At 44.3% G+C, this 121896-nt stretch overlaps 2 protein-coding genes across 4 annotated transcripts; both read right to left on the reverse strand.

Moving 5' to 3' along the window:
- Positions 1–58804: 58804 nt before the first annotated feature.
- Positions 58805–91679, reverse strand: LOC123993232 (receptor expression-enhancing protein 2-like). The gene is made up of 8 exons (XM_046295140.1): positions 91265–91679; positions 82127–82199; positions 76703–76779; positions 76285–76405; positions 75953–76066; positions 75555–75741; positions 63957–64129; positions 58805–62975 (listed from the first exon to the last, which is right to left on the reverse strand). Exons 1-8 carry the CDS (start codon positions 91294–91296, stop codon positions 62886–62888), a joined length of 867 nt encoding a protein of 288 aa, XP_046151096.1. The 5' UTR covers positions 91297–91679; the 3' UTR covers positions 58805–62885.
- Positions 91680–92444: 765 nt separating this feature from the next.
- LOC123993233 (lysine-specific demethylase 3B-like) lies at positions 92445–120832 on the reverse strand. 3 transcript variants are annotated; one of them, XM_046295143.1, is made up of 24 exons: positions 120257–120832; positions 107547–107723; positions 106268–106381; positions 106075–106180; positions 105728–105852; positions 105430–105498; positions 104574–105290; positions 103098–104454; positions 102599–102806; positions 102162–102376; positions 101917–102069; positions 101316–101423; positions 100863–100990; positions 100401–100722; positions 99995–100266; positions 99460–99726; positions 99061–99232; positions 98738–98959; positions 98402–98521; positions 95903–95926; positions 94403–94542; positions 93915–94091; positions 93552–93686; positions 92445–93326 (listed from the first exon to the last, which is right to left on the reverse strand). In XM_046295143.1, the coding sequence occupies exons 1-24, from the start codon at positions 120467–120469 to the stop codon at positions 93246–93248; spliced, it is 5622 nt and encodes a 1873-aa protein (XP_046151099.1). In that variant the 5' UTR covers positions 120470–120832; the 3' UTR covers positions 92445–93245. The 3 variants fall into 3 exon arrangements, with proteins under 3 accessions (XP_046151099.1, XP_046151097.1, XP_046151100.1); XM_046295141.1 differs by having other exon boundaries at positions 100401–100725; XM_046295144.1 differs by lacking the exon at positions 95903–95926 and having other exon boundaries at positions 100401–100725.
- Positions 120833–121896: the final 1064 nt, after the last annotated feature.

The raw sequence follows: 121896 nt of genomic DNA on the forward strand, positions 1-121896 counted from the left end.
CTGTAAGTCGCTTGGGGTATGTCTCTATCAGTATTGCACATCGAGAGACTGGAATTTTTTCACATTCCTCCTTGCAAAACAGCTCAAGCTCAGTGAGGTTGGAAGGGGAGCATTTGTGAACAGCAGTTTTCAGTTCTTTCCACAGATTCTCGATTGGATTCAGGTCTGGACATTGACTTGGCCATTCTAACACCTGGATATGTTTATTTTTGAACCATTCCATTGTAGATTTTGCTTTATGTTTTGGATCATTGTCTTGTTGGAAAACAAATCTCCGTCCCTGTCTCAGGTCTTTTGCAGACTCCATCAGGTTTTCTTCCAGAATGGTCCTGTATTTGGCTCCATCCATCTTCCCATCAATTTTAACCATCTTCCCTGTCCCTGCTGAAGAAAAGCAGGCCCAAACCATGATGCTGCCACCACCATGTTTGACAGTGGGGATAGGGTGTTCAGGGTGATGAGCAGTGTTGCTTTTACGCCAAACATAACATTTTGCATTGTTGCCAAAAAGTTCAATTTTGGTTTCATCTGACCAGAGCACCTTCTTCCAAATGTTTGGTGTGTCTCCCAGGTGGCTTGTGGCAAACTTTAAACAACACTTTTTATGGATATCTTTAAGAAATGGCTTTCTTCTTGCCACTTTTCCATAAAGACCAGAATTTGTGCAATATACGACTGATTGTTGTCCTATGGACAGAGTCTCCCACCTCAGCTGTAGATCTCTGCAGTTCATCCAGAGTGATCATGGGCCTCTTGGCTGCATCTCTGATCAGTCTTCTCCTTGTATGAGCTGAAAGTTTAGAGGGACGGCCAGGTCTTGGTAGATTTGCAGTGGTCTGATACTCCTTCCATTTCAATATTATCGCTTGCACAGTGCTCCTTGGGATGTTTAAAGCTTGGGAAATCTTTTTGTATCCAAATCCGGCTTTAAACTTCTTCTCAGCAGTATCTCGGACCTGCCTGGTGCGTTCCTTGTTCTTCATGATGCTCTCTGCGCTTTTAACGGACCTCTGAGACTATCGCAGTGCAGGTGCATTTATACGGAGACTTGATTACACACAGGTGGATTGTATTTATCATCATTAGTCATTTAGGTCAACATTGGATCATTCAGAGATCCTCACTGAACTTCTGGAGAGAGCTTGCTGCACTGAAAGTAAAGGGGCTGAATAATTTTGCACGCCCAATTTTTCAGTTTTTGATTTGTTAAAAAAGTTTGAAATATCCAATAAATGTCGTTCCACTTCATGATTGTGTCCCACTTGTTGTTGATTCTTCACAAAAAAAAATGTTATTGAGCGATAACTAGATAGTTCCTATTGTTGACAGGGGCCGAAGCATAACAAAAAAAAATGTTGACTACAAATTGACCACAAGAAGCCAAAACAAATATAATATTTGACTAAAATATAATCATGTAAAACCTTGCTTACATTTGTATATGACCACATACAGTATATTTCTCTATTGTGCGAGGGAATACATTGGAACAGATTTCCAAAATGAAAATCACTTGGAGCTGATTTGCTGGTGTTACAAAATGAAATAAAAAATTGCTCAGAAAACTTGGGGGGCCAGTTGGGGAACCTTGGTCGAAATGAATAGCATGTTTACACCAAACAGCTTGTCTTGTCTCTCTGTGTCTCTAAGGATAGAAAAGCTGTGGTCTGTTTCCTGCCACTGCTGCCTGCCAGAGGGGACAGCAGCTCTATACAGCTGCCCTACCCTGTGCCCTCTGGATTCCCACCCTGCCCACTACTCTGCCCACTCGTGTGGACATCTGCCATTCTGACCGGTGTCAACACGCCTCGCATCCCTCCATCTAACGCTAGCTGACACAGTCACCCCGAGCAGCGCTCCGATGAGCGGCAGCATCTCGTTTGTGGTGGAATTAGAAACCGTCAAGACGCGTTGACCTACTCTTTTAGCTTTGGCATCAATGTCAGGTCCTATGGAGCGTCCCTCCGCGCCACCACGCTCGCCGCCGAACACCTCCAGATAACCCAACTTGACCGTCCTCGCCGAACATCAAAGAGAGGAATATAAACAGCTCCGCTCACTAACACACCCCTGGCAGAAGGAGCGGGAGTCAACACTTACAATAGAGCACCAGTGGGACAACATCAAACGTGGCCAGGGGGTAGGCTTTAGTTTAGCATGTTGCTAGGAAAATGTTAGCTAGCCCAACACTAGGCTACTCTCGGTCACTGACTGCCTGCCTACAGTAGTTGCTATAGTGACAGATGAAAAGCTGAGGAATGTAGAGAAGAAAGAGAAGAGAGAGATGGTCACTGGTGATGGCTTGGTGGAAGTTTGGTTGACAAGGATAATTGTATAAAATAAATAATACAAACACTGAGCTATATACTAATACAATACAGTGAATGTATTCTAGCACCTCCCAAAGTTTCATTTTCTTTTGACTTCGGTTTGACTTCTAGCCCGTCATGATGCGTCATTAACTCAGGGAGGGAGGAGATGTCGCTAAATATTGATCAAATTTGTTGAGATTACTAAATTACATTCACATCATTTTTTAAGCTAGATATATTATCAAAGCATTGGTGAGAAAATTGGGAGAACATTTTGGTGTGGATATTTTGGATCAGATGGCATGGCTGTATTCTGTAAAAGGAGGCAGCCGCCGCTGGCTTATTGCTGTGCTCTACAACATGCTTGACTTGGCTGCTATCAACGCACATGTGTTCAAGCAGTGCATGAAAAACACCATGCCCAGGAGATTTGAGAGGCATATGAGGGCCAAGACAGCAGCAAAGATTCCAGGCAAGCCAAATTGCGCACAGCTCCCAGGGAAGAGACAGTGCCAGGTGGCCAGATGCACAAAGAACAGAATCCAAGACACCTGTGTCACACAAGTGACGTTTTTGTGGGAAGTGTGTCAAGCAAGTGAAAGATGTGAAGATTTGTGTCGACTGTTTGAAAAGGGATAACCACTAAATGAAATCCAACTGATGGCATTGCGTGAAAACGTACAACATGCCTGCTGTCATATCGACACTTATATTAATTATAATGCCATTATTGCTTTTGTGATGATTTTCACTATTTATCAAGCACACTTGGCGATTGTAAAGATGTTTAGGCTACTGTTTTTATAATATGAACACACGTTTTTCTGACTGTAAGTCTTTGTGGTTGGGGTGTTTTGTAAAGAAAAAAAAAGGTTATAAATATGTTACTGTCTTCCAACAAATATGGTTTCTGTTTCATAGCTGTAAAAAGGCACAAAAGGCACTCCCAGAATAAAATTGATTGAACAGTTGAATGTGTGTTTTTATTTTATTTTAACATATAGCCTACAGCAATGTAAACTAATGAAAATGCTATTTTTGTTAAAATCGTATTTGAACCTAATACCTTCATGAACACAACCAAATTATTATTTTAGTGAAAGCCTATATGAAATGTGTTAATTACACTGTTAGAATGTTGCCGTTAGCTTGAAAGGAAGTCTCTCAAGGCCCAGTGGTTCTAGTGTTGACGCGTGTTTCCACATCATTACCGCTACAAAGCTAATGCTAGCTAGCTAGCTAGCTTATTTTTTTATTTATACAACACGGCTGGTTAGCTAGCTAGCTTTTTATTTATTTATATAACATGGCTGGTTAGCTAGCTAGCTTATTTTTTATTTATATAACATGACTGGTTAGCTAGCTAGCTTATTATTTATTTATATAACATGGCTGGTTAGCTAGCTAGCTTATTATTTATTTTTATAACATGGCTGGTTAGCTAGCTAGCTTATTTTTTATTTATATAACACGGCTGGTTAGCTAGGTAGCTTATTTTTATTTATATAACACGGCTGGTTAGCTAGCTAGCTTATTTTTTATTTATATAATATGGCTGGTTAGCTAGCAAGCTTATTTTTTATTTATATAACACGGCTGGATCGCTAGCTAGCTTATTTTTTATCTTATGGTTGTTATTACGCTGTGTAACAGAGCAAAAGGTCTATGCACTTGGTTGAGGCTAACATTAGTTTAAGTTGGCTAGCTAGCAAATGTTTTGAGGAGAACAGGCTAGCTCCCTTTAGAATATAGACAAGACTGGATGGGGAAGAAGATCAGCTGTGCAGTGGCTTCTGGATGGCTGTTGCAGTGCATAGACGAGGTTGAGAGCAAACTGCTACAGAGATAAAAAGGGGAAGATCTCTCAGATTCTATATTGATTACCTAGGTTTCAGTGTTGAACCAATCAAAGATAGACATTTTATTGCCTTCCCAAATGAACTGCTTTTCCTGAAAAAGTCTATCTGATAAAGCTAGCTAGCTGTTTGTTGTTCTGATGCAATGTGAATGAAACGTTACAGACACAACATCATAAACAACTAGTCAAGCATTTGCAGACCTGCAAGGAGGAAAGACTATATAGAGAGCAATAACAACTATCTCGTTGTTATTTTTTTTACATTGGCGTTTCAGTCATTTAGGGTTAGATAGGGTTAAGTGCCTTGCTCAATGACACATCAACAGAATTTTCTCCTAGTCAGCTCTGGTATTCGAGCCAGCGACCTTTCGGTTACTGGTCCAACACTCTTAACCGCTAGGCTACCTTTGTGCCCCCGTTATATCAGATAGACATTTTCAAGAAAACCAGGGATAGAGCAAGCTATTAGTAGTAACATTATTAATTGAAACAATCACATGGTATATCTGTATTATATTCCATATTTTGTTTAAATCGACAGTTGAAGTCGGAGGTTTACATACACTTAGGTTGGAGTCATTCAAATTTGTTTTTCAACCACTCCACAAATTTCTTGTTGACAAACAATAGTTTGTGCATGACAAGTAATTTTTCCTACACTGTATTACAATTGCAGTGGGTCAACACTAAGTTGACTGTGCCTTTAAACAGCTTGGAAAATTCCAGAAAACGATGTCATGGCTTTAGAAGTTCTGATAGGCTAATTGACATCATTTGAGTCAATTGGAGGTGTACCAGTGGATCTATTTCAAGCCCTACATTCAAACTCAATGCCTCTTTGCTTGACATCATGGTAAAATCTGAAGAAATCAGCCAAGATCTTTTCCTCCACAAGTCTGGTTCATCCTTAGGAGCAATTTCCAAATGCCTGAAGGTACCATGTTCATCTGTACAAACAATAGTACGCAAGTATAAACACCATGGGACCACGCAGCCATCCTACTGAGACATTCTGTCTCCTAGAGATGAACGTACTCTGGTGCGAAAGTGCAAATCCATCCCAGAACAACAGCAAAGGACCTTGTGAAGATGCTGGAGGAAACAGGTACAAAAGTATCTATATCCACAGTAAAACGAGTCCTATATCGACATGACCTGAAAGGCCGCTCAGCAAGGAAGAATCCACTGCTCCAAAACCGCAATAATAAAAGCCAGACTACAGTTTGCAACTGCACATGGGGACAAAGATTGTAATTTTTGGAGAAATGTCTTCTGGTCTGATGAAACAAAAATAGAACTGTTTGGCCATAATGACCATCGTTATGTTTGGAGGGAAAAGGGGGAGGCTTGCAAGCTGAAGAACACCATCCCAAATGTGAAGCACAGGGGTGGCAGCATCATGTTGTGGGGGTGCTTTGCTGCAGGAGGGACTGGTGCACTTCACAAAATAGATGGCATCATGAGGACGGATAATTATGTGGATATATTGATGCAACATCTCAAGACATCAGTCGGGAAGTTAAAGCTTCCAAATGGACAATGACCCCAAGCATACTTCCAAATTTGTGGCAAAATGGCTTAAGGACAACAAAGTCAAGGTATTGGAGTGGCCATCACAAACCCTGACCTCAATCCTATAGAAAATCTGCTGGCAGAACTGAAAAGGCGAGTGAGAGCAAGGAGGCCTACAAACCTGACTCAGTTACACCAGCTCTGTCAGGAGTAATGGGCCAAAATTCACCCAACTTATTGTGGGAAGCTTGTGGAAGGCTTCCTGTAATGTTTGACCCAAGTCAAACAATTTAAAGGCAATGATACCAAATACTAATTGAGTGCATGTAAACTTCTGACCCACTGGGAAAGTAATTTACTAATGTTTATTGCACCATATACTGTCATGTACTTCTAGAAGTAGTGGGTGGAGGAGTCAGGCGCAGAGGGTAGTAATATGTGGAATATTTATTCCCAAAAACCAGTGTCGGTCAACGGCACACACATGGGCGCAATAAGACCCAGTCCAAAAAACAGGACGAAAACGGTACGAGAACAAAATACTTCCACAGAAATCACACACATCAAATAACAGAAAACAAGCCCGCACAAAAGCCGGCGGGCCTACCGGGTTTAAATAGCCCGAAACCAAAACCTAAACAAGAAACAGGTGCATCTAATCAGACAAAACTAAATGAAACAGAAAAGGGGATTGGTGGCAGCTAGTAGGCCTGCAACGACGACCGCCGAGCGCCACCCAAACAGGAAGAGGCACCATCTTTGGTCGGGATTCATGACATATACAGCAGTATTGTTCTTTTCCATACAAGATCTACGGTTTGGCTTTCCTGATTGGCCCTGTCTCCCAACCCCTGTGTCTCGATCCCCTGTAATTATGCTGCAATAGCTTATGTGCCGGGAGCTAGGGTCAGCATTTCTTATCTGGTGTACTGTGTGTTCTTAGGCATGCTCCCACTAATCCCCCTCTCTGTGTCAACCCTCCCGGGTGACCTGAGCCCCTGGTAGTGCTGCTGGTCCAACTGCAGCTGCTGACCCCTAGCCTGATTTCTCCAGACACACGACCTTGTCCCGGACCCCTGCTGATTGAGCTCTGCCAGGTAATAACTGTGATTCTGCCTCTGCATTCCTTGCTTTTTGGGTTGTTGTTTTTTTGACTGGGTATTTGTAATGCAATTTGTGACAACTGCTGATGTAAAACAAAGGCTTTACAAAAATACATTTGATTGATTAATAATGAAACTCCATCATTGGCTAAAAGGAGTTCACCAAACATTTACACCGTTTTCAGGCCTATGTACTACTTGCACCTGTCTTGATTAATGGGAGTTCCACTTCTCTCTTTTGTTGCAGCTTGGTGAGGAGCCCAGGAGCTTTTCTCTGTGCACAATGTACCTGTATAAGCTGCCCACATCTTTCCAGCCCATATCAGTGTACCTACCACCATGTGTTTATTACATTTACATTACATTTAAGTCATTTAGCAGACGCTCTTATCCAGAGCGACTTACAAATTGGTGCATTCACCTTATGACATCCAGTGGAACAGCCACTTTACAATAGTGCATCTAAATATTTTAAGGGGGGTGAGAAGGATTACTTTATCCTATCCTAGGTATTCCTTAAAGAGGTGGGGTTTCAGGTGTCTCCGGAAGGTGGTGATTGACTCCGCTGTCCTGGCGTCGTGAGGGAGTTTGTTCCACCATTGGGGAGCCAGAGCAGCGAACAGTTTTGACTGGGCTGAGCGGGAACTGTACTTCCTCAGTGTAAGGGAATTACCCCCCTGTATTGGACAAAAATGAATGGCAAGTCATTGGCATCGGACAAACCATATACACATTGACCAATACCACCCAATTCGGCGTTGATTCATGCAAAGTGTATTGCAAATGCCATATGGCAATTGCCAGTTGTAACACTTTAAAAATTCAACACCGGGGTTTTTCATATTGGAAATGTAACCCAAGTCAACGTCCAAAAGTAAAATTTTGAAAAAATGAATTTTTCGTCAAAAACTTATCACACCTTAAAAAAGTGCTTTCTGGGCCGTTTTTCGAAATTCTTTCGATTTTTTTGTCAATTACACGTGTAAGAACTGTATGAATATACTTTTGTCCAATTTTAATATCATATTTTTTTTTTTTACATGCGCATAAGGAATATGTTTTGTCCAATTTCAATATGATTTCATAGGAAGTCAAAAGTCAAAAATGTCAAAATTTTGTAAAAAACTTCACACACCCTTAAAAAAGTGCTTTCTGGACCGTTTTTCGAAATTCTTTCGATTTTTTTGTCAATTACACATGTGTAAGAACTGTATGAATATACTATTGTCCAATTTTATTATCATATTTTTTTTTTACATGCGCATAAGGAATATGTTTTGTTCAATTCCAATATGATTTCATAGGAAGTCAAAAGTCAAAAATGTCAAAATTTTGTAAAAAACTTCACACACCCTTAAAAAAGTGCTTTCTGGACCGTTTTTCGAAATTCTTTCGATTTTTTTGTCAATTACACATGTGTAAGGACTGTATGAATATACTTTTGTCCAATTTTATTATCATATTTTTTTTTTTTTTACATGCGCATAAGGAATATGTTTTGTCCAATTTCAATATGATTTCATAGGAAGTCAAAAGTCAAAAATGTCAAAATTTTGTAAAAAACTTCACACACCCTTAAAAAACTGCTTTCTGGACGGTTTTTCGAAATTCTTTCGATTTTTTTGTCAATTACACATGTGTAAGAACTGTATGAATATACTATTGTCCAATTTTATTATCATATTTTTTTTTTACATGCGCATAAGGAATATGTTTTGTTCAATTTCAATATGATTTCATAGGAAGTCAAAAGTCAAAAATGTCAAAATTTTGTAAAAAACTTCACACACCCTTAAAAAAGTGCTTTCTGGACCGTTTTTCGAAATTCTTTCGATTTTTTTGTCATATTTTTTAAATATTTTTTTAAAATTGTGCATAAGGATTTTTTTTGTGGGCCAAATGCCATAAGAAATTTGACATGCTCAAAAATCCTGCAGAAATGCAAAATTGACTGGCCTGATGAACTCGGGATCAAATCAAATCAAATTTATTTATATAGCCCTTCATACATCAGCTGATATCTCAAAGTGCTGTACAGAAACCCAGCCTAAAACCCCAAACAGCAAACAATGCAGGTGTAAAAGCACGGTGGCTAGGAAAAACTCCCTAGAAAGGCCAAAACCTAGGAAGAAACCTAGAGAGGAACCGGGCTATGTGGGGTGGCCAGTCCTCTTCTGGCTGTGCCGGGTAGAGATTATAACAGAACATGACCAAGATGTTCAAATGTTCATAAATGACCAGCATGGTCAAATAATAATAAGGCAGAACAGTTGAAACTGGAGCAGCAGCACAGTCAGATGGACTGGGGACAGCAAGGAGCCATCATGTCAGGTAGTCCTGGGGCACGGTCCTAGGGCTCAGGTCCTCCGAGAGAGAGAAAGAAAGAGAGAATTAGAGAGAGCATATGTGGGGTGGCCAGTCCTCTTCTGGCTGTGCCAGGTGGAGATTATAACAGAACGTGGCCAAGATGTTCAAATGTTCATAAATGACCAGCATGGTTGAATAATAGTAAGGCAGAACAGTTGAAACTGGAGCAGGAGCATGGCCAGGTGGACTGGGGACAGCAAGGAGTCCTCATGTCAGGTAGTCCTGGGACATGGTCCTAGGGCCCAGGCCAGTTGAAACTGGAAACTGGCCGGGCAGTGATAGTTGTTCCTTTCCATCACTCGTTGTGTTGATTTCATCATGTCCATTAGGTGATGTTTTTTTCACTATAGAATCATATTGTAAGTGCAAGTGTATTTGCAATATGTTTCAATGTGCATTTACCATATGAAATTTGACATGCTCAAAAATGCAAAATTGACTGGTCTGATGAACACAGGATGGCCGAGCAGTGATAGTTGTACATTTCCATCACTCGTTGTGTTGATTTCATCATCTCCGTTAGGTGATGTTTTTTCACTATAGAATCATATTGTAAGTGCACGTGCATTTGCAATATGTTTCAATGTGCATTTACCATATGAAATTTGACATGCTCAAAAATGCAAAATTGACTGGTCTGATGAACACAGGATGGCCGAGCAGTGATAGTTGTACATTTCCATCACTCGTTGTGTTGATTTCATCATGTCCATTAGGTGATGTTTTTTCATTATAGAATCATATTGTAAGTGCACGTGCATTTGCAATATGTTTCAATGTGCATTTACCATATGAAATTTGACATGCTCAAAAATGCAAAATTGACTGGTCTGATGAACACAGGATGGCCGAGCAGTGATAGTTGTACATTTCCATCACTCGTTGTGTTGATTTCATCATGAACATTAGGTGATGTTTTTTCACTATAGAATCATATTGTAAGTGCACGTGCATTTGCAATATGTTTCAATGTGCATTTACCATATGAAATTTGACATGCTCAAAAATGCTAAATTGACTGGTCTGATGAACACAGGATGGCCGAGCAGTGATAGTTGTACCTTTCCATCACTCATTGTGTTGATTTCATCATGTCCATTTGTTTATGTTTTCTCACTTTTGCAAAGTCACTGTGCATTTGCAATATGGTTCAATGGGCAGGTACCATCACGAATTTGTCATGCTATAAAAATCCTGCAGGAATGTGAAATTGACTTGCCCGATGAACTCGGGATGGCCGGGCAGTGATTCTGGTTCATCTCAATGGCTCGTTAGGGTTGATTTCAGAATGTCACTTTTGGTGATGGTACCTCACTGTTTAAACATATTGGAAATGGACAAGAGTCACCAGCAAGTCACCGTCCATCAGTCAATTAGATATCATTCTAACACCAAACTGATACAAACTGACACTAAACCCACTTTTTCCAACCTGTTTAGTAGCCAACTATCACACACTTCAGAGCTGGCCCAAAATTCACAACGCCTTTGGTTCAAACCATAAAAAAACCATAAAACACGTAGTTACGTTCTAGCTGCGGGTCCATTTCTTATGTTACGTGTAGGCCTAGCTGAGGCGACCCCGAATCCCAAGTTTCGGCTCGATCGGTCATTTGGTGTCCGAGCAAAACCCTAATTGGTGCTGAAAATCAACTTTTTTCCATGACTTGCTACGGGGTCCTTGAATGAGCTATCAGACAGAAACGTTGGGGTCTGTCTATATGGGCCGAGACGGTCGCAATGCACCTAGTCTTGTGTCTCTGAGACATTTCTAAATGTCGCCATTTTCGTTATGGTCAAAATGAATTGAAGTCATTGCAAATGTACGAAGCTGTTTCTCGGTCCGAGAACCGTCTAGAGCCACGTAACTCACCACGCACTATCGACCTGAGGTCTAGAACAGGATTCTAAAGTTTCGGAACTCTAGGTCTGACGGTTCTTTTTTAGCTCGAACAAAGCTAACTATTGGAGGCACTGTCTGTCTCTACAAACCCCAATACGTCCCTCCTTCCAAGTTGTGTGTCTGTGTGATTTAGTTTTCCTTTGAAATTTTATGGGAAAAATGACTGATTTACAGTTCATGGGGGTTGCCTAATCACACATATGAAGTTTTGGACAGATCTGACTTTTTTAACCCCTCGAAACAGCCCCTGAGACACCAATTAAGGCACTTCCGGTTGGCACAGGAAGCTATAAGTCAAGACATATCCTCACTGGGGTATACTTTTACAGAATCCTGAGTTTTAAGTCCTTACGTTAAGAATTGACTGATTTACACAGGGTTGAATGCACTATGTCTATCAAACTGCAGGCAGGTAATGGAAAAACACTTTTAGGGTGATTTTAACCACTTCCGGTTGGTCCAGGAAGCCTAGAATCAACACAGGTAGACCTCATACTGGCCTGATGGACTGTTATCAAAGACAGGTTCATACGGCATTCATAACCCACATAGGCTTCAGGTTGAATTTAGAGGTGCAGGCAATGTATTCCTATGGGGAGAGAAGTCAATGCAAACTGTTTGAAGTAAACACCTTCTTTTAACTGTTAAGGGTTAATGCCACACGGTCAAGGTTAGGCTTGCACGGATCGGGAGGACCTCAGGAACGTACCTGAGGTCGAATTGTGCTTCTCACCCTAACGGTTCTCTCACTGTCACCCAAAAGCAAATGACATTGAGGGCCAGGCTTCATTTTGGTTCTGCTTTTTTTCAAGGTCACTGCACTCAGAGCGAGCTACGGTCAAGCGGGGCGTCTCGTTGAACTCGGCACAGTCTGGAGACTATGGTGATGCCATTTTTTGTGTTGATTTCAGAATGCCATTTTGGTGATGGTCCCTCTCCGTTTAAACATATTGCAAATGTACAAAAGTCAACTAGCAAGTCAGTGTCCATCTGTCAATTAGATGTCATTTTGACACCAAACTGATACCAATTGACACCAAACCCACTTTTTCCAACTCATTTAGAAGCCAACTATCATATATGTCAGAGCAGGCCCATAATTCACAGCGCATTTAGTTTAAAACATAATAAAAACGTAAAACACATAGTTACGTTCTAGCTGCGGGTCCAGGTCGGACATTATGTGAAGGCCTATGTGAGGCGACCCCGAATCCCGAGTTTCGGCTCGATAGGTCCTTCGGTGCCCGAATAAAACCCTAATTGGTGCTGAAAATCCACTTTTTTCCATGCCTTGCTATGGGGTCCTTGAATGAGCTATCGGACCGAAACGTTGGGGTCCGTCTCTATGGGCCGAGCCGGTTTCAATGCATCTAGTCTTGTGTCTCTGAGACTTTTCTAAATGTCGCCATTTTCGTAATGGTCAAAATGAATTGAAGTCATTGCAAATGTACGAGGCTATTTCTCGGTCCGAGAACCTTCTAGAGCCACCTAACTCACCACGCACTACCGACCCGAGGTCTAGAACAGGATTCTAAAGTTTCGGAACTCTAGGTCTGACAGTTCTTTTTTAGCTCGAACAAAGCTAACTATTGGAGGCACTGTCTGTCTCTACAAACCCCAATACGTCCCTCCTACCAAGTTGTGTGTCTGTGTGATTTAGTTTTCCTTTGAAATTTTATGGGAAAAATGACTGATTTACAGTTCATGGGGGTTGCCTAATCACACATATGAAGTTTTGGACAGATCTGACTTTTTTAACCCCTCGAAACAGCCCCTGAGACACCAATTAAGGCACTTCCGGTTGGTACAGGAAGCTATAAGTCAACACATATCCTCACTGGGCTATGCTTTTACAGAATCCTGAGTTTTAAGTCCTTACGTTAAGAATTGACTGATTTACACAGGGTTGAATGAACTATGTCTATCAAACTGCAGGCAGGTAATGGAAAAACACTTTTAGGGTGATTTTAACCACTTCCGGTTGGTCCAGGAAGCTTAGAATCAACACAGGTAGACCTCATACTGGCCTGATGGACTGTTACCAAAGACAGGTTCATACGGCATTCATAACCCATATAGACTTCAGGTTGAATTTAGGGGTAAAGGCAATGTATTCCTATGGGGAGAGAAGTCAATGCAAACTGTTTGAAGTAAACACCTTCTTTTAACTATTAAGGGTTAATGCCACACGGTCAACGTTAGGCTTGCACGGATCGGAAGGACCTTAGGAACATACCTGAGGTCGAATTGTGCTTCTCACCCTAACGGTTCTCTCACTGTCACCCAAAAGCAAATGACGTTGTGGGGCAGGCTTCATTTTGGGCCTAATTTTCTAATGGTCGCTGCGCTTAGACCGAGCGAGCTACGGTCAAGCGGGATATCTCATTGAACTCGGCACGGCCTAGAGATTATGTTTATGCCATTGCCTGCTCTCTGTGTCTTTGAGAACCGCACTTTTCACTCCATCCTTGCTGTGTGTGCGTGTGAGAGCTTTTCTTTGACATCTATTGGGAGAAATGACTGATTTACAGTTCATGAGGGTTACCTAGTCACACATATGAAGTTTTGAAAAGATCTGACCTTTTTAACCCATGGAAACTACCACTGTGACACCATTAAAGGCACTTCCGGTTGGCACAGGAAGCTATAAATAAACTCATATCATGATTGGGGTATGCCTTTACAGAATCCTGAGTTTTAAGTCTTTACGTTAAGAACTGAGTTATTTACGGAGGGTTTAGTGAGTGTGTGTTATTTCAGAAAATCATAGAAAATCACAGAAATCTCGCAGAGCTCCGCATCACACTTTAAAAAGATTCGTAAGAACACCCTGCAACTGGATCTGTAACCGTTGAAAAAAAAACACCTGTCCGTGAACATCACCAAGGTGTCGTTGTACGATTTCTCTTAAATGACGATAGATAAATGGCTGATTCTTTTTTTATTGACACCGGAGGCTCCTTGACTTTGACGTGAAGTGGAAAAATAATTTCTCTATTTTCATTTTGGACCTTTAATCCCAGATAAATGGCCATAACTCAAAAACCGTTGAGGCCTAGACGCAATCTTGTTCGGGGCCAACTGCCCATTATGCCGCCCCTACGCTCACCGAGTTTCGGCTTCTAAATATTTTCAGTTTTCGAGATAAGGCCCCGTCGTGAATCGTGATGTTTTGTCCAATAGCAATATGATTGCTTATGCCCTCTTGTGGGAATTTCCGGGACATCGGAAAAATGACCTAAATCTTATTATTTTTGTAAAACGGAAACCGAATGTCCGACAAAGTTCATTTGATGACTTCCTGGTAGGTCCGGCCCTGCCGCTCGGCCCGACACCGTCCGTGAATTTTACAAACGATTTCGGACGTCTAGTAAGGGACCGTACATTTGCAATATGGACTTTCTCACTAACCATACAGGTACTGCCGAAATCTTCCCTTAATGTATGGTAGGGAGGCGAGCAGGCCAGAGGTGGATGAACGCAGTGCCCTTATTTGGGTGTAGGGCCTGATCAGAGCCTGGAGGTACTGAGGTGCCGTTCCCCTCACAGCTCCATAGGCAAGCACCATGGTCTTGTAGCGGATGCGAGCTTCAACTGGAAGCCAGTGGAGAGAGCGGAGGAGCGGAGGAGCGGGGTGACGTGAGAGAACTTGGGAAGGTTGAACACTAGATGGGCTGCGGCGTTCTGGATGAGTTGTAGGGGTTTAATGGCACAGGCAGGGAGCCCAGCCAACAGCGAGTTGCAGTAATCCAGACGGGAGATGACAAGTGCCTGGATTAGGACCTGTGCCGCTTCCTGTGTGAGGCAGGGTCGTACTCTGCGGATGTTGTAGAGCATGAACCTACAGGAACGGGCCACCGCCTTGATGTTAGTTGAGAACGACAGGGTGTTGTCCAGGATCACGCCAAGGTTCTTAGCGCTCTGGGAGGAGGACACAATGGAGTTGTCAACCGTGATGGCGAGATCATGGAACGGGCAGTCCTTCCCCGGGAGGAAGAGCAGCTCCGTCTTGCCGAAGTTCAGCTTGAGGTGGTGATCCGTCATCCACACTGATATGTCTGCCAGACATGCAGAGATGCGATTCGCCACCTGGTCATCAGAAGGGGGAAAGGAGAAGATTAATTGTGTGTCGTCTGCATAGCAATGATAGGAGAGACCATGTGAGGTTATGACAGAGCCAAGTGACTTGGTGTATAGCGAGAATAGGAGAGGGCCTAGAACAGAGCCCTGGGGGACACCAGTGGTGAGAGCGCGTGGTGAGGAGACAGATTCTCGCCACGCCACCTGGTAGGAGCGACCTGTCAGGTAGGACGCAATCCAAGCGTGGGCCGCGCCGGAGATGCCCAACTCGGAGAGGGTGGAGAGTAGGATCTGATGGTTCACAGTATCGAAGGCAGCCGATAGGTCTAGAAGGATGAGAGCAGAGGAGAGAGAGTTAGCTTTAGCGGTGCGGAGCGCCTCCGTGATACAGAGAAGAGCAGTCTCAGTTGAATGACTAGTCTTGAAACCTGACTGATTTGGATCAAGAAGGTCATTCTGAGAGAGATAGAGGGAGAGCTGACCAAGGATGGCACGTTCAAGAGTTTTGGAGAGAAAAGAAAGAAGGGATACTGGTCTATAGTTGTTGACATCGGAGGGATCGAGTGTAGGTTTTTTCAGAAGGGGTGAAGCTCTCGCTCTCTTGAAGACGGAAGGGACGTAGCCAGCGGTCAGGGATAAGTTGATGAGCGAGGTGAGGTAAGGGAGAAGGTCTCCGGAAATGGTCTGGAGAAGAGAGGAGGGGATAGGGTCGAGCGGGCAGGTTGTTGGGCGGCCGGCCGTCACAAGACGCGAGATTTCATCTGGAGAGAGAGGGAGAAAGAGGTCAGAGCACAGGGTAGGGCAGTGTGAGCAGAACCAGCGGTGTCGTTTGACTTAGCAAACGAGGATCGGATGTCGTCGACCTTCTTTTCAAAATGGTTGACGAAGTCATCTGCAGAGAGGGAGGAGGGGGGAGGGGAGGAGGATTCAGGAGAGAGAGAAGGTGGCAAAGAGCTTCCTAGGGTTAGAGGCAGATGCTTGGAATTTAGAGTGGTAGAAAGTGGCTTTAGCAGCAGAGACAGAGGAGGAAAATGTAGAGAGGAGGGAGTGAAAGGATGCCAGGTCCGCAGGGAGGCGAGTTTTCCTCCATTTCCGCTCGGCTGCCCGGAGCCCTGTTCTATGAGCTCGCAATGAGTCGTCAAGCCACGGAGCGGGAGGGGAGGACCGAGCCGGCCTGGAAGATAGGGGACATAGAGAGTCAAAGGATGCAGAAAGGGAGGAGAGGAGGGTTCAATTCATCATGAAATTATCACAATAGTCATGCATTTGTAACAAGAACAGTGAGTGTTACGTTGGGGTTGTATATCCTTGTTTTGCAAATTTTTAAAATATATTTTTTTATTTCACCTTTATTTAACCAGGTAGGCTAGTTGAGAACAGGTTCTCATTTGCAACTGCGACCTGGCCAAGATAAAGCATAGCAGTGTGAACAGACAACACAGAGTTACACATGGAGTAAACAATTAACAAGTCAATAACACAGAGAAAAAAAGGGGAGTCTATATACAATGTGTGCAAAAGGCATGAGGAGGTAGGCGAATAATTACAATATTGCAGATTAACAATGGAGTGATAAATGATCATGTACAGGTAGAGATATTGGTGTGCAAAAGAGCAGAAAAGTAAATAAATAAAAACTGTGGGGATGAGGTAGGTGAAAATGGGTGTGCTATTTACCAATAGATTATGTACAGCTGCAGCGATCGGTTAGCTGCTCAGATAGCTGATGTTTGAAGTTGGTGAGGGAGATAAAAGTCTCCAACTTCAGCGATTTTCGCAATTCGTTCCAGTCACAGGCAGCAGAGTACTGGAACGAAAGGTGGCCGAATGAGGTGTTGGCTTTAGGGATGATCAATGAGATACACCTGCTGGAGCGCGTGCTACGGATGGGTGTTGCCATCGTGACCAGTGAGCTGAGATAAGGCGGAGCTTTGCCTAGCATGGCCTTGTAGAGGACCTGAAGCCAGTGGGTCTGGCGACGAATATGTAGCGAGGGCCAGCCGACTAGAGCATACAAGTCGCAGTGGTGGGTAGTATAAGGTGCTTTAGTGACAAAACGGATGGCACTGTGATAAACTGCATCCAGTTTGCTGAGTAGAGTGTTGGAAGCAATTTTGTAGATGACGTCGCCGAAGTCGAGGATCGGTAGGATCGTCAGTTTTACTAGGGTAAGCTTGGCAGCGTGAGTGAAGGAGGCTTTGTTGCGGAATAGAAAGCCGATTCTTGATTTGATTTTCGATTGGAGATGTTTGATATGGGTCTGGAAGGAGAGTTTGCAGTCTAGCCAGACACCTAGGTACTTATAGGTGTTCACATATTCAAGGTCGGAGCCATCCAGTGTGGTGATGCTAGTCGGGCATGCAGGTGCAGGCAGCGATCGGTTGAAAAGCATGCATTTGGTTTTACTAGCGTTTAAGAGCAGTTGGAGGCCACGGAAGGAGTGTTGTATGGCATTGAAGCTCGATTGGAGGTTAGATAGCACAGTGTCCAATGACGGGCCGAAAGTGTATACAATGGTGTCGTCTGCGTAGAGGTGGATCAGGGAATCGCCCGCAGCAAGAGCAACATCATTGATATATACAGAGAAAAGAGTCGGCCCGAGAATTGAACCCTGTGGCACCCCCATAGAGACTGCCAGAGGACCGGACAACATGCCCTCCGATTTGACACACTGAACTCTGTCTGCAAAGTAATTGGTGAACCAGGCAAGGCAGTCATCCGAAAAACCGAGGCTACTGAGTCTGCCGATAAGAATATGGTGATTGACAGAGTCGAAAGCCTTGGCAAGGTCGATGAAGACGGCTGCACAGTACTGTCTTTTATCGATGGCGGTTATGATGTCGTTTAGTACCTTGAGTGTGGCTGAGGTGCACCCGTGACCGGCTCGGAAACCGGATTGCATAGCGGAGAAGGTACGGTGGGATTCGAGATGGTCAGTCACCTGTTTGTTGACTTGGCTTTCGAAGACCTTAGATAGGCAGGGCAGGATGGATATAGGTCTGTAACAGTTTGGGTCCAGGGTGTCACCCCTTTGAAGAGGGGGATGACTGCGGCAGCTTTCCAGTCCTTGGGGATCTCAGACGATATGAAAGAGAGGTTGAACAGGCTGGTAATAGGGGTTGCGACAATGGCGGCGGATAGTTTCAGAAATAGAGGGTCCAGATTGTCAAGCCCAGCTGATTTATACGGGTCCAGGTTTTGCAGCTCTTTCAGAACATCTGCTATCTGGATTTGGGTAAAGGAGAATCTGGAGAGGCTTGGGCGAGGAGCTGCGGGGGGGCTGGGGCTGTTGGCCGAGGTAGGAGTAGCCAGGCGGAAGGCATGGCCAGCCGTTGAGAAATGCTTGTTGAAGTTTTCGATAATCATGGATTTGTCGGTGGTGACCGTGTTCCCTAGCCTCAGTGCAGTGGGCAGCTGGGAGGAGGTGCTCTTGTTCTCCATGGACTTCACAGTGTCCCAGAACTTTTTGGAGTTGGAGCTACAGGATGCAAACTTCTGCCTGAAGAAGCTGGCCTTAGCTTTCCTGACTGACTGCGTGTATTGGTACTGTTCGATGCTATTGCAGTCCGCCACAGGATGTTTTTGTGCTGGTCGAGGGCAGTCAGGTCTGGAGTGAACCAAGGGCTGTATCTGTTCTTAGTTCTGCATTTTTTGAACGGAGCATGCTTATCTAAAATGGTGAGGAAGTTACTCTTAAAGAATGACCAGGCATCCTCAACTGACGGGATGAGGTCAATGTCCTTCCAGGATACCCGGGCCAGGTCGATTAGAAAGGCCTGCTCACAGAAGTGTTTTAGGGAGCGTTTGACAGTGATGAGGGGTGGTCGTTTGACTGCGGCACCGTAGCGGATACAGGCAATGAGGCAGTGGTCGCTGAGATCCTGGTTGAAGACAGCGGAGGTGTATTTGGAGGGCCAGTTGGTCAGGATGACGTCTATGAGGGTGCCCTTGCTTACAGAGTTAGGGTTGTACCTGGTGGGTTCTTTGATGATTTGTGTGAGATTGAGGGCATCTAGCTTAGATTGTAGGACTGCCGGGGTGTTAAGCATATCCCAGTTTAGGTCACCTAGCAGAACAAACTCTGAAGCTAGATGGGGGGCAATCAATTCACAAATGGTGTCCAGGGCACAGCTGGGAGCTGAGTGGGGTCGGTAGCAGGCGGCAATAGTGAGAGACTTATTTCTGGAGAGAGTGATTTTCAGAATTAGTAGTTCGAACTGTTTGGGTATGGACCTGGAAAGTATGACATTACTTTGCAGGCTATCTCTGCAGTAGACTGCAACTCCTCCCCCTTTAGCAGTTCTATCTTGACGGAAGATGTTATAGTTGGGTATGGAAATCTCTGAATTTTTGGTGGCCTTCCTGAGCCAGGATTCAGACACGGCAAGGACATCAGGATTAGCAGAGTGTGCTAAAGCAGTGAGTAAAACAAACTTAGGGAGGAGGCTTCTGATGTTGACATGCATGAAACCAAGGCTTTTTCATAAATGGTTAGCTGATCTGGACTTCATTCTAATGTAAATGATTCTCTTGGATGACTTAACATCCATCATTATCAATAACTACCATCCACATGCAATCCACCACCTCTTTTCTAATGAACATTACTCCTCAATCAGCATTTGTACATGGATCAACAAAGTTGATGTATTTCCGATTAATATTTCCTTTTGTCAATAAACGCTTCTATACATCATGGCAACATGCTTGATTGAAAATCTTTAAATATGTCTATAGACTTTATGGAGGTTATGGGGGTGATGCTGTTGTCTACCAGATTGCATATATTATGAACTAGCACCACAGATGGAGGGGAAGGAAAACAGATGTCTTCTCTCTACCACACCTTCAGCAAGTCATCCAATGTTTGCTTCATAAACAATTGTTGCATCTAAAATAAATACGTCATTCATTTTGTTTCTAATGTTTTTATACTAGATGTGAGTAATTTAGCAGTTATATAATCAAATCAAACTTTATTTGTCACATGCGCCCGAATAGAACAGGCCTTAACCAACAGTGCAGTTCAAGAAAGAGTTAAGAAAATATTTACCAAATAAAGTAAAAAATAGACAGTAAAATAACAATAACGAAGCTATATACAAGGGGTACCGGTACCGTGTCAATTTGCAGGGATACAGGTTAGTTTAGGTATTTTGTAGGTAGGGGTGAAGTGACTATGCATAGATAATAAACAGTGAGTAGCAGCAGTGTAAAAAAAAATGGGGGGGGGGTCAATGTAAATAGTCCGGGTGGCCATTTGATTAATTGTTCAGCAGTCTTATTGCTTAAAAGTTGTTAAGGAGTCTTTTTGTCCTAGACTTTGCGTTCCGGTACCGCTTGCCGTGCAGTAGCAGAGAGAACAGTCTATAACTTGGGTGACTAGAGTCTTTTGGGCTTTCCTCTGACACCGCCTATAGGTCCTGGAAGGCAGGAAGCTCGCCCCAGTGATGTACTGGGGCCAAGTGATGTACGTTCGCAATACACTCTGTAACGCCTTATGGTCAGATGTCGAGCAGTTGCCATACCAAGCGGTGATGTAACCGGTCAGGATGCTCTTGATGATGCAGCTGTAGAACTTTTTAAAGATCTGAGGACCCATGCCAAATCTTTTCAGTCTCCTTCACGGCTGTCTTGGTGTGTTTGGACCATGATAGTTCGTTGGTGATGTGGATACCAAAGAACTTGAAACTCTCGACCCGCTCCACTACAGCCCCATCAATGTTAATGGGGGTCTGGTCGGCCCACCTTTTCCTGTACTCCACAATCAGCTCCTTTGTCTTGCTCACATTGAGGGAGAGGTTGTTGTCCTGCCACCGCACTGCCAGGTCTCTGACCTCCTCCTTATAGGCTGTCTCATCAGGCCTACCACTGTTGTGTCGTCAGCAAACAATGATGGTGTTGTAGTCGTGTTTGGCCACGCAGTCGTGGGTGAACAGGGAGTACAGGAGGGGACTAAGTACACACCCCTGAGGTGCCCCAGTGTTGAGGATCAGTGTGGCAGACGTGTTGTTGCCTACCCTTACCACCTGGGGGTGGCCCGTCAGGAAGGCCAGGATCCAGTTGCAGAGGGAGGTGTTTAGTCCCAGGGTCCTTAGCTTAGTGATGAGCTTTATGGATACTAGGGTGTTGAACGCTGAGCTGTAGTCAATGAACAGCATTCTCTCACAGGTTTTCCTTTGGTCCAGGTGGGAAAGAGCAATGTGGAGTGCGATTGAGATTGCATCATCTGTGGATCTGTTGGGGCGGTATGTGAATTGGAGTGGGTCTAGGGTCTCCGGGATGATGCTGTTGATGTTAGCCATGACCAGCCTTTCAAAGCACTTCATGGCTACCGACGTGAGTGCTACCGGGTGGTAATCATTTAGGCAGGTTACCTTCGCTTTCTTGGGCACAGGGACTATGGTGGTTTGCTTGAAACATGAAGGTATTACAGACTCTGTCAGGTAGAGGTTAAAAATTCAGTGAAAACACTTGGCAGTTGGTACGTATGTTTTCAGTACATGTCCTGGTAATCTGTCTGGCCCCGCGGCTTTGTGAATGTTGACCTGTTTAAAGGTCTTGCTCACATCGGCTATCAAGAGCGTTATCACACAGTCGCCCAGAACAGCTGGTGCTCTCATGCATGCTTCAGTATTGGTTGCCTCGAAGCGAGCATAAAAGGAATTTAGCTCGTGTGGTAGGTTTGCGTCACTGGGCAGCTCGCGGCTGGTTTTCCCTTTATAGTCCGTAATAGTTTTCAAGGCCTGCCACATCCGACGCGCGTCAGAGCAATGTAGTAGGATTCAATCTTAATCCTGTATTGACGCCTTGTCTGTTTGATGGTTCGTCTGAGGGCATAGCGGGATTTCTTATAAGCGTCCGGAATAGTGTCCCGCTCCTTGAAAGTGACAGCTCTAGCCTTTAGCTCGATGCGGATGTTGCCTGTAATCCATGGCTACAGGGTGGGATATGTACGTACGGTCACTGTGTGGACTCCTCAATGTCATTGGATGAATCCTGGAACATATTCCAGCCAATGGTAGCAAAATAATCCTGTAGTGTAGCATCTGCGTCATCTGACCACTTTCATATTTAGCGAGTCACTGATACTTCCTGCTTTCGTTTTTGCTTGTACGCAGGAATCAGGGGGATAGAATTATGGCCAGATTTGCCAAATGGAGGGCGAGAGAGAGCTTTGTATGCGTCTCTGTGTGTGCAGTAAAGGTGGTCTCAGGTTTTTTTTCCTCTGGGTGCATATGTGCTGGTATAAATGAGGTAAAACGGATTTAAATTTGCCTGCATTAAAGTCCCAGGCCACTAGGAGCGCTGCTTCTGGATGAGCATTTACTTGTTTGCTTAGGGCCATATACAGCTGGTTGAGTGCGATCTTAGTGCCACCATCGGTTTGTGGTGGTAACTAGACGTCTACGAATAATATAGATGAGAACTCTCTTCGTAGATAGTGTGGTCGACAGCTTATCATAAAGTACTCTACCTCAGGCGAGCAATACCTCGAGACTTCGTTAATATTAGACAGTGCACATGTATTGTTACTTTGTAGACGCTGAAATCCTTTTAAAAATGTTGTTGAGTGAAATTAGCACTGCTTCTATTCGTTTTTTGCTACTGTCTGGCGAGGAATTGGGCAATATGGAGTACATCAGAGGAAGGGAGAATTAATGAGTAATCAGATTATTTTATAAATGGAGGGCATCAAATAAAAGACATGGACAATGTCAGGGAATATGCAGAGAAATAACATTACTTAGGATAGCATATTTATCTAATATCTAATTGTATGTACTGGACAAGAGGCCAGCAAGCTGTTTTCAAAACAATAGACCAACTTGAAGAACGAGATCTCAGCTTGCTAGAAAGCAAAGTCAATCAATCAGCAAGCAATAATTTTGTAAGCTACATAGTACATAGACCTATTTCTCTGTAAAACAATATTAGATCCAGTCTATGACATTAGCCAGAAGTCTATGGAAGAGGATCAGCTTTGTAGTGGTTATACTTTATTTCAAATGATCTTACATTTTTCTCACAAGTAGATTACCGTAGCTTTTAAATTCTGTGAATGTCAATTAGTAATTTTAACAAATTTTATCCATATTTAACGAGATCATCTTCCTGTTGGCAATGCCTGACAACACACCGGAAATGGCTCCGCCAATATGATGAAGGCTTGGAACGTTCGCGTGTGCAATATTGCTCAGAGAAATAGATTTTTGTTTAAAAAGTAATACAAACAAATCTAGATTATTGGATCCCCTGTTTTCAATATTTCAGCACCACGGGGATAATGACACAGCGTTTTTCTAAAATATTTTATGGGATTGGATAACACATTGGGAGGGATCTTCTACCATTATTGTCTTGTTAGAAGATTCACTTGCGGCCAAGTTTCAGCCTCCTGGCAGAGACAACCAGGTTCTTGGCTATGGTCATATGACAGGAAAATACAGGTCTTGGGGAGCACACACAAGCGGTGGTTTTGGCCTTCGAAAGAACAAGGCATATGCAGAAAATACCCTAATCCCCACTATAAAATATGGTGGTGGATCTTTGATGTTATGGGGCTATTTTGCTTCCACTGGTCCTGGGGCCCTTAAAGTCAACAGCATCATGAACTTGACCCAGTACCAGGACATTTTAGCCCTGGTTGCTGGTTGCTTCTGACAGGCGTCAGAGATGGCCGCCTCGCTTCGCGTTCCTAGGAAACTATGCAGTTTTTTTTTTACGTGTTAGTACATTAGTACCCCAGGTCATCTTAGGTTTCATTACATACATTCGAGAAGAACTACTGAATATAAGATCAGCGTCAACTCACCATCAGTACGACCAAGATTTTTCTGATGCATTTACATTTACATTACATTTAAGTCATTTAGAGACGCGGGACTTACAAATTGGTGCATTCACCTTATGACATCCAGTGGATACTTTATCCCCATCCTAGGTATTCCTTAAAGAGGTGGGGTTTCATGTCTCCGGAACGGTGTCCTGGCGTCGTGAGGAGTTTGTTCCACCATTGGAAGTGGAAGGGAGGCGAGCAGGCCAGGAGGGTGATTTTCGCGATAATCGCGGATCCTGTGTTCTGCCTTTCAACCAGGACAACGGAATGGATCCCAGCCGGCGACCCCAAAAAACGACTCCGTAAAAGAGGGAAACGAGGCGGTCTTCTGGTCAGACTCTGGAGACAGGCACATCGTGCACCACTCCCTAGCATTCTTCTCGCCAATGTCCAGTCTCTTGACAACAAGGTTGATGAAATCCGAGCAAGGATAGCATTCCAGAGGGACATCAGAGACTGTAACGTTCTTTGCTTCACGGAAACATGGCTCACTGGAGAGACGCTATCGGAGGCGGTGCAGCCAGCGGGTTTCTCCACGCATCGCGCCGACAGAAACAAACATCTTTCTGGTAAGAAGAGGGGCGGGGGTGTATGCCTTATGGCTAACGAGACGTGGTGTGATCAAAGAAACATACAGGAACTCAAATCCTTCTGTTCACCTGATTTAGAATTCCTCACAATCAAATGTGGACTGCATTATCTACCAAGAGAATTCTCTTCGATTATAATCACAGCCGTATATATTCCCCCCCAAGCAGACACATCGATGGCTCTGAACAAACTTTATTTGACTCTTTGCAAACTGGAATCCATACATCCTGAGGCTGCATTCATTGTAGCTGGGGATTTTAACAAGGCTAATCTGAAAACAAGACTCCCTAAATGGTATCAGCATATCGATTGCGCAACCAGGGCTGGAAAAACCTTGGATCATTGTTACTCTAACTTCCGTGACGCATATAAGGCCCTGCCCCGCCCTCCTTTCGGAAAAGCTGACCACGACTCCATTTTGTTGCTTCCTGCCTACAGACAGCAACTAAAACAAGAAGCTCCCACGCTGAGGTCTGTCCAACGCTGGTCCGACCAAGCTGATTCCACACTCCAAGACTGCTTCCATCACGTGGACTGGGATATGTTTTGTATTGCGTCAGATAACAACATTGACGAATACGCTGATTTGGTGTGCGAGTTCATTAGAACGTGCGTTGAAGATGTCGTTCCCATAGCAACGATTAAAACATTCCCTAACCAGAAACCATGGATTGATGCCAGCATTCGCGTGAAACTGAAAGAGGGAACCACTGCTTTTAATCAGGGCAAGGTGACTGGTAACATGACCAAATACAAACAGTGCAGCTATTCCCTCCGCAAGGCAATCAAACAAGCTAAGTGTTAGTATAGAGACAAAGTAGAATCTCAAATCAACGGCTCAGACACAAGAGGTATGTAGCAGGGTCTACAGTCAATCACGGACTACAAGAAGAAAACCAGCCCAGTCACGGACCAGGATGTCTTGCTCCCAGGCAGACTAAATAACTTTTTTGCCCACTTTGAGGACAATACAGTGCCACTGACACGGCCTGCAACGGAAACATGCGGACTCTCCTTCAATGCAGCCGAGGTGAGTAAAACATTTAAACGTGTTAACCCTCGCAAGGCTGCAGGCCCAGACGGCATCCCCAGCCGCGCCCTCAGAGCATGCGCAGACCAGCTGGCCAGTGTGTTTACGGACATATTCAATCAATCCCTATACCAGTCTGCTGTTCCCACATGCTTCAAGAGGGCCACCATTGTTCCTGTTCCCAAGAAAGCTAAGGTAACTGAGCTAAACGACTACCGCCCCGTAGCACTCACTTCCGTCATCATGAAGTGCTTTGAGAGACTAGGAAAGGACCATATCACTTCCACCCTACCTGACACCCTAGACCCACTCCAATTTGCTTACCGCCCAAATAGGTCCACAGACGATGCAATCTCAACCACACTGCACACTGCCCTAACCCATCTGGACAAGAGGAATACCTATGTGAGAATGCTGTTCATCGACTACAGCTCGGCATTCAACACCATAGTACCCTCCAAGCTCGTCATCAAGGGTCTCGACTCCGCCCTGTGCAACTGGGTACTGGACTTCCTGACGGGCCACCTCCAGGTGGTGAGAGTAGGCAACAACATCTCCACCCCGCTGATCCTCAACACTGGGGCCCCACAAGGGTGCGTTCTGAGCTCTCTCCTGTACTCTCCTGTACGCCTACAGGGAGGAGGTGAGGGCCTCGGAGTGTGGTGTCAGGAAAATAACCTCACACTCAACGTCAACAAAACTAAGGAGATGATTGTGGACTTCAGGAAACAGCAGAGGGAACACCCCCCTATCCACATCGATGGAACAGTAGTGGAGAGGGTAGTAAGTTTTAAGTTCCTCGGCATACACATCACAGACAAACTGAATTGGTCCACTCACACAGACAGCATCGTGAAGAAGGCGCAGCAGCGCCTCTTCAACCTCAGGAGGCTGAAGAAATTCGGCTTGTCACCAAAAGCACTCACAAACTTCTACAGATGCACAATCGAGAACATCCTGGCGGGCTGTATCACCGCCTGGTATGGCAACTGCTCCGCCCAAAACCGTAAGTCTCTCCAGAAGGTAGTGAGGTCTGCACAACGCATCACCGGGGGCAAAATACCTGCCCTCCAGGACACCTACACCACCCGATGTTACAGGAAAGCCATAAAGATCATCAAGGACAACAACCACCCGAGCCACTGGCTGTTCACCCTGCTATCATCCAGAAGGCGAGGTCAGTACAGGTGCATCAAAGCTGGGACCGAGAGACTGAAAAACAGCTTCTATCTCAAGGCCATCAGACTGTTAAACAGCCACCACTAACATTGAGTGGCTGCTGCCAACACACTGACATTGACACTGACCCAACTCCAGCCACTTTAATAATGGGAATTGATGGGAAATGATGTAAATATATCACTAGCCACTTTAAACAATGCTACCTTATATAATGTTACTTACCCTACATTATTCATCTCATATGCATACGTATATACTGTACTCTTCATCTACTGCATCCTTAAGTAATACATGTATCACTAGCCACTTTAACTATGCCACTTTGTTTACATACTCATCTCATATGTATATACTGTACTCGATACCATCTACTGTATCTTGCCTATGCTGCTCTGTACCATCACTCATTCATATATCTTTATGTACATATTCTTTATCCCCTTACACTGTGTATAAGACAGTAGTTTTGGAATTGGTAGTTGGATTACTTGTTGGTTATTACTGCATTGTCGGAACTAGAAGCACAAGCATTTCGCTACACTCGCATTAACATCTGCTAACCATGTGTATGTGACATATACATTTGATTTGATTTGATTTGAAACTTGGTCGCAAATGGATCTTCCAGCAAGACAATAAGCCCAAGCACACATCAAAATCCACAAAGAAAGTGTTAATTGACAACAAAATCAACATTTTGTAATGGCCGCAACCTCTGGACTTGAACCCCATTGAAAACCTTTGTTTAGATTTGAAAAGGGCATTCAATAAGCACAGACGTAGGATATCAGGGATCTGAAAAAATTATGTATGGTGGAATGGTCCAAGAACCCTCCCAATGTGTTATCCAATCTCATAAAACATTTTAGAAAAAGGCTATGTCATTATCCTCGCACGGGAAGGTTGTTGGAGTATTGAAAACAGGGGACCCAATATTGTTCAACAAAATCTTTTTCTCTGAGCAATTGTATTAGTATAAAATAGTATTATCTTTTTTGAGCATACAACCTACGACAGCATTTAAATTATTATTTTTATTGTATTTTTTGCTCATCTCTATCAAGGGATCCAATGATTCCAGACCCCATTGTATGTCAGTTCGCAACTTTACATTGCCCTTTTTGGGTGTACATTTGCAGCGCCTACAGGCAAAAAGTGACTAAGGTTGCAACATTTCTGGTAATTTACCCCCAAATTACCAGGTTTTCCAGAAATGCCAGTTGTAATATTCTCAGAATTAGGAGGGAATAAGCAGGAAATCTGGAATCCTCGAAACAGGATTTCTGAAAAACCTATACATTTTGGGAAAGTTACCCGAATTTTGCAACCCTGGTCCGGCAAGAGCAGAAGTAATATGCAGAAGAGTTCATTGTGGTTTCACAGACAAGCAGACTATGCTACTGGAACCCATCAGCAGCCTTGTATTAATAGATCCCAGTGTTCATGAGCAGCATTGTTCCTGGTGTTTGCTCTAGTTCTACGCCTATTTTACTGTCAAGAGTATGTCGTAGGCGTTAGCCCGAGGGCAGCTCACACACTCCTCTCTATCTCTCCTCACTGACAGGGCTCCAAATCTCTCCTCTGTATATTCTCTTTCTCTTATAGTCTTTGAACCCTAAGAGCTTCCCTTGTTCTTGCACAAACAGACTACAAATGTCCACTGGTTAGTGCGTACACACTCTCTCTCTCTCTCTCTCTCTCGTAGTGGTAGTGTTGCCGGCATATGAGAGTTTATAGTCATAATTGACACTTTGACCTGTCCAAGTCTGCTCTATGCAGTATTACTTTATTAGTCCCAGTTCCAGCAGGTAATGTCTGTCTATTTAGACTCTGATTGTATTCTCAGCATCATAAACTGTGTACATAGTGAGATTAAGGCTCTCTCCTGCCATTTAGATGCAATATGATCTACCCCCTGCACCCCCCCAGAGAGAGAGGAAGAGGGGAGGGAGGTAACAGAAGAAGGGATCTAGGTGAAAGAGTGCACAGCGGAAGATGAGTGAACACAGAGTGGCCTCAGAGGCTTGGGACTGTGGGAGTCTTATAGGAGATTACTTCCATATTGCTCTGAGACTCTCTTCTCTGACATAAGCTGTTTTTCCATAAGAATGCCTGACCCTACTCACACACGCGCACACATGCGCACGGACACACACATTCACGCAAGCACACAGACACGTGCACGTAAGCACACTGGATGTCTTCACGGATCAACCTGTACCTGAATACCCAAGACCCAATATTAGTCTCAGGTATGTGTAATTCTAACGGACTTGTCCAGAAGGGCCCGTACAGATCCGAACGTAACTGCTGCAGTAGACAGAGAGCGAGAGGTACATCTTATAATTTATGCTGCTGCTCTTGCTTTTCACAAGAGTGGGGCGTGGTGCGTTTAGCTTGTTGATGTTGTTGGCCAATCATAAGTCCTCAAAACCGCAATAGGCTACCATCATAGAGCCTCTGTGTATTGCAAAAGTTAGGACATATCTAATCAATGGAAGATTTAATTCCGTCACTTAATTCAAAGTTAAAGGAGAAGGCTACAACAACCAAGAGCCAACAGGTAGGCTGCTACTTAATATTCTGAATGGAGTTGTTGTTATTTTTAACTGTAGGATGAGAATTCGCATTCACTGCAGTCTCAACCAGCCTAGCTAGCTAATGTTAGCTAGCTTAACAAGCTTCTCGCAGTTTGATGCAGTCAAGACCGGTACTGCGTAATCATATTGTATGATAAATAACCTAGCTATGGCAGCTATTAGTCGACTATAGCACGAGTCGGATTGGTTGGTTGCTGTCTCATCTCTCCCTCCCTCCTCCCAATGTCGCATATTCACAGTACGGCCCTTCCCCCACCTGCTAGAACTGCACCTCTCTCTCCATCCTCTCGCTCTTTATCAGCTCTGGTTAATAAAGTAGCTTAACAAATTACTATTCTGCTGCTTCCCTCACTCGGATCAGACCGGATCTGGGTCTAAACAAGTCTATACGGAACAGGTCTAGTTGTCCTTGCATATCAGGTCCGGGTGGGAAAACCCAGGTCCATTTCAGAACGGGTATAACTTGTGGCACCCGTTAATACCTCAAGCACACAGATAAACACACACACACCCACACACACTACAGTACAGAATCCTACCACACACAGTGTACTGGAACACACCTACACCCATACACACAGAGCACATTCCCGAAGAGGCAACAATAAATTGGTTCAAAAGATCGAGCACAAGTGGCAAAGAAAGAATAAGAGGAAGTTTGAGGAAGAAAAGAAAAAAGAAAGGGAAAACACATTGGAACAGGGAGACAGTGAAGAAACAAGAAAAGAAGCAACAGCAAGAAAAATCAGAGGGAAGCAGAGAAGATCAAAGCTAAAAGACTAAGAGGATTGATACAGCGAGAGCGCTTTGTATGTGTTCCTTGTGCTATGTGTGGGATCGGTGTAAGGCGTTAAGGAGGGGTGAGGAAGCGAGTGGGCATTGAGGGTTGGAGAGAGAACGGGAGCTCTGAGCAGCCTGGTGGGTGGAGGCGGCGGAGAAGAAAGGCCTTTCCCTCAACCACCGAGGAGAGTCACCGGAAACCTCCATCAGAGAGAGAGAGAAAGTGAGAGAGAAGGGAGGGGGAGGGAGAGAGAGAGAGAGAGAGAGAGAGAGAGAGAGAGAGAGAGAGAGAGAGAGAGAGAGAGAGAGAGAGAAAGAAAGAAAGAAAGAGAGAAATAAATAAAAAGAGGCAGGCCCATCGCCCCCTCTAACAGTCAGAGAGAGAAGGAGGGAGACAGGAAGAGAGAAAAAGAGAGATGGAGAGAAAGAGGTAGCCCCATCGCCCCCTCAGACAGAGACAGCGAGAAAGAGAGAGAGCGAGAGAGAGAGAAAGAGAGGTAGTGCCATCGCCCCCTCAGAAGACAGAGAGGGAGAGAAAGAGAGAGAAAGAAGCAGAAAGAGAGAGAGGTAGGCCCACGTATCGCCCCCTCAGCGAACAGCATCAGGGCAGGAGAGCCTGCATAACTAGCCACCCACAGAGCAACAGTAACCAGGAGAACCCTGCTTCTATCCTCTCACTCTGCTGCTGCCAATACCATCACCATCCCATCCCTCCTACAGCAAATCAAACAAATCAAATCGCATTGGTCACATACAAGTGATTAGCAGATGTAATTGCGGGTGTAGCGAAATACTTGCGCTTCTAACTCCGACAGTGCAGTAATATCTAACAAGTAACATCTAACAAATTACACAGCATGTAACCAATACACACAAATCTAAGTAGAAATGAATTAAGACTATATACATATGGATGAGCGATGTCAGAGCAGAACGGACTAAAATACAGTAGAATAGTATAGAATACAGTATATACATATGAGATGAGTAATGCCAGATATGTAAACATTATTAAGTGAATGATACAGTAGAATAGTATAGAATACAGTAATACATATGAGATGAGTAATGCCAGATATGTAAACATTATTCATGTGACTAGTGTTCCATTCCTTAAAGTGGCCAGTGATTTCTACTCTATGCCTTTTGGCAGCAGCCTCTAATGTGCTAGTGATGGCTGTTTAACAGTCTGATGGCCTTGAGATAGAAGCTGTTTTTCAGTCTCTCGGGTCCCAGCTTTGATGCACCTCTACTTACCTCGCCTTCTGGAGGCTAGCTGGGTGAACAGGCAGTGGCTCGGGTGGTTGATGTCCTTGATGATCTTTCTGGCCTTCCTGTGACATCGGGTGTTGTAGGTGTCCTGGAGGGTGGGAAGTTTGCCCCCGGTGGTGCGTTGGGCAGACCGCACCACCCTCTGCGGTTGCGGGCGGTGCAGTTGCCGTACCAGGCGGTGATACAGCCTGACAGGATGCTTTCAATTGTGCATCTCAACCCAACACACAGTTTCAAAACAGTACACTTTCTGCTTTCTACACAAACCCACATTAGATAACGTTTCCTTCATACAGGCATTTGTTTTAAGGTGGGACAAGTATAGCACAAGTACTGTACTTTTCACAACGATGCATGCTCATTTTTAACCCATAGACATACCCTCTAACTCATAGACAGCTAAAGTTCAGTGTTTATCATCATTGTGTACTGGTGAATTGGGCTTTCTGCCATAACAGAGTTACATTACCTCGCTGTAGCCAGACAACAGACTCCAAAGTGTTATCTTTGCCCTTGGATTAAAGATCACAATACATAGAGAGAGGAAGATAAGGAAACATAAAACTGATCTTGACTGGGAAAAGACAGAGAGACATCAACAGATCTTACGTCTGAAGTGTGCTAGTGAGGACAAACACACACACACACACACACACACACACACACACACACACACACACACACAGGGCTTCCCCCAGCAGTAACAGCTGGGGGCGCCTGCTATCACGCAAAGGTATCAGAAGATACACCTCAATAGCAGACCTCTATGTTTTTGTGTTTGTGGTCATGGAGAGGCGAAGATGAGGAGTAGAAGAGGATAGGAGCGCCAGGCTGGATAACAGAGGGGGTGGGGGACATTAAGGTCATGGACTATTTATGAAGTCTTATCAAGAGATTTGTGTTACATTAGTTACAGGTGGAAGGGGGGATACATGGAGGAGGGAAAGGGCAAGGGCGGATGAGGGCGAAGAAAATCACTTCTGGTGTTAATAGATTCCTGTAGAGCTGGGGGTGGGTTGAGAAGGGCTTCCCCGACTGACAATGTGCTAGCGTTACATAAACTAGGGTTTCACACACCTACACACTGACAAACAGACACACATACTCAATCACACTCGTTCATACACACCCCTACACACACACACACACCTAAATAATAAAAGATTAATCTAAAGCACACCCACATAGAGAACCGTTATATAAACACAAAACAGGCATACAGTAACTTATGTACAGTACCAGTCAAAAGTTTGGACACACCTACTCATTCAAAGGTTTTTCTTTATTTTTTACATTGTAGAATAAAAGTGAAGACATCAAAACTATGAAATAACACATGGAATCATCTAGTAACAAAAAAGAGTTAAACAAATCCAAATATATTGGCTGAGAGAATGAGTGTGCAAAGCTGTCATCAAGGCAAAGGGTGGCTACTTTGAAGAATCTCAAATATATGTTGATTTGTTCAACACTTTTTTGGTTACTACATGATTCCATATGTGTCATTTCATAGTTTTGATGTCTTCACTATTATTCTACAATGTAGAAACTGGTAAAAATACATCACACACACACACACAGGGTTAATAGCAGTGTTTGCTTGCTGTGTCTCTATGGGCCCTCCAGCTGAGGGTGGCATTTTCAGTTTGTTCTCTCTTCCTCCAACTTTGCTCTCCTTTATTATTGATGAACACTGCAGCCCCTGGTTCCTCTAGTCCTGGTAAAACACTGTGTACCAGTGTGTGTGTGTGTGTGGGGGGGGGGGTAAAGATCAACGTGTGTTCATTGCTCTGGAATGAGGAAACAAATTGGTTTGATTTCACTCCTCCGCTCCGTACCCTGTGAGATTTTCGAAAGCAACTGTCAGAACGCAGCTGTGTCACTCACACACCCTTAAGCAAGCATCCCTCGTGTGTGTGTGTGTTTGAGACAGAGAGGTATGCTGGACTATTAATCCCCCAGACCACAGCTGGCAATGAGGAACGTCTGACACGACCTACAGAGAGAGGAAGAGAGGGATGGGGAGGAGGAGAGGAGAGTTTAAGGAAAAGGTGATACATTTGGGAATCCCACCTACATTCTCAGTAAATAAGTGAGGACCAGATCTGTGAGGCTGTGTCCAGTCAGAACAGTAGGTTAAAGTCTACAGTAGCCTCCAGATTTCCTCTCTCTGCAACACCTTATATCTACCCTCTTTATGTGATGCTCAAAAGTTATTTTTTACTACCAGCTATTGACATCGTATAGGTTTGCAGTTTGATTTAACCTGTGTAATTATTGTTAGAGGATCAGTGGAAACCTTTACCCTTTCCAGGCTTTTCCTTTCTCCTGCACGTGTTCCCATAGTGCTCAGCTCCTAGCCACAACATGGGGGAAACCTAGGTCTGCCCTCATTCCCAACCTCCCCTAGTGTGCGCACACACACACACACACACTCCTCCTCCCACCCATCCCTGTTTATCTGTGTCAGTTATGTAAAAAGCAGCGGTGAAGAGTATGGGAATGGTCCCCGGAGACGAACGTTGTCATCATACATTAAACAGCACCCCGGGTCTGACTAAACAACCGCTCATTAATAAACAATGAAGAGCTGTTAAAAATAGATTTCACCCCCTTCGAACTCTGGTTGCTTCCCCCTCTATCACATATGGAAAGCAGAGGAGGCCACTTCAGCACCCTGGAGAGCGTCAGTGTAAGGGGTGTGAGAGGGTACAGTGCAGCCGCACAGCACGGCCCAACTGGAAGCTTACAAGTGCGCTGCGCGCGTGTGATGGCAGTACGCCAGGTGTCCTCTTAGTATGCTTTCCACAGTCAACATGGTGAGAACGGTCAACACAGCGGCTGATGATGGTAAGGATGTCAAAACCACAGCTGACCTTATCTCCTCTAAACACTCTCTCGTTCTCTCCATCCCATCTGCCTCTCCCTCTATCTTTCCATCCCCTCTTCCATCATTCACTTGATCTATCCTCTATCCTCTCCTTCAGAGAACTTTTCCTCACAATCTCTCCATCCATTTTCTCCACCCTCTCATGCCTCCCTTCTCTCTCATCCTCCATCACGCTCTCCCTTGCTCTTTCCATCCCACTTCCTCATTACTCTTTTCCCTTTTCTCTTCATCCATATAATGAACGGTAGCCCTCCATCACTCTCTCCATCCTCTTCTCTACTAAACGTTCTTACATTTTTCTCTCAACTCTGTCCTTTCCTGAAATACCAGTCTCCATCACCTCCCTTTCCTTTCCCCTGGTCTTCTATCCATCCACCCCTCTCTCTGCAGTATTGTTTCACCTCTCCTTCCTAAAGGGCAAATAGATCTCTTTTCATGAGACCAGAGAGAGAGGGGAGGGCAGAGAGATAGAGGGAGAGAGAATCTGAGACAGAGTTAGGAGGAGAGATAGTGGAGGGATGGGAAAGATGAAGAGACGGATGCAGAGATGAGGTAATAAAGGAGCCAGATAGACATAGACAACAGACGAATTGACAGATTGAGAAATGGATTGACAGACAAATATATAGCGAGATTAATGGATTTACAGGTACACTATTCCAGAGGCGCAACTTTGGTATTAGAAGTGGGGGCATAATTGTAATTTAATTTTTTTATCCAGTCGGATAAACACTCCAAACAGCCTACCCAGCCATTCAGAGGTGTCCGCATGGTCCTAAAGCACACCGTTGCCTCGTTTTGTATCACATTTCAATTATAAAACTGGGGGGGACAAAAATGCCATTTCAGAATGTGGGGGGGGGATTGTCCCCAATGAAAGTTGCACGCCTGCACTATTCTCTACAGTTATGTGAAGGTAAGGACACAGTAGATAAGGACACAGTGCATTCTAAGACTGGGTCTCTATGTCAGGATTATCTTTCCATCCATCTGACCAGATGCTGTTGAGAACACCTAGAGACTGTCAAGGTCAAAGCTCCACCACTGGGTGGCAGCCAGCTGTCTATCTGGCCAAACAGGTGGGTGGATGGGCCACGTTGTGTTCTCTCTTACTGTCAGGGATTCATAGAGATAAGATAAGTAAGTATAGAGAAAGTATAAGGCTGAAGAAGGGTGTAAGAGATGGATAGGGGAGAGGGGGTGGGGTAAGGGGCAGAGGTGGAGTTATAGGCCGCAGGGATAAGGAGGGAGAGAGGAACTGGAGAGAGGGTGGAGGCGGGGGCGGAGAGGAGGGGAGCCAATCGTCTCGCTCACTTGACCCGTCCAATTACCACGGTGACGGTTAACTAGCATGGAGGTAAGGTCTAGTAATTACAGAATTGTGTCTCGGACAAGAGGTCACAGACACGCACGCGAACATGCACGCACACACATACTCGCAGCTCACACACATGTTGCTATGGATACCTGCAATCCACTCTGCGTTGGCACTGGAAGACAGAATGAGAGAGAGAGAGGGGAGAAGATAAAGAGATGAGAGGAGAGAGGAAAGCAAAACCAGAGCGTACAAAGGCGAGTGCGATGGAAACAATCAACATAAGCCTACATTAGCTGCGTGGTGTGTCTTTGGACAGTGTCAGACACTTCAGAAGACAAACTTAAAATCTCTCTCTAAAAACAACATCTCTAAGGTTAGGAGAAAACACGGTGAACTAACCATCAGACATGAAAACAGTATGCTGTAACAGCTTTTAACTGTAATCCATAGGTACAATTTGCATTTACGTGCATGAGAAGAAAGAGAAAGTGTGGACACGATAACTCCATGAAATGTACTGTAAAGAACACACGCACACAATTCAAGAGTGGCTGCCTCTGAAAAGCATTTAATCCCTTTGTAAACGGCCAATGAGGCATCGATATGAGTCAGAAACATGTATTCTAGTGTCAAAATTGATTACAAAGTGTAAATGGGATAATTTTGGTCATAAAGTCAGTCTCGTCTCAAACAGAGTTTGGAACCTGAGTGTGTCACAATGAGCTAATTGAAGGTTGGGTTTGGATTACAAATACATCAACAATTCATGCCCCCTTTTACCAAGCACCACTCGACTCCTATGAAAAGGACCCACCATCATGAGGCCTCTGATAGTGACCCGAGTTACTGCCCTGTTGACACAGACAGCTTCATCAACAACAACAGGTAATATATGCTATGTCAAATGTGGAAAGTTGTATATATTTTTTCTTTTACTAGTAAGCTAATTACCTAGCCAAGCAGATACGACTAGTAGTCATTTTGGTTGTAAAATGCATTAGCAAAAATCTTGGTCCTTTCTTTAGAACAAAATGCAATTTTACCACCCTCTCTGTCAACACCACCTTATAAGATTGTCTGCTGCAGTTGTTAGAGAGATGTCCCGTTTGCAGCCGAACATGCAGCATAGAGAATACCAGCAAGAGGGCCCTCATCAGCATCATCCAGACATGCCCTTGCTGTGAGCATTCCTATGAACGGAACAGTCAGCCACATGCTTGCAAGTTATCCAGCCAGCAACCTTCACGTGACAGCAGCAACAGCTTTCACAGGCTCATAACTTGTACACATTTTGTTTTATTTAACTTTTATTTAACTAGGCAAGTCAGTTAAGAACAAATTCTTATTTACAATGATGGCCTACCAGGGAACAGCGAGCTAACTGCCTCGTTCAGGGGCAGAAAGACAGATTTTTACCTTGTCAGCTCAGGGATTCGATGCGGTAACCTTTCGGTTACTGGCTCAACGCTCTAACCACTAGGCTACCTGCCACCCCAAATACAGAAGGCCACCCCAAATACAGAAGGTAACCCATTAATTTATGTAAACTGACATTTATTTATTTTTCCTACTTTTTTGATGCATACAGATGTCGGATCTTAACTTGATCCCTTCATTGTCGCAGAGAATTTCTCTGCTGCATTAGGAAATTCAAATGAGCCTTGTGAGTGGCTGAAAATTAGTAGTTCTCTTTCTGTACCTATGGCGGCAGTAGAGTCATTGGGATCAGAGCTTGCTATTAAAAATAATATTCTAGGTCCTACTACAGCAACATTCAAATGTACAAAAATATATCTGAAATGCAGCCATACAAATCAACAACCGTTGTTTTATATACACTATACTGTATATACAAAAATATGCGGACAACCCTTGAAATTAGTGGATTCAGCTCTTTCAGCCGCACCCGTTGCTGACACGTTGCAACACCAGCACAATAACTGTTCGTCTGGAGTTTCATGAAATGGGTTTCCAAGGCCGAGCAGCTGCACACAAGCATAAGATCACACAATTCCAAGCTTCGGTCTAAGTAGTGTAAAGCTCGCCACCATTTTACTCTGAAGCAGGGGAAATGCGTTCTCTGGAGTTTAAAAAATCATGCTTCACTACCTGGTAGACGAATCTGGTTTTGGTGGATGCCTGGAGAGCGCTACCTGCCCCAATGCATAGCGCAAACTGTAAAGTTTAGTGGAGGAGGATTAATGGTCTGGGGCTGTTTTTAGTCTGGGGCTGTTTTTCACAGTGAAGGGAAATCTTAACACTACAGGATACAATGACATTCTAGACGATTCTGTGTTTCCAACTTTGTGGCAACAGTTTGGGGAAGGCCCTTTTGCCACCATGCACAAAGAGAGGACCAAACAGAAACGGTTTGTCGAGAACGGTGTGGAAGAACTTGACTGGCCTGCACAGAGCCCTAACCTCAACCCCATCGAATACCTTTGGGTTGAATTGGACCGCCGACTGCTAGCCAGGCCTGCTAATCACCCAACATCAGTGCCTGACCTCACTAATGCTCTTTTGGCTGAATGGAAGCAAGTCCCCGCAGAAATCTTCCAACATCTAATGAAAGCCTTCCCAGAAGAGTGGAGGCTGTTATAGCAGTAAAGGGGGGGGGGGGCAACTTCCTATTAAAGCCCAGATGTTTGACAAGCAGGTGTCCACATACTTTTGGTCATGTAGTAAAGTTTAATAATACAAGATAGATATTGGTTTCCACTAGGCTATGACATGCAAGTGTTAGTTCAGCAATTGCATTCTTCTCATATTACTCTGTAGGCTACTCAATGAGAACACAGAAATGAGAAGAGTGCCATCCTCCTGCCTCTCATATCTGCCTGAAGGTCAACATTGAGTTCAATTGTGGCATGGGGTCATCTAGCAGTTAGGGCCACTATATTCAGCATTAACATATAGGCCTAACATGTTGACGTGAGTTTGATTCCGCCCCACACCCTTCTGGCACAAATAACTCAATCCCCCCGATTGACGAGATTAATTACACATTTTTCTCATGTTGACAGTCCAGTGATATTTTACCCCTGATCTTGATACGAAATGACCAAACCAGACACTTTTAGATAGCAAATTAAATTAAATTAATAAAATTCATATAAATTGTCAGGTAAGATGCCACAGTATACTTTATTTATATTGTCAAATAGATAAATCCCCCTTAGTCTGTTCAGAAAGGACAATCCCCCCAACCGCTCTTTTACGCTGCTGCTACTCTCTGTTTGATCATCTATGCAAAGTCACTTTAACTAATCCTACATGTACATATTACCTGAAATAGCCAGACTAACCGGTGCACCCGCACATTGACTGTGGACCACCTGTATATAGCCTCGCTACTGTTATTTTTTTACATTTTTAAAAATGTCTATTCCTTTACTTATCTATTGTTTACCTAATACCTTTTTTTTCCTCCTTTTTTATTTTTACAAAGAACTGCACTGTTGTTTAAGGTCCTGAAAGTAAGCATTTCACTGTAAGGTTGACTACACCTGTTGTATTTGGCGCACGTGACAAATACACTTTGACTTGATTTGTTTGTTCCAATTACGATACCAACCAGACAGCGAACATATATTGAAAGACTTTGGTTGCAAGCAGGACTCAATTTAAGGGAACACCAATATCATCTTTTAGGGAACGGTAATGAGGTGACCAATAATGGTTGCTATTGAGATCAGCTGTGCGGGTGAATTTAGCATGTATTGATGGTTTAACAAGACCAGCTGGAGATAATCAAGTGCCATCGATGTTTGCAATATGCGTCTTGTTTGTTATTTGATTAGATTCCAATCCGTTAGCCTTATCCATTGTCACTGTTTGTGTTTCCCTGGCTGAGTTGATGAGCTGATTTGGCCCATCAGATTGACATATGTAGGCCTACTGAAGAACGATCAACTCTCCTCCAGTGTAGATGCTCGCCAAGGGTTTTATAGTTAAAGCTATGTATACTTTGTCAATATAGTTATGGTCTTTAGTCTCACTTGAAAGCGTGTATTGTGTGACTTTAATATTTTACTTCATAAAGCTGTCAAGATGTTTATGCATTTGAGCCTATCCAAAGACGATTTCATTGAGCTAAGACACTTCTTTGATATGTAAATGATCAGTCTATTCTTTTCACTTCCTGAAAGTGTTTAAATAAACGCAATTAACCATTGGGCCTAATGTATGTTTAGACTGGTCACTAGATCACCCAGCACTCATGAGGTTTGGGGCACTGCTTAGACTACTGCGAGCACGAAAAATACTATGATACATCGTTTAAAAAAAGCCTTCCCCAAATCATATCCCTACCCTTAAGCACTCAGAATGAATGCCTAAGCTGTTAACCTTTGAGTTGTTTCTGTCTTAAGATTGTAACCACAAGGAATTAATAGAAATTAATCCATGAGTTAAAGGGCAGTGGGCCGCATTCAACCCACGCTGTCTCTGGCATATGTGTGCTGGGGTCAGTGGCTGTAAGCGCAAGACCACACAGGCACTGAGGCAAACCAAAATAATGTATTCTGCCTATTGCTTGCCTTCAACATAAAAGAAAACAATTAACAGATTTTCGAAAAATACATCTACCATCTACAAATATGTCAATTTATTGTCATTCACAGAATTCACACGAGAAGCGCTGTAGCCTGCACGTAGCTTACATAAGGTAGCCTACAATGTAGGTACTGTACTGCATTGTATACAAATACCGCTTCAAGCTGCCCCTGGCGTCGATTCAAAATATTTCTTCAGATATTCGAATATCCTCCTGAGCGAAAAGGAGTCAAATTAAGATCCGACATCTGTATAATGTACCGGGCATAACGTAGCCAGGTGGAACCAACCTGTACACTGTGTTCACCATTCTATTTCACTTCACATTTTATATCTGAAGTCAAAGTGAAATAAAAAGGTGAACGCATCGATCAGGTTGGTTCAGCCAGGCTGGTCATAACCACCATTGATAATGTAATCAGTGCGCTGTGTGTATGTGTGTGTGTATCTGACTGACTGACCAGTATCTTTGATGAAGGGACAGAATCTGATCAACAAACTGTCGTTGATGGGGAGAGCAGAATTAGGTCGGTTTAGTCTGACCTGTTCAAACTTCAACATAGTATCTGTTTTTGTGCCAGATGTCACCTAACAGAGACTGTATGTGTATGTGTTCACAGACACCTGTATGGAACCAGCACTTGGGAGACTTTCAAGATGACATGATGGAGTCCAGACTGACAGACGGGCTTGTTGCTGATGGCTCTGAATGGAGAGAGACCTTTGCGCTCAACAATTATACAAGGCACATCTATTATTTTTGATCGTGTTTTGTTATTATTGAATCAAATGGTACTATCAATGGTTGAATGGTACAGTATCTGTATCGACTGTGAATGACAAAAGTTGAAAGTCAAGTGCCATATTTTCACATTGTTATATTAAGCAGAACACTGCTTCTACAGTATCCTGTGAAGGACGGTTTATTCTACATGGAACTGTTACACTTGAAAGTGATCAAAACACTCTTGTTTGGAGCATCTACGTTAGTTCAGCAATTGCATTCTTCTCATATTACTCTGTAGGCTACTCTATGAGAACACAGAAATGAGAAGAGTGCCATCCTCCTGCCTCTCATATCTGCCTGAAGTTATTGTACCCTGCTTGCTGGATCCATGAGACAAACTCTGTCATATGCAGGATGGAGTGTCCACCCCTCCTCCTGCCACCTGACTGCAGGTGTCCATAAACCTGTAAAACATTACCCACTGGAGACTTGAAGACAGAACTTCACCCAGAAGGCTGTTCGTGTCAGTGTGTTTGACAGCCAACTCCTTAGATTTGGGCAAATTGACCATAGAAATCGAAATGCCAGTCTAGTTCTGGTTAGACAGCTGAAGTTGTACTCTACACATAACTGATGTTGATTTGTTAGGTAAACCTGTAGGCACACTGTCTTTATAAGCACATCAATATATTTACAGCAAAAAAAATTGTCTTTGCAACACGAAAGCATCCAGCGATTTTATTTTGCTGATGTATCTACACTCAAGCTGGGCGATGTTTGTTCAATGTACACATGTAGCTTACACCAATAGGTATATTCGTTCTGAGATTTGTCTCCCGGGAAAGATCTAACAGCGGACAAAAGGCGAGACAAGACTAGCCAGTTATAGAATATTGCGTTGTAGAACAGCTGAGCTGACTGAAGACCATGGACATTCAACTTGCAGTAGTTGATATCGTTTCCACGGTAACATGTATTTACATGTGAAACGTTGAAACTAATTTGCAAGCTACTTTCATAGCAAGGTGTTGTAAGACCGAGAGTCTTACGAAACACATTCCAGATACTGACTCTTGCTAACTTGCCATAAATTATTTGACAGAGAAATATCAGATAGATTGGATAGCCAGCTTCAGCTATCACCAGGTTATGCTAGCTAACTGCTGTGAGCTTGGCAAAACACAAGGTCAGCAAAGGCTTTAACGCGGCTAGGGTGACCAGACGTCTCCGTTTTCCGGGGACAGTCCCCGTTTTTGGTGGCCTGTCCCCGGAAATGTCCCCGTTTTTAACTGTGCGTTAAAAACAGACTGCAAAGTGAAATAATATGATACGTGGCAAGACTGGGCAGCAGAGCCTACCGGTTAACGTCTCAGTCGCGTTGTGCTTGTTTCGTCCAGCAGAGGGGGCTGCTCGCTACAGCAGCTTCACTCACTCTTCCTCTACTAACTACTTGCTCACGCTAGATTTAGAGAAAACTGATGTGGAAAACTCGGCCAGAAGCTAGCAAGTGTCAAGTGAATCCACAACATCGTCACAAACAAACAAAGTTACACTCGTTTGAGATACTACCTAATTATGTTATAATGGCACAATGTATTATATAGATGATCTGCTCTATAAGGTTTTAAATAGGTCATGCTAGCTAACATTAGCTATGTCGACTAAGTTATCTAGCTAGGTTAGCCAGATATTGTCATGGTAGCTCATTTTAAAATACGTTCACATGTAAACATACAGTGGACGGGCTATTTTGAAAATATGATTATATTAAATTAATGCACAATTAATTAAGATAATATTTATTTGTAGATTACAATTTTAATGGTTTGGCATTATAAGTAGTGTGAAAATATATTTTTACATTTTCATAGATAACATTAGCATAATGTTTTCTGTTGGAGAGTGGAGAGGAGGAAGACTGGATAGGAAGAAGAGTGAAAGAGATAGAGGAGGACAGGTAAAGATATGATTACAGAGCCTGCCAATTTATTATTGCAAACCATTTTTTTTTTTAGATAAAATACAACAGAGGCCAGCAATGGGAATCTGTTCACCAAAGTATTTTATCTAATAGTGTACTATTTATTATTAAAGATTGGAGAAGAAGTAGAAGGGAAAATTAAGGGAGTAAAAAGAGTGAAGTGAGGATAGTGTGGAAGAGTGAGGTGGAAAGGCAAAGAGAAGGAAAGGAAGAAAGAGGAAGACGAGTGAAGAAAAGAGGAGGAGAAGAAAAAGTTAAGAGAGTAAGAAGAGTGACACAAGGAGAGTGAAGAAGAACAGACAAGAGGTACAATGGCTCTTTCCAAGAAACGGAAATGCCATTTTAATGACAACATGATGAGAGAATTTCCATTTATACACGCCGGTCAAGACGATAGAATGGTTAACTGCACCCTTTGTAATTCCTCTTTTTCAATTGGCAGCGGGGGAAGAACGGCAGCGGTAGAACATCAACAGAAGAAAAAGCATAAAGCCTCTCTGATTGCCCGTGTTGGTATGCCCTCTGTCACCACATTCTTCAAGAAGGTAGAGCCTTCCCAAGAAGAATATGATTTAGCTGTGCAGGAGGGTGTCTTTGCATACCACACTATGCGACACAATCATAGTTACTGATCTATGGACTGCACAGCACAACTGACACGAAAGTTTATGAGCCGAAGTTTACATGTGCTAGGACAAAATGTGAAGCCATAGTGAGTAATGTGTTAGCACCATGGGCAACTACTTTGGTAACAGAGGACCTAGACCAGGTTGAATTTGTGTCCCTGTCCATTGATGCGTCCAATGATGGACATGTAAAGCTGCTGCCAATAGTAGTCAGATATTGTAAAATATATGATGGCAGCACATCTGTGGAAACAAAACTGCATGATTTTGTTGAATTGAAAGGAGAAACAGCAGAGGAGATTGCAGCTGAGGTCCTGGTGGTCATCCAAAAATGTAACCTGCAAAACAATGTCGTGGCATTCTCTGCCGACAACACAAATACCAACTTTGGAGGACTGAATAGGCTGGGGAGGGTCAATGTCCATACCAAAGTTAAAAATGCTCTGCAGCGGGAGGTGATTGTCTTAGGTTGTCCTGCCCACATCATTCATAACACGGCCAGAACAGCTTTGGATGTGATACTCTACACCGTCAGAGTAGAAAGACTGTAGAGCTTTTGTGAGTTTGTTGGCCAGGAGTACCATAACATTTTAGGACACAGCAATGTTTACTGGCTGTCCATGCTCCCTGCTCTAGAAAGAGTGCTGAAAATGTATGTGCCATTTAAAATCCTTTTTTCTTTCCGAAGACAAATGCCCTGTTGTCCTGTGAGCAATGTTCGAAGATCCACTGACTGAACTTTGGCTGGCCTTTGTCCATGGAAACTTGACCATATTCAGTGACATGATCAAGATGCTTGAATGCCAGGACCGCTGTGCTGTGGAGTCAGCTGCCATTCTGAGAAACATTGAGGCAAAATTGACTGCAAGATGTGATGCCAACTTCATTCCAGTTTTGGTCAGAGGACTTCTGAGAGAGCTAGAGGGAAATGGAGCCATGTCTAAAGAGAGCTTTCCCAAAACATCCCAATCATTCTTCACTACGGCTGTGAACTACTTGCAAGCATGGGGAAAGCACACAGATAATCTAAAATATTTACATGGTCTCCTTTTGAAAAGGCAACCTCAGCGTGAAGAGATCCAGAAGGCAGCAGGCACACTGCAGGAAAAATGCCCCAATGTGACCATCAATAAGGTTGCATTGTTTGACGAGGTTACTGGCCTGCAAGAGTTCCTAAAGGGGGGATCGCTTGAAGAATGGAAAACATCTGAGACACCGCTTAGTCAGAGATGGAGCACGGTGGTTACCCACTTCAAAGAGAACGACATCCCACACACTAACGTGGCTAGATTAGCGTCTGTTGTCATGTGCTTACCTGGAAGTAATGCACCAGTCGAGAGAGTGTTCTCCCAAATGAATGATATATGGACAGCAGCAAGAAATGGGTTCACTGTTCCTACCATCAAGGCCATGCTTATTGTGAAGACAAACTTCAACCTCCCCTGCCGGGGGTTCATGGAGAGCAATCCTGAAGAAGATACATTCTTCTGATAAATATACAGATTAGATTGGTATTAGTATATTATGTAGTTACCAATCACATCATCATCTTATTTCTGTATTATGTTGTTAAGTATTTCACATATACTATTGTCTGTTTTTTTCAGTTTTGCTCATGTTCTCTTCTGCTCTTAGTCTACCCAGACTACCAGGACCACTGAATGGCTGTTCAGATCAGTTCTACCCAGACTACCAGAACCACTGAATGGCTGTTCAGATTGGACAGTTCTGTCTCGTCTGTAGTGTTTCTGTAATATAGTTGTTTTCTCTATCACAGTGTGCCTAAATACATGAAACCGGAATTGTCCCCCTTTATTATTTTATAGATAATTATATTGGATATTTTAATGATATATTTACCGCCGAACTGGAAATGTCCCCGGTTTTAATTTCAGAAATCTGGTCACCTTACTTTAGCCTACACATAGAACTGAATTAGCTGACCATCTTGAGATGGCAAGTCAGTCAAGTCAAGTCCTCAACATCAAAACTTTGTTCTCTCCATAGAAAAGATAGCTCAGCTTACCTCGCTATACTCACTACTGCACTTGTTTGTTGTGATTCAATGGCAAAGACACACCCAAGAAACACCCACATGAAATCAAACCCCAAAGAGAACTCTTGTTTGCCAAATCAGAACCTTTAAACACTTTTCATTACCCCTTTTTTTCTCTGTCCCTTTTCTCTCACAGCCCTCTCTCTCTTTCTCTGACACACTGACTGATGTTAGTTGGCAGTAGGTGTTGCGTGGCCCTCCACAGCAGAGCCCAGTGGTTGATGGGATAGGACAGAGCAGACTACACTACCGTAACTCCACTACATGATGCCAAGAGCAACCAGAAGGACTTGTCTCGAAGTTTCCAGAAACAAAACTATTCAACCAGATACACCCTGGCATATTGACCTTACCCTGCAAACATCACTACTAACACCCAACGCACATATACACACGCAAACACATCTGAACTTTAGACAAATAGCTCTTGACACTCTGACCCATCTCCTTAGCCCATTGCCAACACCCTTAAACACTAGTGAACACACGCGGTATGGAGCTTGACGCGTTGCATAAGCCGTCACTGAGCATCTCTCTCCAATCCGTAGTGTAATGGTAACACCACACCGCACTGAACAGGCATTGAGGTGCAGTTCTAGGAAGTCTGTGGCCTACTTAACATGGCTTTGCCATGTGATGCTTGTGGGGTATTTTTAAGGTATAAGAAACACAAAACATGGCTTAGATCTTAGTTGGTAGGTTGTGGACAGTGTTTTGGGGGTAGAAATATTTTAGGTAAATGTTAGTTAGATTAAGAAACAAAAGATGGCGCAACATAAAGTTCCCATTTACCCTGTTCCTGGTAATACAGAGAGTAGACTGTTTGAGGGGACTCGTTTCATCATTCCAGAGCAGACACTTGTTAGGGACTTTGTCCAACATACTGGATATGGGGATCGCACATGCCAGGGTATATACCGCCACCTAGAGTCGACATCACTTCCCTTCCAACTCGTCTCCATTTTCTCTCCCATTAGCAAAGTACGCCACCCAGAGTTCACTCCACAAACTGAGTGATGTGCCCCAGAACTGAGGCTTGGGTGATTCAGTCAGTACAAAACTGTATTTTTGCTCATTCACTCCTTTATGTTATTATAAGAGTTTGCATGAGTAATAATGGACTACCAATGGAGTTTGCACTACTACCAATGGTCCTAGATTATGAGAGGATTTTGAGCAAAACCACTGTACCGTAGAGCTGATATGTACAGTTGAAGTCGGAAGTTTACATGGACCTTAGCTGACTACATTTGAACTCAGTTTTTCACAAATCCTGACATTTAATCCAAGTAAAAATTCCCTGTTTTAGGTCAGTTAGGACCACCACTTTATTGTAAGAATGTGAAATGTCCGAATAATAGTAGAGAGAATGATTTATTTCAGCTTTGTCCATTGTCCATTTGGAAGATCCATTTGCAACCAAGCTTTAACGTCCTGACTGATGTCTTGAGATGTTGCTTCAATATATTCACATAATTTTCCAGTCTCATGATGCCATCTATTTTGTGAAGTGCACCAGTCCCTCCTGCAGCGAGGCACCCCCACAACATGATGCTGCCACCCCCGTGCTTCACGGTTGGGATGGTATTCTTCAGCTTCAAAGCCTCCCCCTTTTTCCTCCAAACATAACGATGGTCATTATGGCCAAATAGTTATTTTTTTGTTTCATCAGACCAGAGGGCATTTCTCAAAAAAGTACGATCTTTCTCCCCATTTGCAGTTGCAAACCGTAGTCAGACTTTTTTTATGGCGGTTTTGGAGCAGTGGCTTCTTCCTTGCTGAGCAGCCTTTCCGGTTATGTCGATATAGGACTCATTTTACTGTGGATATAGATACTTTTGTACCTGTTTCCTCCAGCATCTTCACAAGGTTCTTTGGTGTTGTTCTGGGATTGATTTTCACTTTTCAAACCAAAGTATGTTCATCTCTAGGAGACAGAACACATCTCCTTCCTGAGCGGTATGACAGCTGCGTGGTCCCATGGTGTTTATACTTGCGTACTATTGTTTGTACAGATGAACGTGGTACTTTCAGGCATTTGGAAATTGCTCCCAAGGATGAACCAGACTTTTTCTGAGGTCTTGGCTGATTTCTTTTGATTTTCTCATGATGTCAAGCAAAAAGGCACTAAGTTTGAAGGTAGGCCTTGAAATACATCCACTGGTACACCTCCAATTGACTGAAATTATGTCAATTAGCCTATCAGAAGCTTGTAAAGCCATGAGATAATTTTCTGGAAAGGACCAGTCAACTTAGTGTATGTAAACTTCTGACCCACTGGAATTGTGATACAGTGAATTATAAGTGAAATAATCTGTCTGTAAACAATTGTTGGAAAAATGACTTGTGTCATGCACAAAGTAGATGTCCTAACAGACATGCCAAAACTATAGTTTGTTATTAACATGAAATTTGTGGAGTGGTTGAAAAACGAGTTTTAATGACTCTAGCCTAAGTGTATGTAAACTTCTGACTTCAACTGTAGTTCTCTTTCAAACATACTCACACAAATAGCTCACTGGACACAAACTGGTTCAATCGTGTAAGCGTAATTTGTCAATGTATTTTACCTTGGAATCTATGTGGAAAACACATTGGATTTGAAAAAAGTAATCAAAGTAATCTGTTGTTTTCAACCACGTAATTCAGTCATCATAGTAACCAACATCAACATAGACAAACCTTGTATAAAATATGTTGAATTTGTACCTTTAAAACAATGTCAGATATTCAACGTTATATCCACTATTAAATTATATTAATATAGGCTGGGCAGCAACTCCTACTGGAGAACTCATCCATCTACAGCTACCCTTTGGTCTCTCATACAGAGTTTTAACCAAGCCCAGCCCTGCTTAGCAATGATATTTGTCACTGACTATTACCAATGTTCTATTATGAGAACGATTGTTGTGAGACCTCTGCTTAAAAACTAAATAGATTCACTGTTGTTATCGAAGTCATTCCAAAAGGTAGGTTTAATAATCCACATACTATTGACTGGGGGTTATTTTCACCCCAGATGTATATTTCTGATCACAGCTCAAAGGTGGTATATACAATTCTTAAATATTTTCATGACTTTGCCAACTAGTTCTTAACCTAAATCACTGTTTAGTGTTTCTGTACCAATAAAGACTTTAACCAAATTCAAGACCTTTGGGGCCATTTAATAGATAGGACCTTTACCTGAATCTAGGTTTCTGGAGACATAATAACAAGCTATACATACCATCAGGAGGTCTGTATCAGTGATTTGGACCAGATAGACAGATCATCTGCACATATATAGCTCCCGATTTACTCACCTAAGATTTTCTATACCATGTATTGTATGACTGTACAAAACCAAAATTACCTTATTTTTGTACAATCTGCCAATGGTATAAAACGTCTGCCAATGATAGAACTGCAATACAGAACTCAGATACACTCTGAATTTTTTTGATAACATTATATAAATGTTAAATGATGTTTTGATAAGAACTAGGTTGATATTTTACTATTATAGTTGCTTTTTCCAATAGTTTCTTTTTGGGATAAAAATTACCCCCGTGGATAATCCATGTATGTAAATAAAGTACCAGTCAAAAGTTTGGACACACCTACTGGTTCAAGGGTTTTTCTTTAATTTTACTATTTTCTACATAGTAGAATAATAGTGAAGACATCAAAACTATGAAATAACACATATGGAATAAAATAGTAACCAAAAAAGTGTTAAACAAATCAAAATTTATTTTAGATTCTTCAAGGTAGTCACCCTTTGCCTTGATGACAGCTTTGCACACTTTTGGCATTCTCTTGAGGGAGTTTCCACATATGCTGAGCACTTGTTGGCTGCTTTTCCTTCACTCTGCAGTCTAACTCATCCCAAACCATTTCAAATTGGATTTGGAGTCGGGTGATTGTGGAGGCCAGGTCATCTGATGCAGAACTCCATCACTCTACTTGGTCAAATAGCCCTTACACAGCCTGGAAGTGTGTTTTGGGTCATTGTCCTGTTGAAAAACAAATGATAGTCCCACAAAGCGCAACCCAGATGGGATGGTGTATCACTGCAGAATGCTGTGGTAGCCATGCTGGTTAAGTGTGCCTTGAATTCTAAATAAATCACTGACAGTGTCACCAGTACAGCACCCCAAACCATCAGACCTCCTCCATGCTTCACGGTGAGAACCACACATGCAGAGATCATCCGTTCACCTTCTGTGCGTCTCACAAGGACACAGCGGTTGGAACCAAAAATCTAAAATTTGGACTCATCAGACAGATTTCCACCAGTCTAATGTCCATTGCTCATGTTTCTTGGCCCAAGCAAGTCTCTTATTCTTACTGGTGTCCTTTAGTAGTGGTTTCTATGCAGAAATTTGACCATAAAGGCCTGCTTCACACAGTCTCCTCTGAACAGTTGATGTTGAGATTTGTCTGTTACTTGAACTCTGTGAAGCATTTATTTGGGTTGCAATCTGAGGTGCAGTTAACTCTAATGAACGTATCCTCTGCAGCAGAGGTAACTCAGGGGTCTTCCTTTCCTGTGGCGGTCCTCATGAGAGCCAGATTCATTTTAGCAATTGATGGTTTTTGCGACTGAACTTGAAGAAACTTTGAAAGTTCTTTATATTTTCCAGATTGACTGACCTTCATGTCTTAAAGTAATGATAAACTGTTGTTTCTCTTTGCTTATTTGAGCTGCTCTTGCCTTAATATGGACTTGTTCTTTTACCAAATGAGGCTATCTTCTGTATACCCCACTACCTTGTTACAAGGATTGGCTCAAACACATTAAAAAGGAAAGAAATTCCACAAATTAACTTTTAAGAAGGCACACCTGTTAATTGAAATGTATTCCAGGTGACTACCTCATGAAGCTGGTTGAGAGAATGCCAAGAGTGTGCAAACCTGTCATGAAGTCAAAGGGTGGCTACCTTGAAGAGTCTCAAATATATTTAGATTTGTTTAACACTTTTTTGGTTACTACATGATTCCATAAGTGTTATTTCATAGTTTTGATGTCTTCACTATTGTTCTACAATGTATAAAATAGTAAAATAAAGAAAAACCCTTGAATGAATAGGTGTATCCACACTTTTGACTGTTACTGTATGTTGGTAGTATGAGGGCGAACAGAGCTAATGACATGTGACCCCTCATATATCATCAATAATGCTAAGTAGGCTTACAGTGCATTCGGAAAATATCCAGACTCCTTGACAATTTCCACATTTTTTTACATTATAGCCATATACTAAAATGTATGAAATTGTATCTTTCCCATCAATCTACACACACTACCCCATAATTACAAAGAAAAAAACAGTTGTATATTACATTTACATAAGTATTCAGACCCTTTACTCAATACTTGTTGAAGCACCTTTGGCAGCGATTAGTGTCTTCTTGGGTATGACGCTACAAGCTTGGCACACCTGTATTTCGGGAGTTTTTCTCATTCTACTCTACAGATTCTCTCAAGCTTTGTCAGGTTGGATGGGGAGCGTTGCTGCACAGCTATTTTCAGGTCTCCCCACAGATGTTCGATCAGGTTCAATCCGGGCTCTAGCTGGGCCACTCAAGGACAATCAGAGACTTGTCCCGAAGCCACTCCTGTGTTGTCTTGGCTGTGTGCTTAGGGTTGTTGTCCAGAGTCTGAGGTCCTGGGCGCCCTGGAGCAGGTTTTCATCAAGGATCTTGTACTTTGTTCCGTTCAGCTTTCCCTCGATTCTGACTAGTCTCCCAGTCGCTGTAAAAACATTCCCAGAGCATGAAGTTGCCACCACCATGTTTCACCATAGGGATTGTGCCAGGTTTTGTCCAGACGTAACGCTTGGCATTCAGGCCAAAGAGTTCAATCTTGGTTTCATCAGATCAGAGAATCTTGTTTCTCATGGTCTGAGAGTCCTTTAGGTGTCTTTTCACAAACTCCAAGCGGGCTGTCATGTGGCTTCCGTCTGGCCACTCTACCATAAAAGCCTGATTGGTGGAGTCCTGCAGAGATGTTTGTCTTTCTGGAAGGTTCTCCCATCTCCTCAGAGAAACTCTGGAGCTCTGTCAGAGTAACCATCGGGTTCTTGGTCACCTCCCTGACAAAAGCCCTTCTCCCCCGATTGCTCAGTTTGGCCGGGCGGCCAGCTCTAGAAAGAGTCTTGGTGGTTCCAAACTTCTTCCATTTAAGAATGATGGAGGCCACTGTGTTCTTGGGGAACTTCAATGCTGCAGTACCCTTCCCCAGATCTGTGCCTCAACACAATCCTGTCTCGGAGCTCAACGGACAATTCCTTCGACTTCATGGCTTGGTTTTTGCTCTGACATGCACGGTCAACTGTGGGACCTTATAAAGACAGGTGTGTGCCTTTCAAAATCGACTCCAATCAAGTTGTAGAAACATCTCAAGGTTGATCAATGGAAACAGGATGAGCCTGAGCTCGATTCAAGTCGCATAGCAAAGGATCCGAATACTTACGTAAATAAGGTATTTCTGTTATTTGTAATAAATGTGCAAACATTTCAAAACACTTGTTTTTGCTTTGTCATTATGGGGTATTGTGTGTAGATTGATGGGGGTGGGGGAATGATTTAATTTGAGAATAAGGCTGTAAAGTAACAAAATGTTGAAAAAGGGAAGTGGTCTGAATTATCTTCGAATGCACTGGATGTATTGATATGTAGCTATGTGTGCCATTTTTAAATGTGTGTAGTTCTGTTCTTGAGCTGTTCTTGTCTATTAATGTTCTCTATTATGCCATGTTTCATGCTAACGCAACAGCTAATGCGGATTCTAATAAAATTCAAATAAAAAATGAACTAAATACTTTCCACGACCTATTGGATTACTAAAATGTGCATACATGCTGCATATTCATTTATTAAGGTTGAAAGCTAAAGATACATTTTAAAAGGGAACTGCTTCATAGAAACAACTTCTCTGGTTCTAAACGCCCTATGTAGCATCGCTATAAGTCCGAAACATAAATGATAATGTCAACATTACTTCAAAGTGTAAATACGATAATTTGTTCCATGAATTCAGCCTGGTCCAAAACAAGATTTGAGTATGTATGTGTTGGGTGTGGATTATTTACATACCCACTTTTGCTAATGATGTCCAATTGCCTAGAGACAATAAATTGCAGTCTGTGACCAGCTGCCATGTGTTGTGGACATGTTGTCAAGTCTGCAACGCACTCAAATGGGCTTCCATAAAGTTGGTGCTAACTTCTAATGCATTGAACAATATTGAGCAAGATGGCAAGGAATGGACAACATACAACATACAACAAACGCACGACATGATTGCTGTGTCCGGTGTGTGGTGAGTAGCAAGCTAGCCAGTCAGCTAACTATGATACCAAAGATTTTGATTAAACACAGACCACAATACACACACACAGCGAGGCATGGCTTAACGTAACCCGAGGAGAGTATGGCCAAAGGATACTCCCGTTACTACTATGTTAAATTGCCTACTTTGCTCATAAGCCGAAAATGACTATTATTTTTTAAATTATCTTGTAAACTTTTTGATTTGTCATTTTTACCATACTTCCACAATGTCTTAAATCAACAAACTACATCATACCTAAAAACACTTTGTCTAAACGTAAAAATGTTGGCATGAACAGAGACTGTCGCATGGAATGTACGTCATGATTATCAGCCAACGAGATGATTCCAACAGACTCTCTTCAACTAGCTAGTTAATCCTGATTTTAAGATGCCGAAAAGTTGTGTATCATTTTGTTAGACAAACTTCATGGTTTCAGGCTATTACACCGCAATGATGATGGAAAGCAGTGAGCTCCAGTTACACGATTAATTTATGTGTGTTCGAAGCACTTTATCACCGGTAAGTCGCTAACACTTATTTGTATTTAACTAGCTATGCGTATTGATAAAGCTAGCTAGTTAGCTTGTAGTACGAACTAGTGAGCTGTATCTGTCCAAATAACGACTATAATATTCTTATACATTTGTATATTACGCAAACCTGGAGATTCCACCAAGCAGGCGCAAATATCACCAAAGGCTGCTTTATTTCAAATCAAATCAAATTTTATTTGTCACATACACATGGTTGGCAGATGTTAATGCGAGTGTAGCAAAATGCTTGTGCTTCTAGTTCCGACAATGCAGTAATAACCAACAAGTAATCTAGCTAACAATTCCAAAACTACTACCTTATAGACACCAGTGTAAGGGGATAAAGAATATGTACATGAAGATATATGAATGAGTGATGGTACAGAGCGGCATGGGCAAGATACAGTAGATGGTATTGAGAGCAGTATATACATATGAGATGAGTATGTAAACAAAGTGGCATAGTTAAAGTGGCTAGTGATACATGTATTACATAAAGATGCAGTAGATGATATAGAGTACAGTATATACATATACATATGAGATGAATAATGTAGGGTATGTAATCATTATATTAGGTAGCGTTGTTTAAAGTGGCTAGTGATATATTTTACATCATTTCCCATCAATTCCCATTATTAAAGTGGCTGGAGTTGAGTCAGTGTGTTGGCAGCAGCCACTCAATGTTAGTGGTGGCTGTTTAACAGTCTGATGGCCTTGAGATAGAAGCTGTTTTTCAGTCTCTCGGTCCCAGCTTTGATGCACATGTACTGACCTCGCCTTCTGGATGATAGCCGGGTGAACAGGCAGTGGCTCGGGTGGTTGTTATCCTTGATTATCTTTATGGCCTTCCTGTGACATCGGGTGGTGTAGGTGTCCTGGAGGGCAGGTAGTTTGCCCCCGGTGATGCGTTGTGCAGACCTCACTACCCTCTGGAGAGCCTTACGGTTTGTGGGCAGAGCAGTTGCCGTACCGGGCGGTGATACAGCCCGACAGGATGCTCTCGATTGTGCATCTGTAGAAGTTTGTGAGTGCTTTTGGTGACAAGCCGAATTTCTTCAGCCTCCTGAGGTTGAAGAGGCGCTGCTGCGCCTTCTTCATGATGCTGTCTGTGTGGGTGGACCAATTCAGTTTGTCTGTGATGTGTACGCCGAGGAACTTAAAATTTACTACCCTCTCCACTACTATTCCATCGATGTGGATAGGGGGGTGTTCCCTCTGCTGTTTCCTGAAGTCCACAATCATCTCCTTAGTTTTGTTGACGTTGAGTGTGAGGTTATTTTCCTGACACCACACTCCAAGGGCCCTCACCTCCTCTCTGTAGGCCGTCTCGTCGTTGTTGGTAATCAAGCCTACCACTGTTGTGTCGTCCGCAAACTTGATGATTGAGTTGGAGTCGTGCGTGGCCACGCAGTCGTGGGTGAACATGGAGTACTGGAGAGGGCTCAGAACGCACCCTTGTGGGGCCCCGGTGTTGAGGATCAGCGGGGTGTAGATGTTGTTGCCTACCCTCACCACCTGGGGGCGGCCCGTCAGGAAGTCCAGTACCCAGTTGCACAGAACAGGGTCAAGACCCAGGGTCTCGAGCTTGATGACGAGCTTGGAGGGCACTATGGTGTTAAATGCCGAGCTGTAGTCGATGAACAGCATTCTCACATAGGTATTCCTCTTGTCCAGATGGGTTAGGGCAGTCTGCAGTGTGGTTGAGATTGCATCGTCTGTAGACCTATTTGGGCGGTGAGCAAATTGTAGTGGGTCTAGGGTGTCAGGTAGGGTGGAGGTGATATGGTCCTTGACTAGTCTCTCAAAGCACTTCATGATGACGGAAGTGAGTGCTACGGGGCGGTAGTCGTTTAGCTCAGTTACCTTAGCTTTCTTGGGAACAGGAACAATGGTGGCCCTCTTGAAGCATGTGGGAACAGCAGACTGGGATAGGGATTGATTGAATATGTCCGTAAATACACCAGCCAGCTGGTCTGCGCATGCTCTGAGGGCGCGGCTGGGGATGCCGTCTGGGCCTGCAGCCTTGCGAGGGTTAACACGTTTAAATGTTTTCCTCACGTCGGCTGCAGTGAAGGAGAGTCCGCATGTTTTAGTTGCGGGCCGTGTCAGTGGCACTGTATTGTCCTCAAAGCGGGCAAAAAAGTTATTTAGTCTGCCTGGGAGCAAGACATCCTGGTCCGTGACGGGGCTGGTTTTCTTTTTGTAATCCGTGATTGACTGTAGACCCTGCCACATACCTCTTGTGTCTGAGCCGTTGAATTGAGATTCTACTTTGTCTCTATACTGACGCTTAGCTTGTTTGATTGCCTTGCAGAGGGAATAGTTACACTGTTTGTATTCGGTCATGTTTCCGGTCACCTTGCCCTTTCAGTTTCACCCGAATGCTGCCATCAATCCACGGTTTCTGGTTTGGAAATGTTTTAATCGTTGCTATGGGAACGACATCTTCAACGCACGTTCTAATGAACTCGCTCACCGAATCAGCGTATTTGTCAATGTTGTTGTCTGACGCAATACGAAACATATCCCAGTCCACGTGATGGAAGCAGTATTGGGGTGTGGAATCAGATTGGCTTCTTGTTTTAGTTTCTGTCTGTAGGCAGGGATCAACAAAATGGAGTCGTGGTCAGCTTTTCCGAAAGGAGAGCGGGGCAGGGCCTTATATGCGTTGCGGAAGTTAGAATAGCAACGATCCAAGGTTTTTCCAGCCCTGGTTGCACAATCGATATGATGATAAAATTTAGGGAGTCTTGTTTTCAGATTAGCCTTGTTAAAATCCCCAGATACAATGAATGCAGCCTCTGGATATATGGATTCCAGTTTGCAAAGAGTCAAATAAAGTTCGTTCAGAGCCATCGATGTGTCTGCTTGGGGGGGAATATATACGGCTGTGATTATAATCGAAGAGAATTCCCTTGGTAGATAATGCGGTTGACATTTGATTGTGAGGAATTCTAAATCAGGTGAACAGAAGGACTTGAGTTCCTGTATGTTGTTGTGGCCACACCACGTCACGTTAACCATGAAGCATACGCCCCCGCCCCTCTTCTTACCAGAAAGATGTTTGTTTCTGTCGGCGCGATGCGTGGAGAAACCAGCTGGCTGCACTGACTCCGATAGAGTCTCTCCAGTGAGCCATGTTTCTGTGAACGTTATACAGTCTCTGATGTCCCTCTGGAATGCTACCCTTGCTCGGATTTCATCAACCGAGAAGAATGCTAGGGAGTGGTGCACGATGTGCCCGTCTCCGGAATCTGACCAGAAGACCGCTCCGTTTCCCCCTTTTACGAAGTCGTTTTCTTGGGGTCGCCGGCTGGGATCCATTCCGTTGTCCTGGGTGAAAGGCAGAACACAGGAGGGTTTGGTAGGGGTTGTCTCCCCAGCTGGTTTACGGCAAGTTGAAAGGACATATAGGTAAGCCAACAAGAAAAAACTTTTCTAAATACCTAGACAGTTCAAGGGCAAGCAAAGACTGGAAGAAGTAATGCAACATATCTAAAACTAGCAAATTAGACTGAGATTAGCTAACCGGCAAAAAAGCTAGGGGTAAACAAACATACAGTCAATAATACAGTAGAAAAAAAAGTCTATCTACATTGTTTGCAAATGAGGTAAGATAAGGGAGGTAAGGCAATAAATAGGCCATGGTGGCGAAGTAATTACAGTATAGCAATTAAACTCTGGAATGGTAGATGTGCAGAAGATGAATTTGCAAGTAGAGATACTGGGGTGCAAAGGAGCAAGATAAATAAATACAGTATGGGGATGAGGTAGTTGGATGGGCTATTTACAGATGGGCTATGTACAGGTGCAGTGATCTGTGAGCTGCTCTGACAGCTGGTGCTTAAAGCTAGTGAGGGAGATAAGTGTTTCCAGTTTCAGAGATTTTGTAGTTCGTTCCAGTCATTGGCAGCAGAGAACTGGAAGGAGAGGCGGACAAAGGAAGAATTGGTTTTGAGGGTGACCAGTGAGATATACCTGCTGGAGCGCGTGCTACAGGTGGGTGCTGCTATGGTGACCAGCGAGCTGAGATAAGGGGGGACTTTACCTAGCAGGGTAGCCTAGTGGTTAGAGCTTTGGACGAGTAACCGGAAGGTTGCAAGTTCAAACCCCCAAGCTAACAAGGTATAAATCTGTCGTTCTGTCCCTGAACAGGCAGTTAACCCACTGTTCCTAAGCAGTCATTGAAAATAAGAATTTGTTCTTAACTGACTTGCCTAGTTAAATAAAGGTAAAATAAAATATTTTAAAAATGACATTCTCCTTATCTTCTTCTGGATCATCCAAATGCTCTCTAGCAAACTTCAGACGGGCCTGGACATGTACTGGCTTAAGCAGGGGGACACGTCTGGCACTGCAGGATTTGAGTCCCTGGCGGCGTAGTGTGTTACTGATGGTAGGCTTCGTTACTTTGGTCCCAGCTCTCTGCAGGTCATTCACTAGGTCCCCCCGTGTGGTTCAGGGATTTTTGCTCACCATTCTTGTGATCATTTTGACCCCACAGGGTGAGATCTTGCGTGGAGCCCCAGATCGAGGGAGATTATTAGTGGTGTTGTATGTCTTCCATTTCCTAATAATTGCTCCCACAGTTGATTTATTCAAACCAAGCTGCTTACCTATTGCAGATTCAGTCTTCCCAGCCTGGTGCAGGTCTACAATTTTATTTCTGGGGTCCTTTGACAGCTCTTTGGTCTTGGTCATAGTGGAGTTTGGAGTGTGACTGTTTAAGGTTGTGGACAGGTGTCTTTTATACTGATAACAAGTTCAAACAGGTGCCATTAATACAAGTAACAAGTGGAGGACAGAGGAGCCTCTTAAAAGAAGTTACATGTCTGTGAGAGCCAGAAATCTTGCTTGTTTGTAGGTGACCAAATACTTATTTTCCACCATAATTTGCAAATAAATTCATACAATGTGATTTTCTGGATTTTTCTTCTCATTTTGTCTGTCATAGTTGAAGTGTACCTATGATAAATTACAGGCCTCTCATCTTTAAGTGGGAGAACTTGCACAATTGGTGGCTGACTAAATAGTTTTTTTGCCCCACTAACTTAATATTTCAGTTTGTGACATTGTAGAGTATCATTGTACCATCTAAACCGCTGCGAATTATAACCAAAAATATATTTTCAGCTGGTGTACAAAAGTGAAAGTAAAACTTAATGGGAAGCATAGAAAAAGCACCCATAGAACCGATCTACCGCTTTGTAGACTTGCTTTCAATGAGTGACAGATCTATAACTCATTCATGAATTTGGTAGTTACCCAAAAGGTTACATACCTTTTTAAATATAATCACTTTTTTAAATGATCAGTTACAAGTTATTGGCAATAAGGTAAAATAGAAAACACAAGATAGATAAGGAGTGTAATATGTTTTCTTTATTAGTTAGCAGTTATTGGTACATGACTGTCATCCTTAATTACAGTGGAGCATTGATAATTGGCACAAACAATATTAATATCCAGAACATTCTCACAATGAGACTTCCTGTACACAATAATACTGATTATTGATTACTGATTCCAAAAATAAATATCCAAAAAATGAAATGAACATTAAAATGTCAAGTAATGTTGTAATGACAACTAGAAAGCATTCCATAGGCCATCTTCTGTTCAGTGCAAAACTGTAGCAAATTAAAACAGAATAGAAAAAAAGTAACCAATCGAATTGCCTTCATGGAATAGACAGCCAAGCCTGATAGAAAGGGGGGAGCAGACACTGTAAAAGACCGCTTCGGGCTACATGACTTCAAAACACAACATTTTCGGAATACCCGACTGAGAAATTCCCATTCTCTGAGCAAATTCCTACAGGACTGGGACAAGGAAAGCAACTGTTATTGGTCGTTCACTGACCAATTAAAAATGTCTCTTCTTGAGACAGAAAAATCGAGAAGAGATTAAAAACACAAGTAGCACTCTTCACAGCATAAGACTTTACAGAGGGGTTGAGGTGCCTCCTCTTAAGGAAATCCAATATGATTTAATTTTAAAACCCAAAAAGAATACAAGTCAAGTCTTAAAAAGAAAAAACCTATGTATTCATGAAGAGTAAGGCAAGCAAACTATTTTATACAATCAGAAAATTACTTTTACATCGTGTGTACATGGAAGTAACTTCAAACACTTCAGTATCTCTAAAACGGTTGGAGTATGTCTCCCACTACTGGTTCAAAATCAGTGTCACACTGCACACAGCAGCAACACACAAGTGCAGTAGTCTCATGCTTTCAATTTAGACTCATTAAAAAGTGAACTCCAAATAAAACCTGCCCAAAACAAAAAGGAACCCATAAAGCACACCCAGTCCATAAAATCAACTCCTTACGTTCGAATTAACCCAACAAAGTCCTGGATATGAGAGGATCAGATAGGTGTAGACAAAGCACAACATGGTGGAAACTCAACCTAATCTACAAGGAAGCTAGGTGGTGCTCTTGTCACAGGTTTTTATTTTATAGCTAATCCCATGCAATCCTTTGCACTCTACCAGTCTCCACCTCCACAGTATCTAGGGGAGATTGACAAGAGGTGTCTGAGTTTTAGACACTATTGGAAGATCATTTATCCACAGGATCCTTACATCTATCTAACAGGATAAGCCAGTTTCCACCATGTTTGAGGTGGCTACTGTCAGATGACGAGGATATGCTAGTTTAGTTGCCCTCTTTCAGAGAAACAACGATATGGTCGAGACCCTGGATTAACAGACATCTGGGCCCCGTGTCCTTAAAGCTCCTCAGCGTGGGAGTGCTGGTCTAGGCCCTTCAGATTTGATTCCTTGGTATGATTATACGGACAGGTAGGGTCCCGATCCTAGATCAGCACTCCTAATTGGAGACGCTTCGTGGATACAGGCCCAGAAGTAGAGATATGTCATGCATAACTAACCTATTCGGGAATATAAGTAGTGTGACATTAGTCATATAGGCTACAATAGTTGACAACACCTAGTGTGACAATTTAGGACTATGATAGCAGTTGATCCCTCAGATATTTCACCAGTCAGACTGGGGTGCTCACCCAGGTAAGAGCCAGACAGCCTGAAGGTCTTCCTAATAGGGCACAACACCACCCTGACGCCGCTAACGCTAAATGTCCACACGTCCTGTGTGTCCGCCCAATTTTGAGTAACCAAAAATAACCCTAAAGCACAAGTCAAACACAATTCAATTAAAATGTTTGAATGTCAGACACAGGAGAGTACAGTATAGCTAGGCTAAGCGCTGCAGTGTAAGACATTGATGTTATTGATGGTTATAATATTATGATGATTATGCTTATTGGTTCTGTGGTTGCCATGGTTTCATAACATAACCTAGGCAAAGAGCTCTAAATATGTGTATTTATTTTGTGGGTTTTGACTGCTCTATATCCTGTGGTCTTGACTCTCAGAGTTGCAGGATTGTGATGAAAAGTTCATCTTTTGGCTTGATAGCTAGCGGTTTGTCTGGATTCAAAATAATCCGTTTTTTTTTTTGTTTAATCCGTTTGGAAGGATTACAGCAAGAACTGCATTCTGTAGCCAGAGGTAGCAGAGGAAATTCAGGGACCGTTCAGGGAATGCTCCTAACCACTGTCAAGATGTAGTGGCTTTTCTGCAGCTGTGGCCTCACCCAGGTGGGCGCTACATTCCTGACTCCAATCGAGTGACTGACCATTCAGAAAAGCAGGTGGTGCACTGTTGTAGAGCTCTGGGCCAGTTTTTTGTCAGACTCTCTTCGTTTCTCATTGGCTGTCCCGTCGATGCCCTCTCTGAACCTACAATGACTTTCCAGCTCAAATGGCCTCAACTTCATCCCAAAAACAGCAGATTTTCAATCGCCATCATTTCAATGTTTCACTTTGTGCGCGCTTTGAAAAGCGCTATACAAGTAAAAAATAAAAATAAACTCTCTAACCCAAGTATGCTAGGTCTACTGTGTAGCAGAGGCCTACTATGTACTGTCTGTACATTTGAGTCATTTAAATAGGACCATTAATGTTGTCATCCTCAATGATTTTAAACGCATTATCAACATGTGGTTGTACTGAGTTTTAAATGAATCAAATAAATGTTTGTGATTATAAGTGGTCATAGAATGCTAAATGTCATTCTGTCTCTATGCAGTTGGGTCAACAGAGAGGAGGGGGGGGGGACAGAAGTGTGGTCACGTTACAAAAATATAAACACGCATACACCAATGCAAAGACACAACACACACACAAAAGGTAATGACGCCTGAATCTGTGGGTCTTTCTGCTGGACTTTCTGTTCTGCACCGAGTGAGGATGGGTGGAGTTGTTCAGAGGGAGAACACACACACACACACCACTCTGTTCATCGCTCTGCCAGCGCGTGACCAAGTGTTTATCAGTCTCGATGGGCACCACTGCTCCACAACAGCAGAGTGAATGATATGAGAAACCTTGGCATGAGCTTAACACAGTTAGAGATCTAAGTGCTCCCAGAATGTCCTCCGCTTTCCAGAGACGACAAGACCGCCTCCATGTACAGACAGACTTCCCAGAGGGGATAGGGGCATGGCCCTATAGACTTCCACAGACAGCGGTGAGACTGATCTCTGTAGTAGGGACATGTTGAGCAGAGCTAGTCTGTCCGGTCCACAACTCTTTTGCACCCCTCCCTCTCTCTCTCTTCCCTGGCCTCCCTGCTCTCTCCTCCAGACATGCCTAGTCCGCTATAGTACCTTCCCCTACATGGCAGCCTCAAACTACCCTCCAATAGAGAGTAGATAACATGCTGATTGGAATGCTGCCCTTAAAACACTGATCTAAGGCCAGTTTAGCATTGGATAACATAAGGACTCAGGCAGCTTAAGCTGATCCTGAGAAAGAATGAGTCTCCAATAATCCAGCAGGAATCTCCTGGCAAGACGCAAAAGCCCTCGCAGTGAGTGAGTTGAAGAGCCAGGGTGGATGCCCTATGCTCCTAAAGGGACCAAGAGGATTAAGTCAAGTCAATCCAGTGTGAGGCCTTGGATAGACAACACAGAGAAGGCTGTAAACGGTACAGGAGGAAGGAAGCAACACATTTTCAGTTCAGTTAACAGGCCATCACTGCCATTACCTCAAACAAAACATGCACTTACATACACTGATGTCAATGACTATACAACCTCAAATGTAAGCAGGTTAAATAAAAAGTGCTGTTGACATGAAGCTGGCCATACATATAGTAGAACGAAACCTATAAGTTGAAATGAAGCTGGCCATACATATAGTAGAATGAAACCTGTGAGTTGAAATGAAGCTGGGCATATATAGTAGAACGAAACCTGTGAGTTGAAATGAAGCTGGGCATATATAGTAGAACGAAACCTGTGAGTTGCGCTTAACTGGCAAGAGTGACTGTCCAGAGGTCCTTGGCTGTGTCTGTGTGTGTGTGTATAGTAGCGTACAGTAGGGTGTAGATCGGGACAGTAGATTCAGGTATCATTGTGACTCGCCGTTGTTGCTGGCTATAGCTGTAGTGGCAGTCTTCTTCTTTGGCATCTTTTTCACCGTCTTAGTAGTAGTAGTCGTCTGACAGGAGGGAAGAGAGGCAAGGAGTTTACCGAAGAGAAAATTAGAATAAAGAAATGACAGAGCTCAAAAAACAAAACAAAAAAAAGTAGGTATTCAGAGAACTTGGACAAGGGCACAAGAGCCGTCTAACTCCACATTTTCAAAGTGAAAGATTTGCCAAATCCACCCCCCTGGAGTTAATACTTGGTGGAAGCACCTTGCAATTACAGCTGTGAATCATTTTCATAACATTTTTACCAACTTTGCTCATGCTCAGTAAATTTGGTTGGGGATTATTGTTGGACAGCGACATCACATTTATTTCAGCACCCAAAGAATAGCTCGAAATGACACAGAACAATGTCGTGTGTAATTGCGGGCTATTCTTCAGGTGCTGTTGTTTTTGAAACTATATATTTTGTGTAACGTCGACGCTCCAGTATGTCCACATTAGTCGCTGCTAAACGCCACCGTAAATCGTGGAGGTGAATAATATACATATATTTTTTTTTATGTAAGAGTAGAGTAGGATGAGGTTTCCCCTTACACACTGATCTAAGGCAAGTTTGGCATTTCCCTCCACTAAGATTAGACTCAGCTGATCGTAGAACTGTGTCTAGGGCAGCTTCTACACAGCTGCCGGAGAAGGCAAGAGCTGATATTCATACATGAAAACATATGAGAGTATTTCTATTGGAGGATTATACAGTTATACTGTGGGTGTCCCTGTGATTTGCACACACTTAAAACATATTAGGGGTTAAGAGCGGGGCGAGACTGAATTGGCTTCATCCTTCACTGAGGGTTGCGCTGTGACTCCTTAAAACAGTGGTATGTGCAATTTTCCTTTTTGATTTCCACATTTACACTCACAATACAGGCACGCACAGCCAGTGCACTTAAAACCATCACTTTTCTGACTCACCTCAGTGCAGAAGAAGCAGTCACTCCCGTCAGAAATAATGCATTAGCCCCAATCCACTGTGTGTGATCCCCTACCTCTGTCTTGGCAGCGGCAGGTTTTTTGGTTGCCCTGACACTGGCCGTGCGTTTCACGGGGGCCTTCTCCACGACGTCCTCGTCAGAATGCTCCGTGGTGATGCTCCTGGTGTCTGATTGGTCCGAGCTGTGCTGCGATGATTCGTCAAGATGAGGAACCATGGAGGAACGAGCTGTGGGATTGGACAGAGGGATTGTGGACTGTCATGAGTGAAAATCATGAGCAACTAATGAGTGAAAATCATCATCATCTCAATTCAATGGCTCAGACACAAGAGGCATGTGGCAGGGTCTACAGTCAATCACGGACTACAAGATGAAATCCAGCCCAGTCACGGACCAGGATGTCTTGCTCCCAGGCAGACTAAATAACTTTTTTGCCCGCTTTGAGGACAATACAGTGCCACTGACACGGCCTGCAACGGAAACATGCAGTCTCTCCTTCACTGCAGCCGAGGTGAGTAAGACATTTAAACGTGTTAACCCTCGCAAGGCTGCAGGCCCAGACGGCATCCCCAGCCGCGCCCTCCGAGCATGCGCAGACCAGCTGGCCGGTGTGTTTACGGACATATTCAATCAATCCCTATACCAGTCTGCTGTTCCCACATGCTTCAAGAGGGCCACCATTGTTCCTGTTCCCAAGAAAGCTAAGGTAACTGAGCTAAACGACTACCGCCCCGTAGCACTCACTTCCGTCATCATGAAGTGCTTTGAGAGACTAGTCAAGGACCATATCACCTCCACCCTACCTGACACCCTAGACCCACTCCAATTTGCTTTACCGCCCAAATAGGTCCACAGACGATGCAATCTCAACCACACTGCCCTAACCCACCTGGACAAGAGGAATACCTATGTGAGAATGCTGTTCATCGACTACAGCTCGGCATTCAACACCATAGTACCCTCCAAGCTCGTCATCAAGCTCGAGACCCTGGGTCTCGACCCCGCCCTGTGCAACTGGGTACTGGACTTCCTGACGGGCCGCCCCCAGGTGGTGAGGGTAGGCAACAACATCTCCTCCCCGCTGATCCTCAACACGGGGCCCCACAAGGGTGCGTTCTGAGCCCTCTCCTGTACTCCCTGTTCACCCACGACTGCGTGGCCACGCACGCCTCCAACTCAATCATCAAGTTTGCGGACGACACAACAGTGGTAGGCTTGATTACCAACAACGACGAGACGGCCTACAGGGAGGAGGTGAGGGCCCTTGGAGTGTGGTGTCAGGAAAATAACCTCACACTCAACGTCAACAAAACTAAGGAGATGATTGTGGACTTCAGGAAACAGCAGAGGGAACACCCCCTATCCACATCGATGGAACAGTAGTGGAGAGGGTAGCTAGTTTTAAGTTCCTCGGCATACACATCACAGACAAACTGAATTGGTCCACTCACACTGACAGCGTCGTGAAGAAGGCGCAGCAGCGCCTATTCAACCTCAGGAGGCTGAAGAAATTCGGCTTGTCACCAAAAGCACTCACAAACTTCTACAGATGCACAATCGAGAGCATCCTGGCGGGCTGTATCACCGCCTGGTACGGCAACTGCTCCGCCCTCAACCGTAAGGCTCTCCAGAGGGTAGTGAGGACTGCACAACGCATCACCGGGGGCAAACTACCTGCCCTCCAGGACACCTACACCACCCGTTGTTACAGGAAGGCCATAAAGATCATCAAGGACATCAACCACCCGAACCACTGCCTGTTCACCCCGCTATCATCCAGAAGGCGAGGTCAGTACAGGTGCATCAAAGCTGGGACCGAGAGACTGAAAAACAGCTTCTATCTCAAGGCCATCAGACTGTTAAATAGCCACCACTAACATTGAGTGGCTGCTGCCAACACACTGTCATTGACACTGACCCAACTCCAGCCATTTTAATAATGGGAATTGATGGGAAATGATGTAAATATATCACTAGCCACTTTAAACAATGCTACCTTATATAATGTTACTTACCCTACATTATTCATCTCATATGCATATGTATATACTGTACTCTACAACATCGACTGCATCCTTATGTAACACATGTATCACTAGCCACTTTAACTATGCCACTTTGTTTACTTTGTCTACACACTCATCTCATATGTATATACTGTACTCGATACCATCTACTGTATGCTGCTCTGTACCATCACTCATTCATATATCCTTATGTACATGTTCCTTATCCCCTTACACTGTGTATAAGACAGTAGTTTTGGAATTGTTAGTTAGATTACTTGTTGGTTATCACTGCATTGTCGGAACTAGAAGCACAAACATTTCGCTACACTCGCATTAACATCTGCTAACCATGTGTATGTGACAAATAAAATTTGATTTGATTTGATTTGATTTGATTTGATTCGATTCCCACTGGTGTGCCAGGGGTGTATTCATTAGTTGCAAAACATTTTGCTACTGCGTGCAATACCAAACAGAAAAAGTTTTGCAATGAAAACAAGTTCAGGTAGGTCCCTCCCAGTTTCATGCTGTTTGCTTCATGGAGAATACATGGCAGGTTTCTAGGCTCTATCAGACATGTGGTTGGTGAATGAGACGAGAGTACATGCCTATAGCCACTAACAGGAGCTCATGCGTTAAACCCTCCAGTTTTGGTTACGGACATATTCAATCTCTCCCTATCCCAGTCTGCTGTCCCCACTTGCGTCAAAATGTCCACCATTGATCCTACCCAATAAAGCAAAGGTTACTGAACTAAATGACTATGAACCACTTCAATTTGCATACCGTGCCAATAGATCCACAGACCATCGCACTGTATGCTGCCCTATCCCATCTGGACAAGAAGAGTACCTATGTAAGAATGCTGTTCATTGCTACAGCTCAGCATTCAACACCATTGTACCCTCCAAGTTCATCATTAAGCTCAGGACCCTGGGTCTGAACCCCGCCCTGTGCAACTGGGTCCTGGACTTCCTGACTGGTAGGAAACAACAACACCACCACCACTTCACTGACCCTCAACACAGGGGCCCCACAAGAGTGCATGCTCAGCCCCCTCCTGTACTCCCTGTTCACCCATGAATGTGTGGCCATGCACGCCTCCAACTCAATCAAGTTTGCAGACGACAACAGTAGTAGGCCTGTTTACCAACCATGACAAGGTCCTACAGGGAGGAGGTGAGGACCCTAGAGGGGTGGTGCCAGAATATTAACCCTCAACATCACCAAAACGAAGGAGCTGATCGTGGACTTCAGGAAACAGCAGAGCATGCCCCTATCTATGTCAACGGGACCACAGTGGAGAAGGTGAAAAGCTTCAAGTTCCACGGCGTACACATCACTGACAATTTGAAAATGGTCCACCCACACAGACATGTGTGTGGAAGGTGTCGCCACCTCAGTAGGCTGGAGAAATTCAGCTTGGCCCTAAGACCCTCAAACTTTTACAGATACACAATTGAGCGCATCCTGGTACGGCAACTGCACCGCCTGCAACCGCAGGGCTCTGCAGAGGGTGGTGAGATCTGCACAACGCATCACCGGGGGCAAACTACCTGCCCTCCAGGACACCTACAGCACCCGATGTCATAGGAAGGTCAAAAAGATCAAGGACATCAACCACCCGGGCCACGGCCTGTTCACCCTGTTTCCATCAAGAAGGCAAGGTCAGTACAGGTGCATCAAAGCTGGGACCAAGAGACTGAAAAACAGCTTCTATCTCAAGGCCATCAGACTGATAGTCATCACGAGCCAGCTACCACCCGGTTACTCAATCCTGCACCTTAGAGCCTGCTGCCCTATATACATAAATTCACTGGTCACTTTAGTAAATGGTACACTAGCCACTTCATTAATGTGTACATACTGCTTTACTCATTTCATATTTATAGTCGCAAGTAAAATTGTGAACCCTTAGGAATTACCTGGATTTCTACATAAATTTGATCTTCATCTAAGTCACAACAATAGACAGTGTACTTAAACTAATAAACCCACAGTATTTTTCTTGTATATTTTGAATACCTCATTTAAACAACCACAGTGTAGATTGGAAAAAGTATGTGAACCACCTAGGCTAAAGACTTCTCCAAAAGCTAATTGGAGTCAGGAGTTAACAAACCTGGAGTCTAATCACTGAGACATTTACATTACATTTAAGTCATTTAGCAGACGCTCTTATCCAGAGCGACTTACAAATTGGGACGAGATTGGAGATTTGTTTAGAGCTGCCCTGCCCCATTAAAAAACCTCAAAATTTGAGTTTGCTATTCACAAGAAGCATTGAATGATATGAACCATGCCTCAAACAAAAGAGATCTCAGAATATTAATTGTTGCCTTGCATAAAGCTGGAAAGGGTGACAAAAGTATCTCTAAAAATCAGTCCACGGTAAGACAAATGGTCTATAAACAGACATTTAAGTACTGTTGCTACTCTCCCTGGGAGAGGCCATCCTACAAAGATGACTTAAGAGCACAGCACAGAATGCTCAATGGGATTAAGAAGAATCCAAGTGTCAGATTTGACAGAAATCTCTGGAAGATGCTAACATCCCTGTTGACAAGTCTACAAAACGTACACCACGGAAGAAGCCATTGCTGTCAAAAAAAAAAAACATTGCTGCACATCTGAAATTTGCAAAAGTGCACCTGGTTGTTCCACAGCGCTACTGGCAAAATATTCTATGAACAAATTAAATGAAAGTCCTGTTTGTAAGGTTGCACATTTTTGGGGAATATTTAGGTGTAAACTTTCCGTGGGAATTCACATTAACACCATTTAAAATATATATGTTTTTTTGCATTGGATATATTTACCATATGCAGACAGAAAAGAACCTTACCTTATCATAAGTAGACAATTGCAAATGATTAAATCCTTCCAATAGAAAAAAAGGTTTAGTTAGGAATTTAGCTTTAATTAAATGAGATTACTATTCACATGGGATGATTTCACTGAACAAAATTAATATTGAATGATCTCCCAAAAACATTTAACATACATCTGTAAAATGATCTAGAAACTAAAGCTCAGGTATTCATGTCTTCTCCCTGGACCTCATTGTCCACCTCTTGAACATCCGACTGAGGCTTCATCTTCAATGTCCCTTTCCAACCTTGATGATGGCTCGTTGTCAGGCTCAAAAAGCCTCAAATTTGCCCAGATGGCCATCAATTCTTCAACCCTTGTATTGGTCAGCCTGTTGCGTGGTTTGGTGTGTGTTCCCAAACAAGGTAGCTGATGTTGGTGGGAATTGGAGGATGATGGAGGCAACGGGAACGAGCCTCAGATCCACAAAGTCCCTTTCACCAAGTGGATGATGAGATATATTGCATCTCCATCCCAAAGCCCTTGCTTGGAAGTGTACTTCACCAGACTGCCAAGAACCTTGCCCTCATCCAGGCCAAGGTGGCGCAAGACCATAGTGATGACATCATAGGCCTTGTTGATCTCTACACCAGACAGGATACTCGTGCCAGTATACTTAGGGTCCAACATGTACGCTGAGGTGTGTATGGGCATTAGGCAGAAGTCTTCATGCTTTTTTATGTATTTCAGAACTGCAGTTTCCTCTGCTTGGAGCAACAGTGAAGTGGGCAGGGCAGTACGGATTTATTCTCTTACATCTGCAATCTGTCTCTGAATATCAGACAGGATGGCATTCTCTCCCTCAATCCGTGCAATGGCTACTGCTATAGGTAAGTAGCATGAGTTTCAGGCTGCTTCCCACCCTCTCCCTAAATACATCATCCAGAAGGATCCTCTTGATGGGGCTGTCCATGATATGGCCATTTCTTGGAGCAACTCCTTCCCTTCCAGGAGACTGTCAAACATGACAACCCCAAAGGTGGTGTTGAGAGGAAGGCAGACATTTTACGTGTTCAACCTAGTGTTTTTTTTTCGTTTATTTGCAACTTTGTTTTTTGTTGTTGTTATTTTATACATAATGTTGCCTCTACCGAACTTCTAGACATCAGGTCTGCAATTACTCACCATGGGCTAGCAGAATCCTTTTTTCCCTTTCACGACTCTGGAACAGGCCCAGATTCCCACGATTTGCGTGTAGAGGAGGTGGAGAAAAAGGGGCCAAAAGGCAGGCTGCCTTCTGAGAATTCGTAGGCAATCGAATAAACTCCCATTTCCCTCCATTCTGCAAGCAAATGTGCAATATTTGGAGAATAAAAATCGACGAGCTACCTGGAAGATTAATTAAACTACCAACAGGACACTAAAAACTATTGTTAAGGGAATCTTTATCAATGATGTCTAATTATGTATACATTTCAATCAGGACTGACTAGTCCAAATGCTATTATGTACTGTACATATGCATTTTCTCTCTTGCTCCCATTCCCAATTGTATATAATGTAGTCAGGAGTTTAGAACAGTGCCTTGGTACAAATGAATTAACTATCTACACTGACTGACCTTAGGCTTCAGGCGAGGAGGGAAGGCTCGAGAACTATAGGGCCTCTCTACCAGTGTCATGAAGAAATAGAACATTTAGAAAACGCTGACGTCATTTTCAGTTTATAACCTGTGGTAAAATGTGTATGTACCCAGTACTCTCTTGAATTAAACGCTGTTACCTGACTTAAGACCGGGGCTCTGTCCATTCTTATAAAATTATAGGGTCTTACAAACTCTTCGAATGCATTGACAGCGTATTTCATTCTGATTGGGAAACAAATAGAGGAATTTAGAATCCCTTCAACAACTATCTTATGGACACTCATAACTACGCCTTTTAGTTGTGGCTGAACGATGACACTCAACATACAGCTGGCTGGTTACATGCTACACCGGTAGGATAGAACAGCATCATCTGGTAAGACATGGGGCGGTGGACTATGTATTTTTGTAAATAACAGCTGGTGCACAATATCTAAGGGAGTCTTGAGATATTGCTCGCCTGAGGTAGAGTATCTCTGTAGACCACACTATCTACCAAGAAAGTGACGCTCGTCAGATGTGGCAGGGCTTGCAAACCATTACAGCCTTTCAAAGGGAAGCACAGCCGAGAGCTGCCCAGTGACATGACATCAGATGAGCTGAACTACTTCTATGCTAACTTCGAGGCAAATAACACTCAAACATGCATGAGAGCACCAGCTGTTCCAGACACTGTGTGATCACGCTCTCCGCAGCCGATGTAAGACCTTCAAACAGGTCAACATTCACAAGGCCACATAGCCAGACGGGTTACCAGGATGTGTACTGTGAGCATGCGCTGACCAAATGGCAAGCGTCGTCACTGACATTTTCAACCTCTCCCTAGCCGAGTCTTTAATACCAACATGTTTCAAGCAGACCACCATAGTGCCTGTGCCCAAGATCACTAAAGTAAACTGCCTAAATGACGAACGACCTGTAGCACTCACGACTGTAGTCATGAAATGCTTTGAAAGGCTGGTCATGGCTCACATAAACACCATTATCCCAGAAACCCTAGACCCACTCCAATTTGCATACCGCCCCAACAGATGATGCAATCTCGATTGCACTCCACACTGCCCTCTCCCACCTTGACATTACCACAACATATTGATGAGCTTTGAGGGCACTAAGGATCAAATGGATCCTGACGGGCCGCCCCCAGGTGCTAAGGGTAGGTAACACATCCACCACACTGGGGCCCCTCAGGGGTGTGTGCTCAGTCTCCTCCTGCACTCCCTGTTCACTCATGACTGCACGGCCAGGCACGACGCCAACACCATCATTAAGTTTGCCGATGACACAAGTGGTAGGCCTGATCACCGACAACGACGAGACAGCTTATAGCTAGGAGGTCAGAGACCTGGCCGTGTGGTGCCAGGACAACAACCTCTCCCTCAACGTGATCAAGACAAAGGAGAGGATTGTGGACTACAGGGGAAAAAAAGGATTGAGCACGCCCCCATTCTCATTGACGAGGCTGCAGTGGAGCAGGTTCAAGTTCCTTGGTGTCCACATCACCAACAAACGAACATGGTCCAAGCACAAAGACAGTCATGCCCTCATGACAAAACCTATTCCCCCTCAGGAGACAGAAAAGATTTGGCATGGGTCCTCCGATCCTCAAAAAGGTTCTACAGCTGCACCATTGAGAGCATCCTGACTGGTTGCATCACCACCTGGTATGGCAACAACTCGGCCTCTGACCGCAAGGCACTACAGAGGGTAGTGCGAACGGCCCAGTATATCAATGGGGCCAAGCTTCCTGCCACCTAGGACCTTTATACCAGGCGGTGACAGAGGAAGGCCCTAAGAATTGTCAAAGACTCCAACCACCCTAGTCATAGACTGTTCTCTCTGCTACCGCACGGCAAGCAATACTGGTGTGCGCCAAGTCTAGGTCCAAGAGGCTTCTCAACAGCTTCTACCCCCAAACCTTAAGACTCCTGAACATCTAATCAAATGGCTACCCAGAATATTTGCATTGTGCCTTCCCCCCCTTCAATAACTCTACCTACATGTACATAACTACCTCAACTAACCAGTGCCCCTGCACATTGACTCTGTACCGGTAGCCCCCTGCTGCTCTTTAATTACTTCTTCTTGTCTGAATTTTTTTTTAAACTGAATTGTTGGTTGGGGGCTTACAAGTAAGCATTTCCCTGTAAGGTCTACACCGGTTGTATTAGGTGCATGTGACTAATAAAATTAGATTTGATTTGTTGTTGTGCTCCTATTCTTCTTATTTTGCTTGGTGAGGTAGATTGCTGCTATAACTTGAGGACCCTTCACATACCTAACCAATTCCTTGGCTCTGTTGTAGAATGTATCCATTGTTTTCAGTGCGATGAGGTCTTGAGGAGCAGATTCAATACATGAGCAGCACAGCCAATGGGTGTGGTGTGAGGGAAGGACTCCTCCACTTTAGACCAAGCAGCCTTCACTTTCGCAGTATTGTCTGTCACCATTGCAAATACCTCCTGTGGTCCAAGGTCACTGATGACTGCCTTCAGCTCATCTGGAATCTGTTGTCCCTCGTGTCTGTGCCCTTGTAGAATACTGGTTGAGTGATGGAAATTATGTAGTTAAGTATTCCTTGCCCACGAACATTCGACCACCCATCAGAGATCACCATAATAGAGTCTGCTTGACCTTCACTTTAACTCTGTATCCAGCAAATGAGTAGATAAAGCATGTCTGGTTGGAGAGGTGTTTGCTGGGCGAAGAACATTCAGAAATCTCTTCCAATACACATTGCCTGTGAGCATCAGACGTGAACCAGTTGTATACACAGCTCGAGCAAGACATTCATCAGCATTTCCCTGACTATGTTCCTCCATTGAGTTAAAAAAAACTGATTCCAGGAGGACCATGAGCTGTTGCAATCGATGAGGTGTCGGATTCATTATTTTCACCTCGAATAGAAGTAGAAGGACTTTTGTCAGAGGTTGCTTGTTGTAAGCACGGAGGGAACTTTATGCACTTGGCCAGATGATTCTGCATATTTGTTGCATTCTTCACATAGGATTTGGCACAGTATTTGCAAATGTACATAGCTTGTCCTTCTACATTAGCTGCAGTGACATTTCTCCACAAATCAGATAGTGCCCGTGGCATTTTCCAGTAAAGATTAGGGAAAAAATTAGTAAAAAAATAGATAAATACAATTTCATGTACAGATTAAACAACTCTTATGTAAGATAAATGTTTTTAAATGAAATATATGGAAACAGGTGAATTAACACTCCTCAGTTAGCAGGCTCAAGCGAGCTAAAACCCACATGGTAGAAAAAACTAACTAGCGGAAATTATTTTAACACTTTGCTGTAGGCTACTATTTACTCGTTTTTTTTATTTATTCTCAAAATATTTTCACCCCACCCAGTATTGTAATCAAAACTTACCAGAAATCATGTATTCCTTGGCTCAGACAGTGTAGTAGTGTGGGCTCAATAGCATCTTATTAGTGTGTAAGATCTTGAGAATCAGCTGTACATGTGATGGAAGATTGCACTGTGCATGCAGAAGGTTGCAATTCCATTGAATTGGGGATAGCTTAACCAAAATATGCCACAAGACCTAGAATTGCCTTGTGTATCCCACAAAAAATGCCACTGTTATAAGCAAACTTTTTTGATGAATTTAAGCAAAATTCCCCAAATTCCCAGGCTTAACTTCCAAATATTTTCCAGGAGAATGTAAGGCCATCTGTCCGGCAAACGGAGCTCAACAGAAGTATGGTGATGCAACAGGACAACGACCCAAAAGACAGAAGTAAAACAGCATGGCTTGAACAGAAGAAAATACACCTTCTGGAGTGGCCCAGTTAGTCCTGACCTCAACCCAATTGAGCTACTGTGGCATGACCTCAAGAGAGCGGTTCACACCAGACATCCGAAGAATATTGTGGACTTCAACAGTTTTGTAAAGAGGACTGGTCCAGAATTCCTCCTGACAGTTGTGCAGGTCTGATCCGTAACTACAGAAAATGTTCGGTTGAGGTTATTGCTGCCAAAGGAGGGTCAACCTGTTATTAAATCCAAGGGTTCACATACATACTTTCACCACCCTCCAGTGTGAATGTTTACACAGTGTACTCAATAAAGACATGAACAATTATATAATTGTGTTTTATTAGTTTAAGCAGACGGTGTGTGTCTATTGTGACTTGGATGAAGATCAGAACATTTTATTACCAATTTATTCAGAAATCCAGGCAATTCTAAAAGGTTCATAATTTTTCTTCCCACTGTATTCTATTCAATGTCACTTCGATATTGCTCGTCCTAATATTTCCATTATTTTACTTTTAGATGTGTGTATTGTTAGACATTACTGTACTGTTGGAGCTTGGAACACAAGCATTGCGCCACACCCATAATAACATCTGCTAAATGTGTATGTGACCAATAAAATGTGATTATATATTTTTTGATGTTACCGTTTTCTGTTCTCTTTTACATGGTCCGTCTCGTCGCTACACTAGTTCTCTTCTTTCCTGGCTTTCATGCCATACTGGCCATGAACTAGATTTATTCCCTTTCTCCATCCTCACTCTCCTTTTCTCCCTCAGTGTTTCCCCCTGTATTCACAAACTGCCAGCCCCACAGAGACAGAGCTGTGCAGTCAGACACAAAGACGCCCCACTGACATCACATGCTCCCCCCCCCCCCATCTCCTCCCCTTCTGGAGTATTTCCTCCCTGGCATCCTGCAGGTTTTTTTGTGTGTGTGATTTTATTTTTTTTTAAATCACATGACTTCACCACCTCCCTCCCTGTACCGATAAGAGCTGTTCGACAACAGGCACAGACAGACAAGTCAACGTACTACTATGACTAAAATGGCTGTCCTTTCGACAACCTTTTTGACCACTGATCTGACAGGGGTGATCAGTTCCACATACCCCAATATTCACAGTGATCTGTACGCATGCATTATATACTCTGCCGTATGGAAGAAGGAAGAGGACTGGCCACCTCAAATAGCCTGGTTCCTCTCTAGGTTTCTTCCTAGGCTTTGGCCTTTCTAGGGAGTTTTTCCCTAGCCACCGTGCGCTGCTACACCTGCATTGCTTGCTGTTTGGGGTTTTAGGCTGAGTTTCTGTACAGCACTTTGAGATATCAGCTGATCTAAGAAGGGCTATATAAATACATTAGATTTGATGGCGCAAGCCAGCATGTGTGAGAGTGTGTGTGTTACCCACTCTGGCGTGTGGCTTTGGCGCGGGGCAGTGTGTTAGATAGCGTACTACTTCCAGTAACTGTGTCGTCCATGGCGTCTCTTCTCATGCGCGGGTCGGAGGAACGCAGGCCCAGCTCCTCCCCATCGTTGATCAGAGTCAGGTCCTGCATGCTGAAACTACGCAGCTTCTCCGACAGCACACCCTGGCCCTGCACAGCACACACATAGCTCAAACACTGCAGACGCCCTACAGCATTCCAGTGCTTATGGCACATGAAGTGAGCATACAGTAAGAGCACACACCTCAAAACGCCTTGGGGTGACAAACACACAGGATGGCATATGCACATTGTAAGTGTCGTCCTCTCTCGCACACAGAAACACCATGTGCACACAGACACGCCCCGGCGCCTTGCTTACCTTGCTAGCTGCGGTGACGGCGGCTGTCGCAGCCAAGTTCAGCCCCCTCTTTCCAAACCTCATCATAGTCTCATAACTACGGTCTTTGGCCTGGGAGATGTATTCGTCTATTTCCTACAGGACAGAAGAGATGAGGGAAAAATACAAATGAAACAGAAATGGAAAGCAAAAGCGGGTGACAGTCACGCAAAAGTAAGAGGAGACAAGATGAGTCAGCGGTTGAGTCAACCAGTAGAGAATTGACAGGCAGACAGAGCTGGATCTTATTGTGACCTCTAACCCTCTCCTTGTCGGACAGGGTTAGAGTTCATGGTTAAGAGTTACACATTTACCTTCTCCTTGTTGGACAAGGTGGGGTGGACGAACTTGCGGTAGAGCACACTGGAGCCCTTAGTGTACGGAGACAGGAGCCAGATCACAAAGGCTATCTTCAACTCAAAGTAGAAAGGAAACCTGCATGGACCACCACAACAGATACTTAACAGGCTGGAAAGGAGAATGAGCTAGGCCTCGTTCAGAGACCAAAGGGTGTATCAAACATTTGCTCTGATATCTTGGTACTTTTCAGAAGGCAATAGCCTACCTACACCATGACAAATGTAAACAAACCAAAGTTGATTTAAATATAGCAATCCTAGTGAGCACATGTTTTCAACCATGAATACGTATTGTCAAAGTATTTTGATCCCAGGGACTAGTGTTGTATAGTGGCTGTAGGGCAGTGGTCAGAGATGACCCACCAGGACTCACCAGGACATGAACAAGTCAGTGAGGGTCTCCACTGTGGTGAATAACGCAAACACTATCCAGTACATCATCCATTTCACCTGGACACACAAACGACGGAGAGAGCGTCACAAATATAGCACATGATAGCATAGCCTACAGTAAGCTGCGGTAAGAATGTGACAAGACACGCGTAGAGCATTCACTGTCTCCCGCACACACGTAACAGCCCTTATAGACTGAATCAGTATGCATGGTCTATCACTGCCAAAGGATGGGCATGGAAATAAATCCAGTCAGTGGGTGGAGAGTGTACCTTCAATTATTACAATATAAATAGCAAGATGGTATGGATGAATCCTAAGACACACTGACAGATTGCAAACAAGTTAATACAGTGCCCTTCAGAACGTATTCAGACCCCTTCCCCTTTTCCACATTTTGATACGTTACAGCCTTACTCCAAATACGGATTAAAATTAATGTTTTTCCCTCAATCTACACACAATACTCCATAATGACAAAGTGAAAAACAGGTTTAGAAATGGTTTGCAAATGTATTAAAAATAAAAAGACATACATAAATATTCGGACCCTTTGTTATAAGACTCCAAATTGAGCTCGGGCACATCCTGTTTCCATTTATCATCCTTGAGACATTTGCACTTGGAGTCCATTTGTGGTAAATTCAATTGATTGGACATGACTTGGAAAGGCTCAAACACATGTCTATATAAGGTCCCACAGATGACAGAGCATGTCAGAGCAGAAATCAAGCCATGAGGTCAAAGTAATTGTCCATAGAGATCAGAGCCAGGATTGTGTCGAGGCACAGATCTGAGGAAGGGTACCAAAACATTTCTGCAGCATTGAAGGTCCCCAAGAACACAGTGGCCTCCATCATTCTTAAATGGGAGAAGTTTGGAACCATCAAGACAGACTCTCTTCGTAGAGCTGGCAGCCCAGCCAAAATGAGCAATCAGAGGAGAAGGGCCTTGGTCAGAGAGGTGACCAAGAACCCGATGGTCACTCTGACAGAGTTCCTCTATGAAGATGGGAGAACCTTCCAGAAGGACAACCATCTCTGCAGCACTCTACCAATCAGGCCTTTATGGTAGAGTGGACAGACAGAAGCCACTCTTCAGTAAAACTGCACATGACAGCCAGGTTGGAGTTTGCCAAAAGGCACCTAAAGGACTCTCAGAACATGAGAAACAAGACTCTGGTCTGACGAAACCATGATTGAACTCTTTGGCCTGGATGCCAAGAGACGGACTGGCCATCTGGAGCACCGAGAGTTTTCCCGGTGAGCCGCTTAACAATTGGGGCCGATGCAACGCAAAATGTAAATAACCCCAGCCACCGCTTAAATAAAAGCAACCTATTGAGTCCAGCGATACCAGTTCAACTGTTAGTCAAGGTTTTACAGTTGAAGTGGTAAGACAGAAGACAAAAGGGATAGGATAAGAAATGTTTGGGTTTGGCTAGCTGGCCCATTGTTGAAACAAGCGCTCGTCAATGTCACTTTTCTTGAACCGACCAATCACAGCCTGGATGGGGCAGGACATTAAAAGGTTGACGTGCTACAGCAAACTTTCGAAATGTTGATCTCATTGTTATGATTATTGACAAGTTAGCATTAACAAAAGAGACTAAGTACTAACAATCAATGTAGACCATTTTTCTTGCACAAGGATTTAATGACGGAACAAAACCTACAAAAATTATAAATGTTGGTTGTATATTTCTTAAACTGCTGTATTGTCCAATTGGAATTAATATTATACTAGCGGAATTTAGTATACTATTATATTAACATTAAATAAAAAGTAATGTTATAATATTATACTAAATTATTCATCCAGGTTGAGGATAGATGTAGATTGAGCCAGAATGCCACACCAATTTTTGATTATATTAAGAGGCCGAAGTCAATGGACCTAGATATGTTTAGATTCCACCCCCAACAAAAGTGGGAAAAGTGTGGTGCAGAAGGTGCTCTTTTGTAAAGATGGTACCAACAGGAAGTGGCTGTCATACAGTGAAGAGAACCATGCTTTAGTCAGCTTCATTTGTTCACATTATAGAAGTTGTTAAAGTCATAGGGAAGAGGTGTCTGAGCTAGAGGCGTGAAGTCTGAAGCAGCTTATACACTAGATGACAGCAGCATTGAACATGGCAACTTTTTAGAGATGATCATTCTGCGGAGTACGACCTGTGTATTTTTTCTTATTTAACCAGGTAGGCCAGTTGAGAACAAGTCCTCATTTGCAACTGCGGCCTGGCCAAGATAAAGCAAAGCAGTGCAACAAAAAACAAGAGTTACACATGGGATAAACAAACGTAGTCAACAACACAATAGAAAAAGCTATGTACAGTGTGTGCAAATGTAGTAAGATTAGGGAGGTAAGGCAATAAATAGGCCGTGGTGGCAAAGTAATTACAATTTAGCATTAACACTGGAGTGATAGATGTGCAGATGATAACACGCAAGTAGATATACTGGGGTGCAAAGGATCAAACTTTTTTTTTAAACAATATGGGGATGAGGTAGTTGGGTGTGCTATTTACAGATGGGCTGTGTAGAGGTAGTGATCGATAAGCTGCTCTGACAGCTGATGCGTAAAGTTAGAGAGGGAGACATAAGTCTCCAGCTTCAGTGATTTTTGCAATTCGTTCCAGTCATTGGCAGCAGAGAACTGGAAGGATAGGCGGCCAAAGGGAGGTGTTGGCTTTGGCGGATGACCAGTGAAATATACCTGCTGAAGCGTGTGTTGCTATGGTGATCAGTGAGCTGAGAGATTATGGGGGGCTTTACCTAGCAAAGACTTATGAATGTATGAAAGAGCATCTCACTGCCTGCATAGGGAAAAGCAAAACAAAAAAATATAGATTTCTTTTTTATTACTCTGAACCGGGGTCAAGAGGGGGCAGAAGCTCTCTAACCTCTTATCAAAGACCACCACCAATAACGTCATTACCACCATACGGCGCAGACCACCATAACAAGTGAAATCCAGGACGCTTGTATGTTCTCAGTCCAGATTGACACTACAACACAAGATCAATGCTCTGTCATAGTCAAATGTGTGACAAACGTCATGAGAGGCTTGTGGCTGTGGTGAAATGCGAGGCATCCACTGGACAATACTTTGTCCAGGTACAGAGTGAAGTACTGGAAAACATGACGCCTGACATCAGCAGGCGCATTGGCAATTCCACTAATGGAGCCTCCAGTATGCAAGGCCAGTATAAAGACTTCACTGCCCTGCTCTCTGCAAAGTCCACCAATCAAGTGCATGGGTGGTGCTATGTACAGACATTGAACCTTGTTTTGGCAGACACAGAGTGCGTCTTGGCAAGTGGGTCACTTTTTTTTCTCTCAATAACAACATAGCTGTGTTCTTCAGTGAATCCTACTAGAGGATGAACATTTTGGAGAAGGAGAGCAAGAACCCAAGACAGACGTCTTGCTCCAATCGGAGAGACAGGCTGGTGGGCTAAAGACAGTGCCTTAAAGAAGGTCTTAGGAGCTTTTGGATATCCAGATGAGAGTCTGTATGTTGAGGTCCTTCTCACTCTGTCAACCATACAAGATCAGAAAACCATCACTACTGCATGGGTCAAGGCACAAGGATACATTGAGGGGGTTGCTGAAGTATGAAACAATACTTAAAAAACGCAGATATTCCAGGTCACCTCACCAGTCTCAAAATATCTTCAAAACGAATGGACATTCTGTCCGTGCATCGTAATCTGTCAACAGAGGAGCAGCTGAAAGGAATGGCAAGAGATTTAGAAAAAGTCAAGGCAGCTGTAGGCACATTTGTTCAATGGGCTAACAGGAAGTTACAGGAACTGGATGAGGAAACAGAGCTGGAGTTAGAGACCACTCGGCCAACGAAAAGGGCTCGAAAGAAGAAAACCATGCCTGGAGAGATGCCACAAGATGAGACTTTTACTGGGGTAGAGAGTGAATACAAGAGTGGGGTCCATAATCAAATTCTGGATACAGTTCTAGATAGAAATCGCCGATGGCTGCTGAGTAATGGCACTTTGTATGCAGACATTGCTCTTATATACCCTAAAAGCTTTAGTCAGCTAACATTCAGTGCCAGTGGCTTTGCACAGACAGCCCTTCAAGAACAAAGTAAATACTTTATCCCCATTTGTTATATTGTTCAGTAATATTGTCTACATTAAGTGTGGCGTGGGTTGTGGTGTATTGCTGGGGGGATTTCTGGTGGGCCGGTCTGAGACAAAAAGTCCAGGTACATATTTCGTTCTCAGTTTGTCCCTGCCTGCACCATCCCTACGATGAAGCATGGTGGTGGCAGCAACATGCTGTGGGGGCGTTTTAAAACGGCAGGGACTGGGAGGGTTGAGGGAAAGATAAACGGAGCAAAGTACAGAGAGATCCTTGACGAAAATCAGCTCCAGGGCACTCAGGACCTCAGATGGGGAGGTTCACCTTCCAACAGCACAACGACCCTAATGCAGGAGTGCCTTTGGGACAAGTCTCTGAATGTCCTTGAGCGGCACAGCCAGAGCACGGACTTGAATCCGATCTGACATCTCTGAAGAGACCTGAAAATAGCTGTGAAACGAAGCTCCCCATCCAACCTGAGAGCTTGAGAGGATCTGCAGAGAAGAATGGGAGAAACTCCCCAAATGCAGATGTGCTAAGCTTGTAGCATCATACCCAAGAAGACTTGAGGCTTTAAAGTCGCAGCCAAAAGCTACTTCAGAGTAAAGGGTCTGAATCCTTAAGGATAAAATAAATCACATTTACATTCACAAAAATGTCTAAAAACCAGTTCTGTCATTATGGGGTATTGTGTAGATTTGAGGGTGGCAATTGAATCCATTTTAGAATAAGGCTGTAAAGTAAACAAAATGTAGAAAAAGTCAAGGTGTCTGAATACTTTACGAATGCACATAAACAATTCAAAGTACTCAACCCAGCTAGGGAATGCAGTGAATAGCCTGAGAAGTTGAGTCACATTGGGGGGGTATAAAAACAACAAGGCTAAAAATGGCATCCTCCTCTGTATCTCCCTCCCACTCCCTCCGTCAGTCTGCATGTGCCCCCGCTCAGATATTGAGAGTGGGGTTTCTATAGCAACCAGAGGGAGGAGACTAAGGAGAGCGCTTGGCAGAGGACCCCTCTTCCTTCTCTTTCTCATCCCTCTGCTCGCTGACAGGGATGAGGTAAGCTGGGAGGTTCCCCTTTTAAACGGATACAGTTGAACTGCTCTTGCATCCTCAGAGACAATGGAAACTTGCAGCATCCCATTGGAGAGTAAAATCCCACACCCCATTTTTTTAAATTAAAAAGTCATCACCTTTTCCAATAAGAATATGAGCTGGCTACAAAAAGAGACTTTAAAATGTTTATCCTACACTAATATACTGGAATAATAATAAAAAAATAAATACAGTACTCACATATTCCTTCACATTCTTCGTCTTGACAGCCTTGTATGAGGAGTAGGCCGGGTAGAGGGTCCCGAAGGCCAGGCTGAAGGATGAGGAGGAGACATGGGTCAGAGGTTAAGGTACAGTAAACAACATCACCCGGGCAACATGACCTCAAGATGCCAACACTGAACAAAAATGCCCCCTCTGTTTCAATATTTATCTAGTCAAATGTTGCTTAACACATGACTCGAGTCTAAAACTCATGATCTCAGTGTTAACATAAATGGGTTGCGTTCAAAGAAAGTAGGCCATATTCTGAACAGGCTCTAAAAATGTGCACTCATAAAAATAAAAAAACACCGTTAGCCTACTTAGGGTACCAGCTGTATTGCAATAATACATGGTGACATTTAGACATTAAAAAAATGGCAGTTTGTTGGAACAAATTCTCTCCAGGAAACAGAAGATTGGAAAACCATGGCGAGCGTTTCTGCTACTGTACTGATAGAGGGACAAAACACAAAAAGGGCTAACGACAGGTCACCCACCGTATGTGAACCTACCTGCAACACACACAAAAGGAAAAATAAATCCAGTCACACACACACACACAATACTCTGTCCCGTCGGCCCAGCAATTACTGCTGATGTGACAGGAACTGAATGCTGAGCGAGGGGAGATCTAGGAGGACCACGCCTTACTGTCTGTCTGCCACACACACAGCCATCAGAGGCTGTCTGCTACCAGTGTATGTACATTATGTGCATTTCTACCACTGTAGGTTAAACTGTGATAAGGTGTACCACCCTTCGGTCAGTGATACTTTGTGTATTCCAAACTCTCTCTTAGGCTGTCTTGTGGAACTCTTCCTGTTATGGGATTTTCTTGTTCCATTGGTGTATGTCGTGTTACTGGGTCCATGCATCTGTCTAGGTCTGAGTGATTTGCCCAGTCATACATGTTGGGCCAGGGCTGCACTGTGTTGTTAGCTTTACATTGCAGTAAGAGGAGACGTTGGGCAGGGCAGGCCAGAGGACACCCATGTGTCACAAGTTTGGACAGCACAGTAGAGAACACTATAATGTACATATCTACTTTACTGTACTCTGGTCTACTGTACTGGCTACAATGGGAAATTATAGTAGTCACAAACTAGTTGGGTCAAAACAACCACCTCATTGACACAACTCTGCAATAAAGAACTCTGGAGTCTGATGCCCAGTCCCATTGGCAAAAATGTATTAGAAACCAGTGGCCATCGACGGCCTTTATTAAATTACTATTGCGGCCGCGAACGACCTTGTTTATCTATCAAAAATATCTGTGTCAATATCGCTAAATTAACTTGCTAAGCACCTGTTGTCGTATTCGTGTGGCTGTCATCACATTTTCATGATTGCATGCTCTCGCATGGAAATAGTCGCAGTGTTTAGCCAGCTAACTAGTTGGTTGTTTTGTCTCGTTTCTACCGATGTCATTTATAAGAAAACGGCCCAAGCTGCTTTCTATAGCTAGCTAGCTAGGCTGTCAGGCAATAAAAGCTGTGTGTAGTGATACATTTGGGCAGCGCTCACGAAGCGTCAACCTCAGCTATCACTTTTATTAGCTAGCCATACAGAAAACCAGTTTACTAGCCACCAAAACAAAGGCTGGATTAATTGGTGTTTATCTGTTAGGCTTAGGTTGTGGTTTGTCATGTTTGCTAGGTGCAGATATTCATAGGCTATACATTGCCTCGTTTGTCTATTATTTGACCGCTTAGTTGTCGTATTAGAGTAGACGATGCCTGCGCAGTGGAGCGCATATGAGTAGTTGGCTATTTGTTTACATTGCCAGCTAACAAGTTGCTTGTTTGTCCCGTTTCTACCGATGCAATTAATTTGGAAACTGTTCCAGCTTCGTAACTAAAATCAGCTAACATTGGCAAACTATGTAGTTAGTGAGTGAGAAATGAGAAGCGTGTAACTATCACAACTCATTATGGAAACACCTTATTAGGTAGAGAGTATGTGTATGGTTGAGAAATAGAGGAAGGAAGAGAGACTATGTTCCAGACTACAATTGTATCCTATTTGTTTTGTTGCTCCTCTCTTTGTTACTCTCGGTCAGTGAAAAAAAGTGATATGGAGAGTCAAGGCTCAGCAGAAAAGGGCAGGGAGGAATAGAAGTTAGAAATAATTGGAGGGATAGAGATGCGGAGCGAAAGGAGAGAGGACACCCGCGAGGGGAGCCTACGTGTCCATGGCGTGTCTGCCCTAAGTCTCACCATTCACCCTTGAACCACAAACCACGGGGCCAAAGTGACAGTGGTAGGGGTTTTGGAATTGTTTTTCCTTTAAACATGGTAGAAACCTGTTCCAGAGCTTGTAATGGATTACAACAAGAAAATGGGTGGGGTTGACCATCTTGACCAACTGAGGAGCTATTACAATGTTGGACGAACAGGCACAAAATGGCAGAAGTATGTGTTTTGGGGGAGATGCTCAACATAGCCCTCAATTGCGTACATTGTGTGGGGGACCCTGCAAAGGCTTCTTCCCAGAAATCTCTTCTCTGAAGGCATTGAAAATGCAACTTGTGCATTCACTTTGTGATATGGCTACAGTGGCAGGAAGAGGGGAGACAATAATGTGGCACCATGGCGTGTGGCCCGAGTTGTAACTCGTTTGAAAGCAGGTGAAGTTTGAATGGCACAAAAGGTGTGTGGTGTGCATCCGGAGTGGACAGAGTAGGGCAAAGGGTGGGAGATGTGTAGAAACATCCTTTGGGTTCTCTACGTGTTCTGTGCCACTTTGCAGGATGGGGCCGTGCTTCCAGGCGTTCCATGACATGTTGTAGGCTAAATGCAAACACTAAAGTGATGGTGTGAAATATCAAATTTGTCCTACAAATATTTTCGTATCTAATACTTGTTGCATTCACTGAATAGTTGTCAAAATAGGCTACTATTTCAACATTTTGTGTCAGGCCTGATCTGTACTAAATCTTGAGAGTTGTTACCTACACAGTTACAACTGTGACGTAGCTTCTTCCCATTTCCCGGCAACATCAAAGACAGTTCAACATGTTTAAAGTTACTTACTGTCTATATGCTAATTTTCACATCAATAGATATATTTAGTTAAGACGATCGGGTTTTAACATGCCCAGAATGGATTTGTTGTAGGAGAAATTGACCTTGGGCAATGATTTCTCTTGAAACAATGAGCCGTCTTTCGGCGCAGACATCCATTCAATTTCTGAGATAGTCTATTTGCAAGCTGGCGAAGGGATTTAGTGTGTCGTCAAAGTGCTGCTTTTAACCAGGGCAAGGTGACCGGAAGCAAGGCATTCAAACAAGCTAAGCGTCAGTATAGAGACAAAGTAGAGTCACAATTCAACAGCTCGGACACAAGAGGTATGTGGCAGGGTCTACAGTCAATCACGGATTACAAAAAGAAAACCAGCCCTATCACGGACCAGGATGTCTTGCTCCCAGGCAGACTAAATAATTTTTTGCCCGCTTTGAGGACAATGCAGTGCCACGGCGCGCCACCAAAACATGCGGACTCTCCTTCACTGCAGCTGACGTGAGTAAAACATTAAACGTGTTAACCCCCGCAAGGCTGCAGGCCCAGACTGCATCCCCAGCCGCACCCCCAGACCATGCGCAGACCAGCTGGCTGGCTGGTGTTTACAGACATATTCAATCAATCCTTATCCCAGTCTGCTGTTCCCACATTCTTCAAGAGGGCCACCATTGTTCCTGTTCCCAAGAAAGCTAAGGTAACGGAGCTAAACGACTACCACCCCGTAGCACTCACTTCCGTCATCATGAAATGCTTTGAGAGACTAGTCAAGGACCATATCACCTCCACCCTACCTGACACCCACCCCAATTAGCTTATTGCCCAAATAGGTCCACAGACGATGCAATCTCAACCATATTGCACACTGCCCTAACCCATCTGAACAAGAGGAATACCTATGTGAGAATGCTGTTCATTGACTACAGCTCAGCATTTAACACCATAGTACCCTCCAAACTCGTCATCAAGCTCGAGACCCTGGGTCTCAACCCCGCCCTGTGCAACTGGGTACTGGACGGGCCGCCCCCCAGGTGGTGAGGGTAGGTAGCAACATCTCCACCCCGCTGATCCTCAACACTGGGGCTCCACAAGGGTGTGTTCTGAGCCCTCTCCTGTACTCCCTGTTCACCCACGACTGTGTGGCCATGCACAGCTCCAACTCAATCATCAAATTTGCGGACGACACTACAGTGGTAGGCTTGATTACCAACAATGACAAGACTGCCTACAGGGAGGAGGTGAGGGCCCTCGGAGTGTGGTGTAAGGAAAATAACCTCACACTCAACAAAACTAAGGAGATGATTGTGGACTTCAGGAAACCGCAGATGGAGCACCCCCCTATCCACATCGATGGTTCAGTAGTGGAGAGGGTAGTAAGTTTTTAAGTTCCTGTGCGTACACATCACAGACAAACTAAACTGGTCCACCCACACAGACAGCATCGTGAAGAAGGCTCAGCATTTCTTCAGGAGGCTGAAGAAATTTGGCTCGTCACCAAAAGCACTCAAACTTCTACAGATGCACAATCGAGAGCATCCTGTTGGGCTGTATCACCACCTGGTATGGCAACTGCTCCGCCCACAACCGTAAGGCTCTCCAGAGGGTAGTGAGGTCTGCACAACGCATCACCGGGGGCAAACTACCTGCCCTCCAGGACACCTACACCAACCGATGTCACAGGAAGGCAATAAAGATCATCAAGGACAACAACCACCAGAGCCACTGCCTGTTCACCCCGCTATCATCCAAAAGGAGAGGTCAGTACAGGTGCATCAAAGCAGGGACCGAGAGACTGAAAAACAGCTTCTATCGCAAGGCCATCAGACTGTTAAACAGCCACCACTAACATTGAGTGGCTGCTGCCAACACAATGACTCAACTCCAGCCACTTTAATTATGGGAATTGATGGAAAATATATCACTAGCCACTTTAAACAATGCTACTTAATATAATGTTTACATACCCTACATTATTAATCTCATATGTATATACTGTACTCGATACCATCTACTGCAGCTTGCCTATGCCGTTCTGTACCGTCACTCATTCATATACATATTCTTTATCCCTTTACACTTGTGTGTATAAGGTAGTAGTTTTGCAATTGTTAGGTTAGATTACTCGGTTATTACTGCATTGTCGGAACTAGAAGCACAAGCATTTCGCTACACTCGCATTAACATCTGCTAACCATGTGTATGTGACAAATAAATTTGTTTTGTTACAGATCGGTAAAAGGGTCTAACATTGCCATGTTGCTCCGTGACGTTGTTTGCTATGGGGAAAGCTCAGAGAAGCCGTTTGTAAACAAACAATGGATATTTCACCCACCCTTTTCCTGGAATTAGTTGTCTTTTCATAATGGAAGATTATATTACTGCATAAGATATCCCATGAGAATTTATACAACATGCCTGAACAAAAAATTGCTTGCTAACATATCTGCTTGTTTTCAGATGAGCCCACTAGTGCTGCCTCAACCACCCCAGCTGGGCCCAAGACACCAGTTACACCTCCTTTCACAACCTTTAAAAATAGTTAACTCTTAACTGTGCTAGATACATCATGGTTAAATAAATTCTCCTAAAAAAATAGATCAAACCAAAAAAGTAGTAAACCAGAGTGAGTGGGGCGAGGTGCCTCCCACCCGGGAGACGTGTCGTCAGGGCATTAAACATACTTTTTGAATGACCTCTGCCAATAGAAGAATAACTTTCATCCGTTCTAATTATTAGCTTTAGTCGAACGGGGCGAAAATGGTCTTCTCCATGCTGCAACCCGTCTTGAGTTTTAATTCAGAGAAAGGATGTTGAATTGAAAAGTAATTCCGATGGAGTTTAAACTTCTCTTTCTTACCGAAAACACTCTTTCTACTCGTTCCCTTCAGAGTTCTTTTCTGGCTTTTTGTTTTTCACAGCACCCCATTATTCAATATGACCCTCTAGTGACAACACATTCGCTAGGAAGTCATTTCTTTCTTGGCCATGTTGCGTATGTGCAGTACCAGTCACAAGTTTGGTCACACCTACTCAGTTTGTCTTTATTTGTACTATTTTCTACATTGTAGAAAAATAGTAAAGACATCAAAACGATGAAATAACACATGGAATCATGTAGTAACCCCCAAAAGAGTGTTAAACAAAGCACATGCGCATCAAGTACAGAAAATGCAGGCTAGACATCTGGCAAAAACAACATATGGTAAAATGCATGTGCAGCTGGTGGACATATGGCATGAATCACTCTACACACTAAAGGTAATAGTTGCCTTAGATGTTATTATTGGTTATGTAATACAATGCAAAGTCAGACAGTAGGCTACATCAATAGCCCTATTTGCATGGGACTAGTATTACTATATATTGTTGGTTACGTAATTATTAACCCAGAATATCTGTTATTCCAGAGGACGATTCGAAGGGGATTTTTCTCAAAACCCCTTCAAATTAGTGGATTTGGCTATTTTAGCCACACCCATTGCTGCCAGGTGTAGAGAATCGAGTAGACAGCTATGCAGTGTCCATAGACCAACAGTGGTAGTAGAATGGCCTTACTGAAGAGCTCAGTGACTTTCAACGTGACACCGTCATAAGAGTCCACCTTTCCAACAAGTCAGTTGCCCTGGTCAACTAAGTGCTGTTACTGGGAAGTGGAAACGTCTAGGAGCAACAACGTCTCAGCCACGAAGTGGTAGGCCACACAAGCTCACAGAATGGTTCTGCTGAGTGCTGAAGCACCTTAAAGTAATCCGTCTTCGGTTGCAACACACACTACAGAGTTCCAAACTGCCTCTGGAAGCAACGTCATCACAATAACTGTTCATCGGGAGCTTCATGAAATGGCTTTCCATGGCCGAGCAGCCGCACAAAAGCTCACCATACGCAATGCCAAACGTCGGCTGGAGTGGCGTAAAGCTGAATTGATGAAACATCCTTCAACATCTGGCAGTATGACTAGGTTTGGCAGATGCCAAGAGAATGCTACCGGCCCCAATGCATAATGCCAACTGTAAAGTTGGTTGGAGGAGGAATAACGGTTTGGGGGAGGCTGTTTTTCATGGTTCGCCTCAGTCTTCATCTCACCAAAACATAATTGGTCTCACCCCTTATGAAACAGCACCACTGTCACAGTGACAGCTCCATGATAACACATTACAGATGCATTACAGAGATACACATTGCGAGATATTTGGCGAAATATACCAGCATGCTCCTCCATCGGAAACCAATGGGGGGAGCTCAGCGTTCCAAGGGCAAAAGGTATTTCGGGGTTAGCGTTTGATGACGAGATACACTACCCAGCCGTACGCAATTAGAAAGAGGCGATTCTCATGATTAAAATGGGGTCCATTTATTTTTATTTTTTAAATCTAAATATACACATTGCGATATATTTGTCAAAATAGACATACATACCTATATGTCCCTATAGTAAACAACTGGACGACTTCTAAGTAACGAGTAACTGTTTGTTTGCATTTTAACGCAAGCAGGTCTCCATTGTCAACTATAGCGAAACTACCATCGTGACTACACAACAAAATGGGATTAGAAAGTTCGGAAGGCGAGTTGGTGCCACAGTGTCCAATAGAACTAATAGGAGATGGCAGGGTGAAAAATTCCCTTAAAATAAGGCCTGTTTGTTTTCGTGATTACTTAAACTACGGCAGGCAGCTGGGGGGTATCTGGTAATATTATGAAACTGGGCTCCACCGCGGATGCAATGAGCTACATTTTATTAGAAATAAAGCATTGTTAAAAATGTCATGTGTCCAGCCTACTGATGTGTAGCCGACATTCTGCGGCACTTGACGCATGTGCTTCGCTTTTCAACTACCTAAAAGCGAGCTGGTTGGAGTCTGTGTACTTCGGTTTGTAACACCGCACGAGTTGAAAATATTGAACGCACACAACGCACCACAACCTAGTGTTGTGGACTGCTCCATTGACAATGAATGACTTCCGCCGGAATGCAAAGAGTGAAGCATCTGGTGGACATGAGGCGTTAAAGCTTCAATGTATAACTTCTTTGAGCGACGGACCAAAATCACATAAATAAGTTCTAGATATGTCGTTCTCATGGAAAGCAAGTCTAAGCGGTAGATTTAAACTAAGAAATAATGTACAATGCTTCCTGTTAAGTTTCGGTTTTGTATACCAGCTTCAAAAAGCTGAAAATACAATATTTATAGCTATTGAAAAGATATGCAACAGCGGTTTACATGGTACATGGATTCTCTACACAATGCTTGCCTTGTCAAAAACTAAAATTAGGCGAACTATTCGAATTTTAGCAACCAGGAAATTACGAGCTATTTCTGCATTTTGCACATTTAAGACAACTCATGAATGACAAAGCTCATGTAAAATATTGACTTGATCTTGGATGAGGTAACATTGGAATAGTGCATAATCCGGAATAGTGCAGGCCTGGCTTCTATAATCATCAAAACATATGACCGCAACTGCACTGCTTGCATGACACACGACAGCCAGACAAATCATTAATGATGCTAAATTATTTGCCTGTCAGCGTCATGCTAGCAGTACAGTTGCTGCCATGTTTTGTTGATCATAGCAGCCGGGCCTGCATTATTCAAGATTGTGCACGATTAGCGATAGCCAAGACTAAGGTATTTTTGCATTACTAATTTAGTTACACAACCAATATATGAATTCGTAAATTAGCTTCAGTAGATGGCATTAGCAAGCTTGTTAGCCATTTAATGTATTCCACCTTCACTTCAGTTGGCTAGCAGCGTTGTCATTTCAACTAACCACATTAGCTAGCTAACGTTACCTTGCCAATTTTGCACTGGCTAACGGTGTTGCTGTAACGGTGTTGCAATTTGCCTACCATCCTGGCTTTATGAAACACCAGTGGTCAAAATGCAAATTTAGACACCATGGGCTACATATAAACCTACGACAATTTAATTCCTAGAAATTTGCTTGCTCGCTAGCAATCTGGCTATCAAGATAACTTCGCGTGTGTTCTGGGCACAAGCCATGGCAGCGAACAGAGATGACAGCGCGAACTAGCGTATGTAGCTATAGAACGCGATAACAAACAGACACTGCAGAATGCATACTCACACTACCATCCTGGAGATAATCCACGACACCATCTTAATTGATTGTAGTGAGCTTTTCCTTCTTATCGGGAAATCTAACTAGCTGTACACCCCCCCATTCCTCCGTCCACGACCGTGTGGTTGTGATGCAAGTGCAGTTAGTTGCCTGCTGCTCCTGCTCTTGAATGCTCTATTTTACTGGCAGGTAGGCTACTGTGGATTCTGAATCTGCAGCATTCAAATCGCTGGAACTCCTCTTAAAGGGGCAGGTCCACACTGTTTTGTCCGTAGAGAAGGCAAAAACAACTGGTTACTGCCACAATGAAATAGGTCCTATGAAGGCTACCACTGACCCCATTAGCTGAATTATGTAGGCCTAGCTAGATAGACAATACCAAAAAGCTCTACAGTGAAACTTCAGATGCACTGATGTCCCAGACCATCTCTAGGCCAGGGCTCTCAAACCCTGTTCCTGGAGAGCTATAGTCCTGTATGTTTTCACTCCATCCTAATCTAGCACATCTGATTCTAATAATTAGCTGGTTGATAAACTGATTTAGATTAGTTATGACTGGGGTTGGAGCAAAAACCTACAGGGGTGGGTAGCTCTCCAGGAACAGGGTTGGCCTGCTGTAGGCACGAGGCAACTGCCACAAGTCTGTCTTCATTCCCTCGTAAAAAATATGGCAGGGTATTGTGTGCAATAATCTTTGCACAAGATAGTTCTATGGCATTATGTAATACAACAGCCATTTGGGGTTTGGTAATTGAATTAGTACCACAACCAATAACTAGCATGTGAATACACAGGATTTGCCATTAAGTAGTGGCTGGTTCTCTAGACTTCATTGGAAGGATATAAGAGACTGCCTGCCTTATTGATGTTATCACTTTCAAATGTAGACTCATGCAGGTGAGTCAGGAGGCATAAGAACACTGGGTAGTGGCCTATGGTGGTCTAGCGATCTAAGCCACTGCTGCAGCATGCGTAAAAATCCATCCAAAACATGTGGAGTGGAACTGCAAAAACATTTTTTTTTTCATGAGCTAAATCATGCTGGTGCGTTATATTGACATATTGTTTACATAATCTTTAGCACCTGATACATACGTTACAATGTGAAGACATGTAACAGTTGTTCAACAATTGAGTCAAATGACACACAATAAAGTTGTATAAATCACCTGAAATGACCAGTACATTTTATTTGTTGTGAACTTTATTTTGAAAAATCAAACAGACTGCTAAGATCATCAACATATATATTGATACACTGTTAACGGCCAGTAGTTTCTGTTCAGTTGGAATCGTGATTCTTTTACAACGTTTTGAAGTCTGCAGTTCATCCATGCAAACCTTGGGACAACAAAGATGACCAAATAAATGGAGACATTTCTCTAAGCCACTCTCTGTCAAGCATTCAAAAAGCCAATACTCTGAATTATCCTCCGGTGTATAAAAGAAAACATGTTTAAGAAGTCCTTGCTTTTAATTAAAAATAAGACAACTAAAAATAAAAAAAACTTTGGTCTAGTTCACTTCGATGCTTGTTACTTGCACAAGTCTCAATTCCACCACTAAAGATTAAAACTTCAACAACAAAAAATATCTAAAAACAAGTGAACCCTCTCTTCTAAGGAAGAATAATAATATCACTGGTTGTCGCAAAAGGAAACATAGCCCAGTGCTCACATCTAGTTAGACGCTACACAGATGCTGAACCGCCTCACATCACATGCGCTCCTCTTCCCACACACACAAACAGGACACACTGACCTTAAATACAGAGTTAATCAGAAGTGAATTGGAAAACAACTAAGACGTGTAGAGCATGTCGTGTAACAGCGATGATGTAGTACTGCCTTCATCCAAGCGCTGACTATAGACCCCCCCCCCACACACACACACAAAATAAGAGAGTTGTGAGCACATCACCGTGCCTCTCTCTGCACACTGAGACCTCTACTCTATAACTGCAGCTTGTGTGTGAGTTTAGCGGGCACTAAGAGCGTGCTAGCTTGGGTTCATGGGCCCTCAGTGTTCCCACAGCGTCCTTTACAGCATGGTAGATGATGTTCTTCACCTAGAGAACAGAGATCAAAATTCCCGTCAGAATTGCAATTGTACCACAATATGTTACCGATTGTTTTAGCTGATTGATCAATCGACTCAATCCTTCCTTCGTTCTCTCAAATAATTGGCCTATACTATAGTGGAGTCAGTTAAAAGTGCTCTACTTTTGACCAGAGTCAAAACTAGTGCACTACATAGTGAATAGGGTGCCATTTGGGAGGCGACCGAAGTGTACCTGCAGCTTGTCCTCGTGGTTGGAGTGTGTGGTGGATAGGTGTCTGAACTCCTGGGTCAGTCTGAAACAGTGCTTCACATGCTCAGGGGACACAAAGTCCTCTGCCACCTTTATACAGCTGTACAGGTTATGCACCTTGGGGGCACATGAGAGAGGAGAAAGAGGCGAGTGTGTGATTTGTCTGTTTGAGAGTGCGAGCTGGCGAGACAGAGAATGTGTGAATGAAAAGAAAAGCAAGAGTATAGACATCATATAGCTAAAAAGGGATAACATAAGGGTACGCTATGCCCCTATGTAACCATTAAACAACACAAAGAGTCTCATTCTAAACCTCGACTGGTACGTCCAGTGTTTCCCTAGTACCTGGTGGGGAGCCCCGGCGGGGATGAAGACAGCATCTCCCAGGAACTGTACGATGGCCCAACCCTGCACGCCGTACTCCTCGTACAGCCTCCTGCGCAGCACCCCGTCCAGGTACCAGCTCTGGTCATGGATAGGGTCGTGGTCCGGAGGGTTCTCCTGGCCCTGCTCCTCACCCACCTACCACAGCCAAAGGATAAGAAGATATGGTAAATCATAGTAACATGGTATGGTATATCAGAGAGACAATGTCTACATCCAAAATGGCACCCTAATATCTATATAGTGCATTACTTTTCATCAGAGCCCTATTGGCCCAAACGTAGCACACCTGTATAGGTAATAGGGTGCCATTTGAGACTGATTTTATCATGGGAACAGTAGAACTAAAGTCCAGCCACCATTTTAGATTCTTTCCTGAAATAATGCATTGAAAGAAAATTAATGTGCATATTGACATTTCAAGGAATGTGGTGATGGTGAACCCTGACCTTACGGAGCAGCTCCCGGATCTTCTCTGCATCCTTGGCGGCGTAGATGTGCCACAGTGCCCCGGGCTTCTCCTTGGCCTCGTACACCCTCCTCTTGGTCATCTCGTCTACGTCACCCTCCTCGATGGTGCTCATCACCTCTGCAGGACCACACAGAGAGAGAGACAGGGATGAGCAAACTCCAGCATCGGTCAGTCACTGACAGAGTCCATGTTCAAAGGGAATGATGTAGGAAAGAAGAAGTGCAACACTAAACATCACAAAGCACAGAAGTACCGCACACCTTCACATCCTACAGTTGTAGACACAGGAGGGAAAACACTACAGTCCTTCTAATCTATACAAGTGCTCATTCACTACGTCGGAATCACGAGGCGCCATCTCAAACGACACCCTTTACCTATTCCCCTATGCAGTACACCATCTTCTGACCATAACCTTGTAGCCCCTAGTCAAAAGTAGCACACTACAGGAGGAACAGGAGGAATAGGGTGTCATTTGAGACACAAGCCTAGGTGAAGTGCTGATTCATCATCAGTCATCCACAATCAGAGGGGCGCTCGGCTGGCAGGGGGAAATGGAATCTCCCTGTTATGACATCATTGTTGACCAGTGGCAGCTCTGGGTTCAACCACAACACAGAGGTTCCAAATGGCACCCTATTCCTTCTGCAATACACTACTTTTGTCAAAATGGGTACCATTTGGGATGCAATCAGAGTTGCTCATCATTTACTAATCAAGCAAACATTTAGGTGGCTAGTGATAAACAGGACTAAACAACTAACGGAGCTACATGTTTTATTCAAATTCCAGTCAATTGGACAAATTATCCAGATTGCCATAGATCAAGTTGCCTGCGTGGAAGAGAGAGTGTGTGAGTGAGTGTGTTCAATTGCTCTGACTTTGATCTCGGTTAGGTATAGAGTCCGGTACAGCTACATATGCTTGTCATGGTGATGTGTGTTTATTTTATAATCTCTCCCCCCGCATCTCTCCTCTAGGAAGAGATATCAGTCAGGGGGGAATGTGACTCCAAAAGATGGGCAGCTAGCAAGTTGCTGCTCTTTTCTCTCCTTGAGAGTCAGTGAACCTGTGCAAGGATACAGACAGTACCTACACCTTCATACATCTGGCCTTCCCCAACAGTCAAGGCCAGAACACCAGTTGTCCCAGATAACAGAAGATGAAATGCAAGGAAAGACTTACTAACATCTAACAGCATAAAAGTTGTGTTAAAAGGTTTTTAAAAAACAGAATTTGGCTGACTGACTATCAGAGCATTACTGAAGGTCAGCTCTACACTGGAGGGAAGACCGCAGGCAGACTCCACTCAGACCACAAATAAACCACAAACAGACAGATGAGCCACAGTAGTGTTCTGGCCCCAACCGCACAGGGAGAGGACATGAGGATGGGGTAGTGGGAGAAAGAGAGAAGGGAGAAGTTAGTCAAGAAAAAAAGGCATGCTAAGGAGGTGATGTTATAAAAATACACAGACCTTTACATCCAGCGATATCCGTCTCTGTGAATGAGAAATTTGACCACAATCAACACGTGAGACCCATTAAAGGGCCTTACCAGGGTCCTGTCCATTGATGCAAAGGGAGGGGGGCTGGGTTAGCCTCGTTGGGCTTGTTTCACCAGAGTAGGACAGAAAACAGCATTTCTTACCTTTTTTCAAAAATTTTTAAATGGGTCTCTACTAAGGTGCAGGTGCCTTAATATGCATGTATGATGTGTATGTCGTTGTTCCTCATCTAGTCCTTCTATTCATTAATGATGCTAGTGTTGAAATAACAATGTCCCAAGTTGGGATGAATAAAGTGGGAAACCTAGGAAAGTCTATTGGAGTGACTGAAGACAGGTTCAAATGTAACATTTACACCATTATTCTGTCTCAAAGCTGAGGAATGGCTTCCTGTCCTTAGTTTCCAGAAACTGGAAATGCTGAATGGGACATTAGTGGGCGTTTGATCTTTGTGTGAACCTATCGACTTTCCTATAGGAAAATTTGGAGCGCCTTTCAAATCCAATTGTACATGAGCGGGCCATTTCGGAGCCCATGTGGTTAACAGTTAACATGTTTTTTTGAAAGATTTTGCAATGTTTTTTAAAATTTTATATATACTCTTTAGACCAGGGTTCTCCTCCTTCTGTCCTCGGCACCCAAAGAGGTGCATGTTTTGGTTTTTGCCCTAGCACGGCACAGCCAATTCAAATAATCAACTAATCATCAAGCTTTGATAATTTAAATCCGCTGTGTAGTGTTAGGGCAAAAACCTAAAACATGCACCCCTTGGGGTCCCGAGGTCAGAGTTTGGGAAATGCTGCTTTAGATGTGGTCCTTCTGTAGCTCAGTTGGTAGAGCATGGCGCTTGTAACGCCAGGGTAGTGGGTTCGATCCCCGGGACCACCCATACGTAGAATGTATGCACACATGACTGTAAGTCGCTTTGGATAAAAGCGTCTGCTAAATGGCATATATTATATTATTATTATATTATATTAGATGTAAGGTGTTTTAACCTGTCATAATAAAAACTGCTGAAAAAATACCGTGCAGCAGTCAATGGAATTGAAAACATGTCTGTTCAAGGACAAAGATCCAAGGACCATCTTTTATTTACCTCACAAAAAAACTATGCATCTTTTATGAGTGTTGCTGGAGGAAAGTGGTAATGTCAGTGTGCGTAGTGCATTACTGAAACATACCACTCAGTGCTAAATGGACACTTGTAATTGCTACCATGCCAATACACACTTGTGCTAATTGCTAGTCGTGCTGAAGGTTACATTGTTTGGTGCAGGGGTGTCAAACTCAATTACCGCACGGGCCATATTGACAAAAAAGTCAAGGAATTCGCGGGCCCAGACCATCAACTGCATACAACTGCGACCCAAACTGGCAATTGTTTTATTTTTAAAATATACCCTTTTATAATGACCACTTAACTTACATAGGATGCTGTATAACATTTTAACAAATAAAACTAAAGAAACCATATTTGTCTAACCTTTGCTGCTATGCTTGCAGATATGCATAATATGCTGCGACCCTAACCAAAACGTTTTTTTTAAAACTGCAAATAACAAAAGGTCGGTTCACTAGGTTGTTGTAACATTTACACTTAAAACACGTTTTAAATGTTTCGCGCTGCATGGATCACCAGTGCGGTTGATAGCGGCATTGCTGTATATTGCACATGAAATGTATTGCAGGCTACTGCTCAAATGTTGCTGTAATAGGCCTACATGTTTCCACTTTGCATGGTGTTTTGTTGCAAGTTTGTTGGTTATTCATTTTCAAGCTTTAAAAAAAACAAAGCCGGGCTACATTTTAGTAGCCTGGGACTTTTGGCATGTATGTGTCTGTGTACTTTCCCTCCCCTACACGCTATGAATGAGACATGTAAAGCAGCGCAATTGACGTTGAACACACCGATGAGTGCAAGTCAGACTGTGTAATTTCATTAAGTAGATGACTCAACTGTTGATTAATTTATAGGCCTTGTGTCCTTTAGTACAAATTTATATTAGCATGTTAATCCTTTACCTTATAATTTTGACAACAAAAATGACATTTCCTGTAGTACAGCAATGACCCGTTGGAACCGAAACTTGGTATCAACATTTAGCCTCCAACATTTTTTTATTTTCGGTCATTGCCATTAAGGAAAACAGTTGGGCTGCTGCAAATGTAATATGATACAGCGCACTGGCTGGCTCGTGGGTGGATGTGTGTGGCAATGCACTGCCAATGGCCGTGCTTGCTGAGACTTGTAGTGCAGCGCGGACGGAATGTAAACGGGCCAAAATTAATTAAAAACCCAAATCATTGTGCGTGCCGGATTGAAATGTGTCACGTTTGACACGTGGTTGAGTGGGATGTACATCAACGCTGGAATGAGTCAGCTGTGCGAGTCAGTGTTGCTGTGAGTGTGTGTGTGTGTATTAAGTTCTGCTTCACTGTGCGAGAGTGTGTGTCGGTCCTACTCACCCTTGACGTGTTCCCCCTCTCCCTCGGGAATGCCCACGTACACCATGACGTTGACGGCATCAGACACGTCCAGATGCAGGTTGGTAGTGCCAACACTCCGGTCTTCGGTCTCGATCAGACCTGAGAGTGGGAGGGACGGAGAGAGAGATGGAAGGTGTGAGAGAAAGGGGGGGGTGAAAAAGGTGTAATAGAAGGAAGCGTGGAAAGTATCAAGAGGGAAGAGGTGTAAAAAGAGAATATAAAACGAGGAAATAGAAACAGAGATCAGAGACTGATATCCCTTTAAAAGAGTAAATGGGCTCATTACTAATCTTGCATATTCTCCGTCTCTCTCACCGTAGGCATTGTACATCTTAGGCCCCAGGTCTGGCCTGACAAAGAAGTTGGGCAGGCGGGAGGCCAGGTTCAGACGGCCGTCTCGCTTCGTGTACTCTGGGAGAGGCAGGTTCTCCATCAGATCATCAAAGCGTGTAGGCATCATGTCTCTAAAGTCTTCTCCGGGAGGCCAGTCCTTCAGCTTCAGAACCATGGGCTGACCATCACTACCCTTCAGACGCTCTGGGGAGAGAGAGATAAGGCGAGATGGATGAATGAATAAATGGATGAATGAATAAATGGATGAATGAACGAACGGCTGAATGAACGATCCCGTTACTTACTGGAGATGACCTGGAAGCCGTCCCAGAAGTCACGGACCTTGACGTCAGAAATGATGGCACAGTTCCGACAGTTGACCAGGTCAACATCCTGGTCCCCAAACTCCTCACTGAAGGCCTCAGGTCGCCACAGACCCCCCTTCAGACGCTTATGGATACCAGACACCAGCACCGGCTGGAGAGAGGAAGGAAAGAGTTCAAACAGAATCATCATCACTTCACCTCTCACATTACACATTTCAGTCTTCCAAACTTCATCCCCAAATACTCTGTCCATTTCCATCTTCCACACCACCATTTTACTCACACCGCCTTAGAACTACTCTTGGTGAGCACATATTTTTTTCTGTATTTAAAAAAAGTATTTATCGCCTTTCTACCCCACAGAGAGGTCTCTCTCACCTGGCCCTGTTTCCAGCACTCTCTAAAGATCTTCCAGTTGTTGGTGTTGGAGGGATCCTGCAGGCAGAGCAGGCGTCCGTCACAGAGCCAGGAGTGGGAGGTGTGGGGGTCCAGCACGCTGAGGCCCATCACCCCGTCCCTGCGGCCCACCCCGCCCAGCTCGCTGCCCCCCTCGCCCGTACGACGGCCTTCCGCCTTCTTGGTCTCCACCACCGAGGCGATGATATGGTCCAGGAAGTTAGGCAGGCTGCCCTTCATCTTGTCCCCCTGAGAGAGGGAGGAGGGGTTAGATCTGCAGTCTAGGGCTCTGATCAAAAGCAGTGCACTATATAGGGAACGGTGTCATTTGGGAGACAACCTAGAACTTGTGTAGAATCTAAGAATTCTGGAATGGTCCCCTGTAATGTAATGACATAATGACATATGTAGGCATTATGGAAGGATCCATATCTGGGCACTATGACATTATACATTTGAGCATTCTGAAATTATCAGAATTCACCTAGCAAACTGAGGAAAGCTGAAAGACACTCACAGCGGCTGAGGTGGAGAATACTGAGGGGAAGGGTATTCCAGTGTCTCCGGGGGCCTGGGGGAGCCTCCCGGGGCCAGAGTTGAGCAGGTCTCGGAGGCTAGAGCCCTCTGGTTTGGGCTGGGTGTTGCTGGAGCCAAGCAGCAGGCTGTTGAACAGTTTAGGACTGGAGGAGGAAGAGGAGGAGGACGAAGGCTTGGACAGGGCGCTGAACGAGTCAAGTCCGAAGGGAGAACGCGTGTCCCGGCCCATCGCCGAGCGCAGCAACCCAGAGTCTAGAGGTGTGGAGAGGAGACGATGGTTAGAGATGGTCAAATCTAAACACATGTACGATACATTTAGAGAGTATCATTGAGAATATGAGTTAGGATTGAGACAAGATGAAGTGAAAGAGACCTTTAGTCCTCACCTTTAGTGTCCTCCACCTTGGCTTTCTGAGTGGCCAGGTCTGCCAGCCAGTGCAGGGCGGTGGAGTTGCCCTCACCTGTGGAAGGGCGGGGGTCCTTGGAGGTGGTGGTATGGGCAGAGTTAGGGGGGGCACTGGTACTGTTGGTGGAGTTAGTATCAACCCCTCCTCCTGCCGCCTCGGATGACGTTGTGCTGGATGTAGGCTGCGTTTTGACCACTGTTGTCTCCCCCCCCTCGGGTTTAGGAGTGGTTGAACCCGCTGGGCCCCCACCACCCGTGATTGGTCCACTACCACTGCTCCCTATGCTGGAGGACACTGCAGACTGCTGGGACAACAATAGGGAACATTTTACGGCATTCTAATGAAGCCCTTGACAAGCAATATGTAAAACCATATGTGGATGATAGAAATGTAAAATATTGATCTTGGTTTGACATTTTTTTTAAAGGGGTGGTGCAGTACCTGTGAGATGCCGTTGGGGGCACTATGGCGCACTAGGGGCCTGTGGTGCCGGCTGGTGCAGGGGCAGTTTGCCTTGATGCCCCATTTGCCCCGGGCTGAGTGCACCATATCCCCTATGTTATAGAGAGCTGAGGGAGAGAGACTGAAATGTCAAAATGGGACAACTCTTATGGAAATACACAACATAATAATTGGATGGTATAGTTAGGGCTGGGAGTTTGTCCAGACCATGTGACATGAGCAGGAAAGACTCCAGGCCCCAGTTCTAGGCCCAATCCTATATGAGGATTTGATTGGTATAAGGAATGTGGTGAAACTTCTACTTAGCCTATCAGAGGGCAAGGTGGAGCTGTTACCATATTGCTTACAACTGTCAAATCCTCTCTGACATCCACAAGTGCTTAGGGGTCCATTTGGGCCCTAGGCTTCTACAGGTATCCTGCTCCATGTTACCTGTTCCAGGTATGATCTGTGTGGGCATGAGGCTCTGGGGCTCGTGTCTCTGGCCTTTGACACACTTCAACCAGGAGAACACCTCGTCATCAGGCCCCTCGTCCACCTCTGAGAGACAAAAACAGGAAGGGTCATTTATAAGGGGCTCTGCACTGCAGCTGACCCATTGCTTCCAGCCACTCTGGGTATACAGTGGGGGTTGGGTTGTTCATAAATACAAAAATGTCCATTCCCTGTAAATGAATGGACAATAAAGTACATCTTATACCGATTCTTTCTTAACAATTTAACAGCAGCTATATCTTTACTACTTCAAAACCAAAACAAACATCACTGAAAGACCACTCAATGTTACGCCAGCCCGTCCCTGTGGGTTGAGTCTATGGTGGCAAAATTCCGGTAACTTCCCCCAACGTTCCCCAGTATTTCAGAAATCCTAGTTGGACTATTCTCAGTTTTGCTGCTTATTCCCTTGGAATTCCAGGAATCTTCCATCCAGCATATCTGGAAAACCTGAGAATTTCGGGAAAGTGACCGGAATTTTTCCAACCTAGTTGAATCTCACACATTCTGTATGTTCTCTGGATTCTATGACTCTCACCCTCCAGAGGGCGGTTCCTCCGTTGCCGGTAGCAGTCCAGACACACCCCGAAGCCACACTTCCTGCAGACCCAGTGGATGTTGAAGAGAGTGGTCTCACACACATCACACATCTCCCTGACGCCGCGCACCGCCCGCTTCCACGCCACTTTCTCTGTAAGACACAGACAGATTGGGCCCGGGTCAAAATTATTGCACTATTAAGGGAACAGATTGCCATTTTGGACGCAGACTAAGAGCACTCACGGTGAGGCTCGACCATCATCATGGCCTCCTTCTCAGACATGACGAGCTGACAGAACTGGTCTCCCACGTTGGCCAGGATGTACTTTGAGGTGTCCAGGTCCAAGCCCTCCTGTACGGACGGCGAGGGAAGCCACAGCCCCATGGCCATGGCATCGCTCTGCTGGGGGCTCAGGAAGCCCTCCACACGCAGGATGCCCTTACGCGTGAACGCCAGCCTGGTTAGGAGGCAAAGATCAGAGGTTGGAGGACAGAGTAGTGGAGGACGCATATAAGAGTAGAACATGTTGGATTCTAATTGAGGTTGATGAAATGACCAATATTTGTCTTGGCATTCCTTGTATAAGAGGATACACACCATCGCCATTTCTCGCACACACACAGTGCTTGGACACGCACACACGCGGGAAAACACACAGTCTTTGGTACACAGACGGTACCTGCGAAAGTGGAAGAAGCGGCAGGCCACGTTGGGGTCGTCGTCATCAGGCTCCTGCTCCCGGTACTTCCTGTAGCGCTCCATGCGACACTCGCGACACTTGTGGAGGTGGGGCGCCACGTTGATACAGGAGCCGTCCTGCAGGAACGACTCTCCTGATTGCTTCAGACGACGCACCTTAGTCACGTCCTTCAGCACTGACTGGCCCACTGGAGAAAAAGGAAAGACCGAAGAGTTATAATTAGGATATGAAGCGATACAAAACAACGCAATGACAACCTATTCATCAAAGAGTGTAGGAAAGGATAATGGAATCTTTAGGGAAGAGTTGGTCAGCAACTTTTCTTTACCATCAATCTTGCTAATTTATCATGACCCTGACCACAATCTAACTTGCCTCAACATTGACGAATAAAATGTTATGAATGATTGGGAAACCCATTGACGTACTGTAGGAATACTTTATTATCAGAGCCCTATCCCGAGGCTCCAGGTCTTACCTTTGAAGGGCTTGTTGCGTGGCCGGCTCTTGGCTACCCCGGGGCCTTTACCCTTCTGCAGTAGCATGGCTCCCTCCTTGACGGGCCCCGGGAGGCCCCCAGGGACCTGCCCTCTCTCCAGCCCCTCCTCAGTCTCACTCAGGTCTGACAGGTCGCTGTTATCGCTGGAGTCAGAGTCACGTTTCGATACCTGACCTCGCTCCTCCAGGGCAAACTTCTGGGCCTGGCCCTGGTCAAATGGCATGGGCGCATCCTCACCACTCCCCCCAGGGACAGCGCTCCCAAACATGGGGTAGCCAGAGGTGGAGCTGGGCCGGTCATCCAGAGACCCACACTCAGCTGAGGAGCCCTGTTCCCCTGTGGAGGCGCCCTCCCTGGGCTTGGAGGGGGCATCAGACTGGGGCCTCTGTATGAAGGCAGGTCCTGGGGCTGTGGAGGAAGAACTGGAGGCAGCGGCACCTGAGAGGGAGGCGAAGGGGGAAGACAGGATGCCCTTGGGCGGCTCGGACATTGTAAATAGGTTGGGTTTGCTCTCCGAGGCGGTGGCAGGGCCCAGGGTCTCAGGCTCCAGGGGGGATGGTTTGCCGCTAAAGGGGCTGTGGGAGAGCTTCTCACCATAGGCCAGGAAGGGGTTGGAAGGCTCCTTGGAACCCTGGAGGAACAGGTTCTGGTGGCTGTCTGTCTTGGTGCTGAAGCCACCCACCGCGCCACCGTTAGTGCCACTCCTGTTAGCACCACCCAGAGATCCAGAAGCCGGAGCCAGGGGGGTGCCGATCGCAGCCATTCCCAGAACAGAGCTCCTCATCCCCCCAGAGCCGCCGCTGAAGGAAGACGAGGGCTTGTCCCCTCCGAAAGGCTTGTTGAGCACTCCGTTGCCTGCCGGCTGGGTCTCAGGCACTTTGGACTGCTCTTTGAGATGAGCTGTAGCTGAGCCAAACAGGCCAGTTGAAGCGGGGGCTAGAACAGTCTTTTTGAGTCCCTCTGTGGAGGCGGAGGGCTTGAACAGGCTAGGAGGCTCCTTACTCAAGCTCTCTGACACTGCTGTGAAGTAGTTGGTGTCTTTAGCCTGGCTCTGACCCAGGCCTGAAGTCTGGTTCTGATTAGAACCACCAGGGTTCTGGCCAGTCTTCTGACTCATACACTGGAAGAATAAGTTCTGGTCTTGCTGCTGCGGTTGGGCTTCGTTGTTCTTGGCGCCTCTGAAGGAAAAGCCGAAGGGTCCGGGGGTGTCCTGGGAGACTGACGCTGTGTTGGAGGAACCGTTGGTCTGGGAGCTTACCTCTCCGAACACAGAAGCACCAGCAGGCTTGGACTGAGGCAGCCGGAACCCAGCCGCAGCCAGGATGGGCTTAGAGCCCTAAAGAAGCAGGATAAGGAAATAGCATATTAGTGAAAACAATTATAGTTAGTAATTACAGTGTTACTACAAGTAAAGTCATGTTAAGTGTAAAGTCACGTTAAGTGTTACTAATTCACCTCCGTCTGGTTGGGTGGTCCTGTCCAGGCGGTTAGTTTGGGGCTGAAGCACAGGGGGGCAGCGAGGGCCACGCTGGGGGCACTGCCCTGCGATGGGGACGAGATGGTCACTGGGCCGGGGGACACCAGGGCAGCAGTCTTGGGGTAGGTAGACTGGGATGGCTCCTCGCTCTCTGGGGTCAGGGCTACTGGGGAAGGCTTGGAGGCCGGAGCTCCAGGGACCAGGCTGGGCATCTGGCCCAGAGAGGGGAAGGAAGTGTTGGAGAATGGGGAGGGGGCTGGTTTGAGGGGGGGTGGGGTGGGGGTGACTGTAGTGGTCGAGTCAGCAGACCCCTGTCTGTCCTGTATGGAGAGGGAGCGTCCGTTTTCCTTGGGGTACCGCGGCAGAGCTTTTGATTGGTCCATGTGGGAGGAAATGCTGTTCGGGGTGGCGTGACCTTGTGTGACTTCAGAGGAACTGCTGTTATTGTTGATAGTGCTGTTCACTCTGCCTCCTCCACCCACTCCGTCTTCTCCTCCGGTTGCTACCTCCTCACCCCACGTCACCATCCCCTTGGTGGAGCCGCTCCCGTTCTGTCCCTCCGCTGCTCCCTCTCCCGCCCCCTTAAAACGCTTCAGAGTCACGTCCTCCTCGCCTTCCGACGATGTCCTCCGTCTACGGCCGCTCTCGCCCTTCACGCCATCGCTCTCCTTCCTCCGCCGAGCATTCCTCCCATTCTGACCGCGGAGAGGAAGGAGCCATGTAAAAAGGATGAGGAAAATGCAAACTCAAACAAGTCGACCAACAAAAGCACAAGTATTTTGGGGAAAAAAGCAAGGGAGGGAGGAATAGGAGTGCATACTTTATCCAACTTACCTCATCAAAGTGATCTTCAGCTAGTATTACATGCATTACCCGAGGATCCACCACCTGGGTCTCCTCTCCCTAGAACACAATAATAACACTTAGCTAACAGCTGTCAATACCTCCGCCATATTACCTAACATCTAAAAAGGTACTACGAAAGGCACATCCAGGCAGTGTGTGTGTGTGTGTGTGTGTGTGTGTGTGTGTGTGTGTGTGTGTGTGTGTGTGTGTGTGTGTGTGTGTGTGTGTGTGTGTGTGTGTGTGTGTGTGTGTGTGTGTGTGTGTGTGTGTGTGTGTGTGTGTGTACCTGGTCCATGGTAATCTCCATGATGTGCGAGTTGGGATCGTGCCGAGAGACCAGGCCCAGGGCCCAATGCTCGTCAAACTCACACTGGTAAACCTGAACCCTCCTGCCCTGGATTGTGTAGGAGCCTGGAGAGACAACACAACCAACAGGACAGTGCTCAAAGACCCGTGGAGTAGCGCACAGTAAGAGAGAAGAGATGACGGTAAGAGAAGAGGTTTGAGAAGGCCAGTATTGAGAACTGCAGTGTCGGAAAACATGGGTGAGCAATGAAAAGGCAGGAGGAAAGTCAAAGTACACAGCACAATAGGTTTCCATTCATTCCAGAGATAAGTCTAACAAAAACTCACCCTTCCTGAGGATCTCCTGCAGCTCAAAGTCACTGTGCCAGCTGGACACCGCAGCCTGCAGAGATGGCTGCTCCAGCAGGAGAGAGTGTCCCACGTCTTTCTCTACCTACAGAGCAAGACAAAATTCACAGAGTGATACCACACATACACGCTTCAAATGAAAGTTGACACACACAACCTTGAGTAAACCCACCTCAAATCTCTGGAGTGAATTCCCGTCAGGGAGGAAGTCGAGGGTTCGGTTCCCGAAGAATTCCACAGGGACCAGGGAACCCAACCCCACACGGTCCACTAGAGACCGGAACGCCTAGTGGGCGAAGAGGAACATTGTTAGGAAAAGAACCACTAACTCTGAACGATATTATGTAGGCGAGCATTCCCATCTTTTTTATTATCCCCCGCCCCACCTTTATTTAACTAGGCAAGTCAGTTAATAACAAATACTAGTCCAGCGCTCTAACCACTAGGCTACTCTGCCGCCCTGTGAATTGGTGGAGTGGCTGGAGAATGACCTCTAATCTTATCCTCTGGCAAAGCATAATATATGCCATTTAGCAGACGCTTTTATCCAAAGCGACTTACAGTCATGTGTGCATACATTCTACGTATGGGTGGTCCCGGGGATCGAACCCACTACCCTGGCGTTACAAGCGCCATGCTCTACCAACTGAGCTACAGAAGGACCACAATGAGGGAGCCCGTTGAGCTGTTTTTCTACTGAGAGGAGCAACAGGTTGCTGCGTGTGTTCTTCTTATGTAACGCTAACAGGTCCTCCAGACATCCCTTGCTGGGACAATTGCATTTCCACAAGCTGGCCTGGCCTCACTTCAAGATGCAGGTGTGCCTTAGGGAGTGAGAGGAGAATCACATACATCATACATGCACCCTCTGAACTAACCTTAAAAGGAGAGTGTAGTACCTATTTCTCCATGCCAGACACGCATAATAGTAACTTAAGAGCACCCCAAGAAAACATCCATCGTTATAATACTATGATGTTCTAAAAGTTAGGTTTGAGGTTCTCCAAATCAGCTCTTACTTCGGGAAACAATGCCACTTCGGAACCAATGTATATTAGTTAATATATAGCACCAACTACATAAATATCTGTTATGGTCCATTATTTGCTACCAGGACTTTAACCCCATTTTACAGCCCATGACCTAATAGTCTCCCCCAATAGATGTGTTTGTAGGTGACCTCCCAGCATGCTGTTGGCAACTGGTTCAGATTAATTGCTTAGCTGTGGTTCCATGTATTTTAACTATCCCAGAGCTAGCACACCTGATTACATTTGACAACAAATCATCAAGTCCTTCAATTGATGAATCAGGGGAGGTAGTTCAGGGCTACAACAAAATTGTGAAACGTCTGCAGGGTCAGAGAGGAGAGGATTGTAAACCCCTGGCGTGGCTCAGTGTTACAGTCCAAACATTATTTGGTAAACCCTAAGCCAGAGGTGGCTACTCACCAGGGCAGGCCAGGCTGTCCCAGGGGCTCCTCCAGCTGCAGGGTGGTTCTGGTTGGGGTCGCTGCTGCGGTTAGCCCAGACGATGGAAGACTCGACCAGTACAGCTCTCACCTCCTCCCCGTACACCTGTACCCAGGACCGCCTGCGCCACGCACAGTCCTCGAACTCCACGAACACCTGCAGGACAGGGGGGGGGTGGAAGAGCGGTGCCATTTATGTAAAACTAGCTATATTAACTTAGGCTCAGTGTCATGTTCGGAGTATATTTTCAAAAGAACAGAGGTAAGACAAAACACTGACAAAATTGGACTGATGGGAGAAGAGCAGCCACGGACAGAGTCAGCAGGACAGGCCTTGTTAGGATCATACACAGTCAGCAGAGCCCGGGCAGCACTAATGACTCAAACACAGCACGTCTACTCCTCAAAGTCTGGGCAAGGCGCCATCTCTCTCGGGAAGAGCAGTCAATTATTAGAAATAGGCAAGACAATTCAAAAACGGTCTCACTTTCTCATTGTCAATAAGTAGCCTAGTGCGACATTATTGATGAGTATGGTTAAATTCACACAATGCGAATGTGAATAGTCAGACTAATATAGTTTGATTTAAACATTTAGATGCTTTGCAAGAACAATTCTCTAATAATCCTGTTTACATGGACACACCTGAAATCAAATCAAAGTGTATTGGTTGCGTATAGCGGCGTTACAGCAGTGCAGCGAAATGCTTGTTACTAGCACCTGACAATGCAGTCAAGTCAAACAATGTAAATGTAAAGAAAAATATTGTAAAAAACAAAAACGGCAAGTAATCAAGAATGAACAACCCAAATAGCACTGTAGCAGTATCAAGATGCAACCTATATATAGTGCATTTGGAAAGTATTCCGGCCCCCGACTCTTTCCACATTTTGTAACATTAGAGCCTTATTCTAAAAATGGATTGAATTGTCCCCCCCCCCCCCCCCCCTCGTCTACACACAATACTCCCATAATGACAAAGCAAAAACGGGGGTTTAGACATTTTTGCAAATTTATACAGAACCAGTCAAAAGTTGACACAGAGCCTCCCAGGTGGCGCAGTGGTCTACGGCGCTGCATCGCAGTGCTAGCTGTGCCACCAGAGACTCTGCGTTTGAGCCCAGGCTCTGTCACAGCCAGCCACAACCGGGAGGTCCACGGGGCAATGCACAATTGGCCTAGCGTCGTCCGGGTTAGGGAGGGTTTGGTCAGTAGGGATATCCCTGTCTCATCGCGCACCAGCAACTCCTGTGGTGGGCCGGGCGCAGTGCACACTAACCAGGTCACCAGGTGCACGGTGTTTCCTCAAAAACATTGGTGCGGCTGGCTTCCGGGTTGGATGCGCGCTGTGTTAAAGAAGCAGTGCGGGTTGGTTGGGTTTCGGAGAACGCATGGCCTTCGACCTTCGTCTCTCCCGAGCCATACGGGAGTTGTAGCGATGAGACAAGATAGTAACTTGGGGGGTGGTCAAATGTATTTTAAAAAATAAGTTAGAAAAATTTAGTTTTGACACAGCAAGTCAGCAAGTTTCTTTATTTGTACTATTTTCTACAGTGTAGAATAGTGAAGACATCAACACCACGAAATAACACATTTGGAATCATGTAGTAACCAACAACTAAAAAAGGTTAACAAATCTAAATATATTTTAGATTCTTCAAAAGTAGCCACCCTTTGCCTTCATGACAGCTTTGCACACAACTGGCATTCTCTCAACCAGCTTCAGGAGGAATGCTTTTCCAACATTCTTGAAGGAGTTCCCACATATGCTAAGCACTTGTTGGCTGCATTTCCTTCACTCTGCGGTCCAACTCATCCCAAACCATCTTGGGTTGAGGTCAGGTGATTGTGGAGCCCAGGTCATATGATAAAGCAATCCATCACTCCTTGGTCAAATCAGAACATACACACCCTGAAGGTTGGTTTAGGGTCATTGTTCCGTCTCAAAACAAATGATAGTTCCACTAAGCCCAAACCAGATGGGATGTTGTATCGCTGCAGAATGCTGTGGTAGCCATGCTGGTTAAGTGTGCCTTGAATTCTAAATAAATCCCAAAGTGTCACCAACAAAGCACCATCACACTTCCATGCTTCCGGGTGGGAACCACACATGCGGAGATCATCCGTTCACCTACTCTGCATCTCACAAAGACACTGCGGTTGGAACCAAAAATCTCAAATTTGGACACAGACCAAAGGACAGATTTCCACCGGCCTAACGTCCATCGCTTGAGCCAAGAAACACGAGCAAGTCTCTTCTTATTGCTGCCCTTTAGTAGTGGTTTCTTTACAGCAATTTGACCCTAAAGGCTTGATTCACGCAGTCTCCTCTGAACAGTTGATGTTGAGATGTGTCTGTTACTTGAACTATGTGAAGCATTTATTTTGGCTGCAATGTTTGGTACAGTTAACCAATGAACTTATCCTCTGCAGAAGAGGTAACTCTGGGTCTTCCTTTCCTGTGGCGGTTCTCATGAGAGCCAGTTTCATCATAGCCCTTGATGGTTTTTGCGACTGCACTTGAAGACACTTTCAAAGTCCTTGGCATTTTCCAGATTGACTGACCTTCATATTGTAAAGTAATGAAGGACTGTCATCTCTCTTTGCTTATTTTAGCTGTTCTTGCCATAATATGAACTTGGTCTTTTACCAAATAGGGCTATCTTCTGTATACCACCCCCACCATGTCACAACACAACTGATTGGATCAAAAGCATTATTAAGGAAAGAAATTCCACAAATTAACAAGGCACACCTGTTAATTGAGATTTCAGGTGACTACCTAAAAGCAAGTTGAGAGAATGCCAAGAGTGTGCAAAGCGGCCATCAAGGCAAAGGGTGGCTACTTTGAAGAATCTCAAACAAATCCAAATGTAACACTTTTTTGGTTACTACATGATTCCATTTGTGTTATTTCATAGTTGATGTCTTCACTAGTATTGTACAAATTTAGAAAATAGTCCAAATAAAAACCCTGGAATGAGTTGGTGTCCAAACTTGTGACTGGTACTGCAGATGCTCTCAAGCTCGGTCAGGTGGGATGTGGAGCGTCGCTGCACAGCTATTTTCAGGTCTCTCCAGAGATGTTAGATCGGGTTCCCGTCCGGGCTTTGGCTGGGCCACTCAAGGACATTCAGAGACTTGTCCTGAAGCCAAGACAACGCAGGAGTGGCTATGTGCTTAGGGTCGTTGTCCTGTTGGAAGGTGAAGCTTCGCCCCCCAGTCGGCGGTCCTGAGCGCTCTGGAGCATGTTTTCATCAAGGATCTCTCTGCACTTTGCTCCGTTCACCTAAGTGCGGCAGAGATGGTTGTCCATCTGGAAGGTTCCTGGAAGGACAAAAGGCCCTTCTCCCCCGATTGCTCAGTTTGGCCGGGCAGCCAGCTCTATCTAGGAAGAGTCTTAGTGGTTCCAAATCACTAACACTCCAGAACTGTGCCTCGACACAATCCTATCTCGGAGCTCTACGGACAATTCCTTCAACCCCATTGCTTGATTTTTGCTCTGACATGCACTGCCAACTGTAGGATGTTATATAGGCAGGTATGTGCCTTGCCAAACCAAACCATGTTTGGCAAGGCAGGTGTGTGCCTTGCCAAACCATGTCCAATCAATTGAATTTACCACAGAAGGACTCCAATGAAGTTGTAGAAATATCTCAAGGATGATCAACAGGATGCACCTGAGCTCAAATTCAAGTCTCATAGCAAAGGGTCTGAATAGTTAGGCAAATAAGGCATTTTTGTTTATATTTTATTTCTAAAAACCTGTTTTCACTTAGTCATTATGGGGCATTGTGTGTAGATTGATGAGCAAATAATTTTATTAACAAAACGTGAAAAAAAGTCGAGGGATCTGAATACTTTCCGACTGAACTGTGTATGTACACAAGACAAACTAAAAAATGATATGTACACCAGTAGATACAATGGGACAAAAAAAGTATTTAGTCAGCCACCAATTGTGCAAGTTCTCCCCCTGAAGATGAGGCCTGTAATTTTCATCATAGGTACACTTCAACTATGCCAGACAAAATGAGGGGGGAAAAAACAAATTTTAAATCACATTGTAGGATTTTTAGTTAATGTACTTGTAAATTATGGTGGAAAATAAGTATTTGGTCAACTCAAATCAAATTTTATTTGTCACATACACATGGTTAGCAGATGTTAATGCGAGTGTAGCGAAATGCTTGTGCTTCTAGTTCCGACAATGCAGCGATAACCAACAAGTAATCTAACTAACAATTCCAAAACTACTGTCTTATACACAGTGTAAGGGGAAGAATATGTACATTAGGATATATGAATGAGTGATGGTACAGAGCAGCATACAGTAAATGGTATCGAGTACAGTATATACATATGAGATGAGTATGTAGACAAAGTAAACAAAGTGGCATAGTTAGTGGCTAGTGATACATGTATTACATAAGGATGCAGTCGATGATATAGAGTACAGTATATACGTATGCATATTAGATGAATAATGTAGGGTAAGTAACATTATATAAGGTAGCATTGTTTAAAGTGGCTAGTGATATATTTACATCATTTCCCATTATTAAAGTGGCTGGAGTTGGGTCAGTGTCAATGACAGTGTGTTGGCAGCAGCCACTCAATGTTAGTGGTGGCTGTTTAACAGTCTGATGGCCTTGAGATAGAAGCTGTTTTTCAGTCTCTCGGTCCCAGCTTTGATGCACATGTACTGACCTCGCCTTCTGGATGATAGCGGGGTGAACAGGCAGTAGCTCGGGTGGTAGATGTCCTTGATGATCTTTATGGCCTTCCTGTAACATCGGGTGGTGTAGGTGTCCTGGAGGGCAGGTAGTTTTCCCCCGGTGATGCATTGTGCAGACCTCACTACCCTCTGGAGAGCCTTACGGTTGAGGGTGGAGCAGTTGCCGTACCAGGCGGTGATACAGCCCGACAGGATGCTCTCGATTGTGCATCTGTAGAAGTTTGTGAGTGCTTTTGGTGACAAGCCAAATTTCTTCAGCCTCCTGAGGTTGAAGAGGCGCTGCTGCGCCTTCTTCACGATGCTGTCAGTGTGAGTGGACCAATTCCGTTTGTCTGTGATGTGTATGCCGAGGAACTTAAAACTAGCTACCCTCTCCACTACTGTTCCATCGATGTGGATAGGGGGGTGTTCCCTCTGCTGTTTCCTGAAGTCCACAATCATCTCCTTAGTTTTGTTGACGTTGAGTGTGAGGTTATTTTCCTGACACCACACTCCGAGGGCCCTCACCTCCTCCCTGTAGGCAGTCTCGTAGTTGTTGGTAATCAAGCCTACCACTGTTGTGTCATCCGCAAACTTGATGGTTGAGTTGGAGGCGTGCGTGGCCACGCAGTCGTGGGTGAACAGGGAGTACAGGAGAGGGCTCAGAACGCACCCTTTTGGGGCCCCCGTGTTGAGGATCAGCGGGGAGGAGATGTTGCCTACCCTCACCACCTGGGGGCGGCCCGTCAGGAAGTCCAGTACCCAGTTGCACAGGGCGGGGTCGAGACCCAAAGTCTCGAGCTTGATGACGAGCTTGGAGGGTACTATGGTGTTGAATGCCGAGCTGTAGTCGATGAACAGCATTCTCACATAGGTATTCCTCTTGTCCAGGTGGGTTAGGGCAGTGTGCAGTGTGGTTGAGATTGCATCGTCTGTGGACCTATTTGGGCGGTAAGCAAATTGGAGTGGGTCTAGGGTGTAAGGTAGGGTGGAGGTGATATGGTCCTTGACTAGTCTCTCAAAGCACTTCATGATGACGGAAGTGAGTGCTACGGGGCGGTAGTCGTTTAGCTCAGTTACCTTAGCTTTCTTGGGAACAGGAACAATGGTGGCCCTCTTGAAGCATGTGGGAACAGCAGACTGGTATAGGGATTGATTGAATATGTCCGTAAACACACCGGCCAGCTGGTCTGCGCATGCTCTGAGGGCACGGCTGGGGATGCAGTCTGGGCCTGCAGCCTTGCGAGGGTTAACACGTTTAAATGTCTTACTCACCTCGGCTGCAGTGAAGGAGAGACCGCATGTTTTCGTTGCAGGCCGTGTCAGTGGCACTGTATTGTCCTCAAAGCGGGCAAAAAAGTTATTTAGTCTGCCTGGGAGCAAGACATCCTGGTCCGTGACTGGGCTGGTTTTCTTCTTGTAGTCCGTGATTGACTGTAGACCCCGCCACATGCCTCTTGTGTCTGAGCCGTTGAATTGAGATTCTACTTTGTCTCTGTACTGACGCTTAGCTTGTTTAATAGCCTTGCGGAGGGAATAGCTGCACTGTTTGTATTCGGTCATGTTGCCAGACACCTTGCCCTGATTAAAAAGCAGTGGTTCGCGCTTTCAGTTTCACGCGAATGCTGCCATCATTCCACGGTTTCTGGTTATGGAATGTTTTTATCGTTGCTATGGGAACGACATCTTCAACGCACGTTCTAATGAACTCGCACACCGAAACAGCGTATTCGTCAATATTTTTATCTGACGCAATACGAAACATGTCCCAGTCCACGTGATGGAAGCAGTTTTGGAGTGTGGAATCAGCTTGGTCGGACCAGCGTTGGACAGACCTCAGCGTGGGAGCCTCTTGTTTAAGTTTCTGTCTGTAGGCAGGGATCAACAAAATGGAGTCGTGGTCAGCTTTTCCGAAAGGGGGGCGGGGCAGGGCCTTATATGCGTCGCGGAAGTTAGAGTAACAATGATCCAAGGTTTTACCACCCCTGGTTGCGCAATCGATATGCTGATAAAATTTAGGGAGTCTTGTTTTCAGATTAGCTTTGTTAAAATCCCCAGCTACAATGAATGCAGCCTCCAGATAAATGGTTTCCAGTTTGCAAAGAGTTAAATAAAGTTTGTTCAGAGCCATCGATGTGTCTGCTTGGGGGGGAATATATACGGCTGTGATTATAATCGAAGAGAATTCTCTTGGTAGATAATGGGGTCTACATTTGATTGTGAGGAATTCTAAATCAGGTGAACAGAAGGATTTGAGTTCCTGTATGTTTCTTTCATCACACCATGTCTCGTTAGTCATGAGGCATACGCCCCCTCCACTCTTTTTACCAGAAAGATGTTTGTTTGTCGGCGCGATGCGTGGAGAAACCCGCTGGCTGCACCGCCCCGGATAGCGTCTTCCTAGTGAGCCATGTTTCTGTGAAGCAGAGAACGTTGCAGTCTCTGATGTCCCTCTGGAATGCTACCCTTGCTCGGATTTCATCAACCTTGTTGTCAAGAGACTGGACATTGGCAAGAAGAATGCTAGGGAGTGGTGCGCGATGTGCCCTTGTCCGGAGTCTGACCAGAAGACCGCTACGTTTCCCTCTTTTACGAAGTCATTTTTTTGGGGGGGGTCACTGCATGGAATCAATTCCGTTGGCCTGTTTGTAAGGCAGAACACAGGATCCGCGTCGCGGAAAACATATTCTTGGTCGTACTGATGGTGAGTTGACGCTGATCTTATATATTCAGTAGTTCTTCTCGACTGTATGTAATGAAACCTAAGATGACCTGGGGTACTAATGTAAGAAATAACACGTAAAAAAAAAAAAAAACTACATAGTTTCCTAGGAACGCGAAGCGAGGCGGCCATCTCTGTCAGCGCCGGAAGTAACACACGCGCCGGAACATAAACGTTTCTCAATACTTTGTTATATACCCTTTGTTGGCAATGATAGAGGTCAAACGTTTTCTGTAATTCTTCAAGGTTTTCACACACGGTTGCTGGTATTTTGGCGCATTCCTCAAAGCAGATCTCCTCTAGAGTAGTGATGTTTTGGGGCTGAAGCTGGGCAACATGGACTTTAAACTCCCTCCAAAGATTTTCTATGGGGTTGAGATCTGGAGACTGGCTTAGGCCACTCCAGGACCTTGAAATGCTTCTTACGAAGCCACTCCTTCTCTTGCCCAGGCGGTGTGTTTGGGATCAATGTTATGCTGAAAGACCCAGCCACATTTAATCTTCAATGCACTTGCTGATGGAAGGAGGTTTTCACTCAAAATCTCACGATACATGGCCCCATTCATTCTTTCCTTTACACGGATCAGTCGTCCTGGTCCTTTTGCAGAAAAACAACCCCAAAGTAGGATGTTTCCACCCTCATGCTTCACAGTAGGTATGGTGTTTTTTAGATGCAACTCAGCATTCTTTGTCCTCCAAACACGACGAGTTGAGTTTTTACCAAAAAGTTATATTTTGGTTTCATCTGACCATATGCCATTCTCCCAATCTTCTTCTGGATCATCCAAAAGCTCTCTAGCAAACTTCAGACAGGCCTGGACATGTACTGGCTTAAGCAGGGGGACACGTCTGGCACTGCAGGTTTTCAGTCCCTGGCGGCGTAGTGCGTTACTGATGGTAGGCTTTGTTACTTTGGTCCCAGTTCTCTGCAGGTCATTCACTAGGTCCCCCCGTGTGGTTCTGGGATTTTTGCTCACCGTTCTTGTGATCATTTTGACCCCACGGGGTGAGATCTTGCGTGGAGCCCCAGATCGAGGGAGATTATCAGTGGTCTTGTACGTCTTCCATTTCCTAATAATTGCTCCCACCGTTGATTTCTCCAAACCAAGCTGCTTAGCTATTGCAGATTCAGTCTTCCTAGCCTGGTGCAGGTCTACAATTTTGTTTCTGGTGTCCTTTGACGTATCTTTGGTCTTGGCCATAATGGAGTTTGGAGTGTGACTGTTTGAGGTTGTGGACAGGTGTCTTTTATACTGATAACAAGTTCAAACAGGTGCCATTAATACAGGTAACGAGTGTAGGACAGAGAAGCCTCTTAAAAAGAAGTTACAGGCCTGTGAGAGCCAGAAATCTTGCTTGTTTGTAGGTGACCAAATACTTATTTTCCACCATAATTTGCAAATAAATTCATTAAAAATCATACAATGTGATTTTTAGGATTTTTTTTCTCATTGTCTATCATTGTTGAAGTGTACCTATGATGAAAATTACAGGCCTCATATTTTTAAGTGGGAGAACTTGTACAATTGGTGGCTGACTAAATACTTTTTTGCCCCACTGTATATTAGTGAGCTATATCACAAATCCAGTATAAATAAATAACCGGTGTGTATAAACAGAAACTAAAATACAAATGTACAGTAACAGAAATATTAGAATAGACTGTCAGGGACACATTTAAAATACAGTGTGAAACGTTAAGCGACCAGTGGTTCAATGTCTCTATAACATGGGACAGCAGCGTTGGCTGCATGCGTGTGTTCATGAGGTGTGTGCGTTGTGTGTGTGTGTTTTGCCTTTTGGACAGCTAGTGATGGCTGTTCAGCTGTCCGATGGCCTGGTAATAGAAGGTGTTTAGTCTCTTGGTCTTGGCTTTGATGCACCCGTACTGTCTCCGTCTGTTGGATGGCAGCCGAGTGAACAGTCGAGGGCTCGGGTGACTGAGGTCCTTGATGATCTTCTTGGCCTTAGACACCGGGTGTAGTCAATGTCCTGGAGGGCAGGCAGCGTGGCCCCGGTGATGTTTTGTCAACAACACCCTCTGCAGAGCCATGTGGTTGAGGGCAGAGCAGTTGCCGTACCTGGCGGTGATGCAGCCCAACAGAATGCTCTCAATGGTGCATCTGTTGAACTTTGCGAGGGTTTTAAGGCGTCAGCATACTTTGGTTCAGCTGGCGCCTAGCTGAACTTGGCTAGGCGAACCCGAACAAACGAGTGTGCTCGCAAGACCTTCAATTGAGAAACTAGAAAAAAGAAGCAATAGTACTTTGTCCAACTTGAGACGATATAGCCAGAATACACTTCTTCAAAAGTCATAATTAATCTAAGACAACGCAAGAAATCTGCCATTAATCTTGATGTTTTTCCAGAGGAGACCGTAGTCGTGCAATTTTACACCTAACTAAGATGTTTGGTGCAGTATTTCTCAAATAAAAAAATATGCATGAAAACAAGTCATCTCTCTTGAATGAGAACAATCACCTCATTGAAGAATCACTACTGTCAACCAATCCCAGACGAAAGGGGCGTAGCACCATATACTACCCACCACTGCGACCTGTATGCTCTAGTTGGCTGGCCCTCGCTTCATATTAGTCACCAAACCCACTGGCACCAGGTCATCTATAAGTCTTCGCTAGGTAGAGCGCCACCTTATCTCAGCACGCACCCTCCAAGCAGGTATATTTTACTGGTCACCCCAAAAGCCAATTCCTACCTTGGCTGCCTTTCCTTCCAGTTCTCTGCTGCCAATGACAGGAACGAATTGCAAAAATTGCTGAAGCTGGAGACTCATATTTCCCTCACTAACTTTAAGCATTAGCTGTCAGAGCAGCTCACAGATCACTGTACCTGTACATAGCCCATCTGTAAATAGCCCATCCAACTACCTCATCCCCATATTGCAAATATATTTTAAAAAACATTTGCTCCTTTGCACCCCAGTATCTCTACTTGCATATTCACCTGCTGCACATCTATCGCCCCAGTGTTTAATTGCTCAATTGTAATTACTTCGCCACTACGGGCTATTTATTGCCTTACCTCCCTAATCTTACCTCAATTGCACACACTGTATACAGATTTTTTCTAGTGTGTTATTTACTGTATGTTTGTTTATTACATGTTGAACTCTGTGTTGTTGTTTGTGTTGCACTGCTTTGCTTTATCTTGGCCAGGTCGCAGTTGTACATGATAACTTGTTTTTAACTGGCCTACCAGGTTAAATAAAGGTGAAATAAATAAAAATATTAAAAAGATGTCGGCTTGCCTCGTGAGAAAAATGCTGCGCAAGAACAGCCCAAAAAAAACCTTGCCAAAGACCAATGTCTAAGACATTGGCACAATTTATCCATGAACTGTTCCGGATGGGAAGCATGCTGAATTTGAGCCATTTAAAGTTGTAGAAACTCTGTTGCACCTTCTTCACCACAATGTTGGTGTGGCAAGACCATTTCAGGTCCTGAGGGATGTGGAACTTGAAGCTTTTTTAACCGATCCACTGCAGCCATGGTCGATGAGGATGGGGGCACGCTTCCTCTTCGATCTCCTGTAGTCCACAATAAGCTCTTTCGATTTGTTGATATTGAGGGAGAGGTTATCAGGCTACTTGATCTGACTTTGATAAATGCAGAAAATCACCACTCAAATAAACATTCTACCACAGACCATGTTATTTTTGTGAAGACTATTTGATTGAGTTCAAAAACATAGTTTGTATGTCAAAACTATTTCTAAGATAAATACTTTGAGTTTATCTGAACTCACATCACTCGTGCAAAAGAAGGAAGCTTGCGCTGCTTGTGCTAGCACGTGCTGAGCAAATACTCCATGGTAACTTGGATCAAGGCATTTAAATGCCCTAATTATTCTAAAGATTGCGCAGAACACCAGGTGGTTTAATCGGAGTATGCTTACTTCGATTATGACCTTAGTACACCAATTATGATAAGCAGAGTAAGGTGTTAACATGACTAATGCCATAATCAGTTTAATATCAAAGTATTAGTGTGCATGTAAACATACTCAGTGTGACAATGGATTGCATTTATATGGGCTAATGCTCTACTCTAGGTCTCAAGGCAGGGGCAAGATGTATGTCAGCAGAAGTCCATTTTAAATGTGAAACTTGCTGACTCACTCAGCATACAAGCCCAACTTGGACAGCCTTGTGAATTTGAACTGTATGGTTCTGTGAGAGGAGAAACAAGTGCTGTGATTTGAAGAATGCCCTCCTACCAAGACCAGATAATCTGCACATAAGACATTGTATATAGACATTATGATGATCAACACATAGTCCATGCAAAAGCAAAATCATACAGACATATTTACATACAGTAACATATCTCCTCCCAAGAGAAACAAGAACAGGAGTGGAGAGCACCGAGCGGTGTCTGTAGTTATACTATCGGCACTAGTTTAAAAGCCTATTTCCCAAAAATGGTCCTGGAGACTTCCTTGATAGCTGAATAAACTACTACAATCAACACCTGTCCCTTTCTACAAATCTGGATTTGACCATTGCTCTGGTACAACAACCAAAAAAGACACCTGACATCATTTATCCTCTGTAATTCTAGTTATGGATGGCATGCCTTGTAATCAATCATAGGATGCATCATCAAGTCAGACAGCTTTTTTCAGATGTATTTATACTCTCAACCGCAGAATCTTCTAGCTACATCATCCACATTGATCTTGAAATGATAGGGACTCATAAGGGGTCACGCAATTACGAAAAATGACTTGTGAAAAATATGCACTTGGTATAATAATATCATGACGTTGAAGATAATGCACGCAACAAATTACACCTAACTATGTAGGCCTAACGTTAGCTGTAATCACCATCCATATCTATATTCAGTCATTTGAGGCTAACAAATCTAATACACCGAAGTTCACATTTTAATGAGGCTATGCCTATTGCACATGAATTTCATTCTGGAGACTACGCTAAAGTTGGCTAGCAAGCTAACTAAGTTAAAAATATGTCGAAGGCCCAAAATCCCCGGGCTAAATTACGGGGACAGTGGCTATCTGGCAAGCGCAACACAGCGGCACGATTGGCTAGCTTTCGCTATTCACAATGTGTTAGTTGGATCACATAACTTAAACATAAACAACGGACCATTAATTATTTGTATGCTTTCTCTTTTCAGTTTCGTTAAATACGTAGCTAGCTAGTTAAATCATGCGTTTAGCTTGTTAGCTAGCTAACGGTAGTTTTTATTCACATGAAAACACTGACCGTCAGCCCCGCAGCTGCTGCTGTTGTTGTCGCCTCTCCTCCGCTCACCTCTACCCCTGGGCTGGCCAACCCTATGACGCTGACCGCCCGGACGGTCCCCCGGAGCCAGTCACGAGTCCAGGCGGCCTGTTCCACTTCGGATCCGGCTGCGGACCTGCCATCGTTGAGGAGCAGCAGAAGTCGCTTCCCAATCAGTTCAAGAGAGTCTCCCATATTTAGTTAGCCACTGTGAATTGCAGGAGCAACTTCCTTCGCATATATTTCTGTTGGGAACTCCGATGCACTTAGCTAACGTTAGCTAGCCAGCCAGTTAGCCAGGTTAAATCGGCCTAAAAGTGACAGATTTAAACCTCAACTACCGCAACTTTGCTGCATGCACCGGAGTCCCCTCTTCCGTAGGATGCACGGGAAAATACGGCGGACCAAGTCACGCCACAAATAGAGAAGTACCGAGATGTTATTGTCCACAAAACCGCTATCCCGCTCTATCCGCCATTGAGGCTTGCAATTGCAAAAAATCAAACACACTCCTCCTCGTACGAGCTACAAGGCTCCACTGCGGAGATAGCTAGCGGGCGTGTGAATTGCAACAGCGACTTATGCTGGCTCATCGGTGTACTACACAGAACCCGTTCAATCTGGAATGCCAAATAACAGTGTCTGGATATCTGGGGAAAAAATACAGTTGGCCTAAATAGAAATCCATTTAGGCCAAAAACGTCTTTTGCTCGGACACCACAGATATGCTGTATACTCAGCACAATGCAGATACACACATCATTTACTAGCAGTAGCCAATTCTTCCCCATAATGCTCTCCTTCACACAAACGGTATCTAACCACTTTGTTCACAGTCTATCTACTGCATGCATTTTAGTCTTGGATTTGAATCATACCGGTTGGAGATGATATTACTTTGAAACTCTGTATTAATTCACTGAGCTGAATGGACCTCCAAGTCTGCTGACGTCATAATTTAGGGGCCCCATAAATCTGTGAGACCAGAACAAACCATAGAACTAGTTCTGCCATGAAGCACCTCTTGTGTGCACTCTGGTAAAGCATACATTTTCTTCCTTCACCTTTGATATTTTACTCCCATGTCCTGTTTGACAGTGATTACTTTGCACACTTTGGCTCTTGCATTACATTGATTGAGCTTGACGACATTGATTGAAAAAGAATGAGATATGTCGTCTACTCGCAAATTCACGTGTCCCTATGTTAACCACAAGGTGGTGCCACAGCATTTCAAAACGCACTGTATGTCCAAACACCACACAACAGCATAGCAGGATGGAAATAATAAAAGCAAGATATTATTGCATAATTCAGGAATATATGCTTGAGAATGAATTATTGGACTATGGAGAGTGTTTATTATGTTCAAGGTTTTTCAAACTTTTTCAAACGTTTACAGCCAGCACTATTTGGATCAATTATTGAGCTTTGAATAGCGCTACAGACTAGCATCCTATCCAGTGGTTGTATTTGTACATCATTCTGGCTTGAACAAGGCTTAGGCCTACTTACTTGAATAATGCTACAAATGCATTTATTTCTTCATTCAACATTAAGAGTGTAGTGATTTGCCCTCTTGTATTTCTGTTGATATGACATAGCCTTCACGGTATCAATGT

This window comes from Oncorhynchus gorbuscha, linkage group LG13, assembly GCF_021184085.1.
Source record: "Oncorhynchus gorbuscha isolate QuinsamMale2020 ecotype Even-year linkage group LG13, OgorEven_v1.0, whole genome shotgun sequence".
Taxonomy (NCBI): Eukaryota; Metazoa; Chordata; class Actinopteri; order Salmoniformes; family Salmonidae; genus Oncorhynchus; species Oncorhynchus gorbuscha.

Excerpts from the sequence above, each read along its gene's own strand:
- LOC123993232 (XM_046295140.1), bottom strand. The coding sequence starts at position 91,296 with ATGGTGTCGTGGATTATCTCCAGGATGGTAGT. Across the intron at positions 82,200-91,264 it reads ATTATCTCCAGGATGGTAGT|CCTGGCCTTCGGGACCCTCT; the intron begins GTGAGTATGCAT and ends CTCATCCTTCAG. Across the intron at positions 64,130-75,554 it reads CGCCAAAGCCACACGCCAGA|CTCGTTCCTCCATGGTTCCT; the intron begins GTGGGTAACACA and ends CCAATCCCACAG.
- LOC123993233 (XM_046295141.1), bottom strand. The coding sequence starts at position 120,469 with ATGGGAGACTCTCTTGAACTGATTGGGAAGCGACTTCTGCTGCTCCTC. Across the intron at positions 107,724-120,256 it reads CAGCAGCTGCGGGGCTGACG|GTGTTCGTGGAGTTCGAGGA; the intron begins GTCAGTGTTTTC and ends CCTGTCCTGCAG. Across the intron at positions 98,960-99,060 it reads CGGCTTCCAGGTCATCTCCA|AGCGTCTGAAGGGTAGTGAT; the intron begins GTAAGTAACGGG and ends CTCTCTCCCCAG.